General features: G+C 41.3%; 2 protein-coding genes and 2 long non-coding RNA genes across 5 annotated transcripts; 1 reads left to right on the top strand and 3 right to left on the bottom strand.

Annotated features, from left to right (window-relative positions):
- Positions 1-16,225: 16,225 nt before the first annotated feature.
- Positions 16,226-20,061, bottom strand: LOC118103159 (transcription factor Sox-1a). The gene has a single exon (XM_035149777.2). It carries the CDS (start codon positions 19,709-19,711, stop codon positions 18,677-18,679), a length of 1,035 nt encoding a protein of 344 aa, XP_035005668.1. The 5' UTR covers positions 19,712-20,061; the 3' UTR covers positions 16,226-18,676.
- Positions 20,062-22,612: 2,551 nt separating this feature from the next.
- Positions 22,613-93,415, bottom strand: LOC118103580. The gene is made up of 11 exons (XR_004694907.2): positions 93,284-93,415; positions 92,899-92,960; positions 92,708-92,794; positions 92,517-92,603; positions 46,418-46,526; positions 46,135-46,249; positions 38,147-38,238; positions 36,603-36,714; positions 25,627-25,704; positions 25,015-25,045; positions 22,613-23,891 (listed from the first exon to the last, which is right to left on the bottom strand). It is a non-coding gene; the product is annotated as an uncharacterized LOC118103580 (long non-coding RNA).
- LOC118103581 lies at positions 23,753-31,557 on the top strand. The gene is made up of 4 exons (XR_004694908.1): positions 23,753-23,829; positions 27,054-27,108; positions 31,197-31,277; positions 31,467-31,557. It is a non-coding gene; the product is annotated as an uncharacterized LOC118103581 (long non-coding RNA).
- Positions 93,416-93,804: 389 nt separating the features above from the next.
- LOC118103599 (rho guanine nucleotide exchange factor 7) lies at positions 93,805-110,380 on the bottom strand. 2 transcript variants are annotated; one of them, XM_035150689.2, is made up of 22 exons: positions 109,889-110,380; positions 108,653-108,736; positions 105,030-105,114; positions 104,627-104,751; positions 104,341-104,545; positions 103,263-103,354; positions 101,697-101,791; positions 101,086-101,181; positions 100,463-100,585; positions 100,231-100,369; positions 100,001-100,060; positions 99,573-99,719; positions 99,327-99,413; positions 99,166-99,244; positions 98,703-98,833; positions 98,394-98,618; positions 98,156-98,249; positions 97,969-98,058; positions 97,283-97,441; positions 96,851-96,947; positions 96,556-96,610; positions 93,805-96,344 (listed from the first exon to the last, which is right to left on the bottom strand). In XM_035150689.2, exons 1-22 carry the CDS (start codon positions 110,051-110,053, stop codon positions 96,222-96,224), a joined length of 2,556 nt encoding a protein of 851 aa, XP_035006580.2. In that variant the 5' UTR covers positions 110,054-110,380; the 3' UTR covers positions 93,805-96,221. The 2 variants fall into 2 exon arrangements, with proteins under 2 accessions (XP_035006580.2, XP_035006581.2); XM_035150690.2 differs by lacking the exon at positions 97,283-97,441.
- Between the last annotated feature and the right edge of the window lie 505 nt (positions 110,381-110,885).

Genomic DNA, 110,885 nt, shown 5'->3' with positions numbered 1-110,885 from the left:
TTAAGAAGTGGAGCTAAAATATACCGTCATCAAGAAAAACAAAACTCTGAACGAACAACTTTGAAAAGCAATCACAGCTGAATGTTGAATTTCAGATGCCTTGAACATGGGAAGCTTCAGTTAAACATTTCAGTAACAACTTCATCTAGGAAGACTTCTATTGATTGCTAGAAAGCCCAGTTAGACCCTCAACAATTTCCTTTTTCTTTCTTTCCTGTCTCTCCTTCCTCACTCCTACACTTCTGCTCAGCTATCTTCAAAGCAGCAGCATACATTAGTGTCAGCATGTGAATGTTCCCAGCAGTTCCTGGTAGAAATCCGCTGTGTTTGACATTTTCTTAAGAGCATCAGTACACAAACTTTCTCACCCCAGAAGCAAAACTGAAAATGTGTTTATCAACAAATCAAGTGGTGTTTTTATTTCTGCTTTTTTCTCTGGAGGGTTGACAGCAGACAACACAATTTTGAATTTGTCTTTTAATGGGCAAATATTAAGGTGAGCTGACGTTTTCAGTTCTGATCGGTTGATACAGAGTCCAGATTCAACACCAGTGTTTGATTAATACGCTGTATCTCTTACTGTATAGAAGAGGCATAGATCATTATTTTATGTGCAAGGCAACATCGGGCTCAGCAGTCGACTTATGACTTTCAGCCGGATAAGGACTATAATTTGATGTAAGAAAATGAAGATTGTACGATATACGTTCATGCTGAGCAACTTTTATTTAAATAGTTTTAGCAATGATTTTAAATTGAGTGTTCGAGTCCACTGCCAGTTTTAAAAAGACAGACATACATTTCTGGAGTTAGTAGCTACATGATATTCTATACTTGTCATTTTGTAGTAAAAAGTCCCTCTACATCGGCTAACTTAAATATTCCTGGTGATTTCCCAGTTCCTCAGCACGTGCACTAGAGCAGGCACCAGCTCAAAGTTTGCTGGATAACCCTGAATATTTGTGAGAATACTAAACCTGCAAATCAAACCATTTCTGTGACTTAGATGCAGGTTTTGTCACTGTACAATAGATGCTACAGTATATAAAAACTTTGTGATGGTACAAGCCTAAAGAAACGTTTTCTCAGTGTATAGAAACTGTGCCGTCTGTCTTCTCCCCTGAACGCTGCCCTCCTCTATTCCTCCTCCTCTAATCTTACCTCGTTCCCTCTCATTGTCCATCTCCCTCCACCTCACCCCTCCATCTCTCTCTTCTCCTCCTTCAGTGACAGTAAACAGCCCTCCTGCTGTGTGTCTCCTATTACAGCCTCCATCCTGATTCCCCTCTTTCTTCCACCCTCTCCTGTTTTTTTTTTTCCTTATCCCCTTTTTCTCCCTAACCATCAGCGGCTCAGCCTAAAAGCTAAAGGCCCCTCTCCAGACACTGGCTAAAGAGATACAAGAGGTTCAGAACAATCAAGCGGCCTAAAGAGGAAAGCGATGACGAGGTCAGGATGGTGAAGGGGACGGCAACTGCAGTGATGAAGAGACTAACTGAGGTTCTTGTAATCACAATAATGGCAGAGGTGATCACAGGAGGGACTTTAACATGACAAATAATGATGGAGTGGTCCAGTTATACTGATTATTGTTGAATTTTTTTCATATTCCTTGCTAAGTTGAATACTTAAATCATGTTTCTTAGTTAACTATACATCCCATAGACGGCATATAAAGATGAATGATGCGTCTCTACTTCCTCCCACTATACAGAAATCAAGCCGAGTCTGTGCAGTGGTGAACGGAGAATGGGGTATCAAGGTCCCGCTGATACACATGCTCCACCAATTGTGAGTCAGTTTCAGCTGTCAATCATGATGTTTCACCCATTTTTATAGCATAAAAATAACAAATTATAACCAAATTTACCAGAAAAATTAGCATGAGAACAAAATGTTGATGATTGGAACAGTCTTTGAGAATTTTAGTTGTTTGACGTGTACTTAGTTGTCTTCGTTTGGTCCATATCCCATCTGTTTACATGGAGGAGGTGGGGTTTATGATCTATACTGCAGCCTGCCACCAGATGGCGATCGTGACGCTTTGGCTTCACTTCTGGGAAACAGTCACATCGTCCATCGACTTTGATGCATCCTCGTGAATTAGCCCTTGCAGCATTAGCGCACTTAAAATGGAAAAAACCCCAAAACAATCATCATACGTCATTCTCTCAGCCACAGCAGCGTGTGGATCTGTCTGCCTGACTGGCAAACATAAAACAGATTCCCTGCCACTCCGTGCAGTGTGGTGAGGCAGCCATATGCCAACCTCACCTGGCTGTAACATTTAGATTAGCTGCCTGTAATTGGTGAGGCCCGGAAATTTATCACGGCAAATCCAGTCCTGTACGGGGTCAGTACATCATCCTTCATGACATCTGAATCGGTCTAACTGCTCACCTTGGATTATGGCACCGTGATTTCCACATCAAATTCCGTGTATTGGGAAATGATTGATGGGTAACGCTGCCTTTCTGCACTGACTGGGCTTTATTCTGGAAATTAAACTGGGATTTTGGCAGAGGAGGAAAAGCTTTACATAGAGCTGCTGTCTGCACAAAGATAACCTGACCGGGATGAGCCTCACATGCTTGTGCAACCGCGGCATTGAGCTTGAACTTTACTGTAACGGCAGAGGATGTTTATGTTCTGATCTAGCTCTACACTACAACCTTTTCACGCCTCCACACTGAGGCATTACATTTTCTGGTCGTCTGTTCATCCGTCTCTCCGTCACGTTCTTTTGAACTTCAAGAACGCTCGAGAATTCAGATTTGATACAAACGCTTAGTTGGACTTGAAGATTAACTGATTCGATTTTAATGACCTCACAAAACCCTTTTCTGTTTCATGATCATGTTATCTCAACAACGCCTCGAGACTCTGGCACCCAAATCTAGTCAGAGTCTAAGGTCAAAGGTCATGGTGGCCTCACAAAACATGTTTTTGGTCTTTTGAAATTTATCTCAAATGATCTAAAGATCATGGTTCAGGTGCATCCGTCATTTCAAACAAAACTGGTGCAAAAACATACTGAACAAAAATATGAAGTCTGAGAACAATATCTTGAAAAAACATCTTCATAAGTCGCCGTGTTCTTTTCTTGAAGGACAGCAGCTGCATTCACTTTGGATTCACGGCAGATACAATTAATTCCAATGGTGACTCAATAGGAAACTTTCTTAAACACAAATGCAGCATGATCCACTGCTGCTCTGCTGTTGGCCTGTAACCCTCCTTTCCAATAAATCACTGCATCAGCAACTTGAAGTGACGCTTCTGAGCCACGGAGAAAGCAAAGACATGGAACTATGTATTAATCTACAAGTGGGCGACAAATGAAAGAGAAAAACAGCAAGTGTCTCAATGAGGGGCTGTTCAGCAGGAGACACTGGAACAGCTTAAATACGCCTTGACATAGGTCTCCAAGACGCAGAAACTCCACTGAGGGGATGAACAGCATTCTACCAAAAGATGTTACATTCATTTAGTGTTTTATTCAGGTTTGTCAAACACAGGGTGAAGTGGATCATGTTGTAGGAGTGGTTCTCTATATGACATCTATGAATTGTAGTCTGTTATAACTTGCACCATCTTCCACGAAGGGAAAAGACAAACTTTTTCTATCCACCTCAAGACCATGGAAGAATTTGTCATCTTTCTTATAACTTTGGTTTAAATTCGTTGGTCAATGCTACAAAATGATTGACAGCTGAGACTTACTCGCAATTGGTCAAGCGTGTGTTCTACCACAGACTCTGGCGCCAAATAACGTCAAGATGGCAGAATCAATATCCGGTATATTTTAGTGTCATTTTTGTACAATGTTTGCATCTTTATTTCCAGTATTATTTCTAAATAGAAAACATAAGAACCCTCAGTGCAAAGCAATATTTGCCGTCCAAACACTTTTTATTCCTATTTGTGTACACGTGCAGATTTGATTTCCATGTTGAAATGCACAAATTATTCAATCTCCCTTCAGACAGACGTGTATGTGCATATGAAAGAGCCTCCTGCAGAAATTGTAAAGCCTGTGACGTCGCTCCTTAGTGGGAAAATAGTCGTGACTCTGTGGGGAAAAAAATTACTCTTAATTCTCCTCATCTTATGCTCTGTGGGGCTGGAAGACGTCCCGCAGGGTTTAATGTACACGCGTACACACACATGCACAGACACACTCTCAAACGCATACACAGGTCAAAACCCTGAAGTTTCTGTGGCAACTTTGAAGGCCAGAATAATGACTTCCATAATGTCTCCCCTGCGAAGGAGAGAGAGTGTTACTGAGGGGAAAAGTGTGTGTGTGTATATGTGTGTGCTAGAGAGAGAGCACTTTTCTTTCCTTGGCTGCAGGAGTCCTATTGTTGCTCCCCCTGCGGGAGCTTTTAGTCCTCAGGTCCAACTTATCGGCTGTCCAACCATGTGGTGTGGGTGTCTGAGAGGGCACGGGGGTGGGGGGGCGATTGATACAGTAAAATGTCCTGCCGTGGACGGCTCTGAGGCTTTTTTTTTTTGAGGAAGGGGGGCTTTGTGAGTGCAGAGAGGTCAAAGCTACCTCCTCTCTTTCTTTTTATTGCTTCTCTCTCTCCCCCATTGATCCCATTGCGATTGATCTATTTTTTTTGTTCTCTCGCTGTCGCGCATGTGCTGCAGTTCAACATGTGAATTTATAATATACCAGAGAGACACAAACACATTTTTGAAAACGAAATTAGATGAATCGCTTGCTGTTTTTATAGCCTTGAATATTATAAAGAGGGAGATGAAGGATGCTTTCATGAAGATCCCACAGCTCAAATGCCTTCATTTGGTCTCAGAATGTGTTCCTTTCTTGCACACTTTGTGTTATAGTTTGAATTTTAAATGGATAGAATTACCCAATTTTCTCTAATACACTCAATAATGCATAATAAAATGAAGAGGACATTTACTGTCACAAACTGAAGCTGTACGGGCAGTGACTCATTGACATCTTCTTCTTCAAGGATTACCACAGCTGTATGGTCTGGCTTTTGAGATGCTTAAGCATAGAAACCTGAATTAAATGGATTGGACTCTTCTGTGTGTTGTTTAAACTGGCTCATACAAGCTGCTGTTCTTATTTATGTAGAAAAAGGCAGAAGACCGAAACGGACCAACATCAGTTTCCAGATAACTTCAGCCTTTTATAGACGTATTGATAATGAAAAACGTATATTTTACTGAGTAATTTTACATATTTTTAGTTAATGGTTGAACTGTAATATATCAAGCTTCAATTAAGTTTCTTTATCAAACTGAAAAAAATTTAACATACCAGTTGCACTCTAGTCTTTAGTAATTTTAGTGTGCAGATAGGACATTTTGTTTGGCCTTAGCAGAGATATGGGGACTAATTCTAATGTTAGAAGATCAGCAGACATTATCATTGAATAGTTTGTGTCAGTTATCCAGTGGTTATAGTCTCAAGGGAAAAGCAAATAAGAAATAAGTCTTTTTAGTGTGTGAGTCTTCACTGTTTTTAAAGAGACGATGCTTACAAGGTGTGTGTGTGTGTGTGTGTGTGTGTGTGTGTGCGTGTGCCTGTGCCTGTGCCTGTGCCTGATTAGATGATTATTTCTAGACGAGATAAGTGGGTGAAATGGAGACTCTGTTGACTGTTGTTCAGGTAATCAACACACACATGCACGCGCACATACACACAAGTCATGCCACGCCATACCAGATTGCATTACCTGTCCCTTTTCATAGGCACATAATGAGCTCATGGAAACCCGAAACGGACGGAGGGAGGGAGGGAGGGACAAAGAAAGAGGTAGTGTGAAAGAAAGGGCAGACATGATAGCACGGCTATGAAAGTTTTAGAAAAATTACTTTTCATTGCTATCTTGAGCCAACTAATTACTTAAAATATTTAGAAATCCTCTTTATGTCATAATTTCTAAATTGATAAGAATAGTTTTAGTGAATTTACCTCCATATGCATCATAATAAGAGGGATGGAGAGAGAAAGTGAGTGATGGGTAAATAGAAAAAGGGCGAGACGAAGGTAAACAGAGGGAAATCTGGCAGTCGGCTCGGTTCACTGTGTCAATTTGTCCAAACGGGAGGCTCAGGTTGCAGTGGAGGGCCAGGTAACAGGAGATCTAACAGACCACACCTATGCAGCAGGTATTAGCCTGATCCCCCTGTTTCAAAAGCACACACATTAAATGTATGGACAATGGCAATTCAAAAGATAAAGTGCTATCGGAAAAATAAAGCGACAGGATCAGACGCTCAGTTTCTACCATCAAGTATATTGATGCAACTCTTTTCTCTGTCAGATTTATCTTGAGGTGGAAAATGCCTAAACAGATATTGAAAATAGTTTTCACTCGAGGAAGAAATGCATGTGTTGGTAAAACAATGACGTCAGCTTAATTTTGACTCGTTGGGCAGCAGGTGAAAAGTGGCTTTAGAATTTGAAAGATGTTTCCTGTGATGATTGCTGCTTTTGACAGGTACTCATCATATTAGTTGTTACAAGTGCATTAGGCAACAGGAAATATGGACAGTGTTGGACATCTTTTCTTGAAATAATTTTTATTATGGATTTTGTTTTTGAGCCAGCAGTCAACAATCCACACAATGTCTAGACTTTAGAGTCGTGTTTCATCCATCACATTGCACTATCGTCCCAACAGTTGGAGAATACATTGAACAAATCATACAGCATGCAATTTCAGTAATAGAAATAGTTAAAGATTCAATTAAAATATTTAAGACTTAAATAAAAAAGAAATGACTAAATCAACCACATTAAAAACATTCATGCTGAAAGGATGTTTTAAAAGCTCAAATCTGGTTTGGTTTATGCACTGAAACGAACTATTTCAAGATGGTTTCTGTCACTTTAGGTTTAGGTTCTCATCCCACCGATTTGATCGCTGATTTGTTGAAGTCTTGATTTTTGTGGCAAGTTTGGTTTTAAGAAGAAAACTCTCGATTGGCAGAGGGTGTATATTTGCAGGACCTTACTCCCACTATGGTTCCAAATGACGTCATCAACGTAAGATGGCAATGTGCGTATCTGGGATATTATAGCCTGGGGGCACGTCTAGCAGTTCCCCCTTACCTCTCGTCTGTATGCTAAGCTAACCTCGTCCAGCGTATGTGGCGGTATCCGCTCACTCTTCCTTCCTCCATCTTTCTGTCCTTCCCTCTCCTCTTATATCCTCCCATCCAATCCCCATGTTGGGGAACAAACCAATATCGACTACTGTTCACCACAACAAAGTTTGTGCTTCACACCCTGTCCTCCTCATGACTCGTACAGCCATGACGCGTCTTGAACTTTCAGACAAACGTACGGCTGATGCTTGTCGTCGTGTTTCCTTGAGCCCCGTGAGCAGAACATCCAGCAGCATGACGTCGGAGCGCCGCCCACGCCGTTTGATTGACGGATGATCCCTGGGAAGTGGAGTGCAGAAAACATCGCACCAAAAATAACCCGGGATCTTGAAGATTAGCAGTTTCATGTGCCTGCGTGTGTTTAATCTCCAGTGGGAACCGAGATGCCAAACCTGCCAGACTGCTGCCCCGATGGGTTTTCAAACATCACAGCCGAGGAGACAAGGTGGCTTCCAGGACACATTTCTACAGCTGCCTCCACGCTTCATTATGCAGCTTATTCTCATCATATTGCCCTCGGTTAACAGGCTGACGCAACAGTCAGCAAGATCCCTCCTGTACTCGCCTCCTCTTCCCACTCTTTCCTCTCTTCTGCTTTTTCCTCCCTTCATCCATCGTCTTTTCTCCAATCTCGACATCTGTCCCCTCATCCACATATTGTTCATCATAACTTTTCTCTTCACTTTCCTGTCATTTTACCCTTTGTCTCTTCTCTCCTTCATCACCACTTTTAGTTCCACCACTATCTTCTCCTAACCAATTATTCTCTATTTCTTTTCCTGTTTTCTTTCCTTCTGTCTGGACCTTGTCCCATCTTTTCCTCTTAATTTCCTCCCATTTTCTATTAATCTAATTTACCTTTCCCTCATTCTTTTGCCTTTTAGTTTTTCCTTAATGTTTAAGTTTCCTTTTTTATTCCTTTTTTTTGTTTCATTTAATTCTCATCTTCTCTTCCTTCCTCCCTTAACTTCTTTTTCCCACTCTTTTTCACTGCTTCTCCCTCACTCCTCTGCTTTTCTTATTGCTTCATTCCATCCTTCATTTGTTTTTGGTCACTCGTTCCTTCCATGCTTTCTTCCTTTTTAATTCTGCCTCTATCTCTTCACACTTCTTTTTTCTGTTATGGAATGTGTGATGAGCCTCCAGCTAATCCCATCCCTAAAGCACCTTAGCAACGCTCGCTAAGGGAATTTGGTGGGAACTACAAAAAGGAAAAAAAGCGTATATGCACACACACACACGCACGCAGTCATGCACCAAGCCCAACGAGCAGCCCCCTATTGGCAGCAAGTGGATGCACTAATACATCTTCAAATGTGCTTTTTAAAGCATTTGGAAAGGCTCTGTCGTCGGGCGATAACTCCCCACCGGTTAAAGGATGGGTGCTCCCGTTGTGTTTCAGCGCCTCTATTCCCTCCCTCTCTTTTTTCTCATCCTTCCACATCCTTCGCCATCGCTCCCTCCTTCCCCTTCTCTCCTCTCTGACCAAGTTGTCTACTTAAACAAGAAAAAGTTTGTCCAAACAACTGCTGCACTGTGTAACTTTCCTCCTGACTATGTTTGACACGAGGCTGCGTTTAATCTCCTGCTTCTGCTCCAGTGGCTCGGAAGGTTTCCGTCTAACTCGTTAAATTGTGCAGAGTATTTCGCGAAATGCCGGATGTTCGTATCCAGGATATTTTAGCTTCATTTCTTGATAGTGGGAGTAAGTGGAGAAACGTCGTCCATCTTCATAGCTGTATGTTAAATCATGACTTTATCAAGTTATAAGTATTACTAGTATACGTTTACTGGTTTATCACAATTTGGGATTTATTTCCATAGCTTTGTCCATCATTACTTTTAGTGGCATCTTAATATAACTGCTGAGACTGAACGCTGTGACATGACTCAGTATGTTGCACACCTCCGTCAAGGCCCAACAGTCTCCTTAAATTCAATCAAGCTGAACCAAATTGCTCACATCAGTTCCCTAAATGTGCCAGATTTTCTTTTTCATCAAGATCCACAAATTATTCCCTTTTTGAAATCGGTGACAATGTTAAAATACGCGATGTAAAAAATACCTGTTGTCGTCCCTTTACCCACAAATTCAATGGCTTCGTCTCATCCTTCTACCAAGTTTTGTGGAAAATCTATTCTGTAGTTTTTGTGTAATCCGGCTGACGAACAAATTAACAGGAAGAATGCTTTGGTAATATATATATTTTTTAATGCAGTAGTAGTAACAGTGGTATGTGTTTTAATGAGTCATTCATTCCCTCTATTCACTTTTCACTACTTAAGCACCATGGGGGACAGCAGGATATCCCATCATGCACTGGGGAGAAGAGTTTTGCATTTCTACCTATTAGTGTTCTGTTTTTTACTTCCTATTTCAGTGTTATGCACATGCAACTCTAAGCAAAGAAATCAGGTTAAAAAAACAACAAAATATGTTACATTCAAATTTGGTCTAATCACAGTAAACAGATTAAGCTGTATAGGTGATTAGATTAGTGTGTGTGTGTGTGTACGCAGATTCTGAGGCTATAATGAGAAACTGTAAATACCCTCAGACTGAATCCCTCTCCATGTTTAATCTGAGTCCACAACTACTGGCTGCCAACACCGATCATCCTCCTGTGTACACACACACTCACACACACACACTAAACGCAGGGGCATCAGCAGTCAATTTGCAGCATCCGCAAATGACAAAAACGGTAAAAGCGTGAAACCGTGTATATGAAACCATATATTCTGACAGATCTGCTTAGATCATGTGCACACATACGCATGCACGCACACACACTAGAAGGCCTATATAAGTGGATCAAGGAGGTGGGTGTGTGTAGGAATCTTCAGCCAGGCTATCACTAACAAGCATGCTCCTCTCTCTCTCCTTTTATACAGCAAATCCCTCCACTCCACACCGGAGATTAGCATATTCTTTTAGCCAAATGTGTGTCCGAACACAACACACACACACACACACACACACACACACACACACACACACAGTAATACATAAGGCTAGAGTCAGGATGGTCACTAAGGAAAATTATGGCATCTTAAACAGCAGCAATAGAGAGCTTGATTTAAGGAAAGCATTTATTTAAAACGTTTATTTCTTCTTTCTCTGTCTTTTGGTTAAAGCATCACACTGTGCACTTTACTAAAATTATGAAATAGCAACTTCCTAAAGTTTTGAGCAACTACCTCTCACTGACATTAGAAGTCAACAACGTGCAAAATAAGCAGCTGTATAAAAACAGGTTTTAAAAGCAAGCTTAAGTAAGTAAAGTGATTCTTCTTAGTTTGAAAGGCTAAATCGCGAATGACGTTTCTTTTTGTTCGTCTTTTAAATTCATCATATCCACTTTACCCGGGGCTTTGCCTGTTTTCAGTTCAGGGGCAAACTACATATGGCGAAGGAAAAACACGATGCTGGCCAGTTATCCAGTTAGCTGTTTGTATTGGTCACTTGTAATGGATCACGATTATTCATCACTATTTGCTGCGTAACGTGAATAAGAGACACCTTGCGGCCAAAGTTGCATATTGTGCAATTTACTGCTGACAGGTTTTAATGAAACCTTCAGATTAGCTAAAGTTTTTCCTAAATTGTCCGAAGCATCCATCACTTTATTGACTTATATTCTGGTTCAGATTTGACCGACCGTACTTAACAGTAGTTGTACACAGTTTTCCTGTGGGATGAGGAATTATTTTATTTCTGGTTCTCTTAATTTCAGTTTTACATCCAAGTAAAGCATCTTAGATAATCTGAATTAACTGTTGGCTGGTTTCCACGTGTCTCCTCGTCTGACTGCTCGTGTCGTCATGTGGCCATGTTAAATCAGTTTCTTTGGCGAGGACATTACAGCACATCGCTTATGGCACAAACTATAAACTGGGATTATCCTGGAAGGTCTGTAAAATGAAATATGTGGTGGGGGTATAATTACAAGACGGATTCGATCAGGTCATTTAGATTTGACTGAATCACTCAAAAGTGAAGCATGATGCCGACGCAACTCAAATCACATTTGATTTTATAAATTGAATCATACGCCCTCAAGATGGAAGTCATAAGAAATAGTGGAGGGTTCACCGCAAGAGGAAAGGGACTTATTTAAAGCAATATATAACTAATAGTTACGCCGTATTTTAATAACTATATTAAAGATCAAATAAGCCATACCATTTTTTGTTTCCTCATAGAAAGTCTGACTGAATTTCATTGTTACGTGATGATGTAGTGAAGTTTAATAGAAAAGCAGAGCTATTAATTCAGTCTGCAGCTTTCTCTCCCTAACACACACACACACACACACACACACACACACCCCACTGACCGACAGACTAAGTAGTGTGACTAATGGCTCCCTGCCCTATGCCTTGCCTTGGCTCCCATGGGTCAGCACGTTATAATGTGCAAATTAACTTCCTGTAAAGAGGCAGCACTTACACAAGTGTGCACACATGCATACGAGGGCCAGAGTGGAGACTTGACTAGTTCTAACCGATTTTTATTGACATACAGGACATTCTTTTTCATTTATGTAGTAAAAATCATGTATATGGTACTTTCCCGCTCACTGTTCTCCAAGACTTGTGATTCTGTTATATGAAAGAGAACTTTTCTGGTAAATAGTACATTTTGTAGAGATGTGAAAATTACTTGACTCAAGGCACTTTAAGATGGATAAAAATAATCATTTTACTGCAAGACCCAAAAATCCTACATACACAACACAACGCAGTAACACTTTTACTCGAAATGAAAGTTAAAAAACGTAATTTTAATCTCTGCACATATACTTCAGTACATCTTCATGCACAGTGAAGGTCAAACATCCAAGTTGCAGAATAAATGGCTGTCGGTGGCTTGGGGAGGTGGTGTGACGTCATAGACACGACCCAGGGCGGACTGAGAGGCTGCTGCTATAAGTTGAACCTGGTGTCCGTCATTAGAATAACATGTACGTGTGCTGTAGCTGAGCTTGTAGCTCTTCTCTGACAGGCTCTGTGGTTTAGATGTTGCCCGACTGTTTATCACGGTTAAGGTCACAGTTCATCAGCACTAGATATCTTGTCATGCTCTCAACACAGCAGTTATTGGTGAGTTTATGTTGAGTTCAGTATTTAACTATTGGCTTCATCCTTATCTGAGGTCATAGAAATCCCTCCACTACTATAGCTACTGTCAAAGTAGATTACTCATTCATTCTCTGACCTTAAAGATCTACTCTGATCAGGGTTACTGTTGATGTCAGAGAAACATAGAACGCACAGGGATTTCACGTTTTAATCAAACAGGATTTAAAGGCACCAGATTCGGACTTTGTTTCTGAGTTTCAACCCATTAACTGTGGGCCTTTTTTTTTATTTTTTAAAAGAGTCTCCCTGTGTCTAACTTTCCTAAATAATTATAGCTCCTTCACTGATTGTCACTAATTGACCAGTATTTTTTGTGGCCGGACTCGTGAGAGGTTGGAGAGTGTGAACCAGATCTCACCTGCACTCTGCAAATGACAGAGTCAGGCTCGGCAGCGGTGAAAGGGGGAGAGTTGCTCATTGTAGCTCAGGCTCAGGTAATCACTGGAGTTAAAAGGTCTCCTGCCAGCTCAGAGGCCAGTTATAATCATGTTAGTGTTTCCTTTTCACTGCCATTCTTCTTTCTTTATTCTCTGAAGTGCCTGTGCCTTCCTGGAAAGGGACCATGGTGTTTGACGTAGCAGACCTCACTTTTTCCTCCTGGATTTATAATCGGTGTATAGGTAGAAACACTGGAACTTGCTTTTCTTTGTCCAAGCTGAAGTTTTCTTCCTGGTAGTGCACTCGCCACTACATTTGTGACATGGAACAGTCAATTGTCCTTATTGTACTTTATATCGATCAATATCTGGAAGTTTTCATTGTTAAAAGAATAAATTAACCTTTAAGGATATAAGAAGTCAGTGTTTTTACCATAGTGGATCATTAGAAACAGACTTCTTTAATTGTTACGTTCAATTAAAAACTTCTTAATTACAGAAATATCCCCAAAAGTTATAGAAATCTGACGCCCTCAGTGCATGTCTGAAAGCAGCTTGTGTGAGATGTGTTCTTACTTACAGCTATCAGATAAATGTAGTAGAGAAATTAAGTGGAGTGTGTAAAGTTGCGTTAATAGTCAAGTAAAAGTACCTCAAAATAACAGTTACTTCCCACCACTACAGGTTATACTGTTTGAGTCTTGTGTTGGATGAAAACCTACAGACAACTAGTTACTTAATGTGAAACAAGAAATTATAATTTTTGAGAGAATATAGATAATTTGGAGTTAAAAGCCTTGAAATACACCACAATCGGTCTTCATGGCTCCCAGTGGCTCTGTCATTTTGCACTGAAGCGTCCCCGCTACTGGTGGGAGGGGCTCCCCAGCGCCCGAGTGAGCAGACGGTGTGTGATGATTATAGGCCCCTGGGGAGATCCAGGGGGTACTCCCTAATTGATTGTCATGAAGGACTCTAATTGAAATGCGCCATGCAGCTCGTTTGATGCCCGGTGAGCGGGTTTAGAAACAGAAGGCAGCGTTTACATGGAGACTCATGGAGGAAAGTTCATGGAAGTTTTTACATCTGCTGCAATTGAAGCAGATCTAGAAGTGACGATCTGACGTTTATCTGGTGCCATCAGAAAATCAGCCGCAGTAAAAATCCATTTGAAACTTGTAGTGAGAGTTCACTATGTCATTAAGCTAAATACTGCTCTGTCATTTGATTTGCCTGGTTCGTGTTATTCTCTCTGAGCAGTTAGTGGGTGATGTTAGGATAGATATATAGTGCCTGGTTGGTCTTTGCTGGGAGACGTCACCCTGCTGTTACATATCTTTGTTTTCATGGCGTACACAAGGAGAGAAAGAAAGGAAGAGCTAACAGACGTGAAGGAAGGAAGGATAAGAGGGCACAAAGAAAGATGGAGAGAAAAGGAAAAAAGACAGGAAGGAAGAGGGAAGTAATGAAAGGAAGAAGTAAGAGTAAAGGGGAAAAGACAGGAAGGAAGAAAGATCATGTCCCATATTTTTTTTTGTAATATTGCACGTTCACTTTAATTACAATTCATATTTCAATATTGTAACTTATAGACCAACAACAATAAATAAATACACAAATGATTCAGTAATTTCCACCCGAAATATATTTATAGTTGTGTGAAGATGATCTTTAATGTGTTGTCTGTTAAAATATTATTCAAGTATTTCTTGAGGCGATATTGGTGACAAGACTTTAAAACGATGGTGTAATAGATACAACACGTGTTTAAGCAAAGTCCCATTTACCATTTAAATATCCCAACCTTCATTATATACACTGTAATTTGGAGACAAGTTATCACACAATAGGTTTAAAGCACAATTGTCATGTACTCGTTGATCTAAGGTAGTAGTGTTTCACAATGTTAGAAAAACCAAATCGAAGACTTTTTCCTTCACTCTATTCTTTCATTCTTTTGTAGTTTTTTTTTGTGTAATTGGCCTTAATTATTAATGCTTTTAAAATCCTTTTTGCCTCGTACTCAACTCAAGGAGTAAACTGTTAACATTTTATTTCTCTTATTTAGCTTTCAAAGTTTTTTTAAATAGAGCGACAACTATGAACAGTATTTTTTTCTTTTTAAATGTTTTTGAAATGTGGCTGATAAGGAGAGAAAAAGAGGAGAAGAGGCAGAGTTTTCACAGAGCAGCGGAGTGATGGAGGGAGTCAGACGGAGAGCAGCTCCCTCAGCACCAATAGGTCTGCTTTTGGAAAGACAAGGGGGAGGGAAGGGGAGGAGGGGGGGGCCCTCGGATTAAGAGGCTGAAAAATGGTTAAAACGTGTCAACGTGTAATTGCATGATAAGGCCCCCTCGCGAGGAATCCGTTGGCCCCGTTGCTATTTTCTATGGCGTCCCCGGCTAATCTCCTCGCGCCACATTCGGTGTTGTGCAATCGGTCCCCCGTAATCTCCCATGACAGAACCGGGTCCAACGACGGAGGTGAGGGTTTTTATAGGAGGAGAGGGAGGGAAGTATGCGGAGGCGTGATAAACTGACGCCGATTAGCCACGTTCAGGACACCGGGAGCACGCGGGATGGGACGTGCGGGGGGGGGGCACCGGGGGGTTAGGGAGTGGGAAGTGCCAGAGCAGCAGTGTCCAAGCATGTGCCAGGCAGAATATGAGGAGAGGATGGGTACAGCTCACAGCCTCACTGATGGGCCGGTGGGAGCATCCAGGGCCACTGAGTATATACAGGGGTGTACCAGGGTAGAAACCAGGCTATACCAGGGTGTACATATATATATATATCAGGCTGTACCAGGGTAGTAAACGGGCCATATCATGCTGTATAGGCTGCACCAGGCGTGCGTGTGTGTGTGTGTGTCGGGCTATACCAGGGTAGTAACCGGGCTGTATCATGCTATACCATGGTATATATCGGGTACCAGTGTGAACCAGGCTATACCGGGCTTGAAGTAGGGGATACTGGGCTGTATCAGGTTAAACCACGCTGTGAGGACCAATCAGTGATTATAAACACTGGTTCTTTCCTTATCTGTTGTAAATACTCATCGTCTTACCTGAGGTTCAGTGATGCTGTGATTATCAACTGGCATCAGGACGGGAGGATAGTTAACCCAGTTATTTGATTTATCAGATTATAATTCATTATTCTCTCGTGTGGTGGATACCTGGAGGTTTAGTGATGTGATGCTCCTCAGAAAAACTGCAGTATAGTTTGTGTATTTATGACACTGTCTTTGATTTTCTAGTTTTGTAAGTGCAATGACACCAACTTTATCACATTCAACAAATGGAAGCAGCCTTTAAAACCAGAAAACTCTCTTTCTGAATGTCTTTAGATTTTAAATAAAGAGCTATAGTTTATAAATACTTTAAAATCAATGCTTTTAAAAGTGAAGAAAGATGATCTGTTGACTTCTCTTCCCCCTTATTCTAAAGTTTGTTTATCATGAATTCTGAGAAGCAAACGTTTTACAGCCTCCCATTAACTTCCATAACACATCCAATTATTGATCATTGAAAATTCAAAATGAGTTTGTCAATTTTTAAACCACTTTTTAATCACTATAAAAACAGCCAGATGATTTGAGGATATACTGATGTCATGCAAATTCATGTCAGATGATGAGAAAAGAGGAATTCACTTTTATTGGCATCATGCATAGACGATGAAGGGTGATTACTGTAAATATGTCTTTACTGCCACAAATTAGAAAAAACAATTGCTTGTTAAATCTTTCAAATGTCGCATTTCAACGTCTTCACTTTTGTGTTTGTATTATATTTGTATGTTAATGTATTTCTGAAGATAGCCCCCTCACATATTAGTCCAAGTTTCCAGTATTTACCAAAAAACATAGAAAAGCAAAAGAACAACCAGACAAGAAATTTATTAGACACTATCCTGAACAATCCCTCCTGGAGTTTTATTTGTTAAATACCTTCAGTTTAAACACCTGACGTCCCTGGAAACAGCTTTATCTGATGTGATTTACATCCACGCTGCCCTCTTGTTTTTAAGTCCAGACCCGAGTGGGAATTAGTCGGATAAAACCAGGGGTGTTGTTAGCCGGGCTTTTTGTGGCGGGGTGACCCCCGGGCTGCCCCAGCTTACATCAGGACTAATCCCCATTCTCCTCCAACACAAAAACCTCCCCTCCTCGCCTTCTCCCTCCTCCTCCTCTCCGCTCATTCACTCCTCCCTCTCTATCCCCGGGGCCTCCAGCGTTTCAGCCATTAAATTAAAGACTGAAATCATTTAACAACCCGGAGAATCTCACACAGATGCAGGCGTTTGATGCTGCGGGTGTGCAGAGGTAAAGCTTGAGGACCTGTGTTTGAGTACAGGGACTCAGGTGGAGACCAGGTTGAAATGGGCCCAATTGAGGCCAGTTGAGGAATTAGTCGTTCATTGACCGCCGGATACTGTTGTCGGATTTATTTTGGAGTGAGACGTAGATTAGTGAGGTCATGACCCTGCAGGACGGTAAAAAAGAGAAACTTTGCTGTGTTGGGCCTTTGAGTGCAATTATATAGAGTTTTACTTTGTTAAATTGAGACTGACTGTCAAGGTTCTGAAATGTTAGATATTGCATGTTCAAGTTGTCCAAAACAAAAGAAGATAATAAAAAATTTGTGCCAGTAAAATAAATTTGGATGAGACGACAGAAAGTCCTCATCACATATTTTAGATGCAAGTGATTCCATGAGGCCAGCTCATAAAAGATATCCTACAAAGATCTTCACAACTTACAAGACAGAAAATAGGAAATCAACATATAACACAACACATTTCAAGACAAACGGGAAATTAATTATTTCCTGGTAAACACTCACAATAAAGCATGAAATTTATAGAGGAAGTTGCCAAATTTCTAAATAGAAAATGTAGACAAACGGGGTATTAGGCTAATATTTTGTACAGACTTCTCCCTGGAAATAAAATCCTCAAACAACTTCAAATAAATTTATATCAAACATCATGATACAATCAAAGATCAGGGCAGGACATTTTAAATGTAAACAAATCAGAAAAAGCAGCCCTATAACCTGTAATATCCCAATAAAATCTCCATCACCTTAATATGGCACATATTTATTAAAAGGTTTAACTGATGTCTCTAAAAAATTGATCAGAAAGAAAAGCAGAATGTGATCAAGTTTGCATCATTTTCAATAATAAGAGAAATAATCAATCAAAAGCCAAACTGATAAATGACATCCCTGTTTTCAAGGGGATCAGGAAACACGTCCGATTGTAATTTAATGCAAATCTTTTTTTTGCTGTCATTCACATTTTTAACTATTTGGTCTGAGATTTTATGAGATAATAGTATTTTTTAATATATTCCCTACATGGAATAAATGTAAATGAACAGCAGACACCGGAATTGTTTTAAATCAGCAAAAATAAAAACCCCACTAACACTTTCTCCACAATGGCATTACCTGGGAAATGTATTAAACCCGACAACGGGGACTTTAGTCAATTATGTGTACAATTAGATAAAAGGCGTTTTCAGGAGGCCTATTTATTCACAATTTACAAGATTTTACAACAACAAAAACGAATTCAAATTACACCGACTGACTCACATGTTTACAAGCATGAAAACTGGAAATCAATGTCAACTGCAGCCAAGAAACTTGTTTGAAACACATCCTGCACAGCGGCCCCCTCTTTAAACAGCTCTCTCACACTCTGGTGCCTGGAATTCCACAGAAAAGTCGGAAAAATAAAATAAAACTTCAAAAAATGCACCAGCCTGCACGGGTTATAATTTAAATGGGGTTAAACTTGGCATGCTCTGTTCCAGAGAGCAGATCAGCTTTAACTCGGACAGACAAAAAAAATCCATCAAAGAAAATAGAAACAATAAAAATAAAAAAAGTTTGTTCAAAGTGATTGCATTTTCATGGCTATAACCGCCTATAATTTACAATTCATCCTCAGCAGCCCGCTCCACACCTACAGTTTAAATATTTGGTTTTAAATATGCGTCAGAGGAACCGTCCCGTTGACCGGAGCGGGGCCGCTGCTCGCGTAGTGCTGCGGGTGCAACACGTGCAGTCTGCTCTGAACGTCTCCCGCCGGGTCTCCGGGGGGCAGGTACATGCTGATCATGTCCCGCAGGTCCCCCGTGGCGCACGGCGCGCGGCCTGAGGAAACCGGGGGGCTCACGCTGGGCTCAGATTTCACCAGGGACCCCAACGTCCCCCCGATCACCCCGGACACCGGGGACACGCCGGAGCTCTGGTGCTGGTGAGTGTAGCCGGTGATGCCGCCGTATCCCGGCGGAGAGGCGCTCATGTAGCTTTGAGAGTTTGAGATGGGGCTGTACGACAGGGCGCTCATGTCGTACCTGTGCACGGGCTGCGGGTTGTGCGGGTGGTGGTGCGGGTGATGGTGCGGGTGAGCCCCGTTGCCCGGGTGTTGCGTGTACGCCAGCTGCGCCTCCTGCATCATTGCGTGCGCCGCCGCAGCGGCAGCCGCCACCTGACCGGAGTACGCACCGTTCGCCCAGCCGTTCACATGCGACGCGTAGCCCGCGTTCGCCCCTGGGTGGCCGCCGGGACTCTCCAGCCGCTGCCCGCCGCCCATCCCGACCCCCGCGGAGGAGCCGAGCAGCCCCCCGGCCAGCGAGTACTTGTCCTTCTTCAGCAGCGTCTTGGTCTTCCTGCGCGGCCGGTACTTGTAGTCCGGGTGTTCCTTCATGTGCATGGCCCGGAGCCGCTTCGCCTCGTCGATGAACGGCCTCTTCTCCGCCTCCGTCATCACCTTCCACTCGGCCCCCAGCCTCTTGCTGATCTCCGAGTTGTGCATCTTGGGGTTCTCCTGTGCCATTTTCCTGCGCTGGCCCCGGGACCACACCATGAAGGCGTTCATGGGTCTCTTGATGCGCTCCTGGGGGACCTTTACTCCGGGCCCCCCGCCTCCTCCTCCGCCGTGTCCCCCCGGGTTGGATGGGTTGGTCTGGGACATCACGGGGGAATGTAAGTCCGTCTCCATCATGATGCTGTACATTCACCTCGTCTGACAGGACCCAACTTGAGTCAAACACACAGACACATTCAGGCTGGCCCTGCGCGGCTGCACCTCCGAGGAAGAGCGGGATGAAGAGGCACCACCAGAGGGATGAAGAGGCACAGGCAGAGGGATGAAGAGCTGCTGTGGTGTCGGGCTGAAATCCTCTCAGAGTTGTAAACTTGCTCCTCACTTCTTCTCCTCCTCCTCCTCTCCCCTGTCAGAAGAACAGGAAGCTGCTGCCGGAGCTTTGAGTTTGGTTGAAGCGGAGCTGAGGGAAAAGTTATCGGAGCGTGCCCGGGCCGCGCGCTCCCACCGCAGCTAAATGAGCGAGAGACGTCCAATGGAGAAGCGCGAGCGCAGACGTGATTTGCATGCAGTTGCACGAGGTTCTGGTGACGTCGGAGCGCGAGCCCCCAAAAAAAGAAATGACTCCCTGTGTTTAGTGCGTGTGGATAAAAACACAACATGTCAACACTTTGATGCGCATGTGCTCTCAGACACTCAGGAGTCTGTGCTCTCTATTATATTTTCATATTTATAATCTAAATGATAAAGTGTTTTAGTAAATTCATGATAACGAATTCAGATATTTAATCTGTGTCAGAGTAAACCACATTTCCAATAAAGTAATGACTCATCATGGCCTTAATTACCATGGTCACCATCACAACAAGTACAGGAAGTACTCCTCTGGTTTAACAGTATTTAAATTTTAAAACAGGCTTCTGCCTACATTAAAATCTACTTTTACATTCTGAATTAAAACACTGAACTAGCCAATTAAAAGCCCACTAATATATAATCCATATTCATTAGTTATGATCTATCATTTTGTGATAGATTATTCTGGGATCACTCTACATATCTCGTATGAAAACCTTATATTTTTCAATTTGCCTCGGGTCTCTGGTCAAACTAAAGGGCTCCGCAGCCTTTTATTCAGAGCCACAGGTGCTTTTCTGTTGTGCCCGTTGCTAGGGAACAGATGACTGACGCCCGGAGCACATGCCATTCAAAGCGCCCCTTTTGTTTGTTTCCCCAGCGCTGTGTGGTGAGGACGAGAGACAGAGGGAGAGGTTTAACCCCCATAGAGAGAAAGTGCTACAGTGATAAATGTTGGAAATGGTATAGGTTTTTTAAATAAGAGCTTTTTTTTTTTTATCAGCTGATGCAGTAGAAGCTGATGTGAAGCAGCTGCAGGCCTGATGCTGCTACAGGCCTCAGATCAGGGTCCTGGTCTCAAGGATGATGCTGAAAAGCAATTCTTCTGAAGGATATCATTTTATTAGTCTGTCGTGATCTGTTGAGGAGACGACTGACAAAACCTGTTTAAATTTAATGTTTAGTTGATTCTGTCTGGGTTTGTGTGGAATTTGTCCAAAATATAATTATATTAATACAAATAACACATAGTATAATAAGCAATATTTTACTTATAGATTAATCTGCAGATATTATTTTGTGCTTTTTTTCAGTAAATTGAGAATGTATTAGAATATTACTTTTATACATCATGACTAATATAGCTAATATAAAAACCTTTATAAACACATCACAATTACCCAGCACATATCAGTTTGTTATAATCTATTAGACTTTGATAATTGATTATTCTGGGAATATTAAGTATGACACATGGATCATATAAGAACCTATGTTTTTCAATTTCTAAATACCCATCATAGAAAAGAACACATTTAAATCAACTTTGTCGTAAATGTGAAGATGTTCAGTTTGATCTGAAACATGCCAAATCAAATTTTACATATAGCTATAATTCCTTTTGCTTATTTGGATTGATTGGGTCTCAATATAGTTGCAGATAAATGTTTTGTCCATCAGTGAATCTTTGCAGCTTCATGTTTGACACAGTCGGATGAAAACAGTTTCATTTGACATAGTCGTATGTTGTTGGGTATTCCAGTGTCCTCCTGCTCCACTGGCTTCCCGTCATGTGGAGGATCTTTTCAGCCCTCTGGGATTATGCTGCTAAAGTGCCATCTGTCAGGTGCTGCCCGCCTCTCAGCGAGCTGTTAAACTACACTGGCACGTTGGCACGGCTGGATTTTCCTCTTGCTGCCTTGTACCAGTTGGCTATAGTGCTGTTAAGTGGCTTGTATGAACTGCGTTGTGCGCTCTGTGACAGTCCCCCCTTCTCTCTCTGCATCCAGCACAGAAACACATGGTCGCACAGTGTAGCGTGCAAACACAGGAAATACAGCAGCTAGAAAATCAGGCAGGAATACGATCAGAGCATCGACAGAAATGTTTCATGTCGAGCAAATAATAATAAGTTTTCTAATGTAGAGTCTTTTCATCTATTGATTTCATGGCAAAATAGAGAAAGACTTTTTATTTTCTATACATTTAAATGGAGCTTTGAGTGTGAAATAAAGCTAAATAATGATTATAGGTAGAATGAGTTTTCATACAGAGGTGGATGGTTTCACTTACAGCCTGGATCATGTTGACCTTTTCAGAGTTGTGATGCCTGTGTGTGGGCTGTGTGTGATAAGTGAACAGAAGACCCCACTCCCATCATTGTCACTGCTGTCACATCTCAGCTCTTTGTGTCTTATTCTCTCACTTTGTGTGTGATGCTGACTTATACTGTCTGTGAACCGACGTCCTCCAATGGCTCCAGCTAGATAAATAGATAAGATTTGCTCCGCACGTATAGTTCTAATTATTAAAATTACCCTAATGACTAATAAACCAGACAGTGAGAGAATCAAAATAGAAATGATTAAAAGGGGGCTGAATTGATTAAGCTGATATATAAATGTATTGACACAATATCAGTTATGCATATGTTTAAATATTATAATTATCATCACTATTGGATTATTGTGACAGCCCAGCAGGCGCTTCACTAGAAACATATTCACTCAGACCAGGGCAGTTTCATTTTTTAAAGACAGTGTTGACACAATGCGACTGAACAATTGTTTACATGCATATTTTAAAGTGCGGTTACAAAGCAATTGAGGCAATACTGCAGATAAATAATAAAGTACTATATAAAATATAGTACAGCATCGTTTAGACATGTCAACCCAAAGCTATAAGTAAAGTTTAATGAGACTAATCAACAGGTTTAACTCCTGTTGTTATTGATCCAAGCAACATGTTGAGCATCACTCGTGTCTATTTACATCTTTGATGTTAAGTCTGTTCCTATGGAGACAGAAAGGTCAGTGACGTAGTTTAAATTGAATAAACACGAGTTAAAGTAACTTTAAATGTTTGAAGGCTCCTGGAGGTTAATAAGTAACTAAAGTTGTGCTGTAACTTATATGCTATGGATGAACAGTACGTTTACATGTTTAAAGTGTTGTATCCAGTGTTGTAGTTTCTTAGCTGCAGCTTTGGAATTTTCCATGTGTTTTAAATATTCAATGTTCTGAAGCTCCACAGGGTGATTATTGTATCTTTGGATTTCTGATTGTGACCTGAGTTAAATGCATTTAAAATGTGATCACAGATTTTCCTGATACCCACTGTAGATACATGTGTTCACCTCACCGTCTTTAAAGGGACACTAACAGGCACTTTCCCTGCTGAATGTTTGTTGCTAAGTTGCAGGATGTGCTTCTGATCTTAAATGAGATAAAAAGGAGAAGCTGATGTTGGTTGGTTGTGCTTCAGAGTCTCTGGCTTTCAGTCAATGTGACTTACAGACATCAACAGCCTGCAACTTGATTTCAGTTGCACTTTAATACGGTGTTTGTTATCCACAAACTGCATGAGCCATGTATGAAGGTTTTCCTGCTGTCCTCAGGTGACTTCAGGTTTTATTTGGAGCATTGAATATGGATCCAAGTCCTGTGTGATTTGGTGCATGTGAACGTGTTATTCCGCACAGTGTTTGTCTTTTCAGTGTCTGTGTCGTCGTCAGGTGCTCAGGAAATGCAGGGTGTCACATCAGCTGCTGCTCAGTTCGAGACTGTCTAGTCTACAGGAACCAGTGTGTCCAGTCTGCAGAAACCAGTGTGTCCAGTCTGCAGAAACCAGTGTGTCCAGTCTGCAGAAACCAGTGTGTCCAGTCTGCAGAAACCAGTGTGTCCAGTCTGCAAGAACCAGTGTGTCCAAGAATCCCCAACACCGAGCTGCTGGTGAGCCGTCTTCTCTCCATACGGTTTCACATCATGAGCACTTGAGGTAGAGATTTCTATACCTGCAACAAACAAACGATATTTATCACAAAGCAGGTTGTAACCTTTGATTTTAGGTATATTTTCCCAAATAGTTTGTTACACTCAGGAATCTGATTCTAATAACATGGATTTAAACAAAACCCTCTAGTCTGTTAGTTCAGAGATGGAAAGCAGCAATAGGCGTAATCTCAGCTCTGGGAATAATAATCTACAGAGTTAGAAACGAACAGACAGAGAATAAAAAGGTTTGTTAATTGGAAACGATGAGGCCATTAAATCATTAGGGAAATTATATAGAGTTAGACTTACAAAAGAATGTGCACAAAGACAGAGAGGATGCTGGGTAAACAAACAAGTACGAACTTGGTGTACATATAGAGGAACAAACACTTTAGTTTATGCTTTTTTAAATCTTGTAATTTGTTTATCCTGGTTATCTTGTGTTAGCTTCACCCACTTTCAGTTACCTATATGTAAGTGAGAGTATATATGTTTGTATGCAGGTATTGTTTGTATATACTAAGTGCACATGCATGCAGAGGTTTATATGGAAGCAAATAAGATTAATCTTTATCCTTTTCCACTATAATATTCTCACTGGTTGTTTATCAAAGAAAATAATAAGGATAATTGCAGGAAATCTGTGCTAACATCATTTCCCTCTTCCTCTGCCATTTTCACAAGTTTGAAAATGTGTTGTAGGTCGCTGTAGGTCCTTGTAGGTCGTTTGTTAGCAACATAGTACATATAATATCACTACTTTGTTTTTCTCAGCACACACGTCTGGGCAGAGCAGAAGACCAAAGAGTTGGAGATAAAACACACAGCAATAAGGAAATCTCAAAGCCAACAGGCAGTCAACACTCACACACACACACAAACTAGCCCAATAGAATCAAAGGCATTTCTCCTGTGCAGCGGCCGACCCAGTGGGTTTGTTTAAGGCTCTCTGTCACAGCAAGCTGTCAGCTCTACTGGAGCTCAGCAGCACTGACACACACACACACACACACACACACACACACACACACACACACACACACACAGTGCCTATATACAGCATTAAGCTATGACATACTGTATGTCATGTTAAATATTCAGAACTCACATAACTACAGTGAAATGAGGAAAATAGTAATTTACCTTATTTTCTTGACATTGAAGTCTCTTCTCTCTGTAAAGGAAAAGGTTTCAGTAACTGTAAAATGTAACAGCAGCATAATGAACCTATTTTCCAGGTGTATCTGTATCTAATCGTATGGGGAATAGTTGTGATTACTTTTTTTAATACATGAAACAAGCTCAATTGTCTTTGTTGAGAAATAAGTATTTTCTGAAAGCCTCATGTTCTCTGTTTCTAAAGGTATTAAATAAGTTTAAGAAGTATCTCCTCAGTCTTTTACTGTTTATTTTATATTTAATTACTGTTAGTGTAGAAGAGCAGGTTAGATTAACCATTACTAACTGTAGTAACTGCATCAGGGAAACCCAAGTGATTTCCTTCACCTGATCAGAGTTGTATAAAGTGTTGTTTAGCTGGAGTTCAGTGCTCGGCCACTAGCTTCTAAATAATAGTGTACGATATATACATGAAGACTGAGTGCGCACTATAGTGATCGGGGATGGAGTCGCGCTATCAAGGTCCTGCTGTTTCACACGCTCGACCAATCGTGAGTCAGTGTTAGCTGTCAATCATGATGTCTCAGCCTGTTTGTTTTAGCATCAAATAAATATAATAATTAAATCCAAACTTACCCGAAAAATGACTTAACTGCAACCAGCCACCAGGGGGAGATCAGGATACTTGTCGTGTCGTCCGTCTTTATATTTAATCTGTAATCAAGAATTTGACAATAAGGCAAAGCAAACACTGAGAATGTATTTTCAAAATGTTCTTTAACATTAAAATGCAAGAGCTGCCCCAGATCGGTACTTTGAGTCTTATAATAGGAACAAAATGTGAATTCCTCAATTAAACCTAATTTAAATATGACTGAGCCAACAGCAGCACTCTGAATTCTCTTTGCTCCACCAGCACTTGGAGCAGCTTTGACTTCAAGGTTTTGAAATTCACTCTCAGTAATAACTTCCATGAGTATAATAACCATTTGCAGCCATCCAGTTCCAGCCAGCTACACGGAGACTAATGTTGTCTTTCTTCCATCCATTTCCCTCATTTTCAAGTGTCACAGTAAAGTGGCCTGATGTTCCGAACACTGTTAAGCATTTGCACTCATCATTTAATCATCACACCTCGTCATTTGATTGATGCTTAATGAATGACTGGGGCCTCAGTTTACAAGACGATCGCTAACAGAGCTGTGCTAATGGCTTTTCCCTTCGAAAACGCAGAGAGACGGAGGATTCAGCTTTTACGCTGGAGCCTCAACATCATTCATTCTTTAATTTCTCACACAGAAACCTGGAGCATCTTAACAGAACAAACCAAAACCGACAGATTGTTGGCTCTGCTTTTCTTGGAAGGTACCGACATGTTCAAATGTGCTCCATGTGTGAGAAGTGAAAGATTCAGCCGTGAGCTTCGTCATATAAACTCGGCCTCCAGTCTTTTCTAACAGCATCTCTCTCCAACTACGCTCACAATTATTGTTAATTAGTGGCCACGTCACTTGTTGCTAATGGGCAGATAGGAATGATGGTCTGAAACAAGTGGAGACAAGGAGATGTTCCAGAGTGCTGCATATGACACTGTGCATTTTCCCTGTGCTTAACTCCTGCAGGGCCACAGGGAACAGGTAGAACCGTGTATTGTACATTTTAAATCATGACAATCTATTCTTCAGTTTGCAGTAATTCACCACAGCTCAATCACTGCACGGCACTTTAACAGTTTTACGCAGAAAGCTGCAACCGGCATCACCACAGGCCAAGGAAAGAAATTCCAAACAGACAGGTTTAGAATGGACACTGCACTAGCATTTAATAATAATACTAATTACCATGATTACCATAGCAACGACCGAAGCTACAATGCATTTGGCTCAGCCCTCGTGTCTTTCATGTAGACAACGAGCAGTGAGATCTCATCCTGTCTCAGCAGTTTAAGTTTCTATCACCTCGATCTTTCCTTAACCATTTGGCTAAACCTACTGTATCCAAATATTTACAGTTGTCCATAACCCCAACTCTTTCCTGATCTTAATGATACTCTATTCATTCAGGGTTTCTGCAGGGTTCCTATCTGGTGACTGGGTCTAGAAGGACTAAACAACAGAGGTGAGGATCAGAAAAGCTTCTACATTTGCTGTTTTAACACTTTCTGTGAGAATAACTGGACTGAAAATGAACCTGAACTTGACAAGTGATGTTTGAGAAATACAGAGCAAGCAGAGATGATTAAAAAAAGACTAATGATGATGTTAATGTAGCAGCAGTAATGAGCATCCTTCTTTGACCTTTAACACTTCCAGCTGAGCTCTTTGTTTGCTCTCATTCTTCCATATGTGCTACAGGCAGGTCAAGCAGTGTTGATGCCACAGCTACAGTTTATTTGTACCTCCCCCTTCCTCTCTCACACACATACACGCACACACTCACACAAACGCACATTTAATTTAATTAGAGCATGTGCGGCCTCCCCGTCTGCCAGTATTGTCAAGATGCTCAGGAGCAGCCAACACTATCACTGATTGCTTCCAGATATGAAGAAATATGATTAGACCACGTGTGTGTCTCTAAGAAGTGGGAAGAAATGTGATTGTGGTTTGTTAGTGGCGAGAGCAGAGGTAAGATGAGGGGTTGAAAATGATGTGATGATTGGATCGGGGGATACAAGAGCAGAGGGAAGGATATAAAGTTGGAGGAAGGAGGAGTGAGATGATGCATCCACAGACTCTGGACAAGGTTAGCTTAGCATACATACTGGAGGTAGAGGGAAACAACTAGCCAGGCTCTGTCCAAACTGAAAAAACGTCCATCTCTTCCAGACTTGTGTTCACGTGCCGGAGTTCAGTGCCGATCATAACGTTGCACAGAAAAGACGCAGTGTCAGCATTTAAACTGCCAAACACACAAACAGCATGTAACTTTCTCTAAGACACTTCATTAAGGTATTTATGCTAAGCTAGGCTAATAACATCCTGACTCCAACAGTAAACACAGACATGAGATTTATATCAACATTCTCGCTTCCCTAACAATTGCGATAAATTGTTTGTTTATTTATCTTATCTGAGGTGAGGTGGAGGACATGGAGGAGGAAGAGAAGATAAAACACAAGGAGGAAGATCCCTAATCCCTCACTATTAGTCTGATTTTCAAATAGACGGGAGGTAAACATGAAAGCTTGGATTCTCTGTGTAATAAGATTAGTGTTATTAAAGGAAGAATGGTAGATGGTGAACGAGAGAGGAAAATACGGCAGAGAAGTGGTAGCGAGGGAGGAACCCTGTAGAGGAGTGGTGAAAAGAAAGGGAGGCTGAAGAGAGGGAGGGACAGGGGTGATGGAGGGAGGTAGGGATGGAGTGACCTCGGCAAAAACAGATTAGTCGACCATGAAGAGGATTACCAGCAATGATAGTCCCACTGAGGGGCCAGAGTCGGTCCCAGCCACACACACACACACACACACACACACACACACACACACACACACACACACACACACACACACACACACACACACAGTGACCACATCAAAGTGATCTGCATGAGTCCAACCTGTCTGGCCAATGCAAACACACACATAACTGTCAAAATACACAGTGCATGTCATCCAGCACAGTGTGGATTTAACATGTGTTGGTATTTGCACTTTCACTGCACCACATGAATCCAACAGATGTGATTACTCTGTACATTAGGTTTTACATAGAGCTTCAAGTCTAAACATGGTGTCAAACTCTGAAGACAAGGCGTATTTCCAAATTCAACACTGCACTTCTTTGGGACTTTAATAAACCACATGCCGAGTGTGAAGCTGACAAGATGAATACTTCTCAAAATATGCCAACCACAGACAGACAGATCCTCAATTCACTTCCAACAAATCCACAGGCAACAGTATAAAAGTGAGTCAGGAGGTTGAGGAAGAATTTAAAAAACCTCCCTTTGCTCTGATCTGGGCGATCAAACGAAAATATAAAGTCCATTAAAAACATGATCAATCACAATCGAGTCTCGCATCATAACTGATTTTATAATAATTGAATTTTATGTCCGTTTAGTTAAACACTCTGCAGTTATGTAAAATTTGGTTAAAAGACAAACTTCATGTAACTTTTACAATGGGTTTTCTAACACACACACACACACACAGATGCCTGTTTTGCACACCAGCACAGAAAACAGCTGACTGTCATTGTGCTGGGCTGACACAGCTGTGTTAGCGACAGTGGTCAAGAATCACTAATCCCACTCACCCCCCCACCGCCATGACTGATTTTAACTGACGCTTCTGAACCTTCCTCTGTCAGACTACGATCCTGAAACTTTCAAAATCTGAATGATGAAGAGTTTTTATAACTTTCCGACTCGTAAATTACATTTCAGGCGTCCTAAATCGTAACAGAGTTGTGGCTGCCATTATAGTTGCAGCATTTATCTCACGACTTGGCGATACATCATTAGTTGAATTTCCGTTTCACAACTTCACAAGTGTTTAAATACAGTAAAAATACAAGGGGCGAGGAACACAGTCATCGTATTTACGATGTGGTTACGGTACGAAGAACTAGCCAAAGTATTGAGTAGTAAAACGTAAAGGTACTCTTTGTGCAGCAAATAGCCCTTTTCAAAAATCATTGCATGTTATACTAATGGATTCTATTATAATAATGAATGCACAAAAGGGTATTAAATGCAGCACTTTAACAGTGTAGTTAGTAGAGATGGGTAGAGCTAATTGAACTACTTTAAATGGAGTTGAGTAGTTTAATGTATCTATCCTAATATTTTGGATAGAACTTGTGTATACACACAAGTTAGCTTCAGATGAAAAACAAGTCGCTCTTTGAGTTTCAGGTGAAGCTGCAACATCACAAAATACAGAAAAGCTTAAATGGTGTGATTTACAGTCTCTGCCCACACAAATCAGGACAGAATCAAAAGGATAAAAGACACAGAACCTTTCCTTCTTCCTGACATTTCTCTCTATCCCACTGAGGGAAAGATTTGATATCAGGACCCCCCTCAGAGGAGGATGGGGCTCCTCTCTCTCTCTCCTCCACTCTTCCTAAATGAGGGCTTTTTCCTGTTTTTTCTGCTGTTGGTGGGGGGTGTCGCACTCTGGGAAGAATGAGGACTTCCTGTGGAGGGTTAAGTGTGCGGCTGAGGAGTCTCTCTTTCCACCTCCTTTACAGTTGCTCTCTGGGTCTCTCGCCCATCCTAAATGGGGTCAAGCTCCCAGCCAGGACCTGCTGCTTTCAAAGACCCTAAAGAGCAACTCTCCTCCATCTGGCCTTTCCCCCTTTCCCCCTGTCCCCCCACAACCTTTTCTTCTTCTTTACCTCCTTATTCCTTTTCACGGCTGTCCCCCACTTCATCTTCCTCTCCTGTGGCTCGCTTTCTTCCTCTCTAACCCGCTCACATCCATCTCTCCATTCATTTATCTAGAAGTGTAGAAAGTCTTTTCTGCTCTTGATTGCTTGATTAAAACTTGAGCAACATAGAACATTGTTCACTTACTTGTTGATCTGCCGGTAAGAATAGATTTAGGTAAAAACTGTAAATCTACATCTGTTCAAATCTTTATAAACATGAGTTAAATATTATTGTTTCAGAAGCATTTCAGAGACTAGGTCTAAAAAATATTTAGAGATGCTGTTGAAACAACCGTTATTTGTAACTAAATGTTTGAAATGTTTGTGATCTATAAACTCTTGATTGAAAAACACATGGACGTACAGAATGAAACCTGTGCCTGGAGGTCAAAGATGAACTGTTTGCGTCTTAACCTGATTTTAACCTTGTTTTTACTTTGAACTATTGTCATATATGTTGTATTGATGGGTGTTTGTCTCCTAATCTGGTTCTAACTTTCGATTTTACTTAATTATTCATGTGTTAAATTATGATGTCCGGTGTACTTGGGTGTTTAGAAAGATACTGTGAAATAGTACATTTTTACTAATATTAATATTGTTATTTCTAGAGTTATGCATGGCCTGGCTGTAACAGGTCAGGCACAATAATGAGTCTAGCTATCTTGGGATCTACTTTTAACCTGTAAATCTCACACTCTGAGTCAAACAGCTTCTAAACCGACGTTCACACCATCATGAGGTGAATCACCACAAAGGTAAGAGCTTCCTGAAGGCAGCAAATCTTCAGTCAAACTAAACCAGACCTTGTTTCTCCTGTTCCAGCTCCTGCTAATAGATCGTCAACAGCCTGACGCCCCAAACGTTTCTTTACCAGCAGATCTGTGAAGAGCCCTGCTGCTACAAGTGGGTGCACCTGTCTTATCACTTTTCCATAGTTTCAGTGCACCTGCAGTGAAAAGTCAGTCTTCTGTGACATCAACAAAAAGCAAACAGGCTGATCACTTCTTTAGTAAATGCAACAACACCTAATGTAAAAAAACAAGATTAGCCTCAAATGCTAATGGCACTCAGCTACCTCCCTCTAACCCACAGGCACCTTCACACCCAACTCAGGACCCTCCCTCTTTCAGAAGCAGCAACATACCTTCACTCCGCTCTCCAGACGTCCATCTATCGAAACAGTAGAAGGGCAAGTTGAGATCTTTTTCTCCATATATCCATCCAGGATGAGCCGAGTTCTGACATTTCTACACTTTTTAAAAATCTTTTGTAAAAATGATGAGCAGGACAAGAAGAAGAAAGAAATGGCTGCTGATCAAATAATCTCCAGTTAATGTTCAACTTGTTCTCATTGTTCCTAGATGCAGATGTTTGTCCATGACATTGCTCTCAGCCTCGCAGTGACACAGATGGTCCCACAGCACCTCCTCTTCCTGCAGAACCTCACATGTCCATCTACAGAAGTCCTGATGAGGACCATCTGAACTCTGTCTCCACCTTTAGCATCTTCTCCCCTTTTTCTGCTTCCTTCCACCCAGACCCGTCTCAACTCTTCCTGCCTTCCTCAAACCTCCTCTGCCTCCAGTCCTCAGGCCTGCCCACCTCTCCCTTCCTTCCCCGCTGTTCCTCCCATCACTGACTGTCCTACTCCATCAGCGATGGCCAGCGTGGCTCTCCGCTCCCCTTCCGACCCATACTGGGTTTTATTTAATTTGTCCGTATAATAGACGTGAATGAACCCGGGGTTTAGGGCTACACAGGCAGAAAGCGACAAAGGAGGGAGGGGCAGGCCGCTCAGCAATGTGTGGGAAAAGAGAAACAATAAGTGCCATTAATTTTGATTGGCTTCCCCTTTTTAAAAATTACTTCCAAAGTATGATGTCCCATTGTGGGAGCAGAATAATGCTGAACAATGCAGCAGGGGGCAGGGAGGTAGTCTTATATATCCAGGCTAATATTCAAGGGGCTTTGGCCAATGCCGGCTGGCCCGCACTGGATAACCCTGCAGTGCAGCGACTGGGCCTGGGGTTAGGCTCATAATAGGAGGCATTGGGAGGCCTTTAGTTCCCATTGTGGTGGCTGTGTCAACAGTGAGGCTGCTGGGAGTTGCCTGGCATGTGCAGCGGAGAAAGGGCCTTTATCCCCTTCCTTTTAGAAACGCAGAGAGAGAGAGAGAGATGCACCATCGCTTCCTCTGTCTCTTTCTGTCCCTGTTTACCAGTGAGGGTTTTTATAGATTGTCTACAGGGAACAAAATGTGCCCGAACTGGACCATTAGTTACTGTAATGAATACAAGCTAATACTGTAGCATATAGTATGGAAAGAATTTCCAGATTATCACCCTGAATCCCTATTGTCCAACCTTTACTAAAGGCAGGATCACTCAATCATAATTGGACCACAAACATAATGTGATACAAGCAGGTGATAAAATACAATATCTACAGCTTGTCCCAACATTAAACAGCATAATCATTTACTTGATCTACGTGTGTTGGTGTTAAATGTAAAGTACAGGCTGCATCTGCATTGGTGGCAACAGGTTGGGGTAACAGCTGCTCTAGTACCCCGGCCAAGGAGGTTATGTTTCCTCTGTTTGTTTCTTATCAAGATTTCAACAGGACGGACTCCCACATAACTTAGTTAAAGGATGTGGAATCTGTCAGGCATGAACCCATTTAATTTTGGTGCGGATCCAATATTCTTTATCTTTAACATTTCTCAGAATAAATTCATGGATCTTGATGAAAAAAACCCAGGCATGTTTAGTGGACTGATATTTTGTGTGAAATTTGTCTTTATTAGAGGACTGTTGGGCCTTGGAGGAGGAATGTGCTCTGTGTGGCCTTCTACTTATTTTTTTTACTTTAATAATGCACCTAAAATGTTAGTAATTGTCAGGTTCAACACAGAAATATAATATCTCAGATTTCATTTGACAACTGTTGCTGCTGAAATGACAGAAATGTGTACGAGCTAAACTGTCAGTCCACTCAAATCCCTCTCCCTTCCTGCTACGTTTTAGAGCGACACCCACACGAGCAGCGGTCGGCTTGTCAATATCACTGTCGGCCCATTCATTCATCCAACTCCACCTGGGAAAGAGACGGACACGTGTGTTTGCTCTAGATTCTATTCCCCCAGGCAAACACACACACACACACCACTATTATACTTGTCTCCTGACGGCGATGAGCCAACCTTGAGAAAGCGAAGCGAAGCTGAACAAATAGACGCATCCAAAAGTCACACACACAGGCGTACACATGTATGTAAATACACACGCAGAACAGCAGCACCTAAACAAACAGGCCTGGCAATGGTAGCAGCACACGCCAGCTCTCATTACCAGCCAGCACAATAAGCTGATGTCCACACACACACACACACACACACACACACACACACACACACACACACACACACACACACACACAGAAGTGCTCCTCAGTCAATACTCAGCGAGTTTCATTCAGAACACGTTTTTCCAAATAGCCTGTACTTTAACATGAGATATTTTTCATCACAGTATTCTCTAAAGTAATTTATGTGACAATGTCTTTATCTTTAAACATTATACAGGATCTCTGAGATTAAAAATATCCAAATGTGAGCAGAGTGATAAACTGGGGGGGCTGGTGGACAGCTCTGGATGCTGTTTGTTTACTGCAGCCACCACAGCGTCAGCAGTTTCCTGTTGGTGTCTATTGTGTGACTGACACGGATAAAGCACACGAGAGGGAGAGCAACTGGTCAGCATAGAAGGCCAGAGAAAGAAGGAAAAGCCTGGCAGTGTTACTCCATGTGTCAGGAATAAGTCACAATCCACAACCTAGTATATGACTCCATCGTATGTGGTCAACACGCCTGCTCTCTCTGCTATAAAGTATTTTAACACAGCAGGATTCTCGGTGAAACCATGACTGAAACTCAGCCCATTAACACTAAATGTTAACTAGAATGGCTCCGGATAGAGCAAATACCACTGTCAAGGTCCAGCCCCTTATATTCAATCAAGCTGCACAAAATAACACATCAGTTTCTTAAATATGCCTGATTTCTTTCATCAAGATCCATGAATCACTCCAGAGTTAAATTATAAAAATGTTAAAATGAAATCTCGCAATGTCGCAAATTCCTGCATCGGCTCACTGATCCGAATCCACACCAAAATGTCCGGAGTTCTTCACATCCTGTAACCAGGTTTCATGGAAAAGCTCATCTCTAGGTGCTTTCTTTTTGCTAAAGGGATTTGTAAAGTCAGTAAATCTAGTAAACATCATAGAACGTAGTCACTAGAAACACAATCAGATCTGTTTACGATATAGTTTCACCAACTGCCTGTTTATTTTTTCAGGTGTCCAGGGTTTTGAGGGCAACTGTTAAACCTTTACATTAACTTCAGAAGAAGAGCGATATATTTTCTACACAGGATGAAGACTGTGGATTGGCTCCTTCATCACTTTCATTGGAAGAGTAACTATTCTATTTTTAAATCCATCTTATAAGTATATAGTTTAATTTCGAATACTATTTTTCAATCTCTGCTATAAACATGCACTCAGTGCCCAGTTTATTAGGTACACCTGTACATGTAAATTTAATCTTAATATAGATAATTATGTTCAGTCTTATTGAGGTTGTAGTTTCCACGTCATTAAGATTAACGAGTAATGAGCAAACAGTTCAATTAGTAGGTCTCCAAAAAAACTTGTATTAGACTGCATTAGATATTTGAGGTGTACCTAATAAACTGAGTGTTAATGTAGTTGCAGTTTCTTTACTGTTTACTTTTTAAAATGTATATTTAAATACCTTTTCTTTACATTTGACATGTCTTTACTTCTAATCTACTTTTTTACTTTGGGTGCTTTGTTCCACTTTCCCTCTGAGCCCTGGTTTCCTCACAGTGATCATTTAAGTACCTTATTATCTTGTGTACACATGTGCACACTCCCAGCTAATGACAAGCCCTTCAGCTGACCTGCTGACCCTCATCAGAGCAACAAAGAGCCGGATAGCAGCGCTGGGACAATAAGATGGAGAGGTTGCTGAGGGTGACGAGATAAAAGCAGTGACACAACACTGATGGAGGGATCAGGAGCATGACAGGAGGAAGGTGGGGGGCTGATGATATGAAACTCGGCTCTACTCCATACAGGATGAAAGTGAAAAAAGGTAATGCCTTAAAAAACAAAAGGTAACGGCCAAGGTGTCAACGGTTCTAATTAGGATACTAGATGTCGCGTTATCACCACCATCTCTGACCAAAACAAAAGCTTGGTCCGCCATGACTCCATCTCCCTTTGTGTTCTCCGCCTTTAAAGTCGATGGGTGTTGGTGAACTCTGCTGAGGCGACCGCTGAACATGCACAACCAGAAATACTATTTAATAGTTACCTAGTGTGCAGGAGAACCACAGAAACAATCCAGCTAGCTGTCACACAGGCAAATTAATGAGCCCTGTCCATAGACTGTGTGAAGATGGACGACATGACTGCTCCACAAAAGTGAAGCCAAACACATCGCCCCCTGGTGGCTAGCTGCACTACAGGTACAAACTCAAAGATGGTTTCTGTAATTTTAGGTAGTTCTCATCACTGTTCAAGTGCTCTTTCTGGTAAGTTTATATATTGGATATAGTTAGTCTTTTTTTATGATGACAAATAGTCTATTTCTTGCTGCTAACTTTCCCCCTACTCTCCTTCCCTCCACACCTCTTCCATGTGCATAGTGAGGTGGACTGGGTGAAGACTGCGGAGCGTCACTGCTCAGTCAGTCGAACTGGACAGATGATCAGGATAAGAGCGAGAAACAGCCCTGTCCATCATTCTGTCTGTCTCTAGCATGACCAACGTACGTTATCATCTCATCACTGTGCTGTCAGCGGTCTATTGCTTCTGCATCCCCCCCACTCACACTCGCACACATCACTATGTAGTAGCACATACTGTCAGGCTGCACTGATAAGACGTCCATTACTGCTTCTTTCAGGCTGTCAGACAACATAAGTGTATTTTTAGGAACACAGTCGCTGCTGTAGCTCCTCGTTGATTCTAAACTGAACTATGGACTTTTTATTACCAACTGTTACTATCTACTACTATTTATAAAAAGTCATATTGCATCGTATTCCATGTTGTGCTCCTCACTCATGAATTACAGATAATTTAGAAAGAGCAGGACCACACTTAAAACCTCCTCCTGTCATAGTTATAAACACTAACCTGCTTGTTTGTCTCTTCTTATTCCCCAAACTCTCCGTCCTCTACGGTCTCTTCGGGTCCTCTGGAGTTCCACTGAGTTCCTGACGCCACACCATCGGTAAGACGTCCCGTCCTGTGAAGCCAGGATTTATTTAGTATCTACAATCGCACCCCAACTGCTTTTCAGCCTTATGTGCAGCAACTAGTATGTTTTTACTGCAGATTATTTTCTTTCCAGAGTCCAAAGTGCAAATTGTCAAATAGTTTCAATCCAAGAATCTTCAAAATTGTTCAAAAAGGTTTTTGCTTAAAAAAATACATATTTTTCATGTCAAATGACAAACAAATAATTTCTCGAAGGAAAAATATGAATTTCACTGCTAATCAAGTAACACTAATGGCTAACAGTACTGATTATTTTTATTAATGTAATCTTTTGTCAAGCAAAAATACCAAATCTTTGCTGTCTTAGCTTCTCAAACGTAGATATGATGGTTTTCAATGTTGTGTGTGATGGTAAATAAATCTTGAGGTTTTTGACTGGACACGCAACTTTAAAATATCCCATTGAGCTTTGGTTAATCAATCAATAAATACAGTTTTTGGACAACAATAGAATGAGGTTGAATTAATTTATCCTTTTGTGATATTTCTTGAGTAACCTGAATATAAAATTTCACGTGCTTTGAAAGCTAACTTTTCTGCAAGTTTGTTTGTGAAAGTGCACGGGTTAAACTCAAAATAGATCAAATCTGATCCTGTTAATCAAACGAAACGGGCAGAAATGTCTGCCTCATTCAAACGGCCATAAGAAAAGTCCTTATTGACTGGATGTGTGGTTATTAGCTGCTAATTTAAGGTGCAGCTGGAGGTATTGACACTTCACCTCCTCCGTGCTGCCAGCACACATTCAGCTGCACGGTTTGATTGAAAACTTTTCTTCACTGAGGGGGAAAAAAGTCCTCCTATTGTGAAAGAGTGCAGTGGCACACAGAGAGAAATAATAACTCTGACCTTGCTATTAAACATTATAGATTTCCTTCTGTACAGGATCTGATGCTCAAGTGTTCTCATTGAAAGCTCCTTAGAGAGACACACTGACACATGCACACACACTCGCTGAGATCAGCCTTGGCCAGCTTCACAAAGATGGACAAAACAGAAGATCCAAGCAATGACCACAGATACAAAAGCTTTTCTATTAGTTTGGCTGCATCATAAAATCTGATTAATTTTGATAAAGTAAAGTTACCAGCACAACTTTAGTTTATACCAAACTCTATCCTTTCTGAAAGATATCGGTAAAATGCCGTCGCTGATGTGAAAACTTGCATTGACTGAATACAAATTGGAAAAATATTAGTAATGTGCAAATTAATTGCAGAAAAATACATTTGTCTTCTGTGCAAAGGCCTTTAAACCTATGACTCACTGAAGACTAATTTAAAATAAAGCTGGGGATCATGTTATAAGTTTTTGTGAGTTGAGTGGCACAACTGTAATGGTTCATTTTGACTTTATTAAACTGATCTAAAACAAATAGTACAGAGAAATGGAATTCTAACCTTTTTGAAGGAAGGTCTGTGTCTGGAACGAGTCAACTTCCTGTCAGAGGTATTGTGTGAAGTTCATGGTTAGCTGCCATTTTTCATTAGTCCTGGAAAACAGGAATAAAAATAAAGATTATTAACCAATTAAGTTCTTCAGTGTGAACATGAAAACAGGTGGGAAGTCTGAAAAGGTTTTCAGGCTTAAACGTTGCAACTTAAAAGAGAAAATGGAGTAAAAGGTTGACTAGAAAGAAAGATGATCCATAAACATCAGTCAAAGCTGAGATCTGATTCCTGTTACTGACACTCCATCATATTTAGTTTGACTCTGAGTAAAGTTCAGCGACAACGTTTCCCATCATGATAACTGAAGATTCCACCTGTGGCATCTGTCGGCCTTGAACAGAGGAAGAATTATTTCTGTCATTCTGCTTTTGTCTGTTCATATCTAAAATTTAAAATAAAGCTTTCACTGACAAAACACTTAGTTACACACATTCACACCTGGACGCTGCAGAGCACCAGTCTGAGCAGCTGACCAGCAAACACTCTTTCAGACAATCATGTTGACAGAAAGCAGGCAGTAAAATAAAAATCTGGTCTAAAATATCTCTGCTGTGGAGGAACTCAGCCCTGTACTGAGATGTTCATATACACATTATTCCTCTTTCACCCTCATATGCAGGCACCCTCTCCTCTTATACCTCTAAATTTGCACTACCTTTTCTTTTCTAGTGCCATTACACACTCACACAAAGGCTCCATTCATAACCTCCCTATCTACTTTGTCTCCTTCTCTGCCGCTGTCTTGCTCCCCCGTCTCCACCTCCATCTGCTCGTCACACCCAAGGTCTTGGGAGAATAATAGCAAATAGCAGATTAGCATTCACCTCCGACCGATGCGATGTGACTCGGTACGCACACGCACACACAGGCTGCTGCAAGGCCACTCGCCCAGACCTCACAGAGTTAATTAAGGTGACGCAATTATTACTGTGGAGCTGTCAAACACACAAACACACATTTTGTTCTTCACTGGTGGTTTTTACAATTCAATGTTAAATGAATCTATAAATTACATAACCATAATGTGTCATATTGTCATAAATATACAGTTCATCTTATCTAATCGGTTATATTTGGAATATAGTGTTTTCCAGTGTGATTCTATATTGAATGTTCAAAAAAGTTCCTAATGCAGGTTTAAGTTGATTTCCAGAGTTGTTACTTTAAAAAGTAGCCATTCATCTGTATACACAGCCTCCAAACTGCCCCAATACAATCATATCACCATCTAACTTTAGACAATTGACCAATTATCAATCACTTCACAGGAAAATAGAACTAAACCAACCAAATAAAATACCAAAGAATATGGACATAAATGTCACATTATTTAAGTTTTAGCGCCGTCGTGAAGGTCGAGGTTTCAAACTCTTAATGGGAAGAGAATGACAAATGTTATTTCGATATATATTGGACTTTTGTTATATTGCTATTGATGAAAATTATATTTACGATAATGATTTTGTTTTATCTCCCAGCCCTACCAGAAGAAACTGTAAACTGATTGGTATCAGTCGTCCGCTTTTGATATAATATGAATCAAATATTAAATATTGACCCGTATCACAGTGGGAATCTGTGCTCTGGTGTCTCCATGATGACCTACAAGCTGTTTCAGAAGGTTTCCCACCTCGACAGGAATAAACTGAGGGACTTTTAAACCTGTTCTGTTACTGAACACCTCCTCCAGCTTGTTAGACCCCCACTCTCTGCAACATGTCTTTAATATCTCACAGATGGATTCACTTATTAACCAGAAAAATAAATCGCTATCGGGCAACAGGAAAAAGTGACGGTATTAATCAGCCTACAACCTTTCTGAGTCTCTGTCTCACACACACACGCTCTGGTATGAAATCTCGAGGTGGTGTGTGGGAGCGACAAAGAGGCTGAGAGCAGGCGATGGTTATCAGCCACTGTAGGAAATTAAAGGGATGGTCCAGCGCTAATATGCAGATATGCAGATTGATGATAGAGGCCTCGCTCACTGTCGCTCAAACATGTGCTTTCTCTCTCACACACACATGAATTCAGAAGGCATTACATTAACATACATTTCTCTAAGCCTGACTAGTACTTTCCTAACCCCAACCACGACCCTTATCAAATTACAGTGTAAACAGATTAAGGCCCCCACAAAATGAGCAACACCTGGATCACACACACACACCTAGAATCAAGTACAACATATGACGGCAGTGTGTGTATAACTGTGTAGCAGCGAGTGGATGAGAAGGTTGATTAGACTCTGTGACATGAATACCAAATCAGGTGTGTGTTCTCTGATTTGAATCGAACGTAATCAAACAAGAATTACTCTTAATCTAACAATACTGCTGATATAATTTTACTACTTCTACTACATTTGTGTGAATGTATCCCAACGCCAACAGAGAATACCACATATTCCCTCATGTGCACCACTTCTTCTGGCTAAGCCTCACATTATACACACTCAGTGTGCAGCAGGAAAACACAAACTCAGACAGAAAGAGCTGACAAAAAACTCAGCTGTGCCGTTTGTGATTTAGATGCAACAGTTGTAGTGGCATCGAACAGCGGAAAAAACCTTTTCTGTTTATCTTACAGATATCTAAGGATGGACAACATGACGGCTCCCCACAATTGCCAGGGTGATTGGCAACTGAAGCTGACTCACAATTGGTCAAGTGCGCGTTTGGACTCGATCACTTCTGGGAAGACTCTAGCTCCAAATGCACAAGATGGCAGTGCTCGTATCCGGGATATTTTGGCTTGATTTCTTGGTTCTGGGAGGAGGTGGAGATGTGTAGTCAATTGTTCTGTAAAGTCTATGGTTCATCTGAAAAGTATTTGTTTTTAATGTAGCTTTAATTTAGTTGTTCCCAGTTGGGACCCCCACAAGGGATTGAGTTAATGACAAGGGTGGGAAATGAAGCAGTAAGTACATTCTGCTCCACAAATTATATATTATTATTTTAAGATTTTGTTTTCTAAACACTAGTTTTGCCTCCCAAGGTGTAATTATTGTAGTCAATCAAATGTTTGAACTGTTCACCATTAACTGACGTGGACATGAAGCATCACAAGTAAAAAGGTACAGTAATGTAACATGCAGGCAAAACAACAAATGACCCTAATCCCAACGATTTATACAGCAAACAGTCGCACAAAGAATAAAATGAAAGCCCTACTTGACACCACTTTCATTTACTATACGAGTCTCCATATGTTCCACAGTTTCCAAAAATGTAGGAAGAGAAGAAAACTCAAAGCAATGACGATAAGATGAAAAGAAAAGAAGTCCGGTCCACGGTGTTGTCACTACTGACTGATATGCTCTCCAGGTTCCCTCTAGTCACACGGCTCACCTCCAAATCAGATGCTCAGAGCTCTTTTGATAACTGCTTTGAGCTGACTGCATGTTATTACAGGTATTACATGAAATTGCCTGTGTTAGGTGAAGGGGATTATGGTGCTTTTGGGTCAATACTTCCTCTGAGCTGTTTGGCTGCTGGAGCTGAGGAGCGATTAGGCCTTTGTCTGTCAATTCGACTTCATAGAGGCGGTTATCACACACACTTGTGCAGGAACCGCAGTGATTACGGCCTTAGGTGTATCGAGGCCCATTCAGTATGCTGAGATGTGTCAGATCTAGGGTTGCAAGGGCTGTCCAACACACACACACACACTCTGAACGGTAGAATGTCTAAATTTGTCGACAGGAGGAAGGGTGACAGTTGTAAAATAGTCAAAATCTCCAGTGAGTCGGGAAATATAGAAATAAATCACACAAGACTCCAACAGGGAACACCGAGTCTAATAAAGGGACCATTTATCACTGAATATTACACTACTATGAATTTTGCTTTTTGTGGACTGAAGTGAGTTTAGATCTTAATTGAAATATACACGTGCTGCCTGTTTGTCAGTAACCTTTCTAATAACTTATCTGTTTGCAGTAACAGAGCCAGTGGGAAAACACCTTCAACCTCAGGTTTATTCTCTTGAAGATCTTATCTTTGCAGCAGGAAGCAGGTGGGCTTACTTTTAAGTAGTTAAGATTATTTATAATTTCATTATCTTTCTCATCTTCCTTGTGATACTTATTTTGTGATTATGTTGCTGTATCATTGTAATCTCCCTTTAGATTAATAAGGTACTTGACACATGCAACAGGCTAATGAATTATTTATCAACAGTATCACTGAAATAATTCTGTATAAAAAAGGTTTAGAATTATGAAAGTGATAATGAAGCGTTGCCATTTTAACACCATCACCACCTTTTTATTTATTAAATTTAGGGTTGATTTTATTAATGTACATTTTAAAACTCTCGTACTAATGCAGCACAAGCTGGAGCAAAGTGATGTTATTAGGGGGCGTATAGTCAGTCTCACAGTAGGAGCTGAGCTGACCGGGTATGGTGATTTCCACTTTACTTTTGTGTGGGTTAATGAGGAAAAACCTGAAAAACCCTGAGCCTAATGGGATTTTGTGATAAGAAATTACCAGTGCTGGGTCCTTCTCTTTTGTCTCTAGCTCAGGAGTTCAATGGCTGAGCCAATAAGAGGGAGCTCAGGGCCTTGGTTACCGTAGAGACGGGAGAACACAGGCCACAGCGTCGCCATGGTAAACAGGGGAGCCATTCAAAGTTCTTTTCACACACTTGCATACACACACATGCGTAGCCTTGTGGCCGGTGCTCATTTTTTCTCACTAAACAATTGTAATTCAAACTGAACAGATTTGTTCAGACTCGTGGAAACCGATGAGGAGGAAGTAACTGTATATCATGACGGGAGGGGGGGGGGAATTCCTCACAATGCTCCAGAAAATGATTTCCTTTAGAGCTTTATAAAATTAATTTATTAGAAGAAATAGAGGAATATGCTTTTTATTCTTTAAAGTACATATGTAGTGTTTTAATCCAAGTAAAGCTCCTTTTCCATTGGTTAAAAAAAACACTAAGAACTGCTAACACCTGGCTAGATAGGTTTGTATCGGCTCCAGCTCTGATCGGCAGTGATGTGAACATGCTAATTTCTTTTTCTTTTTTTTGGCAGTCTTGACGCTTATATTGCACCTTTTCTGGCGCGACGTTACATGACAGATTGTGAGTATTGGTGCGTAAATAGCCATGAATGTTGGTGTACTTTTATTAATATATATATATTGTATAATATTTTTTATTTTCTTCATATCTTGCAACACAACGAGGTGAGAGAGCTTTTTAGTTTCTAGCATGTTTGTGATGTTGAAGTGAAACACCAGGGGGGAAAGAATCCAATAGTGCTAATGGAAAGGGAGGCGATCACCTTTTTTATCAAGTTTAGCTTTGTTTAAAAAGCCTGCGTATACCTGCTTATTTTGGTAGAAAAGCAGTAAAGGATACCCCTTTTCGACAAGGGGTTCATGAGTGGTAGCTTCAGGATGTGAAAATATAGCTTTCACCTGTTTTCTTTTTGCTCTGTTAATATTTTACAGTCTGCTTACAAAGCCTGTTAAAGCCCGTTTAAGACCTTGTGTTCCAAACTGTCACAGCTTTGTTTTCCCTCGTACACTTCATTTCACTGCTGTTAGGCTCTGATTTCTGTGCCGGTTTGCAGCCTGCGTTTTTCTTCTTAACTCAGAGGCCACGGAGCTGAGCTGAGTAACACAATGACAACAATGGGAGAGAGCGTACCCGGAGCAAATGGGCGAGAGGAAGAGATAGGGAGGAGGGAAAGAGAGGGAGAAAAATGCTCCTTGGCTCTCCTGCTCCTGCACTGCATCAGCTCTATGGCGAAATGGAAAACAAGCAAATTACAGAGCACTTCCACGAAGACAGTGGCCTTGTCATCTCAACCTGCCAGTAAGGATTTCCTAAATTACCGGTAGTGCAGTGGGAGAGCTGCCCTATAGCTTATCTGCCACTCCAGCAAACAGACAGAGACAGCACTCTCTCTGTGAAGGTTTCACCACGACAGGACATGGAGCCAATTTCAGGTTCTCTTCAAAATAAGCAGAGATAATCCAGCAGGTTCCAACTCTTACAGGATGGAGTCAGATGCTTCTGTCACATGTCCTGAGCTCCTCTGCAACAGTAGTGTCAGAGTGATGGTGGAAAGTAACTGGGTATATGTATTCAAGTGCTGTACCAAGTAAAGTTTGAGCTACACGTACTTGTATAAGTATGCTATACGGTTTTGTCTGTTACTGTAAACTCACCATCAGGCGGCAGAGTGATTTAGTGTGATGGTCAAGTGAGCCACAGAGTGAAGAAAGAGAGGGAGCAGCTAACAAAGCAATGAATGAAAGGTTATTATTTCTGTTTTGCATCTGTCATGCTCGCTCAGATTTTTCTGGGCATTTTCCTGATGTGTTTCCACATGTGCAAGAAGGCAGCGCTGTTATCTGGGATATTTTATACGTAGTCTTTATACAAAGTCTATGGTTTGCACCATCACGATAATGGTGTAAGTGCACTTAGCATTCCAGGGAACACTGTTTTTGTAACTTTTAGCATAAGGAGGAAGCATCATGTTCAACTAAAATCACAAAATTAATGTGAACCGCACTTGTGAATAATGACTAATGTCCTGTCATTACATTATGGCCGATTTGCTTTTACAAGAATCAATTTTACAAAAAGCCTGAATTTATGTGACCGAGCGATTATTATTAAAAATTGAATATTGTCACTGATGCAGCATCTGAGAGAGTGAATGCTAGTAATTTGTCATTGAAGGAAAATGCCGAGACTTGAATGGGCCTTAAAAATGTAATGATCTCGCGCGCGCGCACACACAGCCTTACAGTAGTGACATTTAAATGGCTCATTTGAAGATAATAGGCCTGCTGACATCAAATGGATCCTTGTTATCATAATAGCAAACAACTAACAAGAAATGAGGCTGCATAAAGACTGGCCCCATATTTGTCTCCTTGAATACAATAACTAAGCAAACAAATATTGTTAACAAACAGCAATCTAAACTGTCTATTCACATGAGCACATTATGCAAATGTTTGCCAATTTATGCTTCACCAATAGCTGAAGGAAATCAGAGTGCATTACAGCCGCCTCTGCACAAATGTTCAATTAATTTCTTTAAGCATGCCTGACAAAACATGGTGTTGGTATTATACAGCCTGAATTTTGTCAACAGGCAAAATCCAGATTTGAAAAGGAGATTTATGAGGCTTCATCTTTTGTTTAGAATAACACCCAAATTAAGCATAACGTCATGAATGGGCCCTTACAAATGTTTAATTATCACTTATGGGAACTTCCATTCATATATGTTATATTTTCACCTGACGCTGTCGATCAGCGGTTCAGATTTTTTGACCTTATGAGCAGAAGGACATTCAATTTGATGATTGAAAACAAAATCACTCAATATCAGCAAGATTAATCATATATAATTCTTCAAATGAGTCCACAATTTAAGGTTTCCCATATACGTTGGGTGTGGTGGTTAATTACTATTTAACACTCTATTTAAGTGTTACTATTAAAGTTGTCCATGTTGACCTCTGCACAAGCTCTAGTCTGGGGGCCACGGGTTCTGCTGGGTTTTATGAAGCTGGTGTCAATACAAATATTACTGCGGTGAGTTGTAGTTGTACATTTCCTAAACGATAAGCTGTTGGAATTGATGGAGAACACAACCCTGACTAACTGTGACCTTTTTAAAGCACTGTTACTTCCTGTAGATCACCGGCTGTCTGTCTCACACTGAAGCGAAACCATCTTAATCACCCTCTAGAGGCTGGCTGCTGTATAGGTAATAAATCCCACCTTGTACATGTCAAATACATTTTTCTCAATATGGTTTCTGTCATTTTAGATTGTACTTATCACACTGATTTGTTGAAGTGATCATTTCTCCTGTAAGTTTGTTTTTAATCAGTTTTTTTTATGCTATGAAAACAGATGAACGTCATAATTGACCGCTGAGACGGACTCACGTCTTTGTTGAGTGGGTGTATTGGTGGGATCTTCGCCTCCGATCTCATACTGCAGACTCTGGCTCCAAATGCACAAGATGGTGGTGTTTGTATCCTGGGTATTTTGGCATAATTTCTGGATAGTGGGAGGAAGTGGAGACACGTCGTCCAACTTTATATACAGTCTATGATTTGACCTAATATGAACATTATTTTATTGGAATTAGTTGGTAGTATTTTGGTGATGTCCGTAAATTTGATAAATGTTTCTACAGAGAGAAAGTTAGATGTGTCATGGACTCACCAGTGTCTCCCATCGGGGCCAAGCTCTACATGGAAGAGAGGAAAAGAAGAGCCCTTGCTTCCTCTGCAGGAACTGTCCCCAGCCATTGGTTTAGATATGTGGAGGAGACCTGGGTCAAAATCAAAAGACGGACGTCAATGCGGTGGACAAAAACAAATTTCACCTGTGAGGATGTCAGAGGAAACAGTCTGGCCTTGTTGGATTCTGCAGTGAGCATTGAAGAAGACAAAGGCCTCAACATTGGAGTGAATAGGAAACGTACACACAAAGACCAATACTTTGACTCGCGTCACCCACAAGGACGGAGGACATAGTGAAGGAACAACAAGGAAGCACTTAAAACCTGTCACCACCCAAACTTGGCTGCAAAAAAACTCCAAAAGAAACAAATCTGACAGAGAAGAGGTCACCAACAAACGGAAAACAACATTGTGATTCTGTATGTTGAAAGAGTCCCAGACAACAAACTTGTAGATTTTAAGCCCTGCAGCAAAAACAAGTGTTCACCCTAAGGACCCAGACACAAATGGAGCAATGTGCTTTATGCAGTCCCACGCAACAAGGATTGCTCAGACCTATACATCGTAAACACAAGGATGGAACAACACAGGAGGGCCCGTTCCTGGACTCAGCACGTTACTAACACCTTAAGGAAAAGAATGATCCCATCTTTATCAACCTGGGAAATCCATCACTTAACAGAGGAGGTGGTTTGCCAGTTGCCTATGTACTGAATCTGCTGTTCTCACTGTAATGTTAACTAAGTCATTGTAATGTAAAGAGATCATCCATGACCCAGACAACGGATTACTCTACCAGATCTGCATATATAAGGAGGCAATGCTATTCCACAACGTTATGCTGCTTAATACAAAGAAACCCTTAACCTTAAAAGGTTACTTTCCAAAACCGCTGCAGATGCATCATAAAAACCCCATTGATCTGGACAGTTTTCTTTCTCACACACCAAATATTCCTGTTCTCTTCCCTTTTCCACTCCTATTTCCTCCTCTCCTCCCCTCTCGGAGGGTCTAGCTGTAATAGGAAGGTAATTTCCTCCTATTACAAGACAGTACATTAGTCTCTGCCTGCACGATCTACACAAGTTGGCAGTCCAACCAAGCCATTTACAGAGGATCATTATCGTATGTGATGTCCCAATACGCTTGGGAATTCTGAGATGAAATGATGGTTTTACTGTGTGTGTGCGCGAGAGAGAGAGAGAGAGATCAAGGTAACATCTCACAATAGGTCCCTTTAAAAGCCCAGCTCACGATATGATACTATTAAGATTTTTTTTTTGGAGCACCAATTACACTACCACTACCTTAAGTGGCATTCCAGCCATTCAATTTTGATACATTATGAAGATGGGTTCATATATTATACCAGGATCTTCTTTAAGATGTTCGGCAGCTGACTGTGAACCTTAAAGTGCTACAGGCAATTTGACAAAATTATCAATCCTCCTGCATTTGGCTGCTGCCCCTTTTTACTGGAGGTGATATCTTAAATGAGTGCATTCCCCCTTCCCACCCGACACAATCTTAACACCATTTACTGGTAACAGTGTAATATCCAGCTATCTAACATGATACAGGGTGACGTGGCTAACACGGTGTCCCAGCATGTGAAGTTCAATTCTCCTGTTCTCCTTTTTCATACTGCATATAGGATATGGTATATGCTACCCTCCAATGAAAATAAAAAATGAAAACAAAGGAAGATGAATTTGTCAGGTAACAGTAGCACTGTTCACAAGTCATACAGCCTTTTCAAGACAACCAGGTAAAAACAAAACTGCCAAAGTCAGTCACTGTTGATTCAGCCATGATGTTATAGACTGATAATGGTTTTCAACGCAGGAGAAAATCTACTTCCAGTTCAGTAACATAAGGTGAGAAGAAAATAGGGTTGAGAACAACTACTGACAGGAACCATGCCTTTTGTGGGCAAAAAGCGTTTTTGACAAACAATCTTAACTCAAGGTCCATTTGTTTGCCTTTTCCAACGCTTTCAAGCACAGGAAGTAATATTCCCATCAAGTTTGGTCAAAATCTGTCCAAGCGTTGAGTTATTTTGTCAACACACCCACACGCATTATACATATAAAGGTGAAAATAACACCCTGCCTGCGTGTTTATGCCAGTACACAGTGTAATGAACGGTTATGGAGGGAAAATGTCTCACAAATTTTGCAAGTATACCATGAGTTAAGATTGTTTTAACATTGAGGAATTTAAGATTGTGTGATTGCAATATTCAACAAATTTCTACAAACGAATGAGTGATTTGTGGTGCTGTCACTTTTTATTGGAAATTCAAACCATTCGAAGGTGGTGGGGTCGAATTCAAAATATACAGTCTAGAACTGCATCAGACCGTTAGAAGTAGTTTGTCACTGTCGGCTTGACCTACTGCATGCCCACTCATCAGTCCGTTAAGTAAGGCAGCAGTGTTGCATTGTTTTGCTTCAAAAATGGACAACGCTGGCAACTGAAGTTGTCCTGAGCAGATAATCACAACACCAACGCATCTGAGAAGCGATTTGTGTAAGTGTTTTGTATTTTAAATCTGCAAATTAATGAACACAGTCGCATGGTACAAAGTCAACAAACCGCTTTCCCTGTCATACTCTTGAACAACATATTTGCGGGCTCAATGCTTAGCTTTTTAACCAAGTGAGGCAGAGGGATGAGCAGACATATTAAAATGAATTGTGCGTTGCATCAAATTCGTTTGAACCCTCTAAAAAGTGATAGCCCTAATGGTCTTAAGACTAGCCTACACTACTGTGTCTGTGTGGCCCCTCCAACAAAGAGGCTGGTAAATGTCCTCCTGTACAACTGACTCCTCTGAGGGGTTCCCTGTCCTATACCCAGTTCTCTCTCCCAGAGCAGAAGCAGTAGGACAGGCCAAACAAAAGGCCTTATCTTGATTTCCCTTTTCACGGTGGGTGATTGGCCAGGAGAAATGGGGGGGGAAAGTCATGTCCTCACCAGAGGCACCATAAATGTCAGCCGTCTTCCTGTCTCCAAAATGTGTGTGTGATGTGAAAACTACAACATTTATCGTACAAGGATTCAGAGGCCTAGAAAATCTTCCTGTTACAATGTCAGTCACGAAATGCACACACACACACTACGTGCATACAAACACCATGCAGCTTTAAACAAAATGTCTCTACACCTATTGCATCACAAGGTTGCTGTTTGAGTGTAATGATGTTAGAACTGTTTAAAATGTTAAGATTCATGTAAAATTCTCTTTGGATTTTTAAATATAAAAAAAATATTTTAAAGTGAAAATGCAACCAATCGCTGTTAAAAGAAATACCACAAATCATGGTCGTGATTCTCTCTGGCAACAAAAGCAAATCAAGTAAAACATCTTAGCAACAGGTGTTTTTTAGTTGACATGATATATGTAGAAACATGACTTGTGCAAAAGAAGAGTGTGAAGTGAAAATGATGCACAATTTGTTCCCTGCTTCTTTTGTTCAACAGAAAGACTTATTTCCTCAATAGATATCCAAATAGTTCAGTCTATCTCTTGTATATAAACAAAACATTCAAACATTAATTCTAGTTTTTGGAGAAAAGATTCCCCTTAAAATGTTCCACCAAAACAAGTTTGAACCATTTATCCTTTGGCTACAATCCTCTAAACTTGAGACTTCGATTTGCACCCTCTCTCTAAACTTTTTCTTTTCCTCATTCAGTTGAAGTAACAGCCTTTATAATCCCATTCCTGCCAACCATCAATCAACTGGGCTCTTATCACCAATGCTCTCTCTTCATGAGCTTTCCATCACTAATTGAAAGATCATTTTAGCCCCAGGATATGGCTGAAGACACTAATCAAGAACTCGTTAAGGGTTATTAAGGGACAATTGCCCCTAATTTCTCTAATCCATTGGATATTTAATTAATTATCCAATAATTACAGACCAACAACTATACAAGCTGGCATGTTCAAACCAGACAGCCAATTTTAAATTGCCTCTGCTGTGCCATTAATTAGTATTGGAAGTAGTTTACTGATATAAAATCTGTCTGAGTTCTGCTGTGTCTGAGGCCAGGAGGACCCTACACTAAAGTCCAAAGCTTGATCTTAGAACCTTTGACTGTTTGCATCGGGTACCAGCATTGAAAATGTATGGGCTTTGCAAGACTTGAACCCTTGTCCCAAGAATCAAGAGACAACCTTCTAAGCACCTGCACCGTTTGAGCGGACAACTGTTTGCACTTTCTTAAAGCATTTGACTGGTTACATTAAGTACAGCCATTGAAATAGTTTGGACATAAGATCTACAAGTCAACCTTTGGGAAGACTGTGCCATTTATTCTGACTGATAAGAATCTTTGACTTTTTGCAATGGATATCACCATTGAAAATTGGTTGGGCTTAACAAGACTTGAACCCATGTCACGAGGTCTATAAGAGAGCCTTTGGACCATTTGAGCTATTTAATCAGACAAATGACTTCTCTTTCTTAAAACCTTTGGCTGCTTGCATTCAGTACAAGCATTGGACATTTATTAGAATTAGCAAGACGTGATGTCACGTTCCAAACTCTAAGTCAGCCTTTTTGATTGTATCCAAAACCAAGATTGAGAGCTGAATTCATCGCTAATTTACATTACATGTATGTTTCAGACATTCATTGGAAACACTGCCCTGCACATTGTGATCCCTGAACCAGAAATTTAGAAAATTAGCTGGTGCCTTAAAAACATACTGTAATGAGGAACTAACTTTGTTAGGCAATCTTTTTGTGAACAAAATACTGTGACCATAACATTAACTTGAATGAAATTTAAAGGCATTTCTTTTGCCCATTATGGTGTTATAATTAGCATTGCATATAGTGGAGGAGGGAGGGTTAGCTCAGAGAGAAGAGGATGGGGGGGGGGTTATAATGTTTGACACAACAAATATCTTTTTTATTTAAATAGGCGATGAACCTGAAAAACAGTTGCTTAATTCTTTTTACTTTTCTGTGCTCTCTCAGCAGCACGTGGGGAATCTATTAGTGCTGTTTTCCATACACCTCAGCACAACAATGTCAGAGAGGAGAAGAAGAAAACAGTGAGAGGGGAAGATGGGGAAGGATAAAAAGAGGCAACAGAATCAATTAGTCATGTTAAGAGCAAGTTCAGCGTGCATGTACACCCACACCTGCCCTCCCCCTTGTCCCTCCAATGCAGAGAGGGCCACCCGCAGACCATACGCCATTACGAAAAATTAAGAGGGGCGACGGTTTTTCTCCACTCTCCCTCTACCTCTCACCCACTTGCGCTGTCTCGCTCCGTCTGCTTCTTGAAAGTAGGGCTTCATCAGCCCCCCTGCAGAGATCATTCATCCATACAGTGACACACACGCACTGTGAGCTTTTTTTTTTTTTTTTAAACACTAATTAGTGTTCAGACCGCCTGCCCAATTATTACCAGCTGTACTCTAATTAGGGCTTATTTAAACTGCTCGTCAATTAGTCTTTAACATCATTGTCTGCCTGAGGGAGATGGACCGGTTAACACTTCCTGAACCAGAGGCAGAGAGGTTCAGATGCAACAGTTGGGCTCCAGCTACCTGTAAAGTAACTAGAAACACGTTTTTTATTAGAGACAATTCTTTATACCATTAATAACCCTTTGTTTTGTCAAATGATAAAACGCACCTCAGACTCCATTATAACCGTTTTGCAAGTTTAGATGTCATGGAATTATAGATGAATTTTTTTCCTGAGAACCATAAGTATATATTTAGTTGCATTCAAAAAAGATGCCAAACAACCATGTGAAAACAATGTTAAGTGGAGATGAACCTGCAGTGATTTATCCCTTCAATCTGCAGCTCCCCTCTGTGTTTTATAGTTTCGGCTCATTGTTTAGCTGTCTCCTGCAATTTTGTGGAAGTGGAAGACTAAATTGCTGAGATACCCTGTTAATAGTACCCCAGTCTGAATGACAACTCAGCCTAAGTGGAATGAGAATGTTTGGCCCAGTTGAATTGACTCCAAAAATACAGTGTTGAAGCTAAGACCAAGGCTCTCGTCCCCATTTTCAAGAGAAAAACTTTTCCCCCCAGACATTGTTTCAGAATTTTATTTCCCAGAAGATGATGTAAATGAATGACTTGCACTTCATGTATGACTCCTCTTTCATCTTGAGATTTTGTATACTTATATATTTTCGCGTTGCATTCTCCATCGACTGATATTGCATGGACGTAAGGGACTGGCAACTAAGATGTCCAGAGCAACTGACTCGAGACATTTGCGTTCTCACATACAGCCCCTCTGGAAAATGTCCAGTTCAGTGCATGTCTGAAAGCTGCTTCCCTGATAAAAGCTCACTTGTCTAGGATGGAGACTGCTGCTGTTTAACTGATACTGCAGACAGGACTGGTCCATTAATGGTCCCACCAACAACAAGGCTATAAGGTTTCTGTAATCCATGACATGTTGCGTCGGGGTAAATGCATCAGATAGTTGTAGACTCTCCTTCCTCCTCCCTCGCTGCTCAGAGCACTAATCTGTCTGTCAGTGTTTTGCCAGTGGCTCCCTGTGGGCGGCTGTCTGTTTGAGGCTGTTTTAATTAATTTCCAATCAGAGCAAAGTAAATTCATTAAGCACTCACAGCTCTGTTTGAAGACACACGCACATATGCAGCCGTGAATATTTCCACAAACCTGTGAGTATGATATGCATTAATTACACTGTTTTTCATACACCCAGAGTAAATAAAGACTATATTTCATTCAACAGAAGAAAGACACTCCTGGTTCCGAACTGTGAAAATAAGACATTTTAAAGAAAATATGAAAAGAGAAACTCAAAAGAAATAATTATTAAAAAAATCTTGCATTGTTTCTGCTGTTGTAATGCATGGATACAAACCAACCAATCAGAATACAGCATAACATACTGCAGAATACACAAACATCCACGTATATACCGGCATGATGTTTAGATTCACCAGGCATTCGTGATACAATTTAAGACACTCCACAAAAACTGATGTACAGCATTACATTTACTGAGGAAGATTATATTAGACCAATTTCACACACGTGAAGCAGCTTTCAGACTTGCACTGAACTCTGGAGATCCTCCGGACTTGCTCTGTAGGGGCTGTATGTGTGAATGCAAATGTCCAAGTGAGAGCCTCTGGACTTTCTCCATCAAAGAAAACGAAGGTCTCCAGATGGAGCGAATCACTAAGGATTGTGCTCAAAGTTTCCTTGAACGTCTGTACCACATTTCACGGAAAACTTTGGTGCAGCTGTCAAAATATCTCAGTAAATCAAATTGTAGTACGGACCAAGACACATCTCCATCCTCTGGCACTCTGGAGTGTAGGGAGGAGGAGGGAGGCTGCTTCAAAAAGGAGGATTTATCAGGTCTAATCTCTCAACAAACCAAGCAGATCAATTTCCACTTAACGCAAACATACACACATCGGGCATGTATATTTAGCGCAGAAGCTCTCTCTCCTTCCCCCCACATAGCCCTGGCCCCGTCAGTGAAAGTGGCAGAGGGAGAGTGTGGAAAACAATGTTGTCAAGCAAAAGAGGAAGAGAGAGGCAGGGGAGAAGAATGATTGAGGAAGCGAGCATAAAAGAGAAAGAAGAGGAGGAGAAGAGTTCTCAGAAGGCTAAAAGGATTAGTCCTCTCATCTCTCCTGGATCACAATGTTTCCTGAGCCATGTTTGATCAGCGATTGTGTGTATGTGTGCGTGCACGGGTGTGAGAGAGATGTTTGCTCCGATACTGACGCTGCCTCATTCTGATCCTATTACATGGCAATAAACATCAGCTCCCAACATGGGGATTACCGAGTGTGTGGAGATGTATGCAACACTCATGGTTTTTGGCTGGACCTTTTATCCTCCTTACAGAATGACAGTCCCTGTCTCCCTCACACATTCACACGCACATCCTCTTATTTACACTTCTATCCATGTGAGGACTGGAGAAGTGCAATATACCACAAAATGACAAAATCAAACATTTCAGGAAGGTCTGCAAAAGAAAAAAAAGAAAATTGAAATCATGAGTGAAATAAGACAATATCACTTATGTGCATTTTGAAAAACATGTGTACCTTCAATACATGTAATGGACAACCTAGGCTCATATGAGGTTTTAAAGTCTGGCAGGAAAAACTAACAAACAAAAAAAACTTTTTGCACAGGGGAAAAACAAACAGAAACCTCAGAGACCCACATGTGAAGGACCGAGGGGTCCTTGTGTAACAGAGCACATCAACAGAATAACAAAACTAACAACATTCATGAGAAAAGATAGTGCCCAACATAAATGGAGAGGTGTTTAACATTTATACATGAGGCATATATATATCTAAGCAATGTAGTTGTAATCATAACCCACCATCAGCTGCCAACAAGATCCATTACCATTACCTTGATCTATGATCACGATCCACCATCACAGGCTTGATCCACCATAACGGATCCACCAAAAATCCACCATAACGATCCACAGTCCACCATAAGGATCCCCCATAACAATCCACCATAATGAACCACAGTCTACCATAACGATCCACCAGTAAGTGAGCTCCTCCGACATCATGATATACATCTGCAGGCTGCTATAAGCCGTCTTATAAATGTAAGACTTTTTAAGACGATACTAAATATAAATATAAGACCCATGTCAAGTATGACAGATATGAAGGAATATCGAGGCCCAGAATTACTTAAACCTTCTCATAGGTGGAGATAAAGTGAAGTAGCCGAGTAGAGAATAACCCTCAACACAGCATGTTATCTTGCAAACTACTAATAGGCACTGAGAGTCTTTCCCACAGCAGTACAGATGTTATTTTTCTTTTTTTGGGGGGTAGGTTTATTACATCGCGTAAATATCTCTATTGTTGAGAAAGAACTACAACACAAAGATATTATGACACACATTTTTTTTTTAAATTATTGTCAAGTGCTACAAAAGTAAGGTTTAATGAACACTAAGAGAATTAACACCATCTAAACATTTAAGAACTATTACGTATTGTGTTACTCTATTTAACATGAAAGTGTATTTACCCAGAAGTTCCCTAGAAACTTGTATGAGCAACACATTTGCCTCAGATTTATGTCTTATTAATAAATGACAACTCAACAATACAAGAACAGCGTCATGTCAAAATTGAAAAAAACTTGTATTTCAAACTAAACTCTACAGTGTATGAAACTGAAAATAGTGATCAAACACTTCACTGACAACAAGGTCCAACTTGATGAATCGTCACGTCACACAGGTTTACTGTCATTGTGCTGTGATCCATTTTTTGGAGAATCTTGATTCTGTCGCACTCTGTTCTTCACATTGACGTGAGGCTGCCTGCTCCAAAATGTACACCAAAATACATGAACACCTCAGAAACTACATTTAAACCATTGAACTCTCAGACGAATGGAAAATCCCACACAAACATTACAATCAATTTATCTGCTCACATATTTAATTTAGAATATAATAATAACAATAGTAATAGACGTGAATTTTAAAAGGCGACTTATTTGAAATGTCCTGGTACAATACTTTTCTACCTTCGTCAAAAAGAAATTGGTCCTTAAACCAATCCATCCATCGTCACACACACTTCTTTCCCTCCTTCCTCCCGATCCTTTCTATTCCTTCACACCATCCCTCCCTCCCCCTGTCCACCCCCCCATCGCCTTTCTTTCTCACAGAAAATCTAGAAGGCTGACATGCAAATGGGGTTTATTAAATCCTATTAGGCCGTCTGTCACAAGCCAGCAGAGAGAGAGGAGGGGAGAAGGGAGGGAGGGAGAGAGCAGGAGCGAGAGACATTACAGTTGGAGGAAGGGAGAAAAAGAGAGAAACTGAAAAAAGGGAGGATTGGAGGGAAGAATGTGAAGAAAGGATGCTTTTTACGGCCAGCTGCAAGTCACTGTCATGCATATGTCTACTCTACATATACAAAGATTCTACTCAGTATCAGTAAAAAAAACTGAGTCACTGCATGAAATCATTAAGTTTTTTTTAAAGCATAATTATATAATTATAGCCCCCTTTTATGGTTAAATATTCCATATTATATCCTGAAATATCATCTGACATTTCCATCCGGTTACAAGCTATAAAAGCTGTGATCAATTTACCCTCACTATACAGATATTATTTATTTTCACCTGAAATTCATATGAAAACCATAGATAGATAGAGATATAACAACTCAGGTATATAGCTCATGGCCGTTTCTGATAAATCTTAAAAATATTGAAAAGCAGCAGCTATTCAGTGGAGTTTGTATGGATGGAGGTTCTCTTGGACACTCACAAAGCTCTCAGTGGAGAAATAAAGAGGAGCAGGTTCTGCAGTGTGGAGTGTCTTTGTGCCTGTGTCACTGGAAACATCTCAGATTTTGAAAGAAAGAATTCAAACCTTTTCAAATTCAAATCAAAACGTCTTGGCTCAGGTTTTTCGTACATGAAAGAAGTTCTAAAGAAGTTTAGGCAAGCTTCAAAGTTATTAAAATGGAATAGTTTGTTTAATAAATGTATCAAATATCTTCGGTGACCTGAAGTACTAGAACATAGTTAAAGGACAAGGCATTTACGGAAAGAAATAAAAATGTCCGTTAATTTCATATATATGAGAACCCACCATTTTTGCAAGTAATGATGGATTTCCTTAATATAAATGAACAGCTAAGACCGACTCACGATCGGTCAGATGTGTGTATTGAGCTCCATCCCTCAATCCCTACAGTACAGACTCTGGTTCCAAATGTGCAACATGTCAGCGTTTGTGTTTGGGATATTTTAGCTTCAAATCTGGATAATGAGAGGAAGTGGACACACGTGATCCATCTTTATATCACGTCTATTGGACCAAAAAAACAGTGACTTCAGTGAGACACGAAGCGGCTACTTTGCGTCGCTGAAAAAGTAACCAGCTGCAACAGGAGACAGATTTAAGATATTTAATAACTGTGTGCCTAAAGGTCATTTAAATTAAAAGTCAAATTTTTCGCAGACATTAAAATGTAGTATTTAAGAGTTTAAGTAGTCTTAATTATATACATTTTCAGGTAATTAATGTAAGCAAACCTGTGACAGGTTAATAACAGAGCATGAAGATACTGAGAAGTAAAGTAAAATTATTATTATTATTAATATTAAGGCGGAATTTAAACAGCTGGTTTGTCATCCTTTCCAATACGTTTAATCAACCAACACCAAGTGACATCAGAGATTTCTCTTGGCTCTTAATCAAGGCTCTCATTGTCTTGTTGGTGCTTGTGGGCCAAAGTCGTGTACATGAGCTGAACACTTCATGTAATCTGAATTTAAACTGGGCAACATATTACAGGTTATTACTTCTCGTCCTCCCTCTCATCCCTCACTTCTCCTCCCTGCTGCTCTCTCTCTCTCTTTGATTTTCTTTTTCAATGATGAGAGCTGCCTTTCTCCTGCCTGTCAATTATCCCCCTGTCCGTCTCTCCGTCCGACTTAATTGGCGTTTGGGAGACGCTAGCGTCATCCCAGCGGGCTCGGCCGGGACAATGGAGGCCCATATAGCTGACCAGCCCTCGGCTCAGCCCAAATTGAATTGGAAATCTTCCATCTTCTCTTTAGCATAACAAAGGGGGTGTAGGATTTTTAGACAAAGGGCCCGTTTTAATGGAGAAAATCAATCTCTGGGAGGAAGCAGCGGCATTGTCTCCCATCAACTGTACAGGTGTGTCTCACCCACGGTGGCTTTAATCAGAGGTGGCAGGGGAGAGATCTGGAAGCCACATCTCTGTCAAGGTGGGGAAGACTGGCAGCCTGAGGAGGGGGGGGGGTGGCAACATCCCTGCAAAAGCCTTTGGTTCTGGCATCTACGCTGCAAAGGTAACAGATTTATTTCCCCTCTGGACTGGACTAAACCTCAAGTGTGAAGATCTCTTGGTGGAGTTGATAATGTATGAAGTAAAAGCAGGCTGACAGGGATGATGATCAACACAACTGTCTAATAAAGACATTTATCTTTCTACAGGACACAAGGACGAGACCTTAATCTTGATCCCTAACACACTTCGACACTGAATAGACTGGATCTCCAACATAATACTCTCAAATCATAGACTGAAACCTACAGGTGAAAAAGAATAAGTCAATACCTGAACAATTTGTTCCCTATGACCTTCCAGCCCTGGTGCATTGTTTGAATCATACGTTGGCCTTGAGAGAACAACACACAGCAACTGGAGCTGTTAGCACTGAATGTGGCGAATGAGTCAAACAGGTTTTCCTATTGGGGCTTACTGTAACAGTGTGTGCTCCCTGCTAAGACTGTTCCAACACGAAAACTCCACTCAGCTGCTGCTGATACCAGCTCGTGAACAGATTCACTGCCCTCGACATGTCACTGTACATGGGGCTGAAGTGACGACCGCCAAAGAGACTAAGGGGAGCTTCATGTGTCCATAGACTGGACACAGAAAGTGAAGCCATTGAAGAAGTTCCTGAAACATGTATTCTCTCAAATGACAGAGGGCGTCTCCATAGCTTGCAAAAACTTTCTATAACATAGAAGTTTGAGTTCTCAATCTCTAGTTTCCAGTCTTCTTCAATACAGCATGTTGTTAATTTTGCAAATTATCGTCCAAATGGATTGTGGAGAAACTCATGGCTGTAGCACAAAACAAACAAATCTCTTATCCTCAGGTTGTTTTTCTATTCAAAAACACTGGGATGTCATGATTATTAGTTATATTTACACATACTACAGCTTCGTTTTTAGAGAGAATAATGAAGCATAATGTTTCTCGCTTCCACTTGACACTGGCACATAATGTTAGTGTGGCCTGTGACCGATTATGAAAGGTGTACAACACTCAATACTCACAACAGTAGTATATTCATGAGTGTGCAGCCAGTGTACAGTGAGGGGGAAAAACACTCGAGTAAGAGCACCTCAAACATGACTAGAGGAGTAAATGTACTTATCCACATTCCACTGCTGGTTTGTTCCACATTTTAAACCCTCTAATAAGCAGCGAGAGAGTCATTGTTGCAATGATTCAATAATTAATCAATTTTTTGATGCAGAGGCAAACACGTTTGGGTAATCAAGTGAAATGGTCACATACCAGGATCTTCAAGCGCATCTTTTTGAAACTTCTAAAATATTACCACCAAAGTTAACAATGTCAGTTTCTACGTCGCTGGTTTAGTTTCTCTAAAACAAGACACCCGGGAGAATCTTGGATTCGTGCGAAGTACGTGATGTGCTGTTACGCCACGATGCTCAAAGAGACTGAGTCTATAGAAAAGACGGATATATAAAAATCCTCAGAGCTCAGCTTCTCTTGAAGGGGCCAAAAAACAAACCAGCCGCCAAGAGAGGAGATTTGGAGAGACATGGATTTGGTGGCTAAGATTGCTGTCTGACTGCAGTGTTGAGAAGACACGAGTGAGCAGTGATCGCCTGGAGCAGAGAGAGGAGACTGTGGATTACAGTAGCAGAGAGCTTACTGTCCTCCATGCATTGTCTTTCACATCTGCACTCCGCATTATGATCAGTAGAGATTCAGTTATCAAATCGGTCAGTCAAAACATCTTCGGTCACCAAAATTAAAACCACGTACTGCTGATAAAAGCAACATATGGTAACAAAACACAAAACGAATAAGCACATCTTAGCACTAGCAGACAGCTATACAGTGCCGTTCAGGAGAAAAACTCAAAGTTAGATTGCGATAGTTAGTTTTTACGGAAAAAATAATCTTTTCACCAATTTGTGTGTGGCAAAGAATGAATCCATAACATTTTGGAGCAGATCCAAGGTTGGATCCTGGTAATTTTTTTTCACATACTTTGCCTTAGTATTTTAATCTTTCATTATCATTTTATCAGATGTTTACTTTCTTGATTAATCAATATATAATTTTTTCAATGAATAGCTGAAAACTGAAATTGCTCAATGGGGCAAAAAAAAACAACCTACTTGGTAGTGTTTTGGCATTAACTTGGACAATGGCGTCTTACCTTAAGCATTTAAGTGTACTGGGTGCAACCTTGACTTATTCAATGTCCAAATAATATTTCTGAATGAGGCCATAATCTGCCACAACTAACTGACATCTCTCCCGGTCGTCTGGTCCCTGCTCTCTGTCGGTGTGTCTCGGTCCGTCTGTCGCTGCTGTTAAGGAGTAGTCTTTCAGGTCTGGGTGTTTTGATAAGGTGAGTGTTTGCGTTTATCTGCGCGCTCCCAGCTCTGTGCATTACCATGAGAATGGTTTAAGCCCTGTGCTAATCCTCTGTGTCTCTGTTGTAATAAATGTCTTCATTCACACACTTTGCAGCCGAGACCGAAATACACAGCGACGGCGCAAATATCGCCTTCCCAAAGATTATGCAGTCAAACATTATCACCTTATTTTGACCTTAAATTGTAGCATAGGGGTCTTGAACCAATCAACATCTTATACTCAAGTTTTTGTGACCAATAAAAAACTAAATGTATGTTTAAAATAAATAAAAGATAAATTCACATCAACAGTATATAGTAGAGAGTTCTAACAGATCTCACTTTAGTATTTCAACAATGTTTATTTCAAACCTCTCAAAAAGCTGCGAGGGAAATCATACCCAGCATGATTATAAACTGGTCAATAAATCTGTCATTTTGTTTTTATCTAAACTGTAAAAGTGATGTCTAAAGATTGTCATAGGGTGTTTCATACAATTTTCACATGTATGTAAGAGCCAAGATGTTTATTTTTATAAAATGACACTTTATTGTAATTTGCTGGATTTAAATAAGGTATTTAAGTGTCTTTAAGGATCAGCATAGCACAGGAAATAACTGATTCTCTGCTCAGTTAGCTTTTCAATGAGCCATTCTCACTCCGTCTCCCAGCTTCTCTCCGTGTCTCTCCTCCCTGCCATGTTTCCCCTGGGACCCCCCCCCCCCGTCACCAAGAGTTTTCCCCACACAAAGCAGTCTATTAAAAAGCCTTTAGCGAGGCCATTCATTCAGAGTCTGCTTTCGCAGAGATGAGGAATGGGTTTAGGGTAAAGGTTAGTGTGTGTGTGTGTGTGTGTGTGTGTGTGTGTGTGTGATGAAGTTAAACATGTAAGGTCTAGGCCTTAACGCCCTCTGGATCATCATACCCAAGGGGTTTATCGTGGCTAAATGTCCTATAATCCCATTTAATCCTATAGAAATACATACACACATGTACTAATAACACTAATACCTATAACAAATTAAGTATAGGTAAGTATCTGATCAATTCCCTATTACACTGAATAAGATTAATGGCCGAGTAAATGTGGCCACACCACAGAACAAAGCTATTCTTCCCACATACAATCTATAAAATGACATCATACTTCCTAATTTCATTGACCTTATCAGCGAGTCTGGGAACTTGTAACAGGGACAATATTTTAACCTACACTAGTCAACATGTCAATTTAAATCAGCCACAGTGCAGTTAGTGAACTCTAACTGGATGTCTTATTAGTCTAGATGAATGTGAATAAACATAAGCTACTATTTGCAGCCTTTTTTCATAATCCTAACCTAATTATTGGACCGATAACATCAATGACTATTGCTCAGACTCTAGCTTAAAATGTGCAAGATGGCAGCATTCGTATGTTTTGGCTTCATTTCTGGATAGTGCAAAGAAGTGGCCATGTGTCGTCCATCTTTATATACAAGTATGGTTTGCACAAAACTGTTTGGTCATCCGTTTGAACTAAATGCTGCCGCACTGACATCTTCTCTAAAATGGTGTCAATTAGTTTTTGCTTAATTTGGAATAATGGATTAATACTGGATGGTTATTGATGTAGTGCTCCTGACCAGTCAAACCAGAGCCTACAGTGCTATCTCAAACTGTTCAGCGTGTCACTGTAGCAAACACACAGAAAATGTAGATCTGAGGACCAAGGTCATGAAGTCTCAATCTGAAGATCAACCGTGTCTATACTCAGAAATCATTTCTGGCAAGATACTTTGCTAACAGCAGGGAACAGGGCAGAGGAGCGAGTGAGAGACAGCAGGACAGAGCGGAAGATGTCTGAAACCCACAGTTAGCCTTTTGCACTTTAGTCTGTTTGAAGAAGATGAAGGGATCTGTGGGGAGGAAGGTGAGATCACAAACCTCTTCAACACCTTTTGATGCTGCAGGAGATCAGAGACGGGCAGATGAAGACCGGGAATGGAAAGAAGAGCAGCGGCATATTGCACAGAGAGGAGACAGAAAGGAAACGCAGATGGAAGGACGAGAGCAAGTGTTCCAGCCAGCAGGAACCAGATTGAGATCCACAGGAGCAATAACATCCATGTCAAATATATCTCCCCGTTCTGTTTTATGTGCACTGCAACTGGTGGTGGGTCTGCGTTTACCACAATAAGTAGATTGTCAACATCCAGCAGAAAAACACACACACTTTTACTACTATTGCTATGAGGACCTTCCAGACTTAAATCCCTTACTCAATGTAAACAGTCGTCTGAGCTGGACCAGGGCATCATTGGAGGGCCGGAGAGCCGGAGAGCCAGCCAGCCAGCCAGCCAGCCAGCCAGCCGGAGAGCCAGCCAGCCAGCCAGCCGGAGAGCCAGCCAGCCAGCCAGCCGGAGAGCCAGCCAGCCAGCCAGCCGAGAGCCAGCCAGCCAGCCAGCCGGAGAGCCAGCCAGCCAGCCAGCCGGAGAGCCAGCCAGCCAGCCAGCCGGAGAGCCAGCCAGCCAGCCGGAGAGCCAGCCGGAGAGCCAGCCGGAGAGGTACTGGTTGGTAGGTAGGTACTGGTTGGTAGGTAGGTAGGTAGGTACTGGTTGGTAGGTAGGTAGGTACTGGTTGGTAGCCAGCCAGCCGGAGAGCCAGCCAGCCAGCCAGCCGGAGAGCCAGCCAGCCAGCCAGCCGGAGAGCCAGCCAGCCAGCCAGCCGAGAGCCAGCCAGCCAGCCAGCCGGAGAGCCAGCCAGCCAGCCAGGAGAGCCAGCCAGCCAGCCAGCCGGAGAGCCAGCCAGCCAGCCAGCCGGAGCCAGCCAGCCAGCCAGCCGGAGAGCCAGCCAGCCAGCCAGCCGGAGAGCCAGCCGGGAGCCAGCGAGAGTTGTGTAGTACTGTGGTGGTGTGTTGTGTGGTGGTACTGGTAGCCAGCCAGCGAGAGCCAGCCAGCCAGCCAGCCGGAGAGCCAGCCAGCCAGCCAGCGAGCCAGCCAGCCAGCCAGCCGGAGAGCCAGCCAGCCAGCCAGCCGGAGAGCCAGCCAGCCAGCCAGCCGGAGAGCCAGCCAGCCAGCCAGCCGGAGAGCCAGCCAGCCAGCCAGCCGGAGAGCCAGCCAGCCAGCCAGCCGGAGAGCCAGCCAGCCAGCCAGCCGGAGAGCCAGCCAGCCAGCGGAGAGCCAGCCGGAGAGCCGCCGGAGAGGTACTGGTTGGTAGGTAGGTACTGGTTGGTAGGTAGGTAGGTAGGTACTGGTTGGTAGGTAGGTAGGTACTGGTTGGTAGCCAGCCAGCCGGAGAGCCAGCCAGCCAGCCAGCCGGAGAGCCAGCCAGCCAGCCAGCCGGAGAGCCAGCCAGCCAGCCAGCCAGAGCCAGCCAGCCAGCCAGCCGGAGAGCCAGCCAGCCAGCCAGCCGAGAGCCAGCCAGCCAGCCAGCCGAGAGCCAGCCAGCCAGCCAGCCGGAGAGCCAGCCAGCCAGCCAGCCGAGAGCCAGCCAGCCAGCCAGCCGGAGAGCCAGCCGGAGAGCCAGCCGAGAGCTACTGGTTGGTAGGTAGGTACTGGTTGGTAGGTAGGTAGGTACTGGTTGGTAGGTAGGTAGGTACTGGTTGGTAGGTAGGTAGGTACTGGTTGGTAGGTAGGTAGGTACTGGTTGGTAGCCAGCCAGCCGGAGAGCCAGCCAGCCAGCCAGCGGAGAGCCAGCCAGCCAGCCAGCCGGAGGCCAGCCAGCCAGCCAGCGGAGAGCAGAGCAAGCCAGCCAGCCAGCAGGGAGAGCCAGCCAGCCAGCCAGCCGGAGAGCCAGCCAGCCAGCCAGCCGGAGAGCCAGCCAGCCAGCCAGCCGGAGCCAGCCAGCCAGCCAGCCGGAGCCAGCCAGCCAGCCAGCCGAGAGCCAGCCAGCCAGCCAGCCGGAGAGCCAGCCGGAGAGCCAGCCGGAGAGCCAGCCGGAGAGCTACTGGTTGGTAGGTAGGTACTGGTTGGTAGGTAGGTAGGTACTGGTTGGTAGGTAGGTAGGTACTGGTTGGTAGGTAGGTAGGTACTGGTTGGTAGGTAGGTAGGTACTGGTTGGTAGCCAGCCAGCCGGAGAGCCAGCCAGCCAGCCAGCCGGAGAGCCAGCCAGCCAGCCAGCCGGAGAGCCAGCCAGCCAGCCAGCCGGAGAGCCAGCCAGCCAGCCAGCCGGAGAGCCAGCCAGCCAGCCAGCCAGCCGCGGAGAGCCAGCCAGCCAGCCAGCCGGAGAGCCAGCCAGCCAGCCAGCCGGAGAGCCAGCCAGAGAGCCAGCCGGAGAGCCAGCCGGAGAGGTACTGGTTGGTAGGTAGGTACTGGTTAGGTAGGTAGGTAGGTACTGGTTGGTAGGTAGGTAGGTACTGGTTGGTAGCCAGCCAGCCGAGAGCCCAGCCAGCCAGCCAGCCGAGAGCCAGCCAGCCAGCCAGCCGAGAGCCAGCCAGCCAGCCAGCCGGAGAGCCAGCCAGCCAGCCAGCGGAGAGCCAGCCAGCCAGCCAGCCGGAGAGCCAGCCAGCCAGCCAGAAGCCAGCCAGCCAGCGAGAGCCAGCCAGCCAGCCAGCCGGAGAGCCAGCCAGCCAGCCAGAGAGAGCCAGCCAGCCAGCCGGAGAGCCAGCCAGCCAGCCAGCCGGAGAGCCAGCCGGAGAGCCAGCCGGAGAGCTACTGGTTGGTAGGTAGGTACTGGTTGGTAGGTAGGTACTACTGGTTGGTAGGTAGGTAGGTACTGGTTGGTAGGTTGGTAGGAGTAGGGTAGGTAGGTACTGGTTGGTAGCCAGCCAGCCGGAGAGCCAGCCAGCCAGCCAGCCGGAGAGCCAGCCAGCCAGCCAGCCGGAGAGCCAGCCAGCCAGCCAGCCGGAGAGCCAGCCAGCCAGCCAGCCGGAGAGCCAGCCAGCCAGCCGCCGAGGAGCCACCAGCCAGCCAGCCGGAGAGCCAGCCAGCCAGCGGCGAGAGCCAGCCAGCCAGCCAGCCGGAGAGCCAGCCAGCCAGCCAGCCGGAGAGCCAGCCAGCCAGCCAGCCGGAGAGCCAGCCGGAGAGCCAGCCGGAGAGCCAGCCGGAGAGCTACTGGTTGGTAGGTAGGTACTGGTTGGTAGGTAGGTAGGTACTGGTTGGTAGGTAGGTAGGTAGGTACTGGTTGGTAGGTAGGTAGGTATAGGTGGTAGGTAGGTAGGTACTGGTACTAGCCAGCCAGCCGGAGAGCCAGCCAGCCAGCCAGCCGGAGAGCCAGCCAGCCAGCCAGCCGAGAGCCAGGCAGCCAGCCGAGAGCCAGCCAGCCAGCCAGCCGAGAGCCAGCCAGCCAGCCAGCCAGCCAGCGGAGCAGCCAGCCAGCCAGCCGAGAGCCAGCCAGCCAGCCAGCCGAGAGCCAGCCAGCCAGCCAGCCGGAGAGCCAGCCAGCCAGCCAGCCGGAGCAGCCAGCCAGCCAGCCGAGAGCGAGAGCCAGCCGGAGAGCCAGGGAGAGGTACTGGTTGGTAGGTAGGTACTGGTTGGTAGGTAGGTAGGTAGGTACTGGTTGGTAGGTAGGTAGGTACTGGTTGGTAGCCAGCCGCAGAGCCAGCCAGCCAGCCAGCCGGAGAGCCAGCCAGCCAGCCAGCCGGAGAGCCAGCCAGCCAGCCAGCCGGAGAGCCAGCCAGCCAGCCAGCCGAGAGCCAGCCAGCCAGCCAGCCGGAGAGCCAGCCAGCCAGCCAGCCGGAGAGCCAGCCAGCCAGCCAGCCGGAGAGCCAGCCAGCCAGCCGGAGAGCCAGCCGGAGAGCCAGCCGGAGAGCTACTGGTTGGTAGGTACTAGGTAGGTAGGTAGGTAGGTAGGTAGGTACTGGTAGGTGGGTAGGTAGGTGAGGTAGGTAGGTAGGTAGGTACTGGTTGGTTGGTAGGTAGGTAGGTACACTGGTTGGTTGGTAGGTACTGGTTGGTAGGTAGGTACTGGTTGGTAGGTAGGTAGGTTTTGGCTCCTCAGACATAAACATATATGTTCCCAGGAGGACCACAAAGTTTTTAGAACTGTCCTTGTTATTCAGTTGAATTCTTAGTTCTTTGGTATTTTCAGGGGAATTTGTTTTTACAAAAGTACAAACTTGCAACAATATAAGGCTTCACCTTTACAACTTCCATTCACACTCAGTTTTTAAGGTATTTCTCTTTTTGCACAAATTCAGACTGAATCCCTTGTAAGCAACAGTAAATAACGTCTACAAATAAAACTTGAGCAGTGTCAAGCAGATGACACTGAATATTACTGGGATCCTCTTTTCATTTTCAGTGATAAAGGTAAGTATTATTCAGACAAACTTGGAAGATAAGGAGAATATTCTTAACACCGGTAGGAGGACGACACATAAAAAGGAGAAGGTTACATGTGTGTACATCCGAGTGGGACTTCAATTACAATGAGGCAATTCATGGCCAAACCACACTGAAGATCTTCATACTTGCTGGGAAATTCAGAAAGTCTGAAGTTTAAATTATTTAATTAACATATTTTTGCCCAAAACACAACCAAATGCAAACACAATCCTCTCTTACACACACACACACACTGTTCACTATAAACACAACAACTTGCGGCTTGCAGTAAGATGAGAGATGGATGGGCAAATATTGAGATGTGACAGTGTAAACAATGCCCTGCTAACCAGATGGCTGGACTATTTTACACGCGCACGTTTCAATGCCTTGTGGCTTGAACGCAAAATAATTCAAGGTTAGAAAGAATAAAAGGCGATTTAAAACAGATGTCTCCATCCATTCATCCCTTCATTTCTCCCTGCCTCCTGCTCTTTCTGACAGTTGCTGGAGAGGCACAGACCAACATGGCTTTCATATAAAAAACAAACAAGTGCAAACTCCCACAACACTGTGCCACCCTGATGAACCAAAGACTTTATAGAAAGATGGACAACACTTGAACAAAACATCAGTATGATGAGAAGTGTATATCATGTGTGGAGGCTGGGTTCATGACCTTTACTGCAGCCAGCCACCAGGGGTCAATCAATATGATTTGGCTTCACTTTTAGGGAGCAATTTTGTAATAACTACTAACAATGTAATATGATGGTATTTAATTATATAACATACATAACTTATCTACAAAACAATACTACATGAACTGATGATCAGAGCCATCATCAGAGTTCAGAACCATGGACAGATCTTTCACTGACAACAGCTCCAGCTTCAGCACCACGGTCAGCGACACACACAAACACTACACTCACTCCGTTTTCACAAAAAAAAAAAAATCACTGAATATAAATGACATCGGTTTCCATGATTTAAAAGCCTCATTTCACATTCATACTTTTCTGCTGCATGTCAAACATTTCTTACCCACACTCAGACACAGTAAACATATAAGTCCTGACTGTATTGCATATGTACATCTTCATCTACTGATAGGTGTCAAATGAAGGGATAAAACACTACTCTAGTGTAAAGGCTTCAGGAGTTGCATATAAATATTTTCCATACCCTTAATACTACAAGATCAAATCATCGCCCATACCTACATTATTTTGTAATCCCAGACTCATGAAATTTCAGTTCCATTAGTTTCTCATCTGTCATCATTTGACACAGAATGAGCCTGTAGTGGTTCATGATGACCATTTACAGCTTTTTCAGTGATGTCTCACCCACATGAAATACTGCATGCTATGGTTTACGAAAGTAAAAGTATGATTGAAAGCAGATCTTTGATGTAAATGTATTTAACAGACACGCACGCAAGTGCACCCTTACAAACACCATATGCTGCTGGGGCGTCTTTGTATCTGAGGCCTAACCTGTATAATAGGTGTCACATTAGCAAGACAACAAATCAAACCGTCCTTCATTTCCCAGGCCTCTCCTCTGCTCCACAGCTGTAGGCCTCTTTGTTGTCAGGGGAGTTTCTAATTAATATGATAAATAAGATGGCGGGCTCAACTCCCTGATGCTTTTTAATTGGAGGAAGCCTTGAATGGCACGCGGGCAGAGGCAGAGATTAGCGGGTTATTTGTGAGTTTTTTTTATGAGGAGGAGAGAGAGCGTTTTTATCCTCGCAGTGATTTCCTGTCTCATTGTAATACTCGACTGAATGCTCGTAACACACACACACACACACACACACGCGCTCACAGAGCACAGCGGGATTTGAGAGACAGCTCATGTCTGGTTGTATGAGCCCTCGTGTTAGCGTTTCCTGATGATCAACACCACATTTACATAGTTCATAGTCACGTCATCAGCTCCGGGAAAAAAACACAGTTTTAAACCATGTGCAAGTTCACGACTCAAAACCGGAAAATTTACACACATGAAAAGAAAATACATATATTCTCACTTTGAACACTTGAATATTTTGTCCAGTTTTTCATTTCTTTGAGAATATTATAAACAAGAAAGGTTTGCTTTGCTACTTTAAACGTTTTCTGCCATGTTTTGCAGTACTCCAGGACCGGTGTGTGTACGTGCACGAGTGTGTATTCTTCATGGTATACTATGCACCACCTACAGAAAACAAAAAAAGAAATTGGTCGAATATCTGACAGATTTGCCTCAAGCATCTACGTTTCACCAGCCCACTTCTCTTCAACACACACAACTCTGATCTCCTCATCCTCAGCTAATCCTGCTCCATCTAAATCAGAGCAAACAGCCCAGAGGGGACGAACCAGCATTGTTTTGTACCCATCTAATCCTTCTCTCCATCATCTCCATCTCCTTCTTATGTCTGACAAGGCTCCTCTACATCAGTAAACATCAACCACAACACAACTCTGCGTGTGTGTGTGCATGTGGTGAGAAAATGGTGAAACAACCACAGCAAGCCAAAGGGGATTTTACTCCAGTTTCTCCAGGCCTATTTTAGTGTCACGTATCAAGCCTAAATAACTAAGAATATCCCGTCTGGCTGGACAGGCAAAACCTCTGCGTCTGAGAAATTAAAGCGTGGATCTCCAGAATAAATGCTTCTTCCTGGCACTGCTGATGGTGTGAGAAAAGAAGGACAGAGGAGAAGAAGGGAAGGGACAAAGACTGAAGTGGAGCGGGAGAAGGAAAAGAGATTATTGGATGAGAGCGGAGATGCAAGAGAGGAGGAGAGGAAAATATACCAGAAGAGTGGAGGCAAACTGGGAAGATGACAATAGCTTATTGAATAACGAACACGCATAAGGAGGAGGTGATGAGATATGAGGAACTCATGAATAGGAGAGGAGAGAAAACTGGAACAGAGGCAGAACAACCTCGGGATGACAAGAGATTATTGCATGAAGGATGAAAAGAGGAGCTGAGGAGATAAAGAAAGAAGGAAAAGGAGCACAATCAAAGAACAAGGAATTCAAGGAGAAATTAACTAAATATATCGCTGATGAAATTACACTAATATCTCAAGGAATAAAAAGACAAGTTAAAAACAATACATTTTTTGATTTTAAAATCGCACTCTCTTTCCAAAAGGGAGGTTTGAAGAGATTTTCAGCAACCTCTGGGGTATGAACCTGGTTCAAACACTTGTCAGAATCCTCAGACTGGAAAGTTTTCTGTGCTGTTTTACTTAAGAATTTTAAAAATTTGAAAGGTGCAGGAGAGGAGAAATGAAAAGGAGACAAGAGAAAAGACGACAAACTTATTAAAGAAGAGATGAGACAAACTGAAGATAAAGAAATGACAGATGTGACAGAAGAGAAGAGACAAGAAAGAAGTAAATAAAACAAACGAGGAACAGAGGAGATGACAAGTTATAGAGAGAGGAGAGAGGAGGAAAGAGTTGAAGGGTAAGAAGAATTTAGGAAAGGAGCACGGGGGTAAAATGAGGGGGAGAATTAAGAAGGGGTGAGGGGAGAAAACAAGGATGTGATATATAAAAGGGGAGAGAAGAGGAGAAGTGATTAAGAGTAAAACGAATGGAGAAACATGAAGTGGAGATATAAAGGAAAGAAAAGTAAAAGAACAGAGGAAATGAGGAGAGAAGATATAAAGAGTAGAGGATGGGTGGGGGGAAACGACAAAATCTCTCTCTCTCTCAAGCACACACACACACACGCACAGTTGCCACTTTGCCTCAGCAGCATTTAAAGCTGTAATGACAGGCCAGAGAGTGATAAGAGACTCTGAGTGGAGAGGCCACTATAGCTGCTCTCCTCTCCCTGCTAACAACTGTAATTATCCAAACTCCACACTCACTACTATTGATCTCTCCCTCCTCTCCTCCCCCCGGCCTGAGAGGGTGTGTGTCTGTGTCTCTCCCCCTCTCTCTCTCTCTCTCTCTCTCTCAGACAGGGTGACAGCAGAGTGTGTCCCTCTCAGCACAAGAGTTGTTCACACCTGCTGCCAGTAGATGTTGAGAGCGGCGCCAAGGACTTTGACAGCTACGTGACAGCCACAAAACACAAATATTGGTGCAGCACCGATGTTTGACTCATTCATGGCGTGTGTGTATGTGTGAGGAGCATGTGTGTACTCGTGTCTCTCACACCTGGGTTGGAAAAGCTTAGCAACAACAGTGCCGTCACATGCATCATCACATTCTATGCATCTTTTTTACTATTAAATGTCCACAAGGATATTCATAGTCCAAAGTTTTAGTTAGCTATTTCAGCTTGCTGTCACAAACTGTTGACTCTTCTGCACAACTCTAGATATTTTTTTAAATAGATATTAAAAATTTAAAATCTCCATCCACATCACCTCTGTTTTACAAAATATCTCCATTCAGACAAGAACACAAAAAGAACTACAAACGCTCAAGAAGCACAGGGCCAGTAGGTGGCGATGAAGTCTCCATCAACAATCCATCAAATACCAGAGAGGAACATTGTGAGCAAGCATCAACCAGTACAACACAGACATTGTTGTTTCTGACTCGTGCTCAACGCACAACGTGACGCCATCATTTCCCAAACGCTCCAGTTTGCATGTGCACACAGATGATCAGAAACCTGAGATTGTAAAAGTCTACACTTTCAACGCCAACAGTGCAATAGTCAATGTTTGTTTTCTTCTGAAGTCAGAAATAATTTGTCTAAACGCCAAGTGTGTGGTCCTGCAACTTGACAACATCGTCTAGTGCGACACGATTAAAAGATTAAAAAGTCATCGGTCAGATTACACTCATTTTATGTCAGTAATGTCTTGCTATAGCCGCATTGTTTGACCTACGTGTAGAGGCAGAAGAGAAACACCTCAGTAATCTAGTCAAACCAAAGTTCTCACAGACGCAGCAGAGAAGAAACCCAGTATCTCTGAAATGGAAGCTTTTCTGAGGCGTTTCAAACTCCAGGCTCATGAAAAAAACAAACCATGGACACACCTGTTGGCGACAGTAGCCTTGTGCAGGTGTAAGAAGAGGATGACAATACACACGTCCTCGCAGCTAAATGAGATAAGGTTTCACATCCTGGTTCCTGATGGTATTCAGAAAACGCTAAAACTCCAATATCATTGAAATGATAGATTGAAGATAACAAAATTGCTCCCTGACACTGACCAAAGATAAAGACTTTTTATTAGCTCTTAGCAGGAGACGTAAAGGGAAGTTGACCACTAAGTTCCTCACACAAGCTGCAATGTAATCTGTTCTTAAGATTTGTTAAGTGGTTTGACCACCTGCTGGGCTTTTCTTAAGGTTTCTCTTTAAAAAAAAAAAAGAAAAAAAAAAAAAAGAAATAATTTCACTCAATGAAACAATTACTTTACCTTTTCATTCTCTACTTCTAAGCATGTTGAAAATAAGTTTAGTATTACTAATTAAAGTACTTTTCTGCTCTTCACTTGACCAAAAAGAATAACAAAGCTTTAATGTTGGTTTTTAATGAGGAACACTAACAACACTAATAAGTCATTATTAGAGGAGATTAAGGTACAAACTGTATTTCCTACTTTGTCAAAGAGCTGAAAAAGAAAAATAAGACTGAAATTGAAAATGTCAGGGCTTTAAGTGTTGAAACTAATCAGGCGAGCTGTCATTATAAAGGCGAGGTTAATAGCTGCTGACAGAATCACCTTCAGCAGACACCAAGATAAGAAAAGGTCTTTTTATTAGCACTGCTACACACACATATTCTTGTGTATCTGAGTGCACATAAATACTCCACACAGTTAGAGGATCAATGTGGGAGATCCTGTCTCTGCATCTCCTGTTCTCGCCATATGCGGACCGTCAGATAGCGCCATTCAGCCGGGGAAGGATTTACAAGTCGCGCCGTGGCCCCGACACCCAGACAAAACCCCTCTTTTGTCCTCCCGTCACCTGTCCCAGATTTATGACGTCCAATTACAGACGCGGATGCTAACAGTATTCCCCATTAGCCTATCAAATGCTTTAGTGGTTGTTACCTCAAAGGGTTATCTGGCCTTTCAGCAGGGGCGTAACCAATTTATGGCCCCCCCAAGAAGATCCGAACAAAGACCTCGCTGGCTCTGCTTTTTGTTTTCCTGCACTGCTCCCCAAGACAGGTAATTAACAGGGAGTTTGTGGTTAATTTGCGAGATAATTATCTAAATTAAACTGCCTTTCGTTACGCCAAGGCTCTCTCTCTCTCTTTTACTCGTCTGCATGAGCGCAATCTCTCTCTATCACTTGATGAGGGTGGTCAGAGTATTGTGGGGCGCTGTAGAAACAAAACCAGTAATGACACGTTCTTCTGTCTTTTCTTTTGTTTTCTTTCGCTTTGTTTTGCTTCTTCTTTGTTTTTGAGTCAGGGGAGAAGTAAATGAAGAGGGTAAAGGAGCAGAGGGAGAGAGAAATCTGGAGGAACACCGAAGGAGAGGGAGATAACGGAGGGAATCAGTTTACTTACAGACTTTTACCAGATGACAAAAGAGAACAGTGCCATTAACACACCGGCTAATCTGATCGGCAGCCACTGTTATTTATCAGGTAGCTCTGAATAGCAGAGCTCATCTGCGAGGCAGCGTTTGCCTCTCAGGAGATCAGATTACTGACAGAATCTGTAGTGGAAGTCCAAGTTAAGAGGAACATCCATTCAGGTTTCTTTTCTCCAAGATTGAATCGTAGTAACTGATTATATTCCTTTAAAAAATAACTAAAGATCATCACGCGTTTAACATTATCAGGTGCTGGGTCATTAATGACATGTTACAGCATCATCTAAATCACTTAAATGTGGTTTTTAAATGATCCAACAAATGGACGCGTGACTACAGCAGAAGCCTGGATTTGGGTACAGCAGTGGTCCGTCACTGCAGGGAGATCTGGGTGTAGAGAGAACGGCAGCATTTACTTGACAAATTGATTTCAATCACGGTTTCTCAAATTAAACTTTCAGCGAAAACTTTTTGGGGAGAAAATTTCATTAGAATTAGCCTCTTTTCAAATTTGATACACCGCTATTTGCATAAAAAAGCCTGGATGGAAAGCCAGTGTATCTGTCTCTCTCTCTCCGTTCTCATCCATCCTTCCTCGCCATCTCCCCCTCTCCCTCTCTCTGTACAGTATGAAGGAGGGATGATCGCTCCCTGTCACATCTGTTGGCACGTTGCCATCAAGCCTTGACAGGAAAATAACACTCTTCAGGGAAAATAATACACTCGGTCTGCCGTTGGCGCTCCCAGACACATGCCTGTGAGTGTGTGTGTGTGTGCGTGCATCTAAAAGCCCTCGTCGCTCCTGTCAACCTGAGTACAAAGGATCACTTTATATGATTAGTATGCATCTCTGAAAAACATATTGAACAAAAAGCCCTGCCCCGAATGCTGCTCCACGCCAATTAATGGATTAAGAAATTATTTTGAGGCGAAGCTTGTTGTGAGACAGCTATGATATGTGGCTGGAGAGGCATTTCTGTTGTGCTTATTGCCAGCTATATGGCCTGAATGCATTTTGATCATACAACAGCAACGTATACAACCAGATATTTGTCTTTACTGAGTGACAAGGCCTATAAAACACCGTTCTGCCCCATTTAAAGCAATGAAAAACAACTTTGTTCCTCTCAAGAGCTTCGTGTAAAACAGCCTCCGGCACCCATGTCGGAGGCTCTTGAGCAACAACTGCACATTTAGTGTAGCAGATTCAAACCGGCAACCTTGCAGATCACTTCGGGCTGCGCTGTCAGCCACACATCATCATCCAGGGCTGTTCAGGGGAGGACAAAAGCCACTTTGACACGGCAGTTAACCCAAGCCAGACAGAGCCACGGACCCTCTTTAACCCCTCTGCTCACCTGGCTCTCACTCCCGCGTTAAGAGCTGCGTTTATAGATTTTGGAAATAGCTGAAAATAGAGATTGATATCGACTTGGCCCAGAGAACGACATTTTATTTCTTAGTGGCACTCCACTTTAGGTGTGCACCTGAGTGTGTATCAGGTAATCAGAGACTGGCTGTTCACAATGGATGATGAACAATTTTTTTTATATATATATTTTTGCAGCAGCAGGGCTTCAACTAACATGTTTTACTTTTGATAAATGTTTCAATTCTTTTTTCTTTCAGTTAATCGATGAGTCTTCAAATTGCCAGAAAGCACAGATTAGAATCTTTGGATTACTTGGTTTGTCCACGCAGTACAAGTTCACACTACGAAGCTAGAACTGGGGCTGGATACTAAGGTCAAAACATATCGAGATAACATAACAGACGATAATATAGTTATGAAGGTCACGTTATTTCTTTAAAGTTTTATGACTTCTGCAGTTAAACAATTTTACAAGTTTATTTGAGGTAGATGAATAAGCATAACCCCACACTGTGCTTGCACAATGCATAACAATCTTTTTTATATTGCTATTGATGAAAATTGGTATTTTTTTTATTGGCCAGTCTGAGCAAGAAATAGAAAATATTTGAAATTCCCTCAAAACTTGGTCTAAGCTATCTACAGATGGATAATTGATTCAAGGTCTTTCACTTTAGCTGTAGTTTATACAAAAGAAAAATAAAGTAAAGGGTATAAAGTCACGGTGGTTAAATAGTTATCCTAATCACATATTAATTGCATTAAATCAGGAATATGTAAGACTACAATTTAAGATTTAAATATTAAATTAGATATTGAGATCAAATATTAAAGAACAATCCTCCTCAATGATCTTATGTAAAATAGGCAAAATGTGCACCAACAATAAAGTCAAAGCATCTTTTGTACAAATCTTAAAAGCCGGTCAGTTTAACACTGCTATTGTCATGCAAATCATCAGTAACAGTACTTGAGAACTGATTATGAGCAATAGTCAATCAGATAATCAGTAGAACAACACTCCACCGTCCATACAGACCTGTGCACTGACCAACAGTGGGAAAAATATATTTGCTCAGGTAATTCTAAATGTATTGGATAGAAATTCAAATGGTGTAAGATGCAACACGCCATTAGAAAGCATCAACACCTCCGTCCGTATAGCCCTGCACACTCACGAGCCCTGCTAAAGATATATTTGCTCATGTAATTAGAAATGCATTGAATAGACTTTCTAATGGTGTAAGATGTGATACGTGGTTAAAAAAAGAGAGCATGTCGAGTTACATCAGCCGGCTGATTGGTTTTAATCCATTATAGACCCTGAAGAGAGCTCAATTCTCAATTTCCACCCAGCCACGCGGAAAATGGCAGTCCATTTTCCTCCACTAATGCAAACAACATAGCTCTTCTGAAATCATTGTAATTGGTTGGACCATTTAGTCTGACTGGATGTCTTGTGTAATGCTTGTAGTGGAGCGATGATGGCGGTGTAGTTCCTTTAGTGAGGGGGTCTGATTAATGGGTGGAGCACTGACATGCGGATGGGTTGGGGGAAATCCATTTAAATATATACGGAGACAGATTTGCATTCATGATGCTCGTCAGCCCGGCAGCTGAAAGGTGACGTGTTACTTAGCGGATCAACCTAAACCAAGCACCTGTCTTTATTCTAAGTTGCTTTACAATGAAAATCCACCGTTTTACATTAATACATTCTTTTTAACCACAGTTTACACATACGTTAGAATGTGCATTAATTCATTCTGAGTTTTACATTTACTGCTCTGAACAATGATATCCAATAGGGAAATTCTCTGTTTGCAAATGTGGTCAGGTTTTGAGACTTCTATATAATGAACTATCCTGTTAGATTTGCTTTAAAAAACAGACAATGCAACATAATCAGTTTTAAATGGAAATACTCCAGTTTGGAACCTGTAGCCACCACTGAGGACACGGACGGGTTTTATTTCTTAGAATTTTAAATAGGGACTCGAAGGGATTGTGCGGCATGAAGGGATCTTTTAAAAGTGTGACACTATAACCTTTGTTACACACAAAGTGAAGACAGAGTTTGAAAGACGTGGACGTTTTCTAAGCAGGGAAAGTAATGAACAATTTGCATAAGTAGTATTGTAGTAATCATAACAAATCATAATCTCTCTTCCTCTACTGTGTTGATTTTGACCATTGCCTGCTTTGTTTTAATCTGCTAACAAATGATAAATACCAATGTTTATTCTTATTTTTTATCAGAGTTGATTTTTTTTTCCTACTCTGAGGTTAAATAAGGATTTTTTACTTTTGGCTGAACGCATCTATTTGTTCCGATTTAAAGAAATGAGAAGTTTAAAATCTGAAATTACAAAAAAAATGACATTCTGCTTTAAGACCGATTGCAGGATTTCTTTATACATTCTCATACAATTTATCAATTTTGATGACCCTTGTATGTTTGCAGGTCCTCCACACTAGTTGAGTTGCCAATGGCCAGTAGATGTTAGCGACCACCAGCGGATGCTAGGGACATTCGGTTGTGTACCTTAGCGTCAACAGGTGTTTTGCCTTTTAAACACACACCCTCCTCTAAGGCAGGCTCACCACAGGCTGATCAGACCTGTGTGAATGTCCCGAACACCTTGGGGCACAGTTGGGAAATCTCCTCTTTATCCAGAGCAGCATTCTGGACTGAAGTCCATTACAAATTTATTGTAATTGAATTGGCCAAAATGTGAGTAATACATTAGGGAAATATCTGTTTCAAAACTCCCTGCTACGGTCCTACTCTCATCTATAATCAAATCTGTTTTAATCACTGATGTTACTCATCACATGAAGTAACACTAAATTGATGCCCTATGACTGTACAGTTACATTAAATTTAGTGATTGTCCAGCATGGGAATGTTTGGTTTAACAACTTCCTGCCAGCGTATTTCTTCATTTAGTCAAGTCCTCTCAGTTTTTAATGACATACAGCAAAGCCCTGCACTGTACAAGGTAAAAAAATATGTATATATTAATTCACAGGTAGAAATCAATTGAGTTTGAGGTTTTCTTTCTGGTGAAATCAGAAATTAAATGATCGTGTAGTCATTTCAACATCTAAATCAGCTTATATTAAAAAGTCTGGTGCAAGGATTTGTTTTATCGAGGAAGCCTACACACCAACTACATTACTGCCGCGGGACATATTAACAGGTCCAGGTGGGTCCAGGTTGGATTTGGAGACATTTCCATTTGCGGGTGTGGGTTTGCAAGCTCAGATTTACATGCGATTAGTCAGTGTGACCATAAAGAAAGCAACACAATTCAAACAAGAGTAAAGTGACCTTTTCTGCCGCACAGCCAGAGATTCACTCGTCATTCTACAGAGGACTGAGCTGCTTACTCTAAAGGAAATTGCAAATTGGGTTAAGGAGAACTGTCTATTGTCTGTATGTGTTTTACATGAAATACACTTAAACGCAGGCTATATTTGTTGATGCATTAGAGGAGGAGAATGGCTGCGTGGCTGCTCTGTGCTGGAGGCCCTCTCACCGGGCTCTGACAGCTCCCATGTTTACTGCAGGGAGAATGAACGCAGGATGTCGGATCTACATCACATTAACGCAGTTTGATTGCAGCGTGGCTTTTTTTTTTTAAATGCTTCAGAGTGCTGCACGCCACTTATGCTATTTTTAAAAACAATTTGGGTTGTTGGTAGACTTTGGTGCCATTTTATTGAAATCTACAGTAAATCTGTTTGTTTTGGCAAACAGTTTTTTTAACAGTATTTAAAATTTGAAGTGTTACGAACTTACGATGCCAAAAATGTTGACGTCAACAGGTGAAGATATTACTGAGATCATTTCTGTCAGTGTGCTAAATGCTGTCAACACCCAGGTTTGTTCTGTATTCAAAAGCAGTTATGAGAATAACCTTCACAAGCAGCACAGGCAGAGATCTACACAAACGCCTAAGTCTCAAGAGCCATTTTCAAATTTGAACTCCAGAAAATGTCCGAGCAATTAGATCTGGATCGGCAGCTTCTACATGTATGGCTCCTCTTTTTCATCCTGAAATAATCTGCGTTGTTCTAGTTTCGCGTTCATCACGTGTTAGAAATGTCGTCACCAAGACCACTCATAAAGCCTCTGACCTCGGCTGTCGCTAGAGTGGAGGCATTAAAAAAAGCAGATGAAGCCGAGAGTGTCGAGGTAAAGTAAAGACGGAATTTTCACCATATAAAAGAATGTTTTAAGAGAAAATGTCAAACAAGTTAATGTACAGAAGCTTCATCTGCAAAGGGCCTGGTCACCATCAGTGGAGACCTGAGAACAACCTGCAGAGATGCATCCACAGACTCATTAACACACTGCAAACTGTATGATGGAGAAATGCAATTTAAACCCCCTTAGAGTCAGCAGTAAAATGTTGAGGTCACAGCTTCTACCACTTCAACACAGCTCTGCTTCAGCAAAAATATATATCTGAACAGAAAGATGCAGTAACTTGGACAAATTTACCCTCTTACGCCTTCAAGTGTCACGCTACATTATATGACCTTGCTTTTGTCATTGGCCATTAAAGCTGTAGGATAAAGGTTTACTGGATAAGATCAGTTCTCTCATTTCATCTATGTTCAAAATAAAAAGGTGGGTTATGACACGTTGTGCTGGTAACACAGTAAACAAACATTTCCTATTTAACATTTAGAAGTAATACAAACAACTAGAATTTCACTCAGTAGCGCGCATTCCTCCGCCAAGGCCCAACAGTCACTTTAAATTAAAACAAGCCATACAGCTGAGGCTACATTACGCTCCTCAGCACACCGGTGGTATATATCTTATATAGTAGCTGAAAAAGCCTAGACCCATTATTAAACCACATGTAAATCTACTAGATAAATGATTCTTTTTACTTTTGCAAACTCAAATTTCAGTCCCCTAAACATGGCAGTTTTTTTTTTTTTTAAATCAAGATCCATGAATTATTTTATGAATTCAACAAAATCCTCCATCCACAACAAAATGTAATGGGTTCCTCCCTGACCATTACGGCATCCTTCCACCAAGTCTTATGGAAATCCTGCGAACTCAGAGAAACACAGATGAAAACATAACAGCCTGAAACCAGCGTAGCACCAACAATGGACTGACAAAAATGCGGTTTTGAAATAGATATCCTCACAAGTTTGGTGAAAGTCCATGCATGCATTTTTGAGTTATTACACACACACACACACACACAGGAAAACTATACCCTGGCTCCAGCGATGCTGACAGAGAGGGAAATAAAATAAGACCCTGAGCTCTCATAATGGCTTTATTCCACTTAGTCTAAATAAGAGCTGAAGAAATCGCAGCACATAGTGAAGAGGTGTGATATTTCCTACACTGCCTATTCATAATTTAATCTCAGCACCTATGGGAAAATAACCATCTAATCTGTTGTGAAGGCCGTTTCCTTATTTACAGTGTGTGCCCAGAATCCAGCAATAAGCACGATCATTATTCAACAGTATTTCAGCTGCTGCAAAATGTGGAATAAATAAGAAACTAAAGAAAATGTATTCGCAGTGTGCTCAAAGGCAGTGGTCCCTCCCTGTAGTGAGACGTTCTCGAATAATATTAAGCATATATGTAATTTGTGTGTGAATATTGTGGGTAATGTTTGTAGAGACCTTTTACACAATCAGATTTTTTGGTCGGGTTCATTTTTACATCAAAATAAGAAAAAACATACAATATTCGGGACCATGCTTAAATAATTGAAACCTTTTGTTTCCTGCATTTTTCTGTAAAAATTAAATTTGTCTCCTTTTCTTTAAAACAATAGGTAATACGTAACAATTAGGGTTAAATTTACTTAATTAATTTGAATGTCTCAAAATATACTAATAACCAAACACATCTCTAATATGAATTTTTATAGCCAATTGAGAAAGGGGATTTATTTGATCTGAAATTAAATATCAAAATCAGTTGCTAATGATTAATCATGACAATAAAAGCACTGGACATCTCACTTGATTTTCAGTGTTTCCCTCATCAGGCGTCGTCCTGCTGTGACATTACTACGTCCTCCGGCTGTTTCCCACAGTGCACTGTGTTACATGCACAACAACTTGAGGACTGATAAGAGGAAATGGGATAAAACAGGATTAGATTTCTCTGCACATGGTCAGTTAGTGTCAGTGTGTGGGGGCTGTAAACATCTGTCTGCAGGTGTTAGACACACAACAGTTTATAAAACAGTGAACAGCCGCAGACGATTCAGTGCCCTCTGAGGTTTGAGGTGGATGTAAAGCTCCCTCTAGTGAAACGTTTTTACACTCCTGGCTGCTACAGAAAAGTCCGACCACTCATGTTCTGTCAAACACTTAAAGACAAATTAAATTAAACGTCTAAAGAGCAGTTTCAGTCTCCTCACGTAACTACTACTGACATCATGTCCTCAGTATTGATTCACAGACTTTGGGGGAGTTCAAAAAACCTGTCAATGAGTTTACTCTTTTGTACATTTAGTTTTCAAGTACAGAAAAATGCTGAGGCAATTGTTTCATTCTGACTGTACAGTAGAAATTCCAAAATGTGCTAAATCATAAATTAATTACAAGTAATACACCTTTTTAGATAGGGCTGTAATGTATTTACACCTTTATTTACCTATGTCACGACCCATTTCATGAAGAGGGTCCATTAGTATTTAAACAATTGTATAAGGATATAGATATATTTTAAAATTTAAAGTTTGATTATCATTGAAAGAATTGCTCAAAATTAGATTATTCTACTGACTTTTTGTTGGCATATCGAGAACTTCTCAAAGTGTTGACCTCAGTATTTCTAAAATATGTACAGAATTAAGGAAATTAAAGTTATAGAGTAGAAAAGTCTTAAAACTTGAATAAAATATTAAAAAAGAATTCCTGCAATAACCTGTTATTTATATACTTGTATAGAGTAATCTACCTCTTCCATAGGTAGTTTGTTTCCACATGTTATGTCAACATTTTATAAAGTAGAAAAGGGCAGATACTTTGTCCTGTCCACTCAGACATGCTCAATAAAGTTAATTTAAAATCATATTATATGCAATAAGATAGTATTTGATTATGTGAAATTATTTTGGCCTAAATAATATATTAGGAGAAATATTTTTTAAAAATCCAATCTGACTTTGATGGCGATGCCACTTTCACTACATTGTTTGTTAGACTCTGCTGCCATCTAGTGGTTAAAGGAAGACTTTCAGCTTTCTGCACCTTAAGTTACAAAACAGTCAAAACAGTGACAAACATCTCTTATTCTACTGCAAACTATAAAATAGGTTTAAATTATTATTGTAAGGACACAAAGTTCTGGTCCGTCTGGTCATGTGAAAGCATTAAATGACTTTTTTCATAACTGATAAATGTGTCAATTACATTCTGGGTTAATCGAGCGGTAAAACTGTCAGAAAGTGACATCTTCAAGTGTCAAGTTTTGTCTGACCAACAGTCCAAAAGCCAAAGATGTTAAAGATTGCCTTCATATAAAATATTCACCGTCGATAAGTTTCTTAAAAAAATTATTAAATGATCACTTATCAAAATATTTGCCATTTGATTTTTCATCAATCGAAGACTTGACTTATCTAACAAACAGCAGAGTAAACCACCACCTACAGAAACTGAACGCTCAGCGGCAGAGGAGCCAAACAAAAAGCTGGGTTCATTCAGGTGAAGAAACCTCACACAGACATGCGGACACACAGTAGCCAAGACAGACAGACACACACGCACACAATTACCCGATTGCAGAATTATAAAGCCGTCGATAACAGTCAGAAGACACGACTTTCATCAACTGGCTGCTTTAAATTACAGAGTTGCTGTTACTTAAAAATTTACACCGTTCACCAAGAGGCCAGAGACCGACACAGTCAAGAGATGTATGGTTTAAGAGCCAAGTTATGTATTTCTAGTCTCCCCTCTCTCTGGAATCGATAAAATGTGTTAAATCCTGTGAATTATCTGAACATCACCTGAAAGAACAGGCCTGTGTCATCACATGACTTGTTGCTTTAATGAGAATTAGCCACATTTAGCACCAGCCCTAACTCTATGGCTGGGAATTTGTTTCATGAGCTCAAAATCTTGACCGATACCCAGTTTGACGGACATGGATTGACATTTCAGTCAATCCCAACTGAACCGCATGGATCTATTATACATCCACGACTTTCCTAAAACTCTCTACAATCATTTCCCCCCAAAAATATATCCAGGCCTGAAAGTTGTTATTTTTAATCCTGTTTTTTATGACCAAATCTTTTCAGAATGAGGCGAAAAGAGAAAAGGTCTCATGTGATCAGCAACAATATGTCCATAAAATATGGAGTTTTGAATTTGGTCTGTAACTTTTAGGATTTTATCCAACGATAATGAATCAACTCAAATTACATCGATTCTTTACACTTTGACTTTTTCCATAACAACTGGATTAAGTAATAAACAGTTAGGTTGTCTTTCTAATCCCCAGACTGGGACTAATGATTGAAAGGTGAATAATAATGTATAATGTACCATATTGCATATACATAGTAAAACACCCCTTTAAAGTTAAGGTCAAAGTAGCACTTGACAATTAAGACTTAGATATCTATTTTACAGTTAGTTTGATAAGGAATCTTTTATTAACCAATAGAAAAGCCTCTGTATATTTATAATAAAGATTAGACTGTACCCTAAATATTTACGGCCAAATTAATCACTTATTGTTAAATGGCTGTTCCAAAGTCGGGGGCTTGTTGGCTCTTCGATTCACTACGCCATCTCTATTTAGAGGGAACATAAGTGCTGTGCAAACTCAATGCAAGTCACGTGACTGAAGAGCTGAAAATAGATACACTTGTAGCGACACTACAGGAAATTCTCCAGTCAGCCAATGGAGCAGAAGAGCGACAGGCTCACAACTCATCCCAACAAATGTAATAAATCCAAATAACACAACAAACGACAAAGTCAATCTAAAGAAAATAAGAGAGAACTCACTTGTTTGTGAGATGAGTTACACCAAGTTGTCAGTGTATCAATCAGTGTTTAAACATCTAACAGATTTTCTCAGCGTACATGCAAATGGACATTCCAAATCAAATAACACAAATGAAATACAACTCGTGAGTTGTAGTAAACAATGGTGAAACACAACCAAAAAGGAAGGAGACGGAAGAACAGGGTAAAATGGTGTCGATAGATAGGGGATAATAAAACTGTCATGGAGCCCTTTAAGATTGTTAAAAGTCAGGCCAAAATATCATAATTATTTTAAAAGCCCACAATCTGGTAACAGTCCTTTCCAGAGCGTTACAGTTGCACCATCTGACAAGCATAGGACAGACTGACCAATCTGAGCTGTCGGAGAGGAAATGCTCCTGGCTGTGAAACTTATACATGTAAGGTTTAGTGCAAAAGTAAATAAACACACTTAATTCAGCTCTACACAATTTTACAGTCAGATCACACACAATCTGTCCAATTTCCTCTGTACAGTCCAGAGAGTTCAGTCAGCATCTGAAACAACCACAAAAAAAGACAACTCAACTGATCAACATGTGAGCAGTAGCCAGGGATAGAACCAGTCGGACCACAAACCCTAAAACATCACAACTCTGTGGCTGTTAGCAACCACTTCCTCATTAAGTGAGAACCTCACTGTATTATGGCTCCTACCATTGATCTGCCTTAGGGGCAGAAGCTGGCTTCTTTTTTAAGTTACACAGAATTTGATTAAATAAGCACTAGTATGCATTTTTAGGTTGCTATAGTGTGGGGGTGAAAAGTAGTGTTAAAGTTAGTTTGACATGCAAAAAATTGAAATAAAGACGCTGTATATATAGGATTGTTTGCGGATTCATCAAGTAGCGACCCAAATTTGTGATTTTCTCAACTTGACACACAACTTCTCACGTCCAAGATTTAAAAGCATCGTAAAAATGAGGGAGAAATTCGCACAAAGTTCGTGACACGTGCAAATAGCAGCACTTACATCATGTTGATCCAAATCCACATTATGTACATTTCCAAAATTCTTAGAGAAGGAGGTTTCCATCCACAAGCTCAGAGGAGTTTGGTCCAAAAGTGTAAAAAAACAAGTGACTTCTTCCAACTGAGGAAAGTGTTGTCTTCGCATTCAGATGGGAGAAGATGGAGGTTATGTGGATCTCTTGCCATCATGACATCAACCTCACTGAGGTGTAAATATGAAGTGATGTTCCTCTCATGGATTAGCTGTAAATTCCACTTTGAACCACTCCGGTGTCCAGTGCTGTCAGCTGTTTCCGTCTGTGTGGTCAAAAAACCCTGCTGCCCTCCTCCATCTGGATAAAAGGGTTAAACCCTGCAGGAAAAAAAATCCATCCACAGACTGAAGTGTTGCTCCCTTCAAGTTAAAATGGAGCAATATCCGTGACTTGATAGGAACGTGTCCGCTGACATCCAGTGGGTGTCATCCCAGTCTGCTGCTCACATTTTGTTTTTAAATCAACCGGCAAACTGCAACACTTTTCTTCTGGGTCTTCGTTTTCTTGTGATCCCCCAATATTTTGAGAAAAAAAAATAAATGGCACGAGGACAATCACAAAAATCCAAAATGCATTGATGGTAAATTAATCCTCCAGACGAAGGAGAAAATATTTCCTTGGAATGACAGGTGTGCTGCAACCCCACACCTGTGAGATGGCCATGGAAGCCTCCTTTAAAGTTTTGACTTCTTGTTTAAAAAGAAAAGCGTGGGAGATGAGAATAAGAATGTTGGACAAACAGATGACGAGGTTCAGGGAAGCAACAGAGAGAGAGAGACAGATGAAGGACGTAGAGTTGAGGAGTCATGCACCCGGCATCTCCCATCCAGGACGATGAATGGAGAGCCTGCCTCTCTGCCTCCTTTTATATTCTCTTCCCCTGCTGACTCGCTTTGGCTTTTACTCTGGCTTCAATGTGAGTGTGTGTGCGCACACAGAGACAGACCTCTTTCAGAGCAGCAGGAATATATTATAGCCCAAACAAAAGAAGCCGCCTTATTGTTTATGAATTACCAGCCTTCCAAAGGCAACAAAGGCCCCTATTTTCATAGAAAACTCCATTTTCATTTCAGCTCCATTTGATTACCAGAGCGGAGAAAATAAAAAGACCTCTCCGGTCGCCCCGTCCCAAAGGGACCCATTCCTCCTTCTCTCGCTCAATCAACACAACTGAAAAGGTTTCTTTATTGCTTCCCTTTCAGGACTGACGTCAAATGGGCTTTTAGGAGTAAACCAATGACAAAAAATTATTGCTGGGCTATTTTGTACAACAACAGGGCCGGGGAGAAGAGAGGAGTCCTGTGTTGTCTTTGTCATCTTTCTTTTCCCTTTTCTTTCGCTCCACTCAGCTATTGAAGAGGAAAATTGCAGAGGCTGGAAATTAATGGGGAGGGTTTGAAGGGAAGAGAGAGAGAAAGAGGGAGACACAAAGCAACAATACAAGTAAAATCTAAATTATCAGCTGCTGCTAAACAGTGAAAGAAAGGGAGTGTATATTTAGTGTGTGTGTGTCACCTGTTGGTTCTATGGCCAAAAACAATGCGACCCCAGTGAATCAAGTTTTTGTTTCATTTACAAAAGGGCCCATCGATAGTGTGTGTGTGAGTGTTACAGACTTAATGATTGGTTCTCTATACAGTTCAGATCTCAGGTCCTGAGTTTCACAAGCATTTTACATTTAACTCAAGTGAATAGTGTCATGCAGTTACATGTCAGGAACATCAGTTTATATTATAACCTCAGAATGGGCTCTGTCATTGATTAAGAGATTCAGCAAGAAAGGCTGCACTTCCAGTCATCAACTGACTCTTCACACTCAAATCTGACTGTTCTCCATTATCCAGCCAGTTTAGGAGAGTGAAGGCTACTGACTAAAGAAAGAAATATTGAATTTTTGTGAATCTTCAAGAAGCAGAGAAGGAAAGATGACCGATTGTGAGGAAAGTTATAATAAGTGGTTTGATGTGAAGCTGTGCTTTGTTCACACCAAGCCACCCTGCACACACCATCTACGAGGTAAATTTAACATCAATTTCTAACTGACGCCACCATGACAAAAAGAGTCTGCCTGAAAAGAACAGACACCTGAAGCCACCTGTTATCGCAAGCCCAGCAAAACACGACAGATGCTAAATTTCTCTGCAAATCCACACAGTCTGTGCACCATCTTACGATCTAATCCACAAAAACCCTTAATAGCAGGTCATGTAAATTTAAATACCCCTGAATACTTTTCATTATCACGCATCATCCTGTGATTGTCACTCATGGCCACAGAGACAGAAAACGTTACTCACGGTAAGTAGACTGCATCTATATAGCACCTTTCTCGTCTTAATGCCCAATCAAAATTGCTTTGTAGTACAAGCCACATTCATACGATACAATTGATACGTTTAATTGTGTTTTTTTTTTTTTTAGGTTACCTGCATTTCGATTTTGAATATTTTTAACTACATGTCCACTCGATGGAGGAGAAAACCTACAGCCTGACATTAGCAGCCTGTACAATATTGTGGAGAAACTATTTTTTCCTCAAGAAGATGAATAGTGTCAGCACACGCTGACTCCAGAAGATGCTCTTTCATCTTCTGCTTTGCCTTCTTTTTTTGTCCTTCTGAATGAATATTTGGCGCGAGACAAAAGGTGAACCAATCAATTATGCCTCTCACAGGGCCCCAGTGCTGTTGTGAAAAGCATTGACATTTGAGCTTTCCAGACGACATCTGCAAAATTATATGCCTTCCATTGTGTGAGGCAGCCAGCCCTGTATCAAAGGCTGTAAAAGGCCTTGTCAATTTAGTAAGGACAACTCCACAAAAGACTCCTTTCTCCTCTGTTGTTATGGGAATAATGCTTTTCACTGGTGACCTGCCAAAACCTGTTGGCAATTTGGCCATGTGATGTTATTGACGGCATTGATAACAGTCATCCACCTTGGAAACCATCAAACCGTTGTTAACGCACTGTCAAAACATCACAAACGTATACGTGGTGATCAAATTCAACAAAAACTTTATAGAGGCTATGCAGAGAATACGTGAAGACAGTCAGTCTCTCCTCTAGTGTACTGGGGCTGCCTGAAACCACTGATCACTTTCTGTGCAGTGATAAAACAAGTAAAACAATCAGAAATTAAGCCGATATTATGTCTGATGCATTGCTTTTATCCTGCAACTACAAATACTGTTATCTTCTGCCCCTGCAGCTGCTCACTGTTACAGATAGAGGGTCAAAGTGTCTGAAACTTTAAAATGTTAAAAGGCCAAGCAGGCAATAAATACGATTCTGATCTAGCTGAATAATGAGACTACGGTGGACAGCATAGTCCCCACAGCATGAAACACAGCAGGTGACCACCTCATTCAAATATTTCTCCTTATAAACAGAAGCATCTTTAAGATAAGGTGTCACACAACAAAACCACATCAAACAATAAAAATCAACAACCTATGGATGAAATATTAGATAATCTACTCCAGATATCAGGGCATCTTTACCAGCGCTCCCACAGATCACACATTACCAATCCTACATAGTTTTTTTAGTTAGTTTAGATCCTAGTGATTGATGTATGGCCTAATACAACCAGAGGAATTAAGTGTATTAAATTGAGGGAAAAGTCTTGGAGCAACATATATACCATAAACCATAACCACAACCACATAACCATTTCCATTAAGCTGCTCTACAGCTGCATGATGAAACTATAGTTTTGATAGCCTCTTTTTATAATTGCTCAAATGCATCATTGTAAACAACAGACATCGTAACCAAGGTCAGGTTACAGGTGTAAGATCAATGTGAAACAAAACTACATGATGAAACTCATCCTCAAGATATTGAAACAGAGCACAAACATCTGCATGAATTACTTCAAGCAAGTGTGATAAGAGAGTTCAAGTCACCATCAACCATCAACTTCCCCTATTGTGGTTGTAAGAAAATGAAAACACAACCATGTGCAAAGAGTTAGACCATCGTAAACTCAATCTTCAAACAGCAAGGATGCCAATGCATTCCCCAACCTTGAAGAGACTTTTTCAGCACTGACTCCAAGTGGTTCACAGTACTTGTCTTGAAGTCTGGATACTACCAGATTGAAATGGATGAGGCTGACGAGGTAAAGACAGCTTTAAAGCCTTAAAGACAGATGCTGGGAGTTCAGCCGCATGACACAGGGCATTACAAATGCACCCAGTACAGATGTTGAAAGTTCACACCTGATTTAAGAGATTATGGCCTAAAATTCTCCTGGGAAGTGCAATCAGTATACTACTTAGAACATGTATCTGAAAATGGTGTAGAAACCGATCCAGAAAAAGAAAAGGCCTTAAAAAACCTGGCCTAAATACCTGAAAGAGATAAAATCCTTTGTTAGGCCACTCAGTGAACTCACTCACAGTTATACATCCAGGTGCAAAACCCCAGAGATTAAAAGAGCCATGTGGTCCACATCCTGACCCAAAACAGCCTTTTGAGGTCCATGGACTCCCAAGTGAAAAAATACTTACCAGTGCTCAAAAACAACCTTGCATACAGATGCCAGTTCCACAGGACTGGGAGCTGCTTTTTACCAAGAACAAGATGGGAAACAACAAGTCATTGCTTTTGCCAGGCGTGGTCCATTACAAAGCGAGTCTCGATATCCAGCCCATAACTAGGAGTTCCTGTCACTCAAATTGAGTTTAACTGAAAAGTTTGAGGTCATAGACGGTAATCCTCTTACTTACATAGTTACCTCTGCAAAGTTAGACGCCACGAGCTACGGATGGCTGCAAGGTCTAATAACTGGGTTGGTAAACACAACCTTGATGCTGATGGCCTCTCAAGGAGACCACATGGGATATCATCAGAATGATAGCCAGTCTCGGAAGGAGCAGGATCGAATAAGCCACTTCACTGTAGGATCTCTAAATTCCTCTGGTTGTATTAGGCCATACTTCTAATCTCTTAAAGTGTGTTAAATAGCAAAAAGTCTAGGTTGCAATGCATCATTATAAATGTAACTTTTTAAGAAGAGGTGACACAAACAACAAACTTGTTCCAGTTTGGGGAAGGGGGGGGGGAAATGAAATACTCCAGCGATAGAGTCGATTTGATATGCAATTTAAGAGCTGGATAGGGATGAAGACATCGCAGGATTGTTTGAAAGCATGGTGTGAACACCCCTCTATGTCTTTCATAATCCAAGAGCTGACAATGGATCCACTTACAAAAGGAAATTAAAGGAAATCTGTTTCTGGAAAGGATTTTATTATTCAAACAGTAAGGAGTCTGCTATAGGAGGGGATAATTGGATTCCTTGGATAATCTTTGTATTACTGAACAAAAGGACATGGCTCATATTGTGAAAGCGAGTAAAGAAGAGGAAGTCATGGCCAGTACCTCTAGATCAAGAGATGGATAAAAGTGAACATGTATCCAAGTTAAGAAATGTCAGTAAAGGAAAACTTGCACACTCAAGCAGAAGGAAAAATATAAAGAGTGGATTTATGGAAGATTTGTCATATGTGCAGAAAGTAATTTTCAAAGTATAAACAGCTACGACTTTAAATCCACACATGATGTTTTGACTGGAGGAGTCAAATGAAGATGAATGGTTTGAAGCTAAAATGTGTGTCTGAGTGGCTGTCTGGAATATCTAAGGCTGAGGCTGTTGAATGCCAATAGATGGAAGTCAGCCCTAAAAACAGTGAGGCAAGTCTCTAGTGGTGGATCCAGGTCAAAAGTCTCCTCTGTTGCATCTGACAGGATACTTGCAAAAGCAGAAAGAGCAGCCATCAAGGTTAAAATGGCAGCACTGAAAGAAAAGCGTAACATGAAACAAAGCATAAAGATGAAACTTTGGAGATGAAAACAAAGTTGAAGGCCTCATTTTCTAAATTTTCTGTTCTTATATCTGCTGTGGAAGAACAAGAAGCTATGGTGGCCAATCAAACCACAAACTGGAGCATCAGCCAGGTCCAATAAGAGCCACCTTCTGAAAACCTGCCGATTGAAGGTAAGATGGACGAAGGAATACCTGACACTAGAGGCAGTAGAAGCAGAAGAGGTCCAAGATTAAAAAGAAATGACAGACTGAAGACATTGTGGTGATAGTTGACCATATGTCCCTACGCTCTTCATGACCTCTGGGACAAATCCTGGAGACGAGGCCCGATTCTAATGGACTGGTCCAGTAAGTTGGACTCAAGACAAACTGAGGCATCTTAGACAGGCCAATAACAAAACTACCTGCTTCGAGAAGAAACTTAACGTAATGCATGTTTCTATAGTAAATGTTGGCTGGTAATTGTTTCATGCTTGGACATTTGGGGGCGGATGTGATTGTTGTTTGCATACACCAACTTCTGCTGTTTGAGTTAGCCCCATCTAGTGTCTGTGGATGGAATCTACAAATATTCAGCATCAATGCAGATACGAACCAGCAACACTCAATATGTAGATATAAAACTTAAAGGCCCCATAATAAACTATTAATGCTTGAATCAAATACAAAAATCAGTCTTCAAACTTAAGTTATAGTGAAATATAAAGACAGTATCTTAACTACTCCAGATATTTCATGTCACTTAGGCCAGGACGACATCCACAGCACACTCTTTATACCAGGACACAACAAATCTTACAGATGCAAGTACACATCAATAATACTAAGATTGAAAATGTTAAGGCCCCAGAACAAAGTATTAATGCATGTATCAAGTACATGACTTACACCCTGTATTCAAACAATACCAATAACTATTTCAATATAAAATTCATCAATAGCAAACTGGAAAAGGTCCAATATAAATCGATATATTGCTCATGCATTGTGCAAACACTGAGGGTTAAAACCACAAACTAAAACTCAAAGTTATAGGGAAATATTAAGGACTCATCTACCAGTAAAAATATTACAAATCTTATACACAAACACTAATACTGCAAAGATTTTGAAAACAGTAGACATAAAACTTCAAGGTCCCAGAACCAAGTGTTAATGCATGTATCGAATACATGACTTATATCTCCTTATACTTTATCCATGACTTTTATTAGACAGCCTGACCTACCTGTACTTTATTAGTAATTAAAGGTCATTATATATCAGTTTAAAAACGAGGCAAGACATTTTATGCAGCAACACAGCAAAGACATTGCTGAGTGATGCAGTGGGACATTTAACTATGAGCCCGGGCCAGAGACACACATGGTTTGTGTTTGACTCGCATTTGAAGTACAAGTCCTCTCTGCTTCTTCATGAAGACAAGTGTTAGTCGTTTTGTTTGTTGACAGCCGACATCGTCTCCTCTCAGTGTCCTTAAATCAGTCAAATAAAGGTCATTAACGTCAACAGTTAAAGGTTCAGTGTGCAAGATTTAAGTGTAAGGGATCTATTAGCAGAAATTAAATATAAAATAATCCTTGTGATGTTTTCACTAGTGTGTAATCATCTAAATTGATTGTTTTCTTTACCCTAGAACAGGCCCTTTATATTTAAATACTTTATATTTACATCAGGAGCAGGTCCTCTCTACATCGGCCGCCATGTATTTTACAGTAGTTTCATTAGACATATATATGACTGGACTATAAAACAGCATGAGAAAGTAAGTGACAGAGCTCCTGTATTAAAAACATAATCAAAATAATAATGACAGAGTTAGTGTTACTACTCACATTTGAAGTAGAAGTCGTCTCTGCTTCCTCTCATGAAGACAAAGTGTGACGGTCGCTGTGTTTGACAGAAGTCTTCATCTCCTCAAACTGTGAAATACTCATCATCAGCAACAATTATACTTAAAATAAGATAAAATTCTAAATTGTGCAAAGCAACAGAGCAAACACACACAGTTAGTGTAAAAACTCACATTTGAAGTAGAAGTCGTCTCTGCTTCCTCTCATGAAGACAAAGTGTGACGGTCATCGTGTTTGACAGAAGTCTTCATCTCCTCAAACTGTGAAATACTCATCATCAGCAACAATTATACTTAAAATAAGATAAAATTCGAAATTGTGCAAAGCAACAGAGCAAACACACAGAGTTAATGTAAAAACTCACATTTGAAGAAGAAGTCGTCTCTGCTTCCTCTCATGAAGACAAAGAGTGATTTTGTTTCCTCTCTGTGTCAAATGAGAGCTCATCAGCTTCCACCATTAACACTGACAAACTGAGCTGACCAGGCTAAACTAGTTCCCACTGACTGGCCTATAATAAACAGCCTTTCTCCAAATTTCATGACACATCATTAACACTGACAAACTGAGCATCATTTAGCAAAAACACTCAAGTTTAACTTCTTACATTTGTTTGTTTGTTGACAGAAGGCCTCGTCTCCTCCTCACCGTGTTAATAAACACTGGAAAAACTAATTTGCTTCCACCATTAAAACTGATAAACTCAGCTAAACTCTGTAAACTTCTTAACTTGACATTAAATAACTTACTAGTGTTGACTTGCTGTCGTTTATCGGGAGTTCTTGCTTCTCGTGTCTCTTCGTGTTCTAAACTTTCTCAGATAAGATGGTTCCTCAGCTGCGACATCAAATCCTCATCAAGAGACACGTGCGTCAGCCGGCAGTACCCCTCTGTGACCACATACACAGGCTGACATGAATCTATCGTCAGGACCCAGAGGGGCGCTGTTTCCCCTGTTTGAGGAAGAGGCCACAAATATGAATAAATGTGTTTTACGATAGAATTAAATGTGTTTTATAAATATAAAGTAATGTTATAAATAATCTTGGATAGTTCTTTGTATTTTACTTGTGTAAAGTATTTATCTAGATATATCCTCTATCACTGGGCATGACCAATTGTAATGTAAGCTGCTAGTTACTTTGCAGATTAATAAAACAGAATATAATAAGTGGTGATGTATTATTATAGGCTGAGACATGTCAATGAATGTTGGTAAATCTGTATTACCTTTATTCTGCAATGGATGAAGTGCTATTAGAGACAGGAGTCTGATTGAACATTTTATTCAGACAAATGGGTGAAATAAATAGAGGTTATGATTCTTCTCACAGTAACAACTGCTTGAAGACACAATACATTTACATCAGTTACTTCAGTTAAATACATAATTTAGAGTCAAAAATTGGCATATTGCATTACATGGCTTACATTAGTGTAGTTCTCATTCAGTTAATTTTGCAGGTGAAGTCGTAACGCTAAAAGCCTCATCAGTTTACTGACGCTCGGGAGAAAACACAAAGGTCCAAGTAGAAAATAACAAGTCTTATAAATCAAAACCAGCCGTTAAAGAGTAAAAACACAATCACAAATATAAAAATAAGAAATCGTGCTACGGTAAGTTTCTTTTCAACATTGTAAAAATCATAAAACAAATAAACAATATATTTCCAGTGTTGTATTGCTTGGATTTTGGCCTTGAAACAAAAAAAAATCATCGAGCAGACGCACTAAAGCTCCTGAAGACTGCGATGGTGTCTGAACATCGTTTCTCTGACACATGTCGACTCTTACTGGGAAATTCAATGCCTCTGAATCAGTTCAGTGCAGTTCAAATTATTCCTGAAGAGTTAAATCAATCTGCTTGCCTCAGAATCAGCTACTAAACATATAATATTTGTTGAAATTGCTACCTGATGAGTTTTTTTGGTCAATCGTATATTTCAAGTTTTTGCTGATTTACAAAGCTCTTACTTTTAACAGGTCTCAGACAGCTGGAGCACGTAGTAATGACAGTGGGTCCCCAGATTTACTTCATCTTAAAAAGGCACAGGAAACTCAAAATTCTCAATATTTCTAATAAAATAAGGAACGATTGCATTGGTGGTGTTGCGCACAGCTTTCTGAAATGTCATCACTTGCTTCTAATCGCTCCCACGTTGTTTCGTAATGTAATTTCATTATTTACATTTCCAGGTTCAGACTGTATATAAAGATGGGCGACATGACTAGACCCTAAAAGTGACGCCAAACCGTCTTGGCCCTCATTGCCTCCGTCAGTAAAGGTCATAAACCCCTCCTCATCCATGTAAGTGGATGGGACATGGACCAAACTAAAAGATCAAATTGTATGTCAAGTATGTTTTTCTCAAAGATGATTTTCTGTGATTTTAGGTAGTTCTTATCATGCTTAAGATACACTTCCATAACAGCTTGTGTTTGACAAATGATAAAAAGCTCAAATATTTAACACTGTACCCAGATGTAGTCAAGTGTTGAGCAGTGCAAGGACTATTAGAGGCGATGCTACGGTTCATTTTTCACAATATAAGCTTACATATTTCAAGTAATAAAGAAAAGTGATATTTGGTAGGAATATAAAACATACTGCTGGTAGACAAGATTCTGCCTAGTTTTTCTAAATTAACTGCAAATGGTTGCAATGATGTTTCTGTTACTCTCATGTATTTTACTGCAGATTTTGGCAGATGTATAACATTTAACAGTTTGTTTACCTTGTAAGCTTTCTCAAATTCACACACAGGGAAACAGAGGTGAATCTGAAAGTTCAGCATCTGTCTTCGTGTTGTGCTGAGTCTTATGAAACTGGTTCTTGCAGCTCATTTGGCTCAAACACATTTCTTTTATCTTTAGATATTGCTTTCTCCATGAAATCTGAAATGGATGCTGAGCGGAAGCTGAAACTCCCTGATGGTTGATTCCTGAGAAAATCTCCCTCCAGCTTCCGTTTGACAATAACAAGTTGTTTTTGATTGGATAAATTCACATTATATCGTCTTAAATTCAATTAATTTAATTAATTCACATCAGACTGAGGACTTTCATGTCATCCTGTAAAATATGAGGCCACTTATAAGTGCTGGTAATTTAAGGTTTAGCTTTAAAAAAAATGTATTTTGTGTATCACAAATAATAATTTATAAGCATCTTTGTAAATGTTGCTTTAACATTTGGATTTGTGATCAAGTCGCTGCTAATCAAAAATGTCTGTTTAGTTTTTATGAAATATATAAACTCATGTATCTTTCTAATTCATGCACCAGGTCAGTTAATAAAATACTTTCCTGGCAATGGTGAAATTTTATACTTACTGCAAGAAAGTAAAAGATATAAAGAGATTTTTGTGTCGGCGCTCCAAAGGCTTAAAGAAAGTGGAAAGGAGCATGACAGGAAGTGAGGTCATCATGCCTACCAGCTATTTTGGCTTCACAACTTTAAAGTCAGATGTGATGGCTTTGCTGATGGCCGGCAGGCATCTTCTCTTGGTCCAGAGTCTAGTATGCAGGGAATTGTGAGGGTTGAAGTGGAAACGGTGAAGACATGTCGTATAACACAATGGCGTGTTGGCAGTTTGTGTCCACACGGGTGGACAACAACATTTCACTCAGGCCATTCGGTCATTTAAAAGTCACAATTCTGTCCGTGATGTTTTGATCCACATTGATCTCAGAGGTTTGTCTCGTCCCAGGTTGGGTCGTCCATGCTCTTCAGAACCCTCCTGATGACCCTCTCCATCTCCTTCCTCGCTCGCTGCTCCTCCTCCAGCGTCCTCTTCATCCTCTTATTGTCCTGTAGAAAAACCGAAGAGGAGGGGAAAGTGGATGGATGAGAGAGAGAGGAAAAACAAGCAGGATCCATCAAGGAAAAGGAGAAAATTGGTTCCCACTTGATTTAAAAACACACACAAATTACTTCTTACCACACAACAACCTAGATAAAGTTTATAAATGTAAGTTTTAGTAATAATCAGGTTAGTAGTGAACTAAAACTGCAGACTCACCTGTTTGAGTTCCTGAACTTCATCCTTGAGGCTGTACACAGTGTCCACCAAACTCCTGCAGGAACACAACAGCTCTGATTTACTGTGATCTACTTTACATCTGATATACTGACACTATCCTCATTTCCTAAATCCATATAATCATATTTATAACTTGTTAGCATTTCATATGTTTCCTTTTTCATAAAGCAATTGATATGTTCCAATTTATTTTATGGCAACCTCTAATTTTTCATGTTTCCTCCATTCACTATGTTTGTATTCACATATTATGTTGTTTTTGTATTTTCAGCACCTCTCCTCCACCACAGTCTGTCCGTTGCTCCTGGTTTCCTCCACTATGATCTTCTCCTCCTCTGGGAACAACATTTGAACGTCCTTCCTGCTGGAGCCTGATTGAAACAATGGCGACAGCGTGAGTTATCAACCCTGCATCACACACAATACGGTCAGATACACAAATATGTGAACATCCACACAAAGATGCTTCATCATTCCAAGTGGTTGATACAGAATTAGAGTAAAATTAGTAATTAGTAAAATGAGGTATATGCTGCCTGAAGCTATACTGATGGGAATGCACAAAGACAGCTACAACCGATGCACATGTACAGAAACACACACACACACACACATACACACACAGCAGGTGAGATGTTCTGGCTGATACACACGTATACACATCTATCTCTAGTTGGACGCTAGCTGCTTCACCAGTGTGTCTTACGAGAAAACGAGGCAGTCCTAAAACTTTGGGCTGTCCAGATACTTTCATAATCCGAGTCCTCTGATTGGTCGGAACATGGCAGGCTGCCAGGGAAACCAGCATTGGTGAGGCTGGTGTCAGCGAGTACATGGTTGTGCATGAGGTCAGTCCCTTGCCAAGCTGTGCCATTAAGTCACCAGCAGAAGACGGGAGTTTGGAACAAACCAAATTTAAATGTTGGGGGATGAGATGAGCGGAGGAGTATAAACCATATAGGATGAAGGATTTTTTTTTTTTAAATAAACCATATTGAAACAAGGCAGAATTTATTTAAGAACATAAATATGGGATTTAAATCAGAAATTAAAGGAAAGCAGTTTGTGAGGGATAAAAATATTTAAATTGAATAAAATTCAGGAAAAAAAAAAAGGGAGAAACAAGACAGCAAGGATAAAGGAGTTAATTAAAAAACAATGAAGGATGAAGGGAAGACATGAAAAGAGAGGAGAGAGAAAAACATTGTTAGGGCTGAAAGCAGAGAACAAAGTGTCAGAAATAACACACAGTAGCTAGCAGTGTGTGAGAATGTTCAAGTGATAATGTGTACGTGTGTGTGTGTGTGTGTGTGTGTGTGTGTGTGTGTGTGTGTGTGTGTGTGTGTGTGTGTGTGTGTGTGTGTGTGTGTGTGTGTGTGTGTGTGTGCTTACTGGAGTTGAGAGTCTGTCGTGTCTTGGCGCTGGTGCAGTACGCCTCGATCACTTTCAGTATCTGAGCATCCTCCTCTAGAGCTGCGGTGCCTGAAAGACAAGGACGGGACAGAAGGACGAGTGAGGACGAGTGAGGACACACCGCTCGCGCATAACACTGCCGTTGTAAACGCAGTTATAAACCTACTCTTTCTGACAGTGAAGTCCTCTTCTGAAGGTTTCCTCTCTGGCTTCCTCTTCGGGAGCAGCTTCTTCATGTTTTTAGGACTTTTGCTCATATCCTAGGAAAAAAAGTGATAGCAATGTTTACAGCAGAAATGTAATTCTAACTCCAGATTAACATTTACATTGTGTAATTTCAAGCGAATGAATATCAACAGAAGAAGAGGTGTCCTGACTTATTATAAAGTGTCATTGAACAGCACCTCCTTGAGGCAGAGAGCAGCGCACGGCCGAAGCGGAGGCGCAGGGCGAAGGCAGCTCAGGCTCCAGGGTTTGGGGGTGTTCGGTGGCTCAAGGGGCCCCCACATTGGGTTGCTTCCGTGAGGTGTCCCGTATGATGCGGGATGGGGAAGGGTGTGGTAGGTGTGTCCGCTGCTCCCTCCACGGGACTCAGAGTGTCTGGTGGGAGTGACTGGGTGGGACGGCAACTGGGAGGAGGCGAGGACACGTTAAAGAGAGGAGCAGGCGGGTAAAGAAGTGGATGAGGATCGAGTAATGAACAAAACACTTACTGTGTGACAGACGGACTGATGCTTGTGTGCGAGTGCGGCTCGAGTGTGTGTGTGTTTGGTGAGAAGGTCCAGCCATTCCTGTAGTTCCTGCTGAGTGTTACACGCCACCTGCATCCGCTCACTCTGAGCACCTGTACGACAAAACACATGTGTTTTCTGTTTTTATTTCACCTAAAGTTCACAATACAGTACAATAAGGTGGCAAATACCAGATGAAATATTGGATCTTGAGTTTTTCTACATAACTTCTGACCAGTTGAACATTCGCATGCTCATATAAAGCACAACAGGAACATGTTTTAGCCTGAATCAGTGTGATATTATTTAAATATTTTTAAGCTATAGCACAAATCAGTAAAGTAGTAGCCTTCCTGTGAGATCCAATTCAACTTGGAACCTCTCAGGTATCGAATGCAAAGACAAATCAGAAATGTCCACGAGGTAAAAGAGAGAGAGGGCTGACCCGATATTTCAAAAGCGTTCTTCAGGTTTTCTCCGTCCTCTATTCTGGAGATGAGCATCCCTGACAGTGACATCCTCCCCTACGCAGAAACACAGGGTTAATAAGTCGACCAGAGTTTTTGATAAGTTGAGGGTTTAAGTTTAATCTCATGTGAAACGCACCTGATAGATGAATCCACTCATTCTCATGCTGGCAGATAGAACGAGCAGTGTGTGAGGGAAGAGGACAAGGTAGCGTTCGTTTGACTCCTGAAAAACAAAAGGATGAACTGCATGAACAGAGTCGAAACAATGCAATAGCCTGAGGTAAAGTAATTAAACAAAACCAGCTGAAATAGCAAACAAATGTGTTTCAGATGGATAAAGATGGTAACAGGGTTTAAGCTGTTCAGGTTTTTCTGATGGTACCTGACAGTTCTGCGTGTGGACCTTGGCCTGAGACATGTGCTGGACGGGGCCGAGGGTTCTGATGTCATCCCCCTCCCAGTTTCTGATTGGCTCCGTTAAAATCTGCAACTCCAGGTCCTTCCTCTTCCTCACCTCCTGACACTGAGCCTGAACACACACGCACACACAAAGAATCATACAAAGGCACAAAAACTCTGTGAGATACTTTACGTTCATGTTTGTTAGTTGGTACAAAAGGCACACACAAGTCAGGAAGCGGATTTACTTGATAGCAGCAAAAGCTCTTGTTTTGGCAGTTTTAATAACACTGATGTGCTAGAATAGTGGTACAACAGGTGGTAGTGACTGATAATATTGATAAAAACAATACAGATCAGCTACAGGTTTAACTGAATTCTGTGATAAGATCTTATCAGTGTGTGTCTCACTGAAAGGGTTTTGAAGGCCGCCATTGAAGCATGGAGATCAGCTCTGTCAGGGTGTTGGTCCTGAGACAAAGACAAAAAATAATAAAATAGATCAAACTTAGAAACAGAACAGAACGTTTTTGCATACATGCATGGAGATCAGATCATGGTCATTGTTGTGTTACTTAATATCATCTGAATCTTGCCAACTTTGCTTGTTGGTTTATCTGAATAGACACGGACGGACTTACCTCCATGTGTCTGTCCAGTTCTTTCAGCAGCGTGGGGTATCTCTGCAGTCTGGTGAAGGGTTTACTCAGACTCGTGGTCAGAGTCAGGATCCCTGGAGTGGACGCCCCCTTTGACTCCATGTACTCCCCGAGCACCTCACTGTCACATATCACACTTACATTTATGTTTCCTGTCTTTGTCTCGTGGTTTCTAAACGTGCACACACAGTTCTCACTCATTCTCTGACTGTACCTGTGTTGTGTGAGCACATTGACAGCAGACGGGTGGCTGGAGCAATAGGCCACGTAGAGGATCTTCATCTGGGGAATCAGACTCAGGAAGAACCCCCCAATCCTCTGCTGGCTCTCTGGGAGTCTACACACACATGACGTGTCAATATTGGACAAGAAACTGCTTCTGCTGCCATTTAATCACACATACAGAATACACAAAGTTGCATGAAGGTTGTATTTAAGGACAGTGACATGAAACTGATCGTGTCTGTTGCTGCACTGCCTCTGCAAATAAGACTGCGTTACTTCAGTCTCCCACTAGATGTCTCTGTCACTACACTGACTGACTACATGATGCTTCCCTCAGGCCATCTACAGTCTGTGCTGCTTTGTTTTGATGTGAACCTGGAGGGATGCATTGTTAGTTTAACAGGATGCAACACATCTGCAGGGTAGAATGAAAAAATAATAGTGTTGCATGAGCCATACTGTGGTCAGTGACGCAAATAAGTAAGATACATATATTATACTGACTATTTTCCATCTGCTGGTTATTCTCGAATCCATCATTTTCAAAAGGATCTTGAACAAATAATCAGTTAAGGGAAGATCTTAGCATACAGATGAGAGGGATGTACTGACTTTGTGTGCTCCTCTAAGGACTGAACCAACATCTGCTGGAAGGTCGAGATCTCCTCCAGATTTCCTTGAATGTGACCGATGTCGACGCTGCTGAGTCTACACGGCACAGGAGGAAGAAGGAAGAGCGGAGGGGCATCATTCATAATTCAGACATCTTCTGTGAGTAATCCTGATTAATTCATATATTGACAGATTTCTGTATTTGAATTAAATCTTCTGTAGAATCAGCGATTTAGTATTTAGATATCAGTCAACTGCAGCCTCATCATATAGATATTTATCCTTTTATACTTGAGGAACTCTAATTCCTAAATGGTGCCAGAAATAAATCAGATCAATCAAATCTTGTAAAAGTGCAGTATTGATTAATTTTACATACTGTAGATCAAATGATAAAAAGATGGCTGTAATTCATACAATAAACTATAAATATTGAAATGTGTGTATGTGTACAATATAGTATAGATGTGGTATACAGTATATGTTCACTAAATTGTGGGAAGATTGTGCAGACAATATTGGTATTTCAACAGATATGCTCATGTGTGTCACTGCCTCTAAAACACGACTGTGATGAATAAAAAATAAAAAAAGGGTAAAAATAACCGAACCTGTCTGTGGGGTGAAGTGAGCGGAGGTATGAGCCCAGGAGACTCTGTAGTTCTCTGGAGTATTCAGTCTCTGTTTCCAGGATGTTCTGCAGGACCTGACACACGCACACACAGCGATAGAGACTTTAATTTTATTTACAGTGATAGTAAAAAGATACGAGTGTCCATAAAAATCCCAATTCCCATTAAATATATAAGCACACACTTTTATTTTGAAAATCTTATATATTTCTTAGGTAGGTGGTGATACACGGGATAGGCCAATCGTGAGTCCGTCTAAGCTGTCAATCACAATGTTTCATTTCATTTTAACCATCAGTGTATCAAGAACTATGTAAACTGACAGACAACATCTTTGAGATAGATGCATTTGATGTGTACTTTTTAGTTAATTTAGCAAGTGGAAATCACTCTAAGAGCAGTTTGTTTTGTTGGTGGAGGATGTATTTTGTAAAAGGCTAATGGACGGAGATATCAGATCCTCTGGGAGCTGGAACACAGTAGCTGCATAATGGGCCTTACTCTACAGGCTAATCGCTCATCAGAAATCTCACAGGAACAAGGTTTCTGCCAATGAATTGTAGCATCTTAGACTGATGTTGTAAAAGCCAGACTGCCACTGCAGCACTGAAATAAAATGAAATTAAAGCTATATTTTGTAAATTGAAAATTGATATTGACGTCAAGAGCATGACAACATTCACAGACAAACACAGTCAAAAAAAGCTTTTGTCCTAAGGCTCTGAAAAGCTCTGAGAAAAAGGACAAAAACCTCTATATTTATAATTTTTTTCCTCTTTCATTTGTGTTTGGGAACAGCATTCACTTCAGGCAGGGTCTGTGTGTGTGTTAGCATATGTGTGTGTGTCTGTCTGTGTTTGAGGGACACTTAGGTACTCCAACCAAAGAATATGGACTGTCTAGAGTGACTGTGCAGCTTGTTACATTATTAAAACGCACACACACACACACACACACACACACGCACGCACAAACACACAGGCAGGAGACAACCCTGGGGCAAGGCTGCCCCAGAAACCACTGAAACGGAAGCAATAACCTACTTTACATCTGCTGCACTCACACACACACATATTTATAGATGGCATATGCAGTAGTGCCATGCAGCCACCACAAATCAACACATCCTTGTACACAGACACACACAGAGAGAGAGACAACAGCTACACGATCATTAATTGGACGTGTGGATGAAAAATAATTGATTGTAAAAGCAGACACACACACACACACACACATCCATTAACTGGGTTCACTCCAGCAGTCTAAGTCTAAGAGCTACATGCAGGAGATTATTTATTTAAATTTGTGGGTAATGGCAGCTTCAAAAATTCAGATTTCTTTCCCATCGCATTTCAAACCTTTGCCCCAAAACCTCTACGTTCTAACCCAAAACTATTTGGAATAATGATCATAATAATAATCAACAGATTTTCTTGCTTGAGCATTTGACAATTAACACACACACACACACACACACGCACGCACGCACGCACGCACGCACGCACGCAGACACAAACATGGTCACTGAAGAATGATGCTCACCACGTTGTAGTACGTCTTACTGATGATCGTGGTGTCGAAACCCTTGGGTGGACTTTTTAGAGTCCCAGACTTTGGCTTTTCTAACGTTTTATCTGAAAACAGAAGAAGGGTTTAAAAGGTCAGTGGCAGGAAATGGAGACAAAAATAAAGAAAATAAAATGGGTTAGGGTTAGTCCCTTCAGTTCACTATTGCTCTTTGGAGATATTTCAATGTAAATCCAGAGGAGTAATGACTATTTTCTAGATACTGAGTGTATTCATGTAAATCTCAATTCTGACTGAGCAGAGAAAGTAAATAGCTATTTGAAGTTGAATCTGCGACAATTAGGATGCTTTTAAAAACGCATAAGAGGCCTTATTGTCTTAGTTTTTCTTTTATCCAGGAAGGTCAAGTAGTTAAAACAGGAGAAACCTTTATCTCACAAATCTAACAGCTCCCACTGAATGGTCACTACATGAATGCATGTGCTGCTACTGCTTAGTACGTCGTGATCATGGTCCTTGTTTGCTGTTGTGAAGCTTTAAATCAGGAAGTTCCTTTCTATACAGCACCTCAGGAACTTCCTGTCATTGTGTGCTTGTGGAGCTTCCTTTCTTGTTTCCTGCCTGACACACAACTAACCAACACAATCAGACACAGGGAAGTGGCAGCCGTTGAATATTGGAGCCATTAAATCCAGAGATGAATGGGATTAAGTCTCTGAACCAAAGTAAATACTACACATGTTTGTGCTGAATTACAATATGTTTCATGGATAATCTGGTCAGTCTACTTCATTAATCAGTAAGTTATTAACAGTAAGAACAGACCTGGAGTCAGGTCGTGCCGTCATGACATCCATCTTTATATTCAATCTATACATTTTTAATTTACATTAAAAACAACATGACACAACACTTGTCTTGCAGTGTTATGGATCAGCTGCAGATGCAAAAAGCAGTGCACGTTAACATGAGATAGAAAAAGGAACAGTAACAGTGACCAAACCATCTGCTGTAGCCCAGACTGAAAAGACGGTTCATTTTCTCCCCACTGCTCTGAAATATGATTTGGGGAAATAAACGAGGCTTCACCCACCGCTTCCTTTCAGCTCCCGCACATAGTTACTGGGGAACCATCCGGTCTTGCCGTTGTTCGAGCCTTCCCACCAGCCCCCATCCTCCTGCCTGAACACACTGATGATGTCACCCTTGTCGAAAGAGAGCTCGTCCTCATTGGTCTGCTGGAAGGGGAAGCGCGCCTTGACCAGCAACTGGACACACCCACTGCCCTCCGACATGTCCTAGGAAGGAGACGGACTCCCGTCAGTTTTGTTTTCTACCATTACTTGTGAGTGGTTATTGCGGTTGTCATGGTAACTCACCAGGCTGCGGTACTGAGGCTGGTGCAGTTTGGAGGAGCGACTCTGAGTGTTGAGAGAATCAAATGACTTGATCCTGGATGTTGAGGAGTGCGACACACACACACTGTCCTCAGAAACACCTAAATCTGCAAATGCACAATATCCTAATAAGTAGTTTTACAAAAAAATTCAAATATCTTCAACTCACATGACATTATACACAAAGCTTTTATCAAAATAAAATTACTTGAACTTGATTAGTTCTTGATATGCTTTTACACTTTAGAATGATTTCTGATAAAAAACATTACCAATACACATTTATAGAGCACAATTTACTGCAAAATAAAAGCATGGCAAAGAAGAAAAGTGTGCTTCAAACCAAACACACACTGACACGTGCACAAAGCATCAATAATCTTGCCTTCAGTAGCTTTGTTCAGGGCAACCAGGCAGTTCAGCACCTTGGTGAAGTTCAGCCCCTGCAGGAGGTCGCTGACCTCGAAAGGCTAAAGGAGAGAAAACCGAATAAAGAACAGCGATAAGACAGTGTCGAGGGGTTCGAGGCAGGAGAGACCAAGTAAACACGTTCATTATAAATTCATGGAGCAACGTCACAAAGCTTCCTGACATTTCCACGCAAGTATCTCATGCAGGGAATGTTGTGGTGGAGCAAGAGGAATCAGGCACCAGCCCTTTTATATACAATTTACCTGTGATACGACCCTGAACCCATTCGCTGACATTGGAATTTTAATTTACACTATTTTATTTGGTGTGTATACATGTACCGTATTGTTTAAGTTCCCCACTGTGTCTCTACAGTTGCCCATTGTGGCTGTCTTTGTTTAAAAAACAGATAAGGTGTTATTTATAAAAAAAGAACTTTGTCAGCTTAAAACTGAGGAAACACTGAGTTTAGAGCAGGTTTACACCCCTGCTCCAACTGGAGTCTGGATCAGGATTACTCAAAGTCTGAGCTCCCCCCTTGTAATCTCCCCATCACACACACACACGAGCCATAATCAAAATACCTCTGAAGCCCCTAATCTTGTGTGTACTCCACACACTGACTGACTTCGACGTTCCCAAAGTGTAAAGGTGGAGCGATCTGAGCCGTAAAAGGCAAAGCTAAAATATTCTGATGATGAGGAACTTTACAAAAATAAAGTTAACGACAAGAATTCCTCCTTTTCTTTAGGTGAACTTCACAAAAAAAATAGTGTTTTTTAATGTCATCTTCGTCTAAGAAAAGATCCACTGGACGTGATGTATACACACGTCCTGATTAAAGTCAAAGCAGCGTGGACGCAACAGCTCACACACAGTTTCCCCTCCACCGCGGGCATTTAGCCAACGTACAGTTCGAAGCTTCTCTCCTCCTGCAGCAGAAATATGTTACTGTTGCATGCACACGTTTTACTTCTTCCGAGATCAATACATTTGATTAATACTTAAATCTGACACTAAGATTGACATGTAGCAAGTCAGCAACAAAGACAGGCGCCTCTACAGTGCACAGATCGTTTATATGAATGAGGATTATTGATCTCTAAAGGAATTTAATGGGTTTAAGTGAACAAAGACCCCAAGACGGAGGATGTCTCATCAATAAACCGCCTTTTAAATGTACAAATCTTTAAATTGTTTTCTTGATATTAGCGTCTTCCTAAAGATACATAGCAATAAAAATAGTGTGATTGGTCAAACAGCTTACCTACTAACAGGGAGCGCTTGTTTTAACACCTTAGAGGAGGCACACTAAATGCACCGGATCAATATCTCCATCCGTTTAGGTTTAATTAATCTCAGCAGCCGAGTTTATGTTGCCGATTGTTATTCTGATTAATCGTGCAGCTCTGTTTAATCGTGGAGTCAGAAGTCATCTGCGCTCACACTGTCCCTCATGTTATCCTCCTCCCATTGGACGGCCGGTCTGGCTCGTCCTCTGCTCGTTCCGTTGACAGTCTGGGAGAATTACTACGCTGATGTCAGCCGGGCTGCTGGTTAATGGAGGCCTTGGCTCCCAGCAACATGGCTGACATGGCTCTAATCAACCTGATTGGAAATATCCACTGGCAGCCCGGCGTGTTGCATTACATCAGCCCACCCCCCTCCTCCCCTCCATTTCATCTTCTCATTCTCTTTTACATTTCTCCTTCGCCACAGTTTCAAGTTGTTTTTTCAAAGCTTCTTCTCCTCATCAATTAAATTTTCGAGGTCTGGAGACAAACCTTGTTAAAAAGGTCTGCAGCCTACGACTTCTGAGTTACATAATCTGATGTTTGTCATTATGACTCCATGTTTTTTTTTTTACATAAATTACATCAATAATGCGTGTGTGTGTGTGTGTACGTGTGTGTCACTTCGTACCACAGCACTCACTCGCCCCCCTTCACACCCGCTGTTGAGCAGGATATAAAGTGGTTTGATCTACTGTTGTGCAAACACGCACACCCTATGTCCTTTTGAACTCTGATAACAATACAGATCTGATTTTGATAAACACGTCTATCTTGATTTCAGCATTTCAAACTTTGTCTCACAGCTTCTGTGCATGATTATCTATTGTTGCCCACAAAGATTTAATCTAAGTAACAAAGACTTTTGACAGAACGACTACATTTAAATGGACACCAATATTCAGACTACGACCTTATTCCGACATTTACACATTATTCTAATAGACTGTTTCATTCATACTCCCATTTACATGTAACAGAGCATAGTCTGATTTGCACTGAAGTGAACATTACGTCCACTGCGGCATTTATCCGACATTACACTCAAACACAGGATATGTGTCATCAAGCAGTTAGTAACTGACACATGCCAGTGTCACAACATGCTGTGAAAAGTCAAATAGGATGGTATGTATACATGTCTGTCTATATAATGTGACTAAGATCCGAACTCTACATGTCTTAATTCAATTATCGCTTGATATGGCCTTGTTCAAGTTAATATCATGAGAAAATGCTGTTTTCATGGCAGCGTCTTACTCAGATTCATGTATTAATCAGGGTAATATCAGAATATTGGTGTCCAGTGACGTACACGAGAAAACTCTGCTGGAGCCAACAAACCTAATAATCACCAATAACAACATTATCTGTGCATGTCACCATCACCATCATCTGCTACCAGAGGGAATTGAAATGCTGTGAAATCCAAATAATAACATTTCATCAGAATTATTCAACAGATTCCCAAAAACGCAGCATTATTGATCAGCCTCTGCCTCTTGTTTCCATAACTACAAAAGGAACTGCATCTCGTCCTCGAGCAGCGACAACACGTTTAACACGGCATCTTTTTTTAAACCAAGAACTGAATGTTATTAATGGGAACTCCATTTTAACTCTTTCATAACTTAACGTCAGAAACTACAAAGTGGTTTCATGCTTTTATATACTTCATTCTGTAATAATAATATATATAAGGATACACACCATTTTCTTCAATAAATAAAGTTGTACCTCTTTCTATCAGAGTAATTTAAACAAGTTTTATCTCATGGTTTTATTAATGGACAATAAAAGAGTGATGCTAACTTTTGGGTTGCCAGGTTCTTAGAACTTTACCTGGACCACAGGTAATAGTTACATGCAGATCTGAGTGATTAAAAGTCATATATAAATAAACACATTAACACTTATGATTGTATTATAGCAGACCTCCAACATTAATAATAAAAGGAATATTTCCCCTTATAGACCCTATAGAAAGGGTGATTAATGTAAAAGCAGCAGGAGGAAACATGTGTTTACAAGCTGGAGTGATGGATAAACAGAAGATCAAGTGTTAAAGATGATTTTTTTAAACTAATCATGGCTGATCACAATGAAATATCTGAGAATGAATCCCCACAGCCATGTTCAGTCTCCTCAGTATAAACCGGACAAAGAGGTAAACAGGAAGATAAACAAGTTGTGGAATCTGTTTTGAACAACACGTGTGATGGTGTAGATGTGGTGGAGTCTGTTTCCTGAGCCTCATCGCGTGTTGATCACATTCGTCAATAGGTTTTAAAAGGCGTCAGCTCACCTCCACACAGAAAGAGCCGCAGCCCTTAATGAACTCTCCGATGTTCCTCTGACAGTCGCTGTCGCCCCTCGGCTCCTGGAAGAACTACACACCGGAAGTGGCGGAATTAGCATCAAAACACTGACTGGAAACATGAGCATTACACTGGGAACCAAGGTGTTCTGATGGTTTTCTGCACGGAAACAGTCTTACTCCAGGGTCTGATTGTGCACCTGCCACTTGCTGCTCGTTAAAGACAAGCTAGCCAAAGATAGAAGCAATATTTCCGGTTTAAGGCTTCAAATTAAAATATAAACAAAGACGTTTTCTAACATTTTGTTTTTAAATTTGAGCAGAAACGACATTAACCACATTACCACTTTTTATTACAGTGAGTAGATACCTACATGTTTGTAGACTGGTGTGTCTTTAGCTGTGGAAGAGCTAATGAAGTAAATAAACGAGCACAGGACGCGATCCAGAGCTACTGACACGTTTTATGCTTTTATTTTGAAATACACGTGCCGTCACTGTGTATTGAGTTGCAGCTAACTGAGGTGAACTTGACTTGACATCCACAATCTCCCGGGGAAGTTGGATAAGCCAAAGCAGGATGTGACGTCGACAGGTTCATAGTCCAGTGTGTATGTGTGTGTAAGTGTGTGTGTGTGTGTGTGTGTGTGTGTGTGTGTGTGTGTGTGTGTGTGTGTGTGTGTGTGTGTGTGTGTGTGTGTGTGTGTGTGTGTGTGTGTGGGTGGGTGTGTGGGTGTGTGTGAGCCCATATCACATCTGTACAATAAAGTTGGTAGTTTGCACAGTAGTACAAAATGGTAAAATTAGTCTCCATTCAATATAAGTATTTTTTCACCTTTACTACACACATATTTTCCCTTATTGGCACAGGAGTCATATATATTGTGTGTCGCCACATATATTTTATAAGGAAATAAAAATTCAGAAAAACAAAGTGGAACAGTAATGTTGAGGATAGAGTGTAGACTGCTGTGTTTCAAGAAATATAATTATTAGTAAGAATATAAGTCCTAGTAAGTAATATTAATATATGAATATGCCATTCTTATAATATATTTACATATGAAAGCAATTTTTTGCCAGGAGCCTTACAGTTATTTAGTTGCAGCCTAATTGAGTTTTTGTTTGTCCTATTATGCTTTCATGTGGTTTTTCATAAGAAATAAAGCACATTTTTTATTATTTATAATGATTTTTTCCTCCCTCCGCCCTCCATGCACTCACTTTGTCCACCGTTCCGGGTCGGAGTCGCTCCAGCAGCCGGCACAGCACCGCTCCGTCCTGCAGGGACGTCTGGAGGAAACCCTCTGGGTCCGAGATGCTCTTCTTGGGGGACTCCAGGACCCCCAGCGTGATGAGCCACGTTACCGTCTGCTCGGCTGAATTCATGGCTGAGGGTGTGTGGTGTCCTGGATCAGCAGCAGCAGCAGCAGCAGCAGCAGTCTTCCTCCTCCTCCTCCTCTTCCTCACTGTCTGCTCTCTCCTGGTGGTGCTTCCAGAATGAGAGGGGAGGCTCAGTCAGCTCCTCCTGGTGAGAACATCAGTCAGTCCCGACGCTCTGGATGGATCAGCCTCTGCTATTAATAGTAAACACATACAGAGGTGGAAATGAGAAATAAAGCAGCTTCCTTCCTTTGAAAACACTCTCATGTCCTGCACTGCTCTCTCTATCCTGCTCTCTCTCTCTATCCTGCTCTCTCTCTCTATCCTTCTCTCTCTCGCTCTCTCTCTCTCTTTGCGCGTGCACAAAGTAGCAACAACATCAGGGTCAATGTCGCCACTGTGGGATGTGACTTCCTTTCATGACTTTCAGTTTAAAAGCCTTCACAAGCTGTTGTTCACAATGAAAACCATATAATGATTTGTATGCTGACAATATGTAAATAGGAAACCATATTGAACTGCTTTTTTGTATCGAAAAAGATAATTAATATTAATATGCATTTTAGTATTGCTTATTATTTGTTTATGTGTTGTTTATAGTGTTGTTACAAAAAGCTTAAAGTGGACTAAACAGAGGAAACTTATTACAGCTTATTGGAAATAATATATAATTTGTGGCACCAGAAACATTTGTAACAATATCTTGTGTGAAATATATTTACCAAAGATTTAAAAAACATTATAATCATAATTACACAAGCTTTTTAAAATAATTTTATAAAACATAATAAGCTATATAGCACTGGTCAGTAGCCTAAAATATATTTAGCCTTTTTTG

Source organism: Hippoglossus stenolepis, chromosome 24, assembly GCF_022539355.2.
Source record: "Hippoglossus stenolepis isolate QCI-W04-F060 chromosome 24, HSTE1.2, whole genome shotgun sequence".
Taxonomy (NCBI): Eukaryota; Metazoa; Chordata; class Actinopteri; order Pleuronectiformes; family Pleuronectidae; genus Hippoglossus; species Hippoglossus stenolepis.
Note: the sequence above shows the minus strand (reverse complement) of the source record. Positions and strands in the feature narration are given on the sequence as shown.

Bases quoted from the DNA above. Each gene is read 5' to 3' on its own strand.
- LOC118103159 (XM_035149777.2), bottom strand. From the start codon at position 19,711: ATGTACAGCATCATGATGGAGACGGACTTACATTCCCCCGTGATGTCC.
- LOC118103599 (XM_035150689.2), bottom strand. From the start codon at position 110,053: ATGAATTCAGCCGAGCAGACGGTAACGTGGCTCATCACGCTGGGGGTC. The intron at 104,752-105,029 runs GCAAGATTATTG...GTGCATTTGCAG, and splicing joins CCTGAACAAAGCTACTGAAG to ATTTAGGTGTTTCTGAGGAC. The intron at 97,442-97,968 runs GTAAGCACACAC...TTAATGGCACAG, and splicing joins ACGACAGACTCTCAACTCCA to CTTGGCAAGGGACTGACCTC.